The following is a 144,179-nucleotide window of genomic DNA, read 5'->3' as shown; positions in this document are numbered from 1 at the left end:
CATCACATATTTATCATCACCTATCTATCATCACATTTCTATCATCACTTATCTCTCATCACCTAATTATTATCACCTTTCTATCATCACCTATCTCTCATCACCTAATTATCATCACCTATCTCTCATCACCTAATTATCATCACCTTTCTATCATCACCTATCTTTCATCACCCATCGCAACCCAATATATATTTATAAGTATAAAAATACGTATACAGTTTAAATCACGTAAACATGTATAAATCGTTCATCTAGCATAGATATCAGGAACACAGATAATATGCACACATAACACATACTTTATATTAAATACTTCACATCTATGTGTAAGATGAAAGTAACTATGCACTCACATTAGTAGCGTGAGTTGATAGAATGTAACTAGAAACGGTCGGCGGTTCGTGATCGTCGGGCTCGGAACGTGGGAACGGCCTTCGGAAATCGAGAGAGAATGAAAGTAGAAGGTGTAAGAAATGAATGAGCCTTGATCGCTATTTATAGGCTGATTTTGGATCTCTCATTTTGTGAGAATCAATGCTCAAGTCGTGAGCCATGGCTGTATCATCTCGTAGACTTGCCATATGCGTTTATATCTCTGAAATGTGTACGAACGACTTCTCACGTCGAGAGAATGATATGCTCGTGTCGTGAGCTTCCTAGAGTCATCATGTATCCTTCCTAGGTGTTTTCTAGGTTCGATTAGTGTTAATTTGACTCCTCACGTCGTGAGAATTCATGCTCACGTCGTGAGTCTAGTCAGATTAGGATTTCTGACACGTGTCATGCTCTCAGACAACTGTATATTTGGAAGACCATAAATTTTGCATACGAGCTCCGTTTTGACGTTCTTTATATCTACAAGTAGGTGGGGACATACTCTACAACTTTCATTTAGACACCTAAGGCTAAAAAGTACTTTATCATAAACTCACGTTTTATGATTCCCGGTGTCGTGTCGGTTTTGTCGCGAAACTTCGATAGGTCATAACTTCTACGTTATAACTTGGATTTTGGCGTTCTTTATATGTACAAAAACCTTGTGAAATATACTACAACTTAGTTAAGATTATTTATTCTAAATAATCCTCTATCAAAAATTCATTTTTTGATGCTTATCGTCTCTAAATTGACTAGCCCGAATCTGCAGCCGTTATAATTAAAGCTTGAAAAAATGAGTAGGTCGAATCCAGAATATCAAGTGTATATGATGATGAATTCATAAATGGGATATTAGGAAAAAGAATGATGAATAGTATTTAGATTTATCAAGATGGGCTCTATGAATACTGAATCTCGAAAAAAAAATTAGAGAACATGATTTTGATTTTTGGGATTTTGATAAAAAAAATAATTGGATCAATCAATGGGATAAAAAAGGATTTGATCCAATGAGACAAAGTGATTAAAAATGAAAAACACAAAAAATGAATTTAAATCATGGACGTTCTGGAATCCATTTGACAATTTGAGATACCTTTTTGATGATCCGAGTTCCATTTGTAACGAATGAATCAAATTTTGAAGATCTTGGTTCTTTTGTTGGAACAAGAAAATCTCTAACTTGAACATTTTACCACCCACGATGCGTGTTGTACAACTTGTTCTTCGTGTTCTTTAACGATCTAAGAACATCTTCATAAGAACCATCAACACTTTTGGGTTTTGACTTCAAATTCAATGCAACACTTGGAGATTGTTGTTTTGGAACCCAAATTTGCTTCATGGATTTCGGCTTCACAACCACATTTGACGATTTTTGTGAATAAACCCACTTGTTCTTACGTTCGATCTTCTTCTTCTTTTTCTTTCTCATATTTTTGCATCTTGAAGATTTGAATTCAAGAACAACATCATTGTTGACAACTTCAACTTTACAAGTTTGAATCAAATCTTTTGTAGTTTGATACTGTTCGTGCATGTAAATGCTCCACAAATAATGAGTGATTATTAGGTTATATTTTCCCTTTATTGTATTTATGGTGTAAATACTCTCCCTCCTATATAAAGGGAGAGTTGGTCATTTATTTCAAAAAAAAAAAGAGTTAGCTAGCTTATCTTTTTCTTAGAAGAGTTACACTTCTCAAAATGTAATTCTAGAGAGAGAAAGTGGTGGGTTCTCCCCACCTAGGGAGAGTTTCTCTCCCACCATGTTCTTCATGAAATATATTATTATTCTCTCTTGTTCTTAGTCTTTTTTATGAACTCATATTATGTTCTTCGTGTTCCTACTTCCAAAAACACGACTAATCTCGAGATATCTTTCTTCTGCATTCACCGTTCGTTAGAAAAATGGGTCTCTACAATTGGTATCAGAGCCGTACCTTGAAGATCTCACGATTAGTTCAAGGGAACGACTCTTGTTCGATGATTATCTTGTGATTTTTCCGTGTTTCTGCAAGAATTTTTTTTTCGGGTTGCAAACCGGAATTTTTTTATGAAGTTATTTCTTAGTTCTATCTTATGGGAGATTCTATCTCAATAAAATAAATTATTGCTGCTGCTGCTCGTTCTATTATTGCTGGAAAAATGATGTTCTTCATGTTCTTATTATTTTCTGTTGAAGAAATGAAACAAATGGGAAGAGAAATTATTTTTGTGGTCTCCAATTTGTTGAAGAATTTGCTACAGGAAGTTTATTTTTCTTGGATGAGAAGACACAACAATTATGGGCTTATTATTCTTGAAGATAGTGAAGTAAATCACTTTTTCTAGAAGATTTTTTTTCTCTACAACATGTTTATTATGATCATCAAAAAGGTATGATATTCATATATTCTACTTTTTGCTTGTTGTTGTGAATCTTCAAATTAGTGCTCATGGACATGTTTAAGTGTTTGCATAAAGCATCTTGTCCTTTTTACTCTTTTGAGTAAAGAGTATTCCACTTATATTTTCCTTCCCAAGCAAAAACCATATGGCTATGACAAATCCCATCACCTTTTGTCCCATATTACCCCCCTGCACACTCTTCTTTTTGCCTTCCCAAGACCCACTTGTTGACTTAAATGCTTTATAAAAAGATTCTCTTATTAAAATATGAATAAATGGCAATTGCGGTACCATTTTTCTTGAAAAAATAGCATTTTTCGTCACCTGTTCACCCCTTCTCGGAACCCCGAACCACAGCCAAAAACTGCCTACCGGAGCGTCCTAAGAGGCCTCCCCGTAACCCTTCTTAACCCTTGATCCGAAGCCTCAAGACCGTAGCCTTCCCTTCCCTGTTGACCGAAGTCTTCTAACCCGCAATAGAGCCTTCTCAGCTTCGCATCCCTCCTAGCTCGGACCGCAGCCTCGGACCGAGGTCCTCACACCGCAGTGCTCCTTCTCTGGTTCGGACAACATGCGTCTTTCTCCATCTCGGACCACAACTCACTTCCTCTTGCCTCCTCGCCTACCGCAGTCAGTTTAGCCTCATCCACACCCGCTATCTCGTCCACATCCAACCATCTGATCCGCAATCGTTCCTCTTTCATCCGCAATCCCCTTACCCACTCGCAATCCTTAGACCCATAGCCAACCTTATCACTCTATTTCCACCTTCCTACCAACCGCAACCCTTCTGACTTTGGATCTCCCTCCTCTCTCCAGCGCCCCTTTCTCCCTCCTCCTCCTCCTTCTTCTTCTCCTTCAGCCCTTACCCCTTCCTCCCCTTCCTTCTTCTTCCTCCCCCACCTTTTTCCTCCCCTCCCCTCCTTTTTTTTAAACCCTCTTTTTTCTAGATTTTTTTAATTCAGATTTTTTTTCTACATCATTTATTTTAATTAATTCATTTTTTTCCAGCCAATTTTTTTATTTAGCCAATTATTTTTTTTAACACCATTTTTTTTTATTTTAGCCATTTTTTTATTATAACCAATTTTTTTTTATTAAAACCAATTTTTTTTAACACCAATTTTTGCCACCACCTACCCATGGATTGTCACATTGGTTATTCATTTCATGCCGATTATTATTATTGGAAGAATACTCCTACCGCAGTTGAACTTCATATTATCTTTTTGTGATGCTTGCACTGCAACGACGATTGATCAACAAAGTTGTTTCGTATTCTTCACTTTATGGGATATTATGACTTGGCGCTCTTGATTTTTGGTTGACGAATCATGTATCTTGAGCATGTGGAGTTTATTCTCTATTGAAGACCACTTCAAGTGTTCCGACACCGCAGTTTGGATATTTGGATATTATTTTTTTTGGCACAACATATTTTCTCAACACAACTTCAGCAACTATGTCACCCGCTTCCTCATGACCGCAAGATTATTTATTTTACTCTTTCTCGTTTCTTATCGAGACCCTTCATACATCTAGGGAGAGTGTCTCTTAGCTCTTGGTATCCGACACTCTCCATCCGATGATTTGTTGATTTTTGATATCCGGTCATTGGTTATCAAAAATAGGGAGAGAATATCATCAGGATTTGGTTATTATGATTGTTTGAGTTTTGATTTTGAAGACTTCTGAAGACGATTATTTATTTAGTGATGCGATGTGACACTTATTTTTGGTCTTTTTGGATCAAATTTTTGGCATTACTCGATGTTTTCCGATTCAGATTATTTATTATTCGGACTCTACCACAGGATGATTTTGTGTTCGCATCGGGTTAAGTTCTTATGGTTTCACGAGTTTGGATTTGTGATATGTTGAAGACGAAGATTATTTTGGCAATGTGATGTGGCACTTATTTTTGATCCTTGGATCAACTTTTTGGCATCGCTGGACCATGTTTTTAGACTCACATTATTTTTATCCGGACTACATTTTATGGATGCTTCACATGTTTAGAAGGTTATTCTTTGAAGAATTTCGGTGTATTATGATTCGAGAACTCGAGATGTTTTTCAGACTTTTGAAGACGAAGTGTTTCTTTTATTGGATCTTCTACTTGCTCATGGTGACCTCCTTCTTCGGGTGATTATGACTAGTTTGAAGATTTGGATCTTAATTCTTCTGCTTCATTGGTTGTGCTTTGAAGCCGAAGACCTTCATTTCATAGATTCATAGCCAGTTTCAAACTTCACAGACACTTCAGAGTTTCAGAGATATTTCAGCACTTGATTTCATTTTATTACCAAACTTGCTAGTCGGATTACTGTATTATAGCCTTGTATCACTTATTGTATCTCTCATCATTTGTAAGCATTTAGGGAGAGAATGTTGGTGCATGTAAATGCTCCACAAATAATGAGTGATTATTAGGTTATATTTTCCCTTTATTGTATTTTTTGAATCATTAAAGTGACCCTCTTGAACTTTTCTACAACCACAGTCAGTGTCACACCCCAAAACCAAGAATGGCGGAAACGTTTTGGGGCGGAGGACGTCATGTACAGTATCAAAACAATGTAAAGTAGTAAACAAGCAACAACATCATCCATTTCATTAATAATAGAATTATTATACAAGTGTGTTCTGTCAACTTTTGATAAACACTAAAGCATAAATCAAAATGAAAGATGAGTCTTGAACAAGCTCCATCTTCCTTTCTCCTTGCATCGGTACCTGTCTATGATGACCTGAGGATACAAGTAATTTTGAAAGCGAGTATCAGCTTTGAAGCTGGTGAGATCATAAGTATTTTAGTGTCTTAATTTGTATGTAAGAATTTGTAAGTTTATGAATTGTAAGTATGGAAAATGTAAATGAACTGTAAGTATAAAAATGTTTGTAAATGAACTGTAAGTATGAAAATGTTTGTAAATGAACTGTAAACGTTTGAAAAACCCTAGAAATCCCTATGATTCCTACTATTAAACAAGTGTGTCTTCTACCAAGACCTAACTGTTCAAAATGTAGTCTTCTACCAAGACTTAACTGTTCTAACTGATCGTTTCTTGTAAAAGGGTGTAATTTTCCCAAGTGTAACTATCATTATCAAAATATAGTTTTTACATTAAATGTTTAAGTGAAATGATCACTAAATATAAGAAAAGGGAAAATAAATGTAGTACTGTAGTGTTGTATTATAGGAACTACTGCTGCACTAACTACCTTAAACCGGATTTATATTAAGGCATAATGTGATTAATTGCACCATACTATCGACTGGTAACAACGACATACGAATGGTCGTAAAAACGGAATGACGTTTGGCACCCGCAGACCTGCAGGTCCGGCTATAGCTAGCAGCAAGGTGTAGGATAGTTAATCCAGTATAGATCTATATGCAAACTCACGCTCTCCCTTCAAGAGACTCTGGCTACAACTCGGGCCATGACATTTAAGGCATGCTCCGATACAGTGGATCACAATTTTATTAACGTATTAATGTAAGTGTAATGTACGGAAATGTTCTATGTGTGCTAGCTGTAATGTGTGTCCTCTCTCTATCTAGCAAGTATAGTAATGTACTGTAATGTTCTAGAAAGTATTGACTCATGAATGAACTGACTCATTGTATGATATTGCGTTCTAGTATCTTCCTAAACTACCCATATGGTAGTTTACTAGTAATCTAACTGGTACGTATGGACATGGATGTATACCCTTGCTACCCAAGGGCATGGGATGAACTGGAAGGACCTTTTATGACTATATATGTACACATGATATATAACTAATATTAAAACGACCATCGGACGAGTACCCGATATCCCACCAGACCACATCTCAAGCGCGAAAAGGAAATACGGTGGATAGCCTTCCTAAGTCTTTTAAACATTTCTTATATAACTATACATATAGAGGCATGCAAATTATAATATAAAAGCATAAAATAAGATTTGTAAAACCTTTGAACATAAATATTTTCTAAGAAAATATCGACTTGATGTCGATCTATAAAATGGTTTCGAAGGCATGGGTTTGATAAAACAGTTTAGCATAAAGAACATTTGTTTGAAACACAATTGTAAATAAGTTTGAAATGTAATATACAGAATAAAATGTATAGCGTAATAAGGAGTTTTTAAACACATAAAGTGTTTATGAAAAACATTTGAAGGAAACTGTTTGGTAAAACGGCTAATGAGTAGCCAATCATTTGAATGCTGCTTATTAATCACATGTGATTGATATAATAATTAGCATAATTCTACTTGTATCCCCCCCATAAAACATTTAAAAACAGTTTAAAACATTGATTAAGGGGTATGAACTCACCTGCAGTAAGTGACTGGAATTGAACGGACTGTTATCATAAGGAAGGATCGGACAAGTGCTCGGTGTCAAGTGAAGACTTTAGACACACACAATGATCCTAATTACATTTGAAGACATATTTATATAAATAATTAATGATTAAAACACTAATTATACAAGTATAAACATTTTAACGCGAGGAAAACACTTTTGGTCAAGTGCTAGGAGGCTAATGGGTTGCAACAAAGGAGTGCAAGGCCTCTAATGGGAGTTTAAGGTCTAATGACCATATGTTTTGGAGTTTATGACCTAGGGGAGTAAACTCCTGGCCGTAAACTCTCCTTAGGGTCACTAAATGAAGCTTAGAATTACTACAACTCTAGTGGTGAATTGTTTCAAGGATAAATCAAGTGTTCGGGCTTCCTATTAACTCCTTTAAGGAGTTTACGGCCCTGGGACCATATTCCCTTGGAGTTTACGGCCGTAAACTCCCTTGGGAGGGTGTTTATGGTGTTTTCAAGTCTCTAACATTTCAAGGTTATGATCTATGTTGGGTTTTAGGCATAAGGAAGGAGTTAGGGTGTCATTTGACCCCTTTATAGGGGTTTACGGCCCAAGAACTTGTCTTGGCCGTAAACTCCTTAATACTTGTGATTCCTTATGTTTTCTAGGCTTTAAACACTTTAGGGTACATGTCTAAAATCAATTCTAAGCCTTAGGTGCCTTAAAAGCACCATTTTGAGCATCCTTTTTGGAGTTTACGGCCTAAGATACTCTTGGGCCGTGAACTCCCAAACTTGGGTTATTCTTGCTTGATTTCATGTCCCTAATACACTCCTATACAAGTCCAAGACAGTAGTATATCACGGGGGACAATCTAGGGTTAGTTTCGGGAGTTTACCGCCTATGAACACCTTGGGGAGTAAACTCCTAAATCGAATGATTTAGCTATGCAATCTATGTTATGAACACATTTAAAGCTTTCTAACAATACTAGAAAGAGTTACTCACAATTTGGGATAAAAACCCGAAGATCTGTGAGAGAGAATTTTGACTTTTCTCTAAATGGAATTCAACTAATGAACCAATTTGGTTCAGAATTCTATTTATAGTCCTGAGATATTTTTGGAAGAAAATATTTTTATTCCTGAAACGAATTCTAATGTCCTAGAGTATTGGAATAACATTGTTGCACAAAACCCTAGTGCATCCACTCTCCTAATATCTCCTTAAGTGTAAAATCCTAAAAACTGCCAAACTTATACTCGAAATCTGAGTTTTCACTGTAACTGTTCTACTTCTATTGGCTTCAAATGGTTTGTTCAGAATGGAAATTTCGGGTTGTCACATCATCCCCCTGTTGAAGGGAATTTCGTCCCAAAATTAGAACTTAGACAAGGAAGTAGGTACGAATGATCGAGTCGTGAGGAGGAAACTTCTTAATCGATTGTTTCTAGCGCACCTAAGTGAAATCGGGTTCTCGGTTGGCATCCCAACGAACCTTCACTAACGGGCGATGGCGTTGCCTCGTCCGCTTGACCTCTCGGTCAAGGGTCACTACGGTTCTAATACGAAGGAGAGGATCTCGACGAGTGGACTTACAAGAGTCCTAACGGAAAGGTATGGTTTCACGATCGTGACGCAAAGAGTAGAATGTACGTTACTGAGTTCGCGGAGTAGGTCTAGATTGCGAGATACAGGACTGATTCTGGTAAGAATCTCAGAGGTCCTGTCTATCTTGGATTTAGCTTTCCACGTGATCTGAAGCGTATTAAGTCATTCCCAGAGTGAGTTCTCCTAAGGAACTTGGTCATTCACTTGGAATTCCATTGGTTTCTTTTTCTTGTTTAACTTCCCAGACAAAGGCCACCCCTTGCTGGGTCAAAGTCGTACGGTTTCCTGTGATTTGCGAGGGTTTCTGGATGAATTATGACAATAGGTCTATAAGACCTAGAATTTGGCGAATGACTTTCGGCGTCTCCGGTGTCGACAAATGCTCAACGGTTTTGACAAATTGAAAAAGTACTCAAAATTTCCCATGTTACTAACAGTGTGTCATAGAAATTCGACTCTTAAATTTCAAAACTCGTGCCTAGAGAACTTCGCAAAAAGTTTCTCTGGAGGTAATGTTTCCATGGGTTTTCTTCTTACTACAAGGGTAGATAAGTAAGTCATTACATGGAGAAATGACGAACTGATCCAAGTAAGAAAGACGTACCCTACTCGTTTAGCTCATGAAAGCTATGGGCGTATTGGTCCTATCTGAAGGGTATCACTACGGACTCGAAGTGTCCGCATCGAGTTCGGAAGATAGTCTTCCGGACATCCTTCCCTAACACTCGAACTGGTGATATTCGGATCTCAGATCCATTTCTGAAAGTAATTCTTTCCTTGCGTTTGCTCAACCATTTCGTCTATGCGAGGCATAGATAACGATTTCTAATGAAAATCTTGACGGGGTCCTCGATATCCGAGGCACATACGATGCAATCTGTCGATCTCTGGGAGAATAAGGCTGGGGTTCTCCAGTGTGAGAAGCCTAGTCTTGTAATTCTATTTATGTGTAGTTCGCTAAGTTGTCTGTACTGTTCGGGTATCTCCGTAGGTGTTTAGACTATAGGGCGATCTGTTTACAAGAGTCGTATTGGGTTCTAAGTTTGTTCACATGACGATGCGATTACTCGTAGGCTTAAGCAGTTCTCCGTCCTGAAGTTCATATTAGAATTCATACATGGTTCACAATCACAATTTCGTGTATACGAGCCGTATATAATTAAGATTGAAAAGGTAGTCGAATAACTGATTCTTCTTTAAGCTCACATCCCATCCGGGAAAAGAAGTTAAAGTGGAATCATCAATTCTAAAACTGTAGAAGCTTGATTATATATCACTCTTATGCATACATTCCTCAGTGATCGATCAATCGTATGAATCCTTGGATTGAACTTGATGTACTACACGAGTGGTACTTCGGGGGTTTCTTCGGAAAAGAAAAGAACTATGATGTACTCCATGCATGAGTACTTCGGTGTTCTGATATGACGGCCTCGTTGGAAAAGTGATCTAGAAGAAAGAGATGTACGTATGAAGCTATTTTCATGAAGAACAAATTGAATCGAGTCGTATGATAATGTCGGAATCATACTGAAACTTAAAGACATTAGATTCGAACATAAGACGTTTACAGACAAAACACAACCGTGCAACCATGAACAGAGTTACAGTACTTCAGATTTACCACAAGACTATTGCTGCGAATAAGATATACTACAAAAGACAAGTATACGCAGCACGAGAATCCCTATACAGACAAGATCTCGCAAAAGGTAAGACTCTAGTTGCACTAGTTCTGGATGGTTTATAAGTCTGTTACAACGAAACGCCTAAATTACATTAACGATGGTTCCGGAGTAGGCTCTCCTGCGGCTGTGATCTTGAGGATCCTCCCATCTGCGCCAGAGTTCTTTGCTATAGGGCAATCCTTCTTGAAGTGCCCTATTTCACCGCATTGGTGGCATGACTGGCTAGTACTTGCATTGGTGACGGGATTGCGGTGCTTAGCCAGTGTTATGTGGACACAAGTGCCTTCCTCGTTACTCCACTTTGAAAATTGCTTCCTAAAACGTTCGACATTATAACTACTCCCGTGTGTAGGGTTAGTCCCGATGAAAGGGACTTGAGTGATGGGTCGTGCCGGTGCTCCACAGCTACTAGCATGGTGCCCTATTTTTAGGCAATTGCAACATTGCATCTCATGACAAGCCCCATGATGATGGAAACTACACTTATCACACTTCGGGAGTTTTCCCTCGTATGGCCTGCTCGGTACTGGGATGGCAGGGGTTCCACTTGTTGCTGTTGCATAGCCAGCCTTTGGGATTTCTTGCGTTCTTTCTGGGCTTGACGCTTTCGTTTCTTGTTCTCTGTTTTTCGGCTTTGCGAGCCTGTAACTGTTACTGTTTGGCGACTTCCTGGATTGATACTACGATTGGAATCTTCAATCCCAACATCAGCATTGCTCGTGCTGATAGCGCGACGGTGCGCAAGGACAACTGTCACGACAGCCATCACGGCAGTTGTAACTGCGGTTTGGAAGGTAGCGGCGTCCATAGGAAAGGTAGAGGTTTCGTTGTCCGACTGATTGTTTCCGAATGACGACATGATTCTGTAATACGAAAGATAAGGAATTTGTGAGCTATTCTGGTTGACCCTAGGTGTACGGTGATTGTTCATTAAAGAGTAAGAGTATGTTCTCGAAAGGTTGACCTACATTCCTATGATGCAGTCCTAGTGCAGAATGGAAGTATGTTCGCAAAGGTTTGACCTACATCCCTATGATGCAGTTCTAGTAATGAGTAGAAGTAAGTTCGTAGAATGGTCTCAAGACGTTTGTCGTTCAAGCCGAGGTATCGTGGGTTGGTGAATAACAAGATCCAACCACTGAAAGAGACTTGGAAATGTCTCCGGAGCTAAATTACTATAGTCCAATGACTTGACTAAAGCAGGTTTCAAATAGACTCCAATAAAAGTATGATAAGAGTACTTGAATAAAGAATGACACAGAAGTTAGCCGACTGTTGATATCTTTGATATTCATGACGTAAAGATTTAGGAAAATGACCTTGTAAAGGTCTTACATCATATCCAGAGAAGATAGTTCTTGACAGCATAGGGACCTAACCCAAAGTACTTACAGTATAAGGTAATTTCATAGAAAATGCCACATCGGCCAAAGACAGAAAAACAATTCCTTTTAACAAGAAAAATAATGTAAAGCGTCTACTACTGACAACGGTCATCCCTTCGGTGAACTCTCAGTTCGGCCAGTTGACGTTCCACCTCAAGTAGGTGTCTTTCGTACACCCTCTGGTGTACTCGGAGCTCTAAGACTTCGGCTCGTGATTCAGCTAGTGCTTCCAGCAGGGTTTCATGGTTTCTCTCTGATCTCTCGCGAGCATTTTCTAGACTAATGGTGCGGAGGGTATGTATTCTCATATCAGTGACATCTTCGGAAATCTGATGTAGGGCTGTCCTGCCTTGAATCTCATTTCGGCCACTCTGCGGACCAAGATTGGCAAGACTCTATCTGCTGAGCCCCCATTGCTCAAGTCGTAAAAGCTTCGGTCTCCATTAAATGGCATGGGCTGATCTTGTCCTTGGCTCCATGTTTCCAAACATTCCACTCCCCCAGGGGTCGGGCCATGAAAAACCGGATGAGGGTTAGGAATTGGAAAGAGAGCTGCTTAGGGTAGGTTCTCAACCTCTGGTTCGGAGTTAGCATCATCAGAAAGGTCTTCATCATGGTGATCATTCAAAAGGATAGGATGATCATTATCTGGTTCTTCTCCAAACCAACCAGCAATGACCTCGTTCGGAAGGTACTGGTTGCCGTGGGTGATGGAGTCCAGCTATGTTTTCTATGCGAGAATTTAGGGTAAGAGAATAATTATTAGACGAACTATCTAGATAATTGTTTAGAAAACCTTCATTAGTTACATCGCTATTTGTGAAGTGCATACCAGTTATGTGTAATTTAAACAGGATAGACCTTCGAATAAGTGACCTTAACTCCATATTCACACAGAATAGGGGTGAAGTAAAATTTTCACAGATTCTAAGTCTATAACATCCTAATTACATATAGCCTTAGTGTATCCACCTAGCAACTATTAACTTAGTAATGAAGATCCCGTTTTAGTTCTCAAGTATAAAGTACTTATAGTAACACCAAATACTCCTATAGTATTTTAAATTTTTATGTTATGTTATATTGTTCTCATTGTGGTAGGGTTGGTAAGATTTTAGCATTGTTGCAACCACACAATTAAACTTAGGCACATGCTAGTCAACCCTCGGATAATATAGGTGATCAGGCTATATCTTCCTAGTTTTGACCATATGTCTCTAAGCCCACCTGTGTTGCCCAACAATCGTAACTCTTTTGTACTGTCCTAGTGACACTGATTTTAGTATGAATGCAGGCACGTATACTTACTTAAATATTTTATTATTTAAAGTATAAACTCTTGGTCAGAGTATTTCTTAATCCCTTATGTATTTATAGTTAGTATATCTTTTATGGGTTGATATACTTAATTCACTATAAACAATGCTCTGATACCAATCTGTCACACCCCAAAACCAAGAACGGCGGAAACGTTCTGGGGCGGAGGACGTCATGTACAGTATCACAACAATGTAAAGTAGTAAACAAGCAACAACATCATCCATTTCATTAATAATAGAATTATTATACAAGTGTGTTCTGTCAAATTTTGATAAACACTAAAGCATAAATCAAAATGAAAGATGAGTCTTGAACAAGCTCCATCTTCCTTTCTCCTTGCATCGGTACCTGTCTATGATGACCTGAGGATACAAGTAATTTTGAATGCGAGTATCAGCTTTGAAGCTGGTGAGATCATAAGTATTTTAGTGTCTTAATTTGTATGTAAGAATTTGTAAGTTTATGAACTGTAAGTATGGAAAATGTAACTGAACTGTAAGTATAAAAATGTTTGTAAATGAACTGTAAGTATGAAAATGTTTGTAAATGAACTGTAAACGTTTGAAAAACCCTAGAAATCCCTATGATTCCTACTATTAAACAAGTGTGTCTTCTACCAAGACCTAACTGTTCTAAATGTAGTCTTCTACCAAGACTTAACTGTTCTAACTGATCGTTTCTTGTAAAAGGGTGTAATTTTCCCAAGTGTAACTATCATTAGCAAAATATAGTTTTTACATTAAATGTTTAAGTGAAATGATTACTAAATATAAGAAAAGGGAAAATAAATGTAGTACTGTAGTGTTGTATTATAGGAACTACTGCTGCACTAACTACCTTAAACCGGTTTTATAATAAGGCATAATGTGATAAATTGCACCATACTATCGACTGGTAACAAAGACATACGAATGGTCGTAAAAACGGAATGGCGTTTGGCACCCGCAGACCTGCAGGTCCGGCTGTAGCTAGCAGCAAGGTGTAGGATAGTTAATCCAGTATAGATCTATACGCAAAATTACGCTCTCCCTTCAAGAGACTCTGGCTACAACTCGGGCCATGACATTTAAGGCATGCTCCAATACAGTGGATCACAATTTTATTAACGTATTAATGTAAGTGTAATGTACGAAAATGTTCTACGTGTGCTAGCTGTAATGTGTGTCCTCTCTCTATCTAGCAAGTATAGTAATGTACTGTAATGTTCTAGAAAGTATTGACTCATGAATGAACTGACTCATTGTATGATATTGCGTTCTAGTAATAGTTCTAGTATCTTCCTAAACTACCCATATGGTAGTTTACTAGTAATCTAACTGGTACGTATGGACATGGATGTATACCCTTGCTACCCAAGGGAATGGGATGAACTGGAAGGACCTTTTATGACTATATATGTACACATGATATATAACTAATATTTAAACGACCTTCGGACGAGTACCCGATATCCCACCAGACCAAATCTCAAGCGCGAAAAGGAAATAGGGTGGATAGCCTTCCTAAGTCTTTTAAACATTTCTTATATAACTATACATATAGAGGCATGCAATTTATAATATAAAAGCATAAAATAAGATTTGTAAAACCTTTGAACATAAATATTTTCTAAGAAAAGATCGACTTGATGTCGATCTATAAAATGGTTTCGAAGGCATGGGTTTGATAAAAACAGTTTAGTATAAAGAACATTTGTTTGAAACACAATTGTAAATAAGTTTGAAATGTAATATACAGAATAAAATGTACAGCGTAATAAGGAGTTTTTAAACACATAAAGTGTTTATGAAAAACATTTGAAGGAAACTGTTTGGTAAAACGGCTAATGAGTAGCCAATCATTTGAATGCTGCTTATTAATCACATGTGATTGATATAATAATTAACATAATTCTACTTGTATGCCCCCCCATAAAACAGTTAAAAAGAGTTTAAAACATTTATTAAGGGGTATGAACTCACCTGCAGTAAGTGACTGGAATTGAACGAACTGTTATCGTAAGGAAGGACCAGACAAGTGCTCGGTGTCAAGTGAAGACTTTAGACACACACAATGATCCTAATTACATATGAAGACATATGTATATAAATAATTAGTGATTAAAACACTAATTATACAAGTATAAACATTTTAACGCGAGGAAAACACTTTTGGTCAAGTGCTAGGAGGCTAATGGGTTGCAACAAAGGAGTGCAAGGCCTCTAATGGGAGTTTAAGGTCTAATGACCATATGTTTTGGAGTTTACGGCCCAGGGGAGTAAACTCCTGGCCATAAACTCTCCTTAGGGTCACTAAATGAAGCTTAGAATTACTACAACTCTAGTGGTGAATTGTTTCAAGGCTAAATCAAGTGTTTGGGCTTCCTATTAACTCCTTTAAGGAGTTTACGGCCCTGGGACCATATTCCCTTGGAGTTTACGGTCTTAAACTCCCTTGGGAGGGTGTTTATGGTGTTTTCAAGTCTCTAACATTTCAAGGTTATGATCTATGTTGGGTTTTAGGCATAAGGAAGGAGTTAGGGTGTCATTTGACCACTTTATAGGGGTTTACTGCCCAAGAACTTGTCTTGGCCGTAAACTCCTTAATACTTGTGATTCCTTATGTTTTCTAGGCTTTAAACACTTTAGGGTACATGTCTAAAATCAAGTCTAAGCCTTAGGTGCCTTAAAAGCACCATTTTGATCATCCTTTTTGGAGTTTACGGCCTAAGATACTCTTGGGCCGTGAACTCCCAAACTTGGGTGATTCTTGCTTGATTTCATTTTCCTAATACACTCCTATACAAGTCCAAGGTAGTAGTATATCACGGGGGACAATCTAGGCTTGGTTTCGGGAGTTTACCGCCCAAGAACACCTTGGGGAGTAAACTCCTAAATCGAATGATTTAGCTATGTAATCTATGTTATGAACACATTTAAAGCTTTCTAACACTACTAGAAAGAGTTACTCACAATTTGGGATAACAACCCGAAGATCTGTGAGAGAGAATTTTGACTTTTCTCTAAATGGAATTCAACTAATGAACCAATTTGGTTCAGAATTCTATTTATAGTCCTGAGATATTTTTGGCAGGAAATATTTTTATTCCTGAAACGAATTCTAATGTCCTAGAGTATTGGAATAACAGTGTTGCACAAAACCCTAGTGCATCCACTCTCCTAATATCTCCTTAAGTGTAAAATCCTGAAAACTGCCAAACTTATACTCGAAATCTGAGTTTTCACTGTAACTGTTCTACTTCTATTGGCTTCAAATGGTTTGTTCAGAATGGAAATTTCGGGTTGTCACAGTCAGCACCGCATCCACAGTCAAGTTTCTCTCCCAAGCATCCGCATTCAACATCTGAAGAAACCGCAGTTACTATTTATCTTTATCCTTAGTTTATTTTGTCCTTTTTGTAAAACACTCTAATGTCCAGTATGCCTTGCATGACTACTATTATAGTTGTAAACTTGTCTCTATAAGTAGAGCGCATTACTTATGTAATATGTACGTGTGTGAATCTCTCATCAAGTTCTAATACACATCTCAAAGTTCTCATTCTATCTTACTTATCAAACCTTCTTACTCTCATAATTAATCACCATCTCTCTTCGGAGCAGGTCACTTGTGACTTAATCACTAAGCTAGATCTCACTTACTAACTTGGTTTGAAATTCCTTGTTATGAATCTGCTTATGTGTTTACTTGATATAACAATTGTTTTCATTTACATTTCTTTACTTTTCCACATCTAACTCGCTAACTTCTAACTCTTAATATTATTGTTGAGCTAATAGATCCTTCGAGATTAACTATTCCGCATTATACTTGTTCTAACTTTTGTTCAAGTGTGTTTCAAAGCTTTTCTCTCAAGAGTATTTATGGTGTAAATACTCTCCCTCCTATATAAAAGGAGAGTTGGTCATTTATTTCCAAAAAACGAGTTAGCTACATTATCTTTTTCTTAGAAGAGTTACACTTCTCAAAATGTAATTATAGAGAGAGAAAGTGGTGGGTTCTCCTCACCTAGGGAGAGTTTCTCTCCCACCATGTTCTTCATGAAATATATTATTATTCTCTCTTGTTCTTAGTCCTTTTTATGAACTCATATTATGTTCTTCGTGTTCATACTTCCAGAAACACGACTAATCTCGAGATATCTTTCTTCCGCATTCACTGTTCGTTAGAAAAATGGGTCTCTACAGATACTTGTGACTTTATTGGATTGATGGCTTTCGATAAGGAATCATTCCTTCAAACGAATCACAAGAACACAAAATATCATCGGTTTGAACTCCAATCGAGCAAAAAACTTTTTCATCTTTATGAGAATGAACTTGAATCTTCTTGTCATGAACGTCAAGAACATCAAGAACATCACATTGAACTCCATAGTCTTGAAATTCAACAAACTTAAGAGCAAGAAGATCACTTGGGTTTTCAATTAGAGAACTGCATTCCATATAAAATAAATCTCTTTCTTTTCCTCTTTTAGATTATATCTCCAAGATATCATGTTCTTTCAAATTTTAGCCAAGAATTCATTCTCCGAAAGTGGTTGAAAAATCAATCCTCCATGATCATCCTTCAAACCTCCATAAGAAACCAAAGTATAATCAATCCGCCTTTCACTATTAATCCATAGAATTGTTGTTCATTGACTTTGTATTTGATATCTTTAATGATTACAATCTAAGAATCATACTACATGTCCGCCATCTTTAATCAATCGACAAGATCTTGGGGTTTTCTAGAGAGAGAAAGTGATTTCGAATGGGTTTTCTAGAGCGAGAAAACAAAAATCAGTTGAATTCTAGTGAAGAAAATCGAATTATTAATAGAAAAAAAATGAACAATTTGATTTCTAGAATCCAAAAACTCTCTAAAACATGAAGATTAAAGCACAATGAAGAATCACCAAATCAAGAATGTCATCATTGTAATGCTCGTATATCCGGGCTAGTCAATTTAGAGATAACAGGGGTCGAAAATGACTTTTTGATAGAAGGATCTTTAGAATGAGTAGTCTTAATAGTATATGTTACAAGGATTCCGTACATATAAAAAAAGCCGAAATCCGAGTTATAACAAAGAACTTATGACCCGTTGAAGTTTCGTGACGAAACCGATACGACACCGGGAAGCATAAATAGTGAATTTACGATCAAAACGACTTTTAGAGTTAACAATCTAAAGAAAAGTCATAGAATATGTTAAACCGAGAGCGTCCATAAAAATAACGCCCAAATCTGACTTCGTATGAGGAAGTTATGATTTTTCGAAGTTTCGGCTTAACAGTGTACAGTCCGAAATTTGAATATTAGATTAAACGGTTTTTAGCTGACACAACCTAAACGAGAATCGAAGATCTTGTTAATATTAGCATAATGATAAAAAGACAGACGAAAACGGACATAGGGGTGAAGAAGTTATGAATTTTTAACGGACGAATCCTGTCCTGGCCTGTTAAAAATATAACTTTTAAAATAAAGTCAAAATTAGCGGACAGAGTCTAAATGAAAGTTGTAGAGTATGTTCCTGCCTACGCGTGGATATAAAGAACGTCGAAAACGGAGCTCGTATGCAAAAGATACGAATTTTTGAAGTTGGGGGTGCAATTTGCGAAACCTGTTGCGATAGTGATGACGTGGCTCGATCTAGGCCGTTCGATGAAGATCAACCTCGCATCCGATGAACAACGCGTCATCGTTCGCTACGCCCCGTGTCCGAGGTTGGGTACCCCCAACATACCTCGGCCTTATCCCTTCCGAGTCTGGGTGCGAGCCAACTGTATGCGAGTTGGACCCTTATCCGAAGCAACGCGCAGCGTAATGTTGCTGAACGTGCAACGTAGGTCTGAAGTCTAGCAACCTATAAATAGCTGCGAGATGTTCCGAGCAATTCACACCAAATCTCTTTCTCTCTCTAATTTCTTTCTCTCTCTAGGGTTTTTAACCCTCCCTAAAGCCTAGGTGAACGCCTAGCATCCGAAGGAAGCCCCGAGGCTCCCAGAGTCTGAAAAAAAAGGGTCTTTCGGTTCGGAAACGCTGCTCCGAGTAAAGCCCGATTTTTAAGAAAACCCGCTGTAAGTGAGCTACACCTATGTAATTTTTAATATAGCTTCTAATTCATTATAGTAACATTATTAGGACCTTAAAATAATTATTTGGCTTATTATTATGAGTTATATAGAGTGTTGTTTAATGCTTATATAATAATAATAATAACTAGACTATTAATTAGTCGCGGTTAATGTTAGACTAAACCCTAGTGGTATTGATACTAGGTTTTGTTGAGGGAAACTTATTTTGAGATAACGAAGCGCTGTTCGAGTGCAGAGTCACCACCTTTCAGGTGAGTGCATAATTACTTTCATCTTACACATAGATATGAAGTATTTTATTTAAATTACGTGCTATGTGTGCATATTGTCGGAATACTTGTTGTCTATGCTGTGTGAAAATTTTTTATACATGTTTTAAATGATTTAAACTGTATATGTATTTTATATCTACAAATATGTTGGGTATAAGATGGGTAGATGAATGATGAGGGACGAAAGCTGATATAGAGGAACATTGGTAGTGTGGACATAGTGCCCTATAGGTGGACATTGTCAGCAATGGACCTAGTACCCTATAGATTAGCATTGACAGATGCACCATAGCCTGTAGATGTTTTTAGATCTACGAGGTATCCTGTGACAACCCGCACTTTCCATTCTGAATGAACCATATGAAGCCAATAGAATTTAGAACAGTTACAGTGAAATTTTAGACTTTGGGTATAAGTTTGAGTATTTCAGGTTTAGCACTTAAGGAGATATCAGGAGAGTGGATGCACTACGGTTTTGTGCAACACTGTTATTCCAATACTCTATAATATTAGAGTTCATTCCGGGAATAAAATATTTTCTGCCAAAAATCTCAGGACTATATATAGAAATCTGAACCATATTCATTCATTAGTTACATTTCCAACTAGAGAAAAGCCAAATTCTCTCTCACGGATCTTCGGGTTTTTATCCCAAATCGTGAGTACTTCTATCTAGTTGTATTATATAGATTAGATTGTGTTTTATAACATCAAAATCGGATCAAAACCCCAAGATTTGGGAGTTTACCGCCCAAGAACACTTGGAGACTAAACTCCTTTTTAAGGGCCAAAAGAGTGCCCAATGTCCCTCTAAGCCTTAGAACTCAACCTAGGAACTACCAGGACATGTTTAGACCACAAAATCATTAAGACTAAAAGGTTGAAAGTGAGTTCACGACCAAGGAAGTTTGGGCCGTGAACTCCATTTTAGGTTGCCAAAATGCCCTAAATGCCTTCATTGAGCCAGAGACTAGCATAGCACATTACCTTGATGTGTCTAGGACCCAAAACAATCAAAATACCAACACCTATGGGTGTTCACGGCCGCAAACACATGACCAATTGGTCCATGGGCCGAAAACTCAAGTTAGGGGTGTTTTGATGCCACAAACACTTCCTAAGGCTTAGGCTTGAATTTATACATGTACCCTAATGAGTTTAGGACTAGCAAACACCATTAGAACACCAAGGGTAAGGTGTTCACGGCCCAAGGAGTTCCAGGGCCGTGAACTCCAAACAATAGTGCCAAATGGTGGTATAAACTCTTCTAAAGCCTTGTACACTAGCCTAGTTTAGTTCCTAGTTAAATTAGATACTTGAAAACACCACAAACACCCTCCCAAGGGAGATTACGGCCGTAATCCCCATGGGATTTGGTCCCAGGGCCGTGAACTCCTCAAAGGAGTTAAAAGGAAGCCCAAACACTTGTTTAAGCCTAGAAGCACTTCACCAATTGAGTTGTAATAACGTTAAGCTTCATTTAGTGACCCTATAGAGAGTTTACGACCAGGAGTTTACTCCCCTGGGCCGTAAACTCCAACACATATGGTCTTTTGACCATAAACTCCCATAAGAGGCCTTGCACTCCTTTGTTGCAACCCATTAGCCTCCTAGCACTTGACCAAAGTGTTTTCCTCGCATTAGGATGTTTATACATGTTTAGTTAGTGTTATAATCACTAATTTTTTATATACATATGTATTCATATCTAATTAGGACCATTGTGTGTGTCTAAAGTCTTCACTTGACACCTAGCAGTCCTACCTCTTCAGTTCATCCGTATCACCCACAACATGTGAGTTCATACCCCTTAATCAATGTTTTAACTGTTTTTAAATGTTTTATGGGGGGGGGGGGATACAAGTAGAATCATGTTAGTTACTATATCAATCACATGTGATTAGTAAGTAGATTTTAAATGATTTACTACTCATTAGCCATTTTACCAAACAGTTTCGTTCAAATGATTTTCATAAACATTTTATATGATTAAAACTCCTTATTAAGTTGTACACTTTACTCTGTACGCTTCATTTCAAACTCATTTATAATTGTGTTTCAAACAAATGTTCCTTTATACTTAAACTGTTTTATCAAACCCACGCTTTCAAAACGTTTTATAGATTGACATCAAGTTGATCGTTTCTTAGATAATAATTATGTTCAAAGGTTTTACCAAACTTATTTTATGCTTTTATATTATCAATTGCATGCCTATATGTGTATAGTTATATAAGAAATGTTTAAAACACTTAGGAAGGCTATCCACCCTATTTCCTTTTCGCGCTTGAGATGTTGTATGGTGGGATATCGGGTACCCGTCCGAAGGTCGTTTAAATATTAGTTATATATCATGTGTACATATATAGTCATAAAGGTTCTTCCTGTTCATTCAATATCCTTGGGTAGCAAGGGTATACATCCATGTCCATACGTACCAGTTAGATTACTAGTAAAGTATCATAGGGGTAGTTTAGGAAGATACTAGAACTACTACTAGAACGCGATATCACACAATGAGTTAGTTCATTCATGAGTCAATACTTGCTAGATAGAGAACACATACATTACAGCTAGAACTTTATAGTACATTACTATACATGCTAGATAGAGAGCACATACATTACAGCTAGAACATTACAGTACATTACTATACTTGCTAGATAGAGAGAACATACATTACAGCTAGCACACGTAGAACATTTCAGTACATTACATAAACATGAATACGTTGACATAATTATGATCCACTGTATCGGAGCATGCCTTAAATGTCATGGCCCGAGTTGTAGCCAGAGTCTCTTGGAGGGAGAGCGTGAGTTTGCGTATAGATCTATACTGGATTGACTGTCCTACACCTTGCTGCTAGCTACAGCCGGACCTGCAGGTCTGCGGGTGTCAAACGTCATACCTTTTTATGACCTACATTTGTCGTTGTTATCCAGTTGATAGTATGGTACAATTAATCACATGATGCCTTAATATAAATCCGGTTTAAGGTAGTTAGTATAACAGTAGTTCTTATAGCACTACATTATAGTACTACATTAATTTTCCTTTTACATATATCTAGTGATTCTTTTCACTTAAACATTAAATGTAAAAACTATATTTTGTTAATGATAGTTACACTTGGGAAAATTACACACTTTTACAAGAAACGAACATTTAGAACAGTTAAGTCTTGGTAGAAGGCTACATTCAGAGCAGTTAGGTCTTGGTAGAAGACACTGAGGAGATTAATTACTTTTAATCAATGAAGATCGATTAGATCTTGAACAAGTATATGAATATAAAACAGTAAGAATGCAATAATAAGAACAAGACAAGATAGAATCAAACGAGTCGAATGATTAAACAAAATCCTCAGAAGAGCTCTATTAAGAACATCAACTGTAGAGGATTGGTAGATTACAAGAACGATTAAAGAAACCTGTTGTAGTCTAGATGAATCACTATTTTGTTAATCTCTAAAATCGTTAACCTAATATGCATGCAAGCATATACTTATATATAATACATAAAAGGCTCACGGTTGGACAGGCCCAAACCGGAGTGTACATAGCTAAACTATCGAGCCCAAAAGACGCAACATCAAAATAAACTTCAGCCCAACAATCTCCCCCTTTGCGTCAATTTGGAGCGAGACCTTCACTTCTTGCTTGGGCCGGCAGCTGATGCAGGTACCTTCTTCTTCACGGTGTTAAACAGACATTTGGTGATGGAGAGGATGGTCTGTCTAAACCGGATGTACCACTGGATCATATCATTGAAGTACTTGATGTCATCAGCCGAATTCTCTTTACACCGCTTGATAATCGATAAAACGTGCTCCAAGCAAGCTGTGGTGTAAAGGTGTTTGTCAGCTAAAGCAAAGAGACATTTCTGTCCTTCTGCTCTAGTGAACATAACCGAGGTACGCCTCGGATCAATCTTGCCCATTTGCATTTGGTTTAGATCACTGGCCGATCCCACAGGTGCAATCTTCGGTTTCTTTTTGAAAACTGTGGCGACCTCCTGATCCATTAGGGCAACCTCCATGATGTAGCATGCTAACATCCTTTTGACATGGTCTAGAATAGGACCATATTCGGCTTCATTAGTCAAAAGGATATTGTACAGGACAATCCAATCATGAGGATTTAGATTCGGTAGATCCGCCAGGGAGATAAGATGAGCAGTTCTTGCTGATCCTCGAATGAGCTTGAACTTAACGTTTGTGAACCTCCCTACGACATAAGGCTTCAACACCCGAACGTTTACAATCTTCTGGGCGCTCCAAGTAAGGTATTGAGGACGAGCAGCCGCCAGGTAGAAGTCAATGAGCTCCCTGTCAAGCTCATCGTTCGGATGTGGGACTTCAAAGATGTTAGAGAAGGCGTGGAAGATGAACGCCTTTCGAGTCAGCGGCATGTCAAATTGCGAGTCGACAGTATTGTTGCAGTCGAATGATATAACCGGCTCGAGCCATAGTATGCTGGGAGTTTCTATGGCCTCTTTGATCATTCTCTCCCGAGTCCATGCAGGGAAGAGAGTCTTTCGGCTCTCAAGGAGATCGTGGGCTTCCTTTTGCTTGCGTTCGGCTTCTTCAACCTCTCGCGCCACACGACTGGCATCATCGTCAGCATTGCGACTGTTCTTTCGTTTTAACATGTCAGCAATGGTCTCCTTGTCTTCATCTTCATCTTCTTCCTCAGCTAAGTTTTTTCCTTTGTTCTTCACACCCGAACCCGAAGCATGACCAGTTGAAGGTGGTTCGGTGGTGTGAGTAGCTTTGGAGGAAGGAGGTGGTTTCGATCCAGTCTTCTCATCTCCCCCTTGTTTCGGAATGGACACGAAACTCGGTAGGCCTTCGATTTTGCTGAGAAGGTCCATGGCCGGAGAGAGCTTTTCAGCGAGGGTTCGCCTCACCGAATGGTTTAGAATGGGATCGTGTGCTTCCAGGATGTTTGATAATGCTGCGTGGACATCCGAAACACACGTTTTGATCACCTCCTGTTCGGATCGAAGAGCTTCCAGTTGTTCTTGTGAGTTGGATAATTGCGTTCTCTTGACCTTTAGGGCGGTGGTTTTACTCGCCAGAACGTCCATCAAAGAATTCTCAGCTGCAAGATCCTCTTGTAGCTTAGCAAGGCGGGCATCGATGGAGGCACGAAGTGCCGAGTTGTCGTCGCTTATATTTTGGCATAGAGTAGCGAACGAAGTCAACTCCGTTGAGACGAACTTGGCCAATTGCTGAACAATTGGTTCCAAAGTTGTCTTGGTGGCGTCGGCGCTTTCCTGTAAGGACTTCAGCAGGACGGAAGCGTCGGAGAATAGTTTATCGACTTTTTCGGTCGCTGCCTCACAGGCTCTGGTGGAGGCATCAATCGCAACAGTTGCAGAGGCCACCGAATCATGTTGAGCCCTGGAGAAGGCGTCAACAATTTTCTGAAGGGCAACTTCAGAAAGAGAGGACTGCTGGTTGGAAGAGGAGGCGAGAAGTAGGTCAACGTTCTCATTAAGCTCTTTGAGATGCTTCTTTGTCACTGGAGCATCATCCTCCTCATCACTCTGAACTTGAAACGGACTATAGTAGACCGAATCGAAGTTCATGTGTTCACCACCAAGGTATGGGTTTTCGCCATCAGAGGCATCTTCTGGAGATGGAGGGGGTGGTGAAGCTGGGGGTGTTGTGGCTTTTGTAGGTTCAGGTTGAGTGGGTGTGGGATTAGTTTCGGGTGGTGGTTGAGTATGGGAAGGTTCGGTTGTATGTGTTTCAGTTTGTGGTGGTTCGGTTACAGGTGGGGTTTCGGTAACTGGTGGTGTTTCGGTTGCGGTTGTGAAAATGGGTGGTGGTATAGGGAAAGATGTTGGTGGAACAGTGGTGTTGGGGATTATGGTCGGAATGGAAGTAGGAGTGGTTGGAGGAGGAGAAGGAACTGGGGTGTTATGAAGTTCCATTTCTGGGGTAGGGGACCGAGGTGGTGTGTTGCCTCGTTGAGGAGATTCGTCTCCTTGAGAACCTTCAGAATCTGAACTCCCTCCCTCAGAATCGTTTGAAGAAGAGGGAATAACAAGCTTGCGCTTCGGTTGTGTCTTCCTCCTCTTCGGCTGTGGGGACTGTGCAGCCTTTGTTTGCTTCCTCTTTTTGGGAGAAGGACCCTTAGGAGCTTTGGCCGCTTGCTTCCCTTTTTCACCCTTTTTGCCCCTGTTCTTCGGTTTGTCAGCATCATGGATAGACCTGAGCATATCCGGTGTCAGTTCCCTAGGACCAGTTGGCCTAAACTCCTTGATCGTCCGAATCAATCTGCTGTCAGAGGGCACGGCAACATACATTGTCTCCGAGATGGAGCCAATGAAAGAAAAATTCGATGCATCTGAGACGATGATCTTCTTGGTATGGAACGTACCAACAGAAGACATCGATGCACCGGCAGCAGTGGGAACGTCAAACTTGTCCATTGCCCATTTTGTAATCAAGATCCAGAACCGGGCCAACGACACCTCAGAGTGTCGGGATGATGAAGAGAGGCTCTGGATGAGCTGTTGCCATAAGACCAACCCATAGTCCAAGTTAATCCCGTTGTAGACCCCGTACATTATTGACAGGAAGAGACGACTTGCACTGTCGGATCCTGAGCTCCTTTCCGACAAGCCCTTGAAAAGGACTGTAAATAGGCCATTCCACTGTGGCGGCAGGCAAGACTTTTTAAACTTGGCGACAGAGGTGAGAACCTCTGTGTATCCCATGTTGTAAAACATGTTATACAGAAACCCAACCGGAATCGTCTCCGGGTTTATTCTCGATGGGTCAACAGCAAACCCAAGCATGGTGCAGAAACGAGTGCGAGAAACGGAAGTCTTGTGTTCTGTAATTTCGAAGAACACCCGGTCGACTGCCTTGTCGTAATAAGCAGTCGCGTAAACCTGCGATAGGGCCACCATTGGCACAGATTCGATCCTTGAGAGAGCTGGAGCAAGTTGGGAGTACTTCAAGCATTCTATGACCGGCGACATGTAGGAGTCATACGCCAGTGGGTTAAGGTCAATCACCAGACATTGCTGTGGGCGTATGGGGAGGATTTGTGAAGTAGCATGGACAGAAGAAGATTCAGCCATTGTTGAAGGTTTGGAGAAGATGATGAACAGGAGAGCTGTTTAGGAGTATTTGTGCTTAGGAAATTTCGGAGGCAGTAAAGAGGTAAAAGGTATGGTAGACGGCCTTTTATAGTGGGTGATAGGAGAGAGGAAAATCGTTTCAAATCTTCTATGGAAATACGAAAAGGTTTCCTCTGTGACAGATGGATGACAGTTGAGGCGTACGATGATCACACAGGAGAGAGAGTGTCAGATTCCTAGGATCACGCCGCCCAACAAGCGCCGTTTCAGAGAGAAAACCGTTCCAATTCCTCACGCGCCTTTAATGCCAGAATGATGACGCTTGGATGTCGCACACGCGTCCACAATGTCAGTAAAAGCAAGGCCGTTTCAAATTCACACGCGCCCCTTTTTACCGTCGTTTGAATGTTAATCCCTTTAACTCCCGCCGAGTCAGCAACCTTTCGTCTTATCCTTTTAAACGGAATCTCTTTGAATTAAATGCCCACGTGGATTGTTTTTGACCACAACTCCATAATGAACCACCATGTAATAATACAGCCTGTAAATAATTAGTAACAGAATTTTGGAAAATCAAGGATTTTCGTGCAAAGAGTGTAAAAGAAAAAGAAATAAAGCAACTCTTTTAGGGATTTTCTGTGATGTCAATAATGACACGAAACTGATGATCCCGGGCACGAATCTCTTCCTTCAAGGTCAAGAGAGACCTTAAAGTGTTAATGTGGATTCCCGTTGAATTACGATCAGACACTTATAAATAAATGTTGAAAGGCTTCTTTTAATTAGGCTAAATAAGGGTGGCTTTTGCTTTGATTCAGCTATTCTAATCTTGAAATAAGAAAGAAAGTGAACAAAGTACTTGTGAGACCGGTGTAGTCTGTTGAACAAGTAGGTAGGAATGTTTATTTTAATGTGGCTTGGATAAATATAAAATCTCAGAAAAAATTAAAAATTGGATCCCAAGGGAAGAAATGTTATGGGGAATAACAATTTCATAGGAATCACACAAAAGAGAATTGAGATTTCATGTGGGTACATTCGTTAATTCTTTGGTGAAAGCTTGAGCAAATTAATTGTTCACCGTCAATTCTTTGGTGTTGAATTTTGGGTTTCACTCAGCTCGTAGTGACACAAAACTAAGATCATAAACACAGATGTTTTGTAACCATAAACCTCAGTGGTAATTGCTGAGAGTCTCAAGGGTTACGATTATGAACCGAATGTAATGGAGAAGTGTAATGGGGATGGTGTAAGAAAACATAGTACCTCTGCTGCGAAAATAAGGACCAAGCAGGAAACTCTTAACTCATGTGAGAAGAGAGTGAGGTAGCTCACGATTAGAACAAATGTGTTAGCCTTATTGGGAAGACAAGGTTTGTGTATACCAGGTCATGAAGGCTATTATTCAAAATCTTATGAGGCTTGGGATGCATACAGCAGCATGCTTCTAGGGACACTTAAGTAATTCATCAATTATATCCCCATAAACAAACAAACACACAAGAAAAAGTAAAAGAGAAAATTATTTTTGGTGTTTTTGAGATTTATAAAAAAAATTAAAAGAAGTTAAAAAATTAAGTAGAAAAAGATAAGACTTAAAAAAAACTTTGGAAAAAATTGAAAAACCGAACCCGAACGATCGGTTGGTTTCGGTTGGGAAAAAGTTGAAAAACCGAACCCGAGCGTTCGGTTGGTCTCAGTTCCAGAAAATTTTGAAAAACCGAACCCGAGCGTTCAGTTGGTTTCGGTTCAGGAAAATTTTGAAAAACCGAACACGAACCTTCGGTTGGTTTCGGTTTTGGAAAATTTTAAGAAACCAAGGAGTTTAGACATGCAGTTTGGAAAAACTTTTTACACAAAGAAAAACAATTTAGTACAAGAAATATACAACAGAGAAAAACTACCTTTGAAGTGATGAGCGAATCAGATGGTTTAACCGAACCCGAACGTTCGGTTGGTTTCGCTTCTTACGTTTGAGGTGGAGAGGTAGTGTGAGGTACTGACTCTGATTCCATCATACCTAGCCCTTGCAATATTTTGTTAAAAGATGCTTCAGGAAGAGCTTTGGTAAAGACGTCAGCCAGTTGATCAGTGGTTCTTACGAAGTGAACTTCGACATTTCCATCTTCCACATGATCTTTGATGAAGTGATAACTCAGTGCTATGTGTTTGGTTTTAGAGTGTTGCACTGGGTTATGATAGATCCTAATTGCACTTTCAGAGTCACAATATAGTGGGATCTTCTTCATATTGAGTCCATAGTCTCGAAGTTGACTTTCGATCCAAATCACTTGTGATGTGCAGGATGCAGCGACAATGTATTCCGCTTCGGCAGTAGACAACGACACACACGATTATTTCTTGGATTGCCAGCTGACCAACTTCCCGTCAAGGAATTGACAGCCACCAGTTGTGCTTTTTCTGTCGAGTCCACATCCTCCAAGGTCAGCATCAGAATAGGCTTGAACGAAGAAGCCTGAGTTGGATGGATACCATAGGCCTAAGGAGGTGGTTCGCTTGAGATAGCGTAAGATGTTCTTCACTGCCAGCATATGAGGTTCGCGAGGGTTTGCCTGAAATCGAGCACAATAACACACAGAAAACATGATATCAGGCCTGCTAGCAGTAAGATACATAAGTGAGCCTATCATTTGACGATAGAGCGTGATATCGACAGCCGGTTTGTCTAGAGATAGGGTAAGCTTGGTGCCGAATGCCATTGGGACTTTGACTTTGGAGTCTCCCATCATGCCAAACTTTTCTAGGAGAGTCTTCGTGTAAGCTTCCTGATTGATAAAGATGCCTTCGGGTCCCTGTCTTATATTTAAACCAAGGAAAAAGTTAATAGGACCCATTGAGCTCATTTCAAACTTAGTCTCCATCAACTTTCTGAATTCAGCTGTTAAGCTAGGATTCGTGGAGCCAAAGATGATGTCATCGACATAAATTTGAACTATCATAAGGTGGTTACCTTCCTTTTTGCGAAAGAAGGTTGGGTCAACCGAACCTTGTTTAAATTTAGACATCTTTAAAAATTTAGTTAGCGTTTCATACCAGGCTCTCGGAGCTTGTTTGAGTCCGTACACAGCTTTATCCAGAATATAGCAATGGTTTGGATACTTTTCGTTCACGAACCCAGGAGGTTGCTCCACATACACAGTTTCTTCGAGTTCTCCATTGAGAAATGCACACTTGACGTCCATTAAGAAAACCTCAAAGTTTTTGTGAGCAGCATAAGCCATAAATATTCTAACAGATTCTAGCCTAGCTACTGGAGCGAACGTCTCTTCAAAATCTATCCCTTCCTCCTGACAGTATCCTTTTACAACCAGACGAGCCTTGTTCCTTATAACATTACCTTCCTTGTCCATTTTGTTCCTAAAAACCCATTTGAGACCAACAACCGAAGCATCTGGTGGAGTTGGAATTAGGCACCAGACTTTGTTCCTTTCAAATTCGTTCAGTTCGTCTTGCATTGCTTGAACCCAATCAGAGTGATCGAGGGCAGTGTTAACTGTCTTCGGTTCAACTTTTGATACGAATGAGTTAAACATACAAAACTCAACCTTTGAAAATAAGGATGTCTGTTTTGCCTTCAGTTGGGATCAGGTCAGAACCTTTTCAGATACATCACCAACTACTTGAGAGATAGGATGATCTCTGGTCCATTTGGTAAGAGGAGGGTAATTCGGATCAAAGGTTGGATTTAGTTCAACATTGATCATTTCTTCTGGCTCAGATTGGCTATCGAAATCAAGCGTCATATCATCATGCTCCCCCTCAATTGATGAACTTTGAGTAACATGAGGTTCAGGGGTTTCTTGTGGTGCTGGACTTTCAGGCGTTGACGCACCTTCGGTTGGAGAGACACCTTCGGTTGGTGAAGGGCCTTCGGTTGAAGATGTAGAACCTGGCTCCCCCTGGACTTGTGAGCTTGATTCCCCCTCGTCATGAGAACTTGGCTCCCCCTCGACTGAAGCATTGTTGGATGGAGAGTCATCAGTGGGCGATTCTCCTTCATGCATTCTTCTTGCAGCATCTTCGACAATTCGCTTCATATGATCAACTTTGTTGTCAGCTACATCTGCTTCTGAGAGAGAAGCTTTTTCCGGTTCGTCAAAGAGTTCCAGAAATTTCTCGTATAAATTGGCGATAGAGACTGTGACTTGGCCAGTTTGAGGAAAGATTTCCCCAGCGGTGTCTTCTTTGGCCTGTAGCTTTTTGACATAGCTATCGTCAAAGGTCACGTAGTATGTCTCTTCAATCCTTCTTGAACGCTTGTTTAGAACCCTGTACGCCTTGGATGTGAGTGAGTAACCCAGAAAAATTCCCTCGTCGGCTTTGACATCAAACTTGTTGCGGTGTTCTTTAGAGTTAAAGATGAAACACCTTGAGCCGAACACATGGAAAAATTTCACATTGGATGATGGCAATGGGCCCCTTTGATGAATTCTAGGTTAAAAGCCCAAGACTTGTCTTTTCCCTATAAATAGTCATGTATTATTCATTATTAGGGTTAAGAGTGAGGCAAAATTTAGCCGCCACGTGAGGTTTCTTATGTAGTGTTAGATTCTTTAGTCTATACTTTAAGTGTAATTTATTCCTCATATTTCAATAAATCGAGTGATCATTCGACAAAATCTTCATTATTGTGTTTGTTCTTATTTTCCGCATCTTGTTCATCAAATCATAATTAGGGTTTTAATCCCAACAAGTGGTATCAGAGCGGGTCTTTGAAGATCTACTGATTTTTGAAGAATCGGTTCTTGATTTGATGATTTTCTACACAAGTTATTGAAGATTGTTGGTGTTTTGCCATCTTGAAATCAAAATTGTTCATGGAGAATTCTGTTACTGTTCATCTGGGTATTATTTCAATCCAAATCTTATTTTGTTCATATTCTCTATTGGATCTGATTGATTTTTTTTATACTAAATCAGTCGATTGCCTCGTAAATCAATTTCTTTTGATTTGGGCCAAAGTTTTTGCTCATTACTGTTCATGATTTTTTTGAGCCCTAATATCATATCACAGAGTTTCCATTTGCGTCATTTGCTTTTGTATCTCTTTTGTTCGCTACATCCATATGTTCGACCACTCATGGTTTGTCTCAATTAACAATCGATGATTATGTCTTGATCGACTGAAGATATTAATATTCTTGATAAGTTACTGTTCGTCAAACATTATCGTTATTGTTCATATGATTCAATTTGAAGCCCAAATCACTTTCTGTGTAATCGATTCAAGCTCCTTCTGAATCGCGATTCTCGTGATGTCGATCTTTCATCATATTTATTCTTCATTTAATTGATTTATGTTTTACAATCGAATCATTTTCATCTTCAAAATCAGTTAGCGATTCGTGGATTTATCCAGAATTGTCATTCGATGTTTTTGAGTTTAAAGAACAGATGAAGTATTATCAAGAACAGATGAAGATGGTGATAAATTCGATTGAAGTGGTGTTTGATCTTTAAATCGATTTGTGAAAATCAATTTGGCGTTTGTCAAGTATTGGGTTCGATGGCCAACGTTTTTGAAGATTAAATAAAGGAATCTGGTTTGATTTACGATTTGGAGACTAAATCGAAATTGTGAAAATTTTGTTTCAATTCGCAACGATGATGAAATTGAATGCTTGGAATTGGAACACAGGCGATCAGAATGAAGGGTGTCTATTTATGATCGGAACGAATGGTTATGAACGCAATCAAAATGAAGGAATCGGAACAGATACTTTTTTCCGTATCTCGATGTGAAAAGTCAAACCAGAAATAGTCAAAATTGACTGTGAATTGGGTGGAACTATGAACGATTGTCCTGCGATCCCTCAAACATCAGGAGAAAATGAACCTATGGTATAATCAACAGACTTGGAATGAACCTGGATCGAACTTGAGTTCGGTTGGTAGCTCTTGGAACGAACCTCGATCTTGGGTTCGCGTGTTTATGCTGGGACTGAAATAGGAGATGAACCGAAAGCGAACCTGTGATTCGGCTTGGCTAAGGTTTCGCTCCTTATTCTAATCGTGATGCTCGGTTTTGCTTTTGTATCAATGAAACTGGGTTCGGTTGTTAATGGTTGGAGCGAACGAAGGATGAACCGAAAGCGAAAGGAGTTTCGCCTGATGAAGCTTGATATGAAAATAAGAAACGAACCGAACGTTCGGTTGTGTTCGCGTGAATAAATGGCGATCTTGAAACGAACTTAGGTTCGGTTGCTTGTACTTGAAACGAAAGTCTACAAGGAGTTGATTGGAATCGTTTGTGAACGCTCGTATGATCCCCCTCCAGTCGTTGTGTTCATTCATCTGAATGTAAATGGGAAGATGACTTAATGTTTCGTACTTGGTCCCTGCAACTTCAGCGAATTGACTCTTCTGGTCCCTATTGTTTTCACTTCTTGGCGATTATGGACGATTTCCAGATTTTGTCAGAAATAATGGGGAGTATTGATGCAGAATTACAATTTCAGTCCCTATTTTTCAGCAAGTGACAATTTCAGCCCATTTTTCGAAAAATTTGCAATTTTAAGGGCTGGTGAACAGTTTTGGATTTTTCAACGCTCATATTTTTTTCGTGAACAGCAAAATAATGATTCCATCAAGTCTTGGCGGTTCGGAAAGTCATTTTTTTTATAACGTCAAATTTTCACGATTTTTTTTCGGATTTTATACTTCATTGTGTATATCTTTTTGTCGTGGGGAAGCATAGTAAATTTTTATCCATTCAAGATCATTCTCATGACCATTTGAAGGCTTTATAATCATGTTTTTGATTATAAATCGGGGGAGAATTTGGTATGGCCATTCGAAATTGGATTTGTGACTTTTCAAAGTTGAAGATTTTTGATAAAGCTTGTGGGAGAATTATGAAGGTAGCTTTTACAACAGAAGTTCTTCATCGAGCTCTACTAAGGTTTTTACAGAGAAGTATCCTTTACAGCGGAAGTTTTTCATCGAGCTCTGCTAAGGACTTGTTATATCTCCAACTTCTTGTATTTTCTCGATCAAGTGGCGTTACGAATCTTAAAGTTTGGGTTGTTACATGATATTTTTTGATGGCTTATATCATTAGCTTATTTGAAGATCATTGTGACTTGGAGGGGGAGCTCTTCAAAGACAAGAAGTGATTCAGTTTCTTTGTTCTGAAATGGGTTTTATGGCGGGTTTGGTTTTCATGAAGATTCTTTGGGATTACATTCGAAAATGAAGTTTAAAGACATTACTTCAGTGCTTGATTTATATATCCTAGAGCCCGTGTTTGAAGACTATTGAAGAATCAAGATTCATGGATTGCTTCATATATTCCTTGTTGCAGATCTTTTTATTTGCTAGATGCTTGTTTTGGAAGTTAAAGCATTGTCATCCATTCCATACTTTGAGGGGGGAGATTGTAGGGTTTCAAAGCACTCCATGGATGATGGCAATGGGCCCCTTTGATGAATTCGAGGTTAAAAGCCCAAGACTTGTCTTTTCCCTATAAATAGTCATGTATTATTCATTATTAGGGTTAAGAGTGAGGCAAAATGTAGCCGCCACGTGAGGTTTCTTATGTAGTGTTAGATTCTTTAGTCTATACTTTAAGTGTAATTTATTCCTCATATTTCAATAAATCGAGTGATCATTCGACAGAATCTTCATTATTGTGTTTGTTCTTATTTTCCGCATCTTGTTCATCAAATCATAATTAGGGTTTTAATCCCAACAGACACCTTTATATACTAGTAGAAATCATAGGGATTTCTAGGGTTTCTCAAACATTTACAGTTGTTTTACAAAACATTTTCAAACTTATAGTTCATATACATTTTCAATACTTACAGTTCATATACATATAAATACTTACATACAAATTAAGACACTAAAATACTTATGATCTCACCAGCTTCAAAGCTGATACTCTCTTTCAAAATAACTTGTATCCTCAGGTCAAACATAAACAGGTACTGATGCAAGGTTTAGAGAAGATGGAGCTCGTTCAAGACTCATCTTTCATTTTGTTTATACTTTAGTGTCTATTATAATTTGACAGAACACACTTGTATTAAAATTATATTATTAATGCAATGGATGATGTTGTTGCTTGTTTACTACTTTTCATTGTTGTGATACTGTACATGACGTCCTCCACCCTAGAATGTTTCCGCCGTTCTTGGTTTTGGGTTGTGACACATCCTAGTAGCTGCGCTCTAAGGATGGTATCGGCAGCTGCACCTAATAGAGGACATTATAACCGTGACAGTAGCGTTTAAAGGACAATACCGGCAAAAGCGCCTCATAAAGAATGTCCCAATTCTGGCAGCTGTGCCTAAGTGATAATATTAGCAGCTGTGCTTGACAACTGTGGCAACGTTGGACTTTGTGCCGTTTCCTTAGGATGATCCTTAGGAATGAATGAACAAGGAATAGCTGATTCTTAGGGTAAATCCTTAAGAAGATAATGGGGATGGGTAATTGGGTTGATTGTTTGATGTTTAAACATAATAATTATATTATTGTGAAAACCCTATGTACTCACCAGGTTTCCCAACATGACTGACTCCCGCTTATTTGTATCACAGGTGTCGATATGAAGTTACATTACATTGAGAGATTAAGGAGATATAAATCACTAGTGATAATGAATGTAAGTTCTGTTTATGCTTATGTTTCTGTATTGACAATGACATCCCAACGTTTTAAAAGAAATAAAATACATTTCTTCGGAAATGCTTTGATAACGTATTTATCATGTTTTTCTGGAAACAAATTCCGCAACACTTTTATTTAAAATGTTACTCTTATTTTCAAACAAAACATAAACAAATCGGTCTTTTATGGCCGTGAAAATGGGGATTTCACAGTTGGTATCAAAGCATTTGTTTAAGCGAACTAGGAATAAGGATTTATTTCTAGAATTAAACTTAGAATGCTAAGCGATGATCATGAGAAGTGTTTCTAATAAAATTTTAGGTAGTACACCTAAATAGACACAAGCACTAGCTAATTTAGGGAAGATGCCTAAAACGCTTTTATGTGCTAAATGATTTGTGCCTGATATGATGTTAGTTGTTCGGATCTATGGTCTGTTGTCGACCGGATCTGGAAAGCTTATGTGTTTAAAATTCTAAACATACAACTACGATATTAGAACTAGCATATAAACGTTTTGGAGAGATAAGGATGATTTAAACGTCTATCCTAAATAAAGATCTAGATTCACCTTATTCAGTGTGTAGATCAAAATGGAAAGAACCCGCAGTGGAGCCGGGAATGCAAATGGGAATAGGAATCAACCCCCACTGATTCAACAAATACCTGTTGTAGTCGAAGTTGCACCCGAGCCAATCACCATGGCTGGAGTAAAAGCCATGATTCGGGCTATGTTAGCTGAATAAAGGGAAGAAATGAGGCAGATGTTAAATAAGGATGGACCTACCATGCCCATTGAGCAACCTGAGCTGGTTCCCGAGCAATCAGAGGAAGGGAACTACAGTGGGACCATTGGTCAATCCAACCCACCAATAGTTCGACGAAACAATCAAGATGACAAAAAAGAAAGGAATGGATGTGGGTACAAAGATTTTCTAATTTGCAAGCCATCAACCTTCACTGGGAAGGAAGATCCAATTGGAGTTATGGATTGGATCGCGGAGATGGAGTTGGCCTTCATAATGTGTGGTTGTAGAGGCAAGTTACATACCACCTTTGCAGTGCGTCGGTTTCGAGGAGGCGCTGTTCGTTGGTGGAACGCCATGGGGAAGACTCTGAGCCCCAATGAGCCCCTGTAACTAATGTGGGTAGAGTTTTTGGTACAATTCAAAAACAAGTACTGCTCAGCCCAAAACCTGCTCGAGCTCGAGAACCAATTCCTAACCTTGAAGAAAGGAAGCATGTCGATTGATGAATACACTAACAACTTCACAAAGAAGATGGATTTTTCCTTACGTCTTGTCCCAGATGAGCTAACGAAAATCGACAAGTACGCCAAGGGACTTCCATGGGAATATGTAGTGCTAGTACGTCAGACACCTACATTGGAGGCAGCTATATGGACTGCCAATTCTGTTGAGGAGATGATCAAGGGAAGTGCCGCCAACAAGATTGAGGTTGGCGAAAAGAGGAAATTTGAAGGATAGGCAAGGACCGATGAGAAGAGCAAGTCCAGTACAAGGAAGTTTAGAGGAGGAGGAAGTGAAGCAAGATGGTGCGAGAAGTGCAAAAAGAAACACTTTGGAAAATGCGGTGAGGAGGTGACTTGCTTCAAGTGTGGGAAGCATGGGCATTATGCCAACGAGTGTACATTCAACAAAAGGGTGTGCTACGGATGTAACGAGGAAGGGCACTTCAAGCAAAACTTCCCAAAGAGAGAAGGGGCTATAAAGCCAAGTGTGCCGCCAAAGCCAAAGGCGAGAGCATTGCAAATGATCCTTGACGAAGCAAGTAACAATGCAAGGATTCAGGAGTGAAGGCTTGATATCCAAAGATTGAGTTATGAAGTAACCAAGGGATAGTATCGTATAATGTAGCCTATTAGAGGCATAGTATTGGGTGACTTGAACACCTATGTAATAGTTTCAAGAAATAATAAAACCTTCGTTTGGTTATCTGATGTGTTAAACTGTTATGTGATTTCTATATGGTGACTTGGAAAACTATGAGAAAATACTTGGGACGGGTATGAGTAGGTGTGAAAGGTAGTAGATGCATATACTACCGGAAGCACAAGACTCACGCTTGGATTAGGGAAAGTCACAAGGTTACCAAGAAGCTAGTAATTGATTTTGTTTTATTCAAGTATGTTGTTACCATTGTTTTGGTAATGACTAAGAAGATGATTGTTATTCCGACCCTAGTGGTCATATCGAATTAAGTCCGAATACGATGTGTATGATACGTGGTTTAGAGAACCAAGTTTGATGTGGCATCTGACTTAAGCCGGAAGATTAAAATAAAAGGATCAGTAGAGGTATCACGATAGTTTCTTGTAGCTAGAAATGCTACCTTTTAAGATGAGATTAGAACATGAAGGAAAGTAAAGTCTGTTCTGGAAAGCCCTAAGAGACCTGAGTCTAAGCGTTGCAATATACGATGATATGTCATTAGAATACGACACATCAATCCATTGTAGTAATAAAAGAACTTATCTTTAGTTTGACAAGAAGAAGGAGTCTCCAGAGAGATTATGACTCGAATGTCATAATTTGGAGTCTAACGAGCAAGTACAAGATCGAGTACTACTTGCAGTCAAGGAGTCCAAGAGTTATATACTCGTTCGAAGAACCATAGAAGTTACGGTTATGAACTAGGATGAAGAGATAACGTATGGAGTCATTATACAATCCTGTTTCGTTGGTGATTCCGGGACGTAATCATCCTAAGGGGGAGATAATTGTAACGCCCATAGATCCGGACTAGTCAATTTAGAGATAATAGGGGTCAAAAACGACTTTTTGATAGAAGGCTATTTAGAACGAATAGTCTTAATAGAAGTTGTAGCATATATTACAAGGATTCCGTACATATAAAGAACACCGAAATCCGAGTTATAACGAAGAACTTATGACCCGTCGAAGTTTCGTGATGAAACCGGCATGACACCGGGAAGCGTAAATAGTGAATTTACGATAAAACAAATTTTAGCCTTAAAAATATAAAAAAAAGTCCTAGAATATGTTAAACATAGAGCGTCCATAAAAAGAACGCCCAAATCTGACTTCGTATGAGGAAGTTATGATTTTTCAAAGTTTTGGCTTAACAGTGTACAACCCGAAGTTCGAATATTAAATTGAGCGGTTTTTAGCCGACACAACCTAAACGAGAATCGAAGATGTCGTTAATAGTAGCATAACGATAAAAAGACATACGAAAACGGACATCGGATGAAAAAGTTATGAATTTTTAACGGACCAATCCTGACCCGGCCTGTTAAAAATATAACTTTTAAAATAAAGTCAAAATTAGCCGACGGAGTCTAAACAAAAGTTGCAGATTACGTTCCTGACTACGTGTGGATATAAATAACGTCGAAAACGGAGCTCGTATGCGAATGATACGATGCGTCACCCTTTGCTACGCCCCGTGTCTTAGGTTGGGTACGCCCAGCGTACCTCGGCCTTATCCCTTCCGAGTCCAGGTCCGAGCCAGCTGTATGCGAGCTGGACCCTTATCCTAAGCTACTCACAGCGTAATGCTGCTGAACGCGCATCGTAGGTCCGAAGTCCAGCAGCCTATAAATAGCTGGGAGATGTTCCGAGCAATTCACACCAAATCTCTTTCTCTCTCTAATTTCTTTCTCTCTCTAGGGTTTTAAACCCCCCCTAAAGCCTAGGTGAACCCCTAGCACCTGAAGGAAGCCCTGAGGCTCCCTATGTCCCAAAAAAAGGGTCTTTTGGTTCAGAAACACTGCTCTGAGCAAAGCCCGGTTTTTAAAAAAACCTGCTGTAAGTGAGCTATGCCTACGCAATTTTTAATATAACTTCTAATTAATTATAGTAACATTATTTGGACCTTAAAATAATTATTTGGCATATTATTATGAGTTATATAGAGTGTTGTTTAACGCTTATATAATAATAATAATCGCTAGACTATTAATTAGTCGCGGTTAACGTTAGACTAAACCCTAGTGGTATTGATACTAGGTTTTGTTGAGGGAAACTTATTTTGAGATAACGAAGCACTGTTTGGGTGCAGACTCACCACCTTTCAGGTGAGTGCATAGTTACTTTCATCTTATACATAGATATGAAGTATTTTATTTAAATTATGTGCTATGTGTGCATATTGTCTGAATACTTGTTGAATATGCTGTGTGAAAGATTTTTATACATGTTTTAAATGATTTAAACTGTATATGTATTTTATATCTACAAATATGTTGGGTATAACATGGGTAGATGAATGATGAGGGATCAAAGCTGATATAGAGGAACGTTGGTAGTGTGGACATAGTGCCCTATAAGTGGACATTAGCAGCAATGGACCTAGTACCCTATAGATGAGCATTGGCAGATGCGCCATAACCTGTAGATGTTTTTGGATCTACGAGGTACTCTAAACATCCTAGCAGCTACGCTCTAAGGATAATATCGGCAACTGCGCCTAATAGAGGACTTTATAACTGTGACAGTAGCCTTTAAAGGACAATACCGACAGAAGCGCCTCATAGAGAATGTCACAATTCTGGCAGCTGCGCCTAAGTGATAATATTAGCAGCTGTGCTTGACAACTGTGGCACCGTTGGACTTCATGTCGTTTCCTTAGGATGATCCTTAGGAATGAATGAACGAGGAATAGATGATTCTTAGGGTAAATCCTTAAGAAGATTACGGGGATGGGTAATTGGGTTGACTGTTTGATGTTTAAACATAATAATTATATTATTGTGGGTTGAAAACCCTATGTACTCACTGGGTTTCCCAACCTGACCCACTCCAGCTTATTTGTATCACAGGTGTCGATATGAAGTTACATTACACTGAGAGATTAAGGAGATATAAATCACTAGTGATAATGAATGTAAGTTCTGTTTATGCTTATGTTTCTGTATTGACAATGACATCCCAACGTTTTAAAAGAAATAAAATACATTTCTTCGAAAATGCTTTGATAACGTATTTATCGTGTTTTTATGGGAACAAATTCCGCAACACTTTTATTTAAAATGTTACTCTGATTTTCCAACAAAGCATAAACAAATCGGTATTTTCTGGCCGTGAAAATGGGGATGTCACAATCATCGATAAATTCTTGATCAATTCAAGAACACCCGCTCTGATACCAATTGTAGTGGTGTTAAACATGATGAAATATGCGGAATTGATTAGATCTAGTGAATCTTTGTAAGAATCATGAACACAAGGAGTAAATAAATCTGGTTTATGCTCTCATTAGATCTTGAAAGAAAATACAAAGTGGGTCATGTACAACTCTCTCTCTAGTCTAACTCTCCAAATGAACATTACATAAATGAGTGTTACTCACTTTCTATTTAAAGGAAAGACAACTCATTACACAATACAAGAGGGTAAGCACAAATTACATCCAAGCATGAATTTGCACCCTAACACTTTTCATACAGGATTGAAAAACGCAAATGCACTTAGATAAAAATAAGTAAAATTGGGGTAGTTTTGAGCGACGATGGTCAGAATTATAGAGAATCAAAGGTTTACTATGTGTGATTACATCATCCCCTCACATATCTCTCTTATTCCATGACATTTTTTATGCATGAAGCCACTCTTTTATTTTTGTTGGTTGCATCATAATCTAAGTAAGTGGGAATGATCTTTTAGAAAAAAATATTATCGTCAGAAACTTTTTAATAAATACCAGAAAGTAGAAAATTTTGTTTTCAATTTGGTACTGGATCATATCAATATTAATTTTTTAAGCTCTTAATGTTGACCTCAAAAGCAAAGTCTTCAAGTCAAACTTGTGTATCTTTTGCATAAATATGTTGCATCAGTTGGAGATGTTATAGTTATCACAAATCAAACAAGAATATGGCCTTGTTATTGTTGTTCGGGTCAAAATTTCAAAAACTAGTCAATGTGCTTTTCTTCAGCCATTCACCATTGAAATGTGGCTTGTAACATGTAGCTTCTTTCTGCTTGAAGGTAAGGTAATTCCATATTATGTTAGACTTTTAATAATGATAATATTGTATGTTATTGAACAATCCCCTCCTATCATAAAAAATGTACATGTTGTTGACATTTTCAAAATGGAAGAATTAACTAATCAAAATCATAAACTAGAGGTATTGCAAAGAATAGGAGGCTATTAGAAAACAAAAAACAAATATACATGTTCAAGAAGAGCTGCAAATATCTACCTAGGAAAAGATACATTATTTTTCATGTCATTTGCCGTAAATTGTTTTGGAAAAAACTACCCTTCCATTTGTAAAACCTGAAAGTATTCATTTGAATTTCTCTCAAGGATCATTTTAGCGACTCAACCATTAATCTTACCCGTTTTCTACCTTTTTTTTGCATAGGATCATTCAAATTCAAGAACACCTTGTAACAATCTTAATCATTTAAAGACAAGTAATGGGTATTGGGATTACTTGGATGAGGTATACTCCTGCCATATGGAGCCATTGCCTCTAGATATTACAAGCATATTAGTCATATCTTAAATTTTAAGAGGAACAATATATAAAGCTTTTTGTACAACTCAATTATGCGTAACATTAAAACTTTAATTTGGGTCCTAAGTACGAGGCCACGAGGGCGAGGGTAAGGACAAGGCCACGAGGGCGAGGGTAAGGACGAGGGCCTAGCACTTGAGCTGTGTAGCGACCGTTAGCTAGGTCATCATTTAGATAACAGTATCATTATGTTTGATGTATTCCTATAGGGATATGTCGACATGTACTATTTATTTCAAGGGAAAGGTTATGAGCCTTTGAAGCCTTTGTACATTTCATGGTCAAGATTCATGGCCTTTTGGGCTGAATTGACATGTTTAAGGAAAGATTATGAACCTTTGAGATCTGTTAACGTTACCATAAATGGTCCCATTAAATATAACAAAAATCATAAACGAGACGCTATCTCGTCAGGACTTTGGCCAAGGCCCAGTCTTGACCAAGGCAATCTAACACCACGACGGTAGTTCGTTTCCTTCCGCGAGGGAAGAATATTCCCCGCAATCTTCTCATTCACTCATGACCAATCAGGACATGACATAAAGCTTAGGTGACGCCCAGAACTGATGTCACCAGGCAGTTAGCCATCGTGGGTGTGATCCTCCCATTCATAGGAGGGCACGTTTCGTGCTGATCGGACGAGGTCCCCACGATCCGTTTGAGGCAGATATTTCCTCCGCCTCAAGGAAGGAATCCATATTTTCTCTCGCAAACTTTACCCTAAAATGACCCCTCTCAGAAAGCTAACTGGATCGTCGGAGCGACGTCCCAGGAGAACACCCGGATGCCTTTTAACGATTATTCTGTGTGTTGTGTTCTCAGGAAAACTCTCAAGGCAGATCAATCTCCCGGCATCTACACCTCTGTTGAGCATGTCACAACATTTGGCGCCATCCGAATGTATCCTTAGAGTGATACAGCCAATAAACGATGTTGGTTCTTTGCAAAAAGGTGATTTACACTGTGACAACCGTCAATTTCTGGTCAAGTCAAAGTCAAATAAAGTCAACAAGTCAAACCATTCAACTCAATTAACCTTGCATATTAAGGTATGCATTATGTTACTACTGTACAACTCGCTATTTTAATAAGAAGTTATCACTTGAAAAATCCATAGGTTGAGAATTCTCAAACCCTAATCAGGATAAGTGATGAAACTACTTGGTAGAACATTATTCCGTAACCTTCGGGGGTGTGTACCCTTAAACATTGTAACGTCCCCATTTATGATATGTTATTTAAATTTTTATTTTTCTAAGTACACAAGAGGGACTCGACGAGTCTGTTGCCTAACTCGTCGAGTAGAGATGGGATTTCGAGCATGTGAAAGTGGGCGACTCGACAAGTCCATATCCTGGACTCGGCGAGTACGCCAGTCTGGAAGAAACCCTAGATCCATGGGTTTTGCACCCTATATAATCCCCCTTATGCGCCCAATCTGGCTTCCCTCACCCTCAAAACGTCTCATAGCAACACCTTAACCTATCTTGAGTGTTTTTGGGCATTTTTGTGTAAAGAGTGAAGATTGGAAGAGAAGAGGAAGGCTAGATCCAAAGGAGAGGAAGGGAATCAAGTTCTTGCATCCATTTCAGAGGCATTTGAGGTATTAATCAGACTCTTTCTGTTCCTTGGTTGTTTCTCTTTAGGAATCTCATTTAGGTTATGTCACACCCCAAAACCGAGAACGGCAGAAATGTTCTGGGGCGGAGGACGTCATGTAATGTATCATAACAATGCAAAGTAGTAAACAAGCAACAACATCATCCATTGCATTAATAGTATAATTTTAGTTACAAGTGTTCTTTCATAATATAAGACAACATAATGAATATTCAAAATAAAATAGGAGTCTTGATTTCTCTGTCTTCACAAAACTTGGTCGTCATACCTGTCTATTTGTGACCTGAGAATACAAGTTATTTTGAAAGGGAGTATCAGCCAAAAAGCTAGTTAATTCATAAGTATTAATGTGTCTTTGATTTGTAAAACTGTAAAGTAATGACTTGTAAACCTTTGGAAAAGATTTCATAAGTATGAACTGTTTGAAAGTAGTTGAAAGCGTTTGAATACCCTAGAAAATCCCTATGATTCCTATCAGTTTAAAAAGTAGCCTTCTACCAAGGGCCGAATGTTTTAAAAGTAGTCTTCTACCAAGACTTGTATGGAAAGTAGTCTTCTACCAAGACTTGTATGTTTTGAAAGTAGTCTTCTACCAAGACGCAAATGTATGGAAAGTAGTCTTCTACCAAGACTCAAATGTATGGAAAGTAGTCTTCTACCAAGACTCAAATGTATGGAAATTAGTCTTCTACCAAGACTCAAATGTATGGAAAGTAGTCTTCTACCAAGACTCAAATGTATGGAAAGTAGTCTTCTACCAAGACTCGTATGTTTTGCTATAACAAAGATGATTTTCCCCTTTATAACTACTATTTAACAAAATAAAGTCTACCTCATCGTTTATGTGAATATATCACAAAATAAAAGTAATAGGAAAAATATAGCCATGTAAGTGTTATCCTTTTGTATTAGGATCAACACGACATCGCGACTACCGAAATGTATAACCTTGAACATCCGTAGATTGTTCATTGTCCTCTGTAGCTAGCAGCAGGTTTACGGAATGGTTAGTCCCATAAATGTTCTCCTAATATAAGTATTAACCGTAGGCATCCGTAGATGTTCATTTACCTCTATAGCGAACAGAAGGTTAAAGGAATGGTTAGTCCCGTAAAGGTACCCCTAATATAAGTAATAATCGTAGGCATATGTAGATGTTCATTACCGCTGTTGCTAACAGGTGGGTTCAGGAATGGTTAGTCCCGTCTAGACATCCCGTTGAACTGGGATAGGCAGAACAAATTTACACGTATAATATGTACTAGTAACTCATCATTTAGAATCTAGGTACAAGTATCCATGTAAGCGTATACAGGTAAATGTATTTATGTAAAGGTATTCATGTAAGCGTATCTATGTAGACATATTCATGTAACATGTAATGTATAGTATAGACTCATGAATGAACTGACTCTGGTGTAATTCCTTGTAATAGGAATAGCAAGTAGTATCTCCTAACTATACCTATAATAGTTCCTAGGAATGTACAAGTATCAACGAAAGTATACCTATACATATATGGGCATGCATTTGATAACATAAAAGCATGAAAGAAGTTTTGTAAAACCTTTGAAAGTATTTTGATAAGACAGTTTAAGTATAAAGAGACATTTGTTTGAAACACAATTGTAAATGAGTTTGAAATGAAACATACAGTGTAAAATGAACAGTTTAATAAGGAGTTTTAAACATATGAAACGTTTATGAAAATCATGTGAAGAAAACTGTTTGGTAAAACAACTAATGAGTAGTAAATCATTTGAATGCCGCTTATTAATCACATGTGATTGATATAATAACTAGCATGATTCTACTTGTATTCCCCCCCCCATAAAACATTTTAAAACATTTAAAACATTGATTAAGGGGTATGAACTCACCTGTTGTGAGTGGTACGGATGAACTGAAGAGGTAGGATGGCTAGGTGTCAAGTGAAGTCTTGAACACACTCTATGATCCTAGTTAACATATAATATCACATATATGTATCAAATTAGTCTATGAACAACTAATAAACAAAGTCATAACACCCTAGGACATGCTAAACACCTTTATCAAGTGTTATTAGCCTCAAGGATTTCATCGAAGTTGTTGTAGGTCAAGGCTAGGGGTTTTAGGGTTCCAAAGGACCCCCTTCTTGAGTTTACTCTTCAAGAACCAACACACAAGGAGTTTACGGTCGTAAACCCTTGAGTTTATGGCCGTAAGCTCCTAAGCCTTATGTTATTTGGTGTTTTGAAGTTCTAAGTGTTCCCTAGAAGCATTCCTACTTGGTGGTTTAGTCCGTGGAAGAGATTAGGGCACCTTTCAACTCCTTTGAGGAGTTCATGGCCCTGGGACCATTTCCCTTAGATATTACGGCCGTAATGTCTCATGGGGATGGGTTTTTGGTGATTCCAAGTCCTTAAATTAACTAGGAACTAATCTAAGCTAGTGTCCAAGGCTTTTGGAGGTTGTAAAGCACCTTTTGGCCCTTGAGTTTGGAGTTCACGGTCCAAGAACTTCTTGGGCCGTGAACACCTTACTCTTGGTGTTTTTGGGTGATTTCTAGTCCTATACATAGTAAGATACAAGCCTAATATACTTTCATTGCATAAGGAAATGACTAGGCACCATTTGTGCCTTAAAGGAGGGTTTACGGTCCAAGATGTTCTTGGGCGGTAAACTCTTAAATCTTAATGTTTTGACATGATTTCTAGGTTATTAAGCACAATCTAAACTATATAATACAACTAGATAGAAGTACTCACGTTCTGGGACAAAAGTCCGAAGATCCTTGAGAGAGAATTCGACTTTTCTCTAGTTGGAAATGTAACTAATGAATAAATATGGCCCAGAATCGTGTATATAGTCGTGGGATTTTTGGCTGAAAATATTTTATTCATGCAATGAACTCTAATATAATAGAGTTTTGGAATAACAAAGTTGCACAAAACCCTAGTGCATCAACTCTCCTGATATCTCCTTAAGTGTAAACCTAAAATACTCAAGCTTATACTAAAAGTATGGAAATTTACTGCAATTGTTCTAATCTTTTACTGACTTGATATGGTTTGTACAGAATGCAAATTTCGGGTTGTCACATCTGATGGGTTTTGAGCATTCTAACACTTCCTAAGTGTACATGCAACCCTAATAACCTTGGATCTATGTTTGTCTAATTATCATGCAAAGTTGAATTTCCAAGGTTGTATTCCTATCTAGCATACATGGGGAACAATTTTAACTTGAATGAAAGATAGAATAACTTACCTTGTTGTTGCTTATGTTCCTTGAAACCTTGTGAGCCTAGCACCCCAAGTGTGATGCCTCAAATGCTTCACACAACACCAAATGCTCTTGGAAAGACCTTTGAGATAACACACACTTCTCAAAATCGGCCAAGCCCTCTAGTTTCTTAGTGTAGCCGATTTTGATGGAGAATATGCTTCTTATATAGTGTTGACACATCTAGGGTTACACCATGTAAACCCTAATGTGTCATGACTCTTCATTTCCATGACCCATGGGTTTGTAACTCCCATGGAGCATCCATGGAGCATCCTATGGGTAGAACCCAACTTGATAATCCATGGAGCCTCTTAGCCCACTATACAAGATATGGATGATTTACATAATCAACCCATATATTTAATTAGTTATCCTTTGATCACTTAATTAATTCCAGATTAATTCTTTGATCAACTAATCAAATAATATTATTAATATATTAGAACTTATAATATATTAATAATCTCCAAGTGTTATTTCTCTCATTTAGTCTATCCAATTGCATGGTGCCATGCAACCCAAATGGACCATGCCGGGTCGGGTCAAGTACACATCTGAAATAGTTATGGACTTAGACACCTTATCCAACAGTCTCCCACTTGGATAAGTCTAATAACTATATCTCTAGTACTTCAGGAACCGACCGGCAATCGTAGCTCTTTCAAGGTCTCTCGGAATTGAGAAGATGATGGTACGCCATTTAAGATAAGTGATCATATAATCCTCCGTTCTAGATATCAGCCGGACAAATACATGGAACATTGTCTTGCTTATTGTCCAACATTTGTTTCCCGATTTCCGATTTGTTTGACATAGAACTTAATTGAACACATCAACTTAGTTCTGACCGGGCCCGGTACATGGGTCAAAACAAAATCATCGAGGGGCCCAGATATCAGCTTCTAATCCAAGAAGGAACAAATAAACTTCGACTCATATGTTTGTTGTACCACTCATTGAATTACACACAAAAGTACGTTTTATAACATCGAGTTACCAATGCGGTTTCGTACAGTCAATGCATAACCAACTTGTAAGTAACAAATCATATCTCTAGGTTTGAAGACTTATATGATATTACCGTCTCACGATCACTCGAGATAGAATTCCATGAAGTGATTCCAGTGAGCGTGGGTTGAGTCCAATGCTCAGAACTTATGAGCACTCATGATTGTTGTAGCCTTGTCCAAGACCTCTACAACCAAACATGACAGTCTTGATTCATATCTACTTCCAACATATGACCGACTGTGGAGGTTTGAATAATATGTTATACCAAACAAAATTATTCTGGAAGTCAAAACATGCAAAAGAAATATAGTAAACGATCGACAAGAGATAGCAACACTTTACTCATAAATAAAACTCCTTTTATTCATCATCTAATGTCAATTACACTTTACAAATTTCTGGGTTATCTAACTACTAAATCTAATATCATCCTTCAGCCCTATGCTCCGAGCATGCTGAAGATGCCTAACCCGAGTCAGTCCCTTTGTGAGGGGATCTGCCGGATTCTCATCTGATGATACCCTCTTTGCCACGAGGTGTCCTTCTTCGATCCGATGTCTAATGAAATGGTATTTTTTGTCGATGTGTCTGGATCTACCATGATCCCTTGGTTCCTTGGCTAAGGCAACAACACTTTCACTATCACAGAAAATTTCCATTGGCTCTTTAATAGTGGGTACAACTCCAAGGTCTCCAATGAAGTTCTTCAGCCATATCGCCTCCTTTGCTGCCTCGCTAGCTGCAATATACTTTGATTCACAAGTTGAATCAGCCACTGTCTCTTGCTTGGAACTCTTCCAAGAGATTGCTCCTCCATTTAGAGTAAAGACCCAGCCCGACTGAGAGCGGAAATTATCCCTATCAGTCTGGAAGCTAGCATCACTATACCCTACAACTCTCAAGTCATCACTCCCACCGAGGATAAGAACCCAGTCCTTAGTCCTCCGTAGGTACTTGAGGATATTCTTTTCCGCAGTCCAGTGTGCCTTGCCAGGGTTCGCCTGATACCTGCTAACCATGCTCAAGGCAAAAGCTACATCGGGTCGAGTACACGTCATAGCATACATGATCGATCCTACAGCCGAAGCGTAAGGTGTTCGACTCATTTCTACTATCTCAGCCTCAGTGCTAGGGCTTTGTGTCTTACTCAATCTGGTGTTACTCTGGATGGGTAACTCTCCTTTCTTGGAATCCTGCATGCTGAATCTCTTCAGCACCTTATCCAAGTAGGTACTCTGACTAAGTCCAATTAGTCTTTTACTCCGATCTCTCAAGATCCTTATCCCTAAAATATAGGCAGCTTCACCAAGGTCCTTCATAGCGAAACACTTCCCAAGCCAGGACTTTACTTCCTGCAGGGTTGGAATGTCGTTTCCTATGAGTAGTATGTCATCCACATACAATACCAAAAAGCTAACTATACTCCCACTAGCCTTGACATACACACAAGATTCATCTTCACTCCTAGAAAAGCCAAATTCCTTGACCTTTTCATCAAAGCAAAGATTCCATCTGCGAGGTGCTTGTTTCAATCCATAAATGGATTTCTCAATCTTACACAATCTATTAGGGTACTCGTTGCTGACAAAACCCTCTGGATGACTCATGTAAACATCTTCAGCCAACTTTCCATTAAGGAAAGCGGTTTTGACATCCATCTGCCATATTTCATAGTCATGAAATGCAGCTATGGCTAACAGAACCCGAATAGACTTAATCTTGGCTACTGGAGAAAAGGTCTCATCATAATCCACTCCAGGAATTTGAGAGAAGCCCTTTGCAACCAGTCTAGACTTATAAGTGTGTACTTTACCATCCATGTCGGTCTTCTTCTTGAAAACCCATTTGCACCCTACTGTCTTACGACCTGGTACATTTTCAACCAAGTTCCAAACTTGATTGTCATACATGGATTGTATCTCGCTATCCATAGCCTCTTTCCATTTAGCAGACTCGGGGCCTGCCATGGCTTCCTCGTAGCTATTAGGGTCATCTTGACTTACTAGTGTCCCATCACTAATAAGTGTCTCACCTTCTGCAGTAATATGGAATCCATAGTAATGCTCAGGTGCACTCCTAACTCTCGTGGAACGTCTCAGAGGTACAGATTTGTCAATTGGCTCAACAGGAGTTTCCTCCTCAAGTTGAGGGCTAGAGTTTGAAGTTCCTTCACCGCTTGATTCTTGAATTTCTTCAAGATCAATTTGCCTCCCACTGTCTCCTTGTCTTATAAACTCTCTTTCTCGAAAGACTCCTCTTCTTGCTACAAAGACCACATTGTCACTAGGTCTGTAGAAGAGGTAACCAAAGGATCGCTGTGGGTAACCGATGAAAATGCACCTCTCGCTTCGAGGTTCGAGCTTATCATGAGTCTCGCGTCTCACGAAAGCCTCACAACCCCAAATCTTGATGTGGTCTAGTTTAGGTACTTTACCAGTCCATATCTCGTGAGGAGTTTTGGCAACTTTCTTTGTAGGGACTAGATTAAGAATATGGGCGGCAGTCTCTAAGGCATACCCCCAGAATGAGATTGGTAGCATAGCTCGACTCATCATGGAATGAACCATATCTAACAAGGTTCGATTACGCCTCTCAGCCACACCATTCAACTGTGGTGTCCTGGGAGGTGTCAATTGTGAGACTATCCCACATTCCCTTAGATAGTCGAGGAACTCTGAACTAAGATACTCACCACCACGATCGGATCAAAGCATCTTAATGTTCCTGCCCAATTGATTCTCGACTTCCTGTTTAAATTCCTTAAACCTCTCGAAAGTCTCTGACTTATGCTTGATCAAGTAGACATATCCATATCTACTATAATCATCAGTAAAAGTCAAATAATAACGATTAACATCCCTTGTGGCATGTTTGAATGGTCCACACACATCCGTGTGTATAAGGTCCAACAAACCTTCACCCCTCTCACACGAACCTGTGAAGGGTGACTTTGTCATTTTTCCAGGTAAGCATGATTCGCAACTATCATCTGACTTTAGGTCAAACGACTCCAAGACTCCATCCTTTTGGAGTTGGCCTATGCGTTTCTTGCTTATATGTCCAAGACGACAATGCGATAAAGATGCTTTATCCAAGTTATTATTAGTAGAATCAATACACAAAACATTATTTCCTAAGTTATCCACAACAGATACAGCTTCATACACACCATCACAAGGTAATGCTTTAAAATAAAGAACATTATTAAAGAAAGCATCACTAGAACCAACTTCATTATTAAATGAAAAGGTAAACCCTTGTTTGTACAAAGCATGAAAGGAAATAATATTTCTTGCCATTCCTGGCGAGTAACAACATTTATTCAAATCTAAACTAAACCCACTACTTAGCGATAAAGTATAAACTCCAATCTTGGTAACAGGTAAAGCTTTCCTATTCCCCATGATCAAGTTTATTCTTCCTTGCTCCACATCCTCACTTCTTCTTAGTCCCTGCAAGTCACAACAAATATGAATACCACAACCGGTATCAAGGACCCAAGAATTAGAATGGGGTGAGTTATTAGAAATGATAGTGTAAATACCTGCATGGTTGGGTTTAACTTTCCCATCCTTCACATCCTGCTGGTACTTTGGGCAGTTTCGCTTCCAATGAGCCTTTTCATGGCAATAGAAGCATTCAACCTCTTTTGGGTCAGAAGAAGGAGTAATGAAACCTTTCTTGGTTCCACTTGAAGAAGAGCCATCAAGGGTCCGAGCCTTGGTACCCTTAGAAGAGCTCTTTCTCTTCCTCCCTCGACTTTTCCCGATTGCCAAAACCGGAGTAGAGTTTTGAGTTGGAGTGATAGCAACCGACTTCCCCTTAAGACCTGATTCTGCGGTCTTGAGAAGTCCCTGAAGTTTGCTGAGGGTGACTTCTTCCTTGTTCATGTGATATGTCATGCGGAATTGATCATAGCACGATGGTAAGGAATGCAAAATAATATCTATTGCAAGATCCTCCAGGAAGTTCACATTAAGCTTCAGCAAACGATCCACATACCTTTGCATTTTCTGCATGTGGCTCGTGACGGATTCCCTGTCCTTCATCATGGTTGTTATCATGGAGCAGATGATTTCATACCTCTCTTGTCTTGCACTTTGATGGTATCTTTTCATCAAATCTTGGTGCATTTCATAAGGGTAGAAATCCTCATAAGACTTTTGGAGATCCGCTGTCATCGTGGCCATCATGATGCAAGCCACTTTCGTAGCATCCCTTTCATGTGCCCGAAATTCAGCGATCTCCTGAGGAGTTGCAGTGGACTCATCAATCTCCTTAAGCTCCTTGTCAAGGATATATTCTTTGTCCTTGTAACGGGTAATCATCCTGATGTTTCTGATCCACTCATTGAAGTTATATCCATCAAAAGTGACTTTCCCACACAAGTTCATAAGGGTAAAGGAGCCATTAGGATTAGAGCCAGAAGCATTGTTGAAAGACATCTGAAGAAAATAGAACAAGATTAGTTTAGATATAAGAGAGTCCTTAATAAAACACCCAAATGTAATATTAAGGCTAGGATCCAATCACAATATAATATAACTTAGAAGAGGTATGCCGTAATCTAAGCTATATCATATTTGAAAGGTAGGTGAATGACGATTCACCAATTTCCACCACGAAAACCGCAATATTTTAGTATTAGGTTTTTGAATGGTTCTTAGAAATTCCTAGATTCTTTGAGATTCAATGAACTTTTCAAAGGCATGTTTCAATCTCAAGTGTGCCCTCCAAGTTTTGTGACTGGGATACCGAGGATCACAAAACGAGGTGTGAAGTAACCATGCAAATCACTTGGTACCCTTAAAGTTTATCACTCAATCGATGTGCCGGTTAACCACACACGCTCCATCGATACTATAATAAACCCTAAGTCACCCTTTACCTACCTTGTTAAGTCCAAGTTAGTGTGCCGGTTAACCACACACGCTCCACCAACGACTTAATCAAAGTGTAAAGTGTAATTTCATGGAATAGCACCTTATTCACATTTTTCCTAAAGTAACTAAGATTGGGAATTTAATAAAACATTTAGTTACTTTATAATATTCATCATACTTTGAATGAGAATTAATAAGTCCTTGTCTTACCCGTTCGGCTAACGACCCTCCACCGATCAAGCAAGAGGTGGGTGAGAGTGGACACCCATTAAGTCACCATTTTATAGGCAACAACCTTATACCCACCTTATAGACCGGCTTCGTGAATGAGGCATACTAGCGGTAAGACGACTTTGTTCTTATACACATATATATAATTATTAAATCATAATAATATAAGTATAAGGGTTGAATTTTAACTTTTAAAATTCTAGGGGTTGGAACTAAAGTTTTAACTTAACTTTACTTGTTCCAAAACTTGAGGGCAAGTTTTGTAAACTTTCAAAACTTTTCATTTCTTGTAACTTATGAGTTTAATAGAGTAATAAAATGAGGACTTTTCATTTTTCCTAACTCTTGTGTTCTTTTAATGGTTTTTAATCCAAGAGACTTTTGGTTTTCCATAACTTGAGGACAAGTTATGGACTCCATTAAAACACATTATGATCATGAATTAATCTACCACATAGGTTACAAATAATTCCTATGATCATCTAAACATCATAAGAACAAGAATATGAATATGAACACTTTCAAGAATCAAAATCACATTTAATCTTTGTAATTTTGATAACTAGTTGTTGTAAATGAGTTAGAAAAGACATTACACCTTCTAAAACAAGTTTTCAAGTACCAAAACATTTTAGGGTAATGATTCTAATCCATTTCCAGCAACTCAAGTCGAAATTCTGTACTCTGTCGACCCTACTCGCCGAGTGCATAAACCTACTCGCCGAGTAGGTTGAAGATACACATGAACTCGACGAGTCCTCCCCATGGACTCGCCGAGTCCATCAGTCAGACATCAGAATTTTCGACTTTCTTCAACTTTTAAGCACAAATAACAAACAAACAAGCCTAGGCTCTGATACCACTGATGGGTTTTGAGCATTCTAACACTTCCTAAGTGTACATGCAACCCTAATAACCTTGGATCTATGTTTGTGTAATTATCATGCAAAGTTGAATTTCCAAGGTTATATTCCTATCTAGCATACATGGGGAACAATTTTAACTTGAATGAAAGATAGAATAACTTACCTTGTTGTTGCTTATGTTCCTTGAAACCTTGTGAGCCTAGCACCCCAAGTGTGATGCCTCAAATGCTTCACACAACACCAAATGCTCTTGGAAAGACCTTTGAGATAACACACACTTCTCAAAATCGGCCAAGCCCTCTAGTTTCTTAGTGTAGCCGATTTTGATGGAGAATATGCTTCTTATATAGTGTTGACACATCTAGGGTTACACCATGTAAACCCTAATGTGTCATGACTCTTCATTTCCATGACCCATGGGTTTGTAACTCCCATGGAGCATCCTATGGGTAGAACCCAACTTGATAATCCATGGAGCCTCTTAGCCCACTATACAAGATATGGATGATTTACATAATCAACCCATATATTTAATTAGTTATCCTTTGATCACTTAATTAATTCCAGATTAATTCTTTGATCAACTAATCAAATAATATTATTAATATATTAGAACTTATAATATATTAATAATCTCCAAGTGTTATTTCTCTCATTTAGTCTATCCAATTGCATGGTGCCATGCAACCCAAATGGACCATGCCGGGTCGGGTCAAGTACACATCTGAAATAGTTATGGACTTAGACACCTTATCCAACAACATCATCCCCCTTTTAGAGGGAATTTCGTCCCGAAATTAGAATCTATGTAAGAAAGTAGGTTGGAATGATCGAGTCCTGATGTGGGGAACTTCCTAATCGATTGGTTCTGGCACTCCTAAGTGAGTTCGGGTCCTCGGTTAGTATCTCAACGGACCTTCACTAACGGGCGACGGCGTTGCTTCGTCCGCTTGACCTCTCGGTCGAGGGTCACTACGGTTCTAATACAAAGGCGAGGATCTCGTTGATCTCGATCTCGTCGAGTGGGCTTACGAGAGTCCGAATGGAAAGGTACGGTTTCAAGATCGAGACGCGAGTAGTAAAATGTACGTTACTGAGTTCGCGGAGTAGGTCTAGTTTGTGCAATACAGTACCGATTCTGGTAAGAATCTCGGAGGTCCTAACTATATTGGATTTAGCTTTCCACGCTTTACGAAGCGTATTAAGCCATTCCCAGAGTGAGATTTCCTAAAGAATTTGGTCTCTCACTAGGAATTCCAAAGGTTCCTTCTCTTGCTTAACTTCCCAGTCAAGGGCCACCCCTTGCTGGGTCAAAGTCGAAAGGGTTTCTGTAATTTGCAAGGAGTTCTGAATGGACTACGATAGTAGGTCTGTAGGACCTAGAATTTGGCGAATTTTTTTCGGTGTCTACGGCGCCAACAAATTCCCAACAGTTTTGGATAAATTGCCAGAGTACTCAAGAATTTCCACATCACTAATAGCATGTCTTAGGAAATTTTGACTCTTTAATTCTGAAACTCGTGTTCAGAGAACTTTGCGAAAAGTATCTTCGAGGATAATGTTTCCATGGGTTCCTTCTTACTACGAGGGTAGATAAGTAAGTCACTACAAGTAGAATGACGAGCTGATCTAAGTAAGAATGGCGTACCCTACTCATTAAGCTCATGAATATTATGGGCGTATTGGTCCTATCCGAGGGGTATCACTATGGACTCGAAGTGTCCACATCGAGTTCGGAGGGTAGTCTTCAGGACATCCTTCCCTAACACTCGAACTAGTGATACTCAGATCTCATCGACGAAAAAGAAGTTAAAGTGGAATCATCAATTCTAAACCTGTAGAACCTTGATCATATATCACCCCTATGTATACATTCTTCAGTGATAGATCAACCGTATGAATCTTTGGATTGAACTTGACGTACTGCACGAGTGATACTTCGATGTTTTGAACTGACAGCTCCGCTAGAAAGACGATTTTGGAGAAAGAGACGTGCACATGAGACTGATATTGCGAGGATCTAACTGACTCGAGTCGTATGATAAGGTCGGAATCATACGGAAACTAAAGACATTAGATTTGATCACAAGGCGTTACAGACAAAACACAACAGTGCAACCTTTAACATAGTTACTGTACTTTAGATTTACTACAAGACTATTGCTGTGAACAAGGTATACTACAAAAGACAAGTATACGCAGCACGAGGGCCCCTTAACTGATGGGATCTCGCAAAAGATAAGACTCTATTCGCACTAGTTTTAAATAGTTTATAAGTTTGTTACAACGAAACACCTTAATTACTTTAACGTGGGTCCAGAGTAGTCTCTCCTGCGGCAATGGTCGGTAGCATACTTCCGTCTGTGCCAGCATTTGCTGCCTCTGGGCAGTTCCTTTTGTAGTGACCCACCTTGCCACAACCATAGCAACCCTGGTTCACACCGGTGTTGGGCACTTGGTTGATCGGCCATGCTAGGCTCTTGCAGTAACGTATGGTGTGCTCCTTTTTGTTGCAGTTTGAGCACAATATCCCCCGACAAGGCCCGCGGTGGTGATAGTTGCATTTGCTGTACTTTGGGAGATTTCCAGCATATTATCTGACTGGATTAGGGACAATTGGGATACCTGAAGGGTTGGTAATAGGAGGTATCGATGTCGTGGCTGTGTAGGTTGTTACCGGTGGTTGTTTCTTGTTCGCCCTTTAGAGCGATTTGTCCTTACATTTTGCCCATGACTTCCGTTTGCTACTCTTGGTCTCGGGACTCGGGGTGTCGTGGTAGTTTATTGCTCGTTGAGGTGCTTGATTGTTACCCAGATTGGAATTGTTGTTAACAATCCCACTAACATTTGCGTTGTCAGCGTTAAGGTGGTTCAGAATAGCTTACACAACAGCCGAGATTGTAGCTTGAAAGGTAGCTGCATCAATCTGAAGAGTTGGTGTTTGGTTGAGGGGTTGATCGTTTTTCTTTAGCGACATGATTCTGTTTCATGAACAGAAAATGAAATTGTGAGCGAGTATGGTTGAACCTAGACGTAGTTCGATCGCTCATGAAAAGAATTGAAGTATGTTCTCTAAGGTTTGACCTACATCCCTATGATGCAGTCCTAGCAAGGAGTGGAAGTAAGTTAGTACAATGGTCTCAAGACGTTTGTCGTTCAAGTCGATGTATTGTTGGTTGGTGAATAACATGACCCAACCACTAAAAGAGACTTGGAAATGTCTCCAGAGCTAAATTGCTATAGTCGAATGACTTGACTAAAGCCTGTTTCAGGTATACTCCAATGAAAGTATGATGAGAGTATTTGATCAAAACGTGACACGGAAGTTAGCCGACTGTCAACATCAACGATATTTAAGATGAAATAAGTTCAGGGAAAATTGACCTTGAAGCAGGTCTTACATCATATCCAGAGAAGATAGTCATTGACAGCATAAAGACCTAACCAAAAGTACTTACAGTACAAGATAGTTTTATAGAAAATGCCACAACAGCATATACAGAAAACGATTCCTTTTGACAAGGAAAATAAAGTAAAACATTTACTAATGGCGCCGGTCATCCCTCTGGTGAACTCTCAGTTCAGCCAGTTGACGTTCAATATCAAGTAGGTGTCTTCCGTACACCCTCTGGCATACACGGAGTTCTATGACTTCGGCTTGTGATTCAACCAGTGCTTGCAGCAGGGTTTCATGGTTTCTCTCACATCTATCGCGATCATCTTCTAGACGAATGGTGCGGAGGGTATGCATTCTCGCATCGGCGACGACTTCTGTGATCTGATGTAGGGCTGTCCCGCCTTGAATCTCATTTCGAGCCACTTTGCGGACCAAGATTGGCAAGATTCCGTCTGTTGAGCCCCCATTGCTCATGTCATAAAAGCTTCATTCACCATTAAATTGCATGGGCTGATCTTGTCATTGGCTCCATGTTTCCAAGCATTCCACCCACCCAGGCGTCGGGCCATGAAAAGTCGAACGAGGGTTTGGAATTGGAAAGGAAACTGCCTGGGGTAGGCTCTCAACCTCGGGTTCGGAGTTAGCACCGTCCGAAAGGTCTTCATCATGGTGATCATTCATAGGGATATGATGATTATTCTCTGGTTCTTCTTCAAACCATCCAGCAATCGTGACAACCCTATATTTTTCCAAAGCAATGTAACACTCAAAAGTCTAATACAACGAAACTATTTGGAATCAACAGAATTAACCTCAAAAATAAAATGTTCAAAATCTAAAAGTTGGGATGCATCAAATGATAGATATCGTGCCAAGGTTTCCAAAAACATAAAGAACATTCAAAACCGAGTTATAATGAACAGGTTTTGATTACTCAAATATTCACGACACACCCGGTAAGACATTATTAAAACGTAAAATGAGAAATTTCAATAAAATGCATTTTGCCTTAAGTATCTAAACAAAAGTCGTAGATTTCGTTAAACGATGAACATGCATAAAAAGATCGCCCAAATTGGACCTCATATGAAGAAGTTACGAATTTTCAAAGTTTCGTAACAGTAGTAGAGAGCTAAAAACTCGAATTGAAGATCGAACGATATTTAGCTAACGCAACCTAAACGAGAGTTGAAGGTCTCCACATCAGGAGTAAGATGATAAAAAGACAAACGAAAACAGATGCCGGATAAAGAAACTATGAATTTTTAACAGACTTTAGCAGTCCCGGCCTATTAAAAAACATTGTATTAAAAATGAAATCAAAACTAGCCAACAGAGCCTAAATGAAAGTTGTAGAGCATAGTCTCCCCTACGCGTGGAAGTAAAGAACGCAAAAAACGGAGCTCGTACGCAAAAGTTACGGAATTTAGAAGATTGAAGCTGGGATTACGCCCAACGTAACTCAGGACTACGCCCAGCGTACTCAGGTGCAAGGTCGAGTCCCATCGGCTGCAAGCTCTATGCCTAGCTAGACCCTAGTCGTAAGCCATGACACGAAGTTACCCCCAGCGTAACCGAAGTACGCCTAGCATACTCCGGTGGTACGCCCAGTGTACTCGCGCCCTCAGCTCTATAAATAGAAGACATAAGCTCCGGATTTTAGCACACCTCTCTCAAAACTTCACTCACTCTCACACACTCTTACATACCAGAGACAGTCCAGACAACCCCGGTTCCACACTCGAGCCCCCGACGAAGGTTCTACGCTACCGAGATCCCCGAGAAGCTCAAGGACGCAACTTTTCGCGGTCGAAGTTCTGCCCGACTCTAGCCCCACTCTCTGCAAACCAAACAAGTGAGTTCATACCCCTACTTTTCAATTCTTTTCATGTTTTAGGGGGGAATACAAGTACGGTACAAAAAAACGTATCGTTATAAATGCAACATCTATCCAGCTTTACGTATAAAGTTTAGTATTTTACCAAGTTATTTTCACGAAATGAAACATACTTTCTGGTAAACTATAATGGGTATAGTTTGCTAGTTATTCATACATTCTTACGCATACATATTGAAAAACAAAATAATTTCACCTAAAGTAAGACAAAGACTTTCTTATCGTGAATCTGTTTATTCTAAGTGATGTGAGATATTCAACTTCAACATACTTTCTAGTATGCATTTCAATTCCTGTATTATAAACCATAATCTCTTGGAGGGAGAGCGTGATACTTGTGTATGGATCTATACGGGATTGACAACCCCGCACCTAAACTGTTAGCTACAGTTAGACCGGCAGGTCTGGGGTGACAAATGTCATAACACTACAACACCTGAAGAATGTTGTTACAGGCAGTCTGTGTCGATAGTATGGTTATAAAACTCACACGAAAGTATAAAAACAAGACTGATTTACGAGACTCCTAAATGCATTTAGTATTTACATTATTTTGAGCACAAAGTTTATCTTTATCATTTAAGTATGAAAGATACTAACGCACTCCAACTTTTGGAACTTTTCAAACTAAATGTGGAAAATATTGGATTTTCTGGAAACTACGTTCATCTACTTTCTTCCAAAATAACACACTTTTCAATACAAAAACACTTATGAACTCACCAACTTTATTGTTGACACTTTTTTCGAAACCACTTGTATTTCTCAGGGAATCAGTAATACAGGTAACTACCAGCTTTTGAAGAAGGAACGCTATGGCATTTATTATCAAACATTTAAAACCATCTTATTGTAATATTCTTTTGGAGACATGTATAACTCAACAATGTACGTTTTTATTATATGTATGATGGTTGTGTTACTTTCTTTACGATATTCAATTGTTATGGTACTACGTGAAGTCACCCACCCCCGAATGATTCCGCCATTCTGGTTTGGAGGTGTGACAGATTGGTATCAGAGCATTGTTTATAGTGAACTAAGTGTATCGAACCACATATATACAAACTATAAATGCAAAAAGGAGACCAAAAACCCTTTGACAACACGTTTTCATAAACGACATATTTTCTTTTAAAATATACATTTTTACATGCATGCATCGGTCTCGTATCATAACAAAGTTTTCTAAAAAGTATTAAGGCGAGTTGCGACGCTATGATTGGGCCTCGAGGTATTTAATCAAATCGAGAATAAATATAGCCTGATCAACTATATTTATCCTGGATTTGACCAACGTACGCGAAGGAATGGTCGTAGTGGACAACAAGTCAAAAACTTACCAAAATAAAATTTTCTAAACTTGCAAATTCAAAATTCTATAGGAGTATTATTATGAAATATAAGGACAATGAAAACTTGCACACCACAATATATAGCTAAACATAGGATGCCGTTAAATAGAAATTTCTTTTCTTATAAAATTGTTATACCTCTATCCTAGTACAGACGAAATGGTCGGATTCCATATACCGGGAGATCCCTACTACCCAAACCAAGGTAATGGTGGATGGATAGAAGAAGACCCAGAGGAAATCGAAAAAGAAGTCAGAGAGGAATTCGAAGTCGAAGTCGGAGAGGAATACGAAGTCGATGAGGAAGTCGAAGACGAGGAAGAGGAGGTTATGGATGGAACAGACTCCGAGCCGGAAGTGATCAACCCTCCCGCTCCTCGTTCTCCCGAAGTTAGAATGGGTTACCAACCTCCTATTCCCATTTGGGGAAGCGATATCTACTATTGGAGCCGTCAAAAAGGTGTACGCCCTCCCATCGGCATGTGTCGGGAGTTTTACAATGTCAGTGGGGGAGGCTCAGCCGATCGAGTGCTTCCTGTCCTTGTAGGACAAATAGCCACCCAGACCTACTAGTCGGACATGCAAGCGGCCAGAATTCGTGAGGTCAATGCTGCTGCACAGGGTAACGCCACAGACATCCGTCGTCTGGACGAACTACACAAAATACCCAACTCCACACAGGGACGATTCAAAGCCAAATGGAGGCAGCACTTGCAGAAATAAGAGAGATGAAGTTACAACAAGTGGTTCTTGAGAGGCGTTTAATGGGGGTTAAACAATTGGATGCAGAATCTAGCTCAAAATGCACAACACTCCGCAAGTAGGACTTGCCCAACTCCAACAATTTTGATATAGAGTAGGACCTCGGATAAAGTTTTTCTTATTTTCTCTGAACTTGTAATCGGAGACCTCTAGATAGGTCAAAGTTTTCCTAAGCATGAAGCATAATGTAACGCACCGTATGTGCGACATGTATATGAAGTATGTCTTTATATACCCATCGAAATTTATTGGATTATTTAAATTGCTATAGTTACTTTGAAACCATTAGCTAATGTCAAAACAAATTACAAAATATGACTAACCCTCTAGTGCACAACTATCAATTCATTAGAAACTTATAATCTTTATTATTATTTTTCTACCAGAACATGCCTCCTCGTAGATCACCACGCAGAAACCCAGCTGCAACACCACCTCCACCACCCCCTCCAACTATGGATACAACGATGTTCCAAACTGCCGTAACAGCCACTATAACCGCATCAATGGCACAAATCAGTAACAACGGGTTAGGAGGAGGAATAAACAGCTCTACAAATGGCCAAAACCAGGGTCGTTCCGGGGAATGTACTTACAAGGACTTTACCAACAGCAAACCTATTCCCTTTAGTGGAACTCAGGGAGTGATGGCTTTATCCCAATGGGTAGAGAAAATGGAAGTCGTGGTCGAGATTTGCGCGTGCCCCGAAGAAAGTAAAGTGAAATTCGCCGCTTATACTTTCTCCGACCGAGCCCTAACGTGGTGGAACGGCCACGTCAAGGCACTAACCCTACCGGTGGCGAACTCCATGGGTTGGGAAAACCTGAAACGAATGCTCCTACGAGAGTACTGCCCCAGAGGCGAGATTCAAAAGCTCGAACAGGAACTGTGGGGCCTTACGATGGTAGGCTTGAACATTGAAGGCTATACCAACAGATTCAGTGATTTGATAATACTTTGCCCATGAATGATGGTCCTGGAAAGCCAAAAGGTGGAAAGGTATATTTGGGGACTATCACCCCAACTTTGCGAGAGTGTGTTAGCCTCCAAACGCACGACGTTCGACAGCGCCAAGGAACTGGCGCAATCTCTCTTCGATCATGGTGTCTGTCAGAGTGTCACGACCGTCGTCGCCGAACCAACCAAACGAAGCAACAATAACAACAACAATGCCAACAACAACAGCAAGAAGAAGTTCTGGAACAAGAGGAAAGGTCAAACTTCACAAGAACCTTCAAAGAAACAAATGGTGGTGGTCCATGCCGCTACTACCCCCACTACAAACCCTGCTACCCATGCGCCAGCGAAGCAATATGCTGGAAACCTGCCCAAGTGCAACAAATGCAATTACCATCACCACGGTAACTGCCACAAAATGCACTGTAAAAACTACGACAGGAAAGGGCACACTGTCCGTTTCTGTAAAGCACCAGCGCGACCAATCACTCAAGTTCCTGGTACTGGAGTAAGCCAGACATGTTATGGGTGTGGAGAAACTGGGCACTTCAAGAGGGATTACCCCAAGGCAAGGAATGCTGGCGGTGTGGGAAGAGTGCTGGCAATAGGACAAAATGAAGCAATAGCGGACCCCATGGTGGTTACGGGTACATTTCTCCTCGACAACATTTATGCATGCATACTCTTTGACTGCGGTGCGGAGAGAAGTTTTGTGAGTAATAAATTCAAACACCTACTTAATCAAAAACCCCAACCACTCAATAAAATATTCATGGTAGAAATGGAAAATGGTAAAACGGAAAGCGCATGCGATGTGTACGTAGGATGCACATTAAATTTAAACGAGCACTTGTTTCAAATCGATCTTATGCCCATTTCAATAAGAAGTTTCGATGTCATCATCGGTATGGACTGGTGAAGCCCTCAGCATGCTGATATACTTTGTCACAAAAGGGTCGTTCGCCTCAAGCTGCCAAACGGAGAAACTCTTATCGTTTATGGTAACAAACCTAGAACAAATTTACAAATCATTTCCTGTATTAAAGCACGAAAATATCTTCACAAAGAATATCATGCCTTTCTAGCCCACGTAGTAGACAAGAAACGAGAATCGAAGAACATTAAAGACATTCCGGAAGTCTGCAACTTCCTAGACATCTTTCCAGAAGATCTTCTAGGGATCCCACCAGAACGCCAAGTCGAGTTCAGAATCGACTTAATTCCTGGAGCTACTCCAGTAGCAAAATCGCCATACCGTCTAGCCCCGACCAAGATGCAGGAACTGTCCAGCCAACTAAACGAGCTGCTGAGCAAAGGCTTCATTAGACCAAGCTTCTCACCATGGGGAGCACCGGTCCTATTCATGAAAAAGAAGGACGGATCCTTTCGCATGTGCATCGATTACCGAGAACTAAACAAACTCATGATCAAGAATCGATATCCCCTACCGCGCGTAGACGATTTGTTCGATCAACTACAAGGAGCAAGCTACTTCTCAAAGATCGACCTGAGATCTGGTTATCACCAACTACGAGTACCGGAAGGAGACATCCCCAAAACGGCATTCCGAACACGCTATGGTCACTACGAGTTTGTAGTGATGCCTTTCGGATTGACAAATGCACTAACGGTGTTCATGGACTTGATGAACTGAGTATGTCGTCCCTTCCTGGATAAATTCATGATCGTGTTCATAGATGATATACTCATCTATTCAAGAAGCCAGGATGAACACAGCTAACATCTCCGCCATGTTTTGGAAACATTGAGGGCAGAGAAGCTATACGTAAAATTTTCAAAGTGCGAGTTTTGGATTCGGGAAGTAGATTTCTTAGGTCGCGTAGTGAGCAAAGAGGGGATACACGTGGATCCTTCCAAGATCAAGGCAATAGAGAGTTGGACGACTCCAAGAACCCCAACATAAATTCGACAATTTTTGGGACTCGCCGGATATTACCGAAGGTTCATACAAAACTTTTCGAAGATTGCCAAGCCACTTACCACTCTAACTCAGAAGAATGTGACCTTCGACTGGGGAGAAAAACAAGAAATCGTGTTTCAGACACTAAAGCGAGCCTTATGTAGTGCGCCCATCCTAACCTTGCCAGAAGGAACAGAGGACTTCGTGGTCTATTGTGATGCGTCAAACCAAGGACTTGGGTGTGTCCTAATGCAACGAGGGAAGGTCATCGCCTACACCTCAAGGAAACTAAAGACACACGAAGTGAACTACACGACGCATGATCTTGAGCTAGGAGCATTCGTTTTCGCTCTAAAGATATGGAGGCACTATCTCTACGGCACGAAATGTACAACCTTCACCGATCATAAAAGCCTCCAACATATCCTCAACCAGAAAGAACTTAACATGAGACAGAGACGATGGGTAGAACTACTAAGTGATTACGAATGCGAAATTCGATATCATCCCGGAAAGGCTAATGTAGTGGCTGATGCACTCAGTTGAAATGAATACTCGGGCCGCCGAGTGAAGTCTCTAACTATGACAGTCCATTCACACCTATCCACGCAAATCAAGGAAGCCCAAAAAGAAGCCTTGAAATCCGAAAATGTGACAAGGGGAATGGATAAGAATCTCGAAGCCAAGAGCGATGGAGTTCTTTACTTCATGGATCGAATCTGGAAACCGAAGTTTGGTGGATTCAGAGAAATCCTCATGAACGAAGCCCATAAGACGCGATACTCCATACATCCCGGCTCCGATAAGATGTATTTGGAACTTAAGAAACTGTACTGGTGGCCGAAATTGCTACCTACGTAAGCAAATGTCTGACGTGCGCCAAAGTCAAGGTGGAATACCAAAAGCCCTCGGGATTATTACAACAACCAGAAATACCCGAATGGAAGTGGGAACGGATACCAATGGATTTCATAACCAAATTACCCAAAACGGCAAGCGGACTCGACACCATCTGGGTGATCGTCGATAGGTTAACTAAATCCGCGCACTTCCTACCGATCAAAGAGACGGATAAATTGGAGAAGCTAACTAGAACATACCTCAGAGAGATTGTACGATTGCATGGTGTGCTAATGTACATTATCTCGGACCGAGACAGTAGATTAACCTCAAGGTTCTGGCAATCGTTGCAAAGATCTCTAGGCATGAGACTTGACATTACTATTGCGTATCACCCACAAACCGACGGCCAGAGCGAGAGAACCATACAAACCCAAGAAGATATGCTGATAGCTTGCGTAATCGATTTCGGCAAGGCATGGGACACCCATTTACCATTAGTCGAGTTTTCGTACAACAATAGCTACCACACTAGCATCAAGGCTGCCCCGTTCGAAGCCCTCTACAGCCATAAGTGCAGGCCACCTCTGTGCTGGGCCGAGGTGGGTGACACGCAACTAGCAAGAGGACAAGCAACATACAACACTCTCACTAGGCCAAAAATCATAAGGGAAACCACGGAGAAGATTGTTCAGATCCGGGAACGACTGAAGGCATCAAGGGACAGACAAAAGAGTTATGCGGATAAAAGACGGAAACCCTTGGAATTCTAGGTTTGAGGCCGTGTCCTACTAAAAGTCTCTCCCTAGAAAGGATTAATACATTTTGGAAAGCATGGGAAACTGAACCCAAGGTACATCGGACCATTCGAGATCCTTGCTAGGATCGGTCCGGTGGCTTACAAACTTCGATTACCTCAGGAACTCCACAACGTACATCCTACCTTCCACATGTCAAACCTAAAGAAGTGCTTGTCCGACGAGACCCTCGTCGTCCCTTTGGACGAAATTGCAATAAATGAGAATCTCCAATTCATAGAAGAACCAGTAGAGATAATGGATCGGGAAATTAAAAGAACCAAACAAAGCCGCATACCTATTGTGAAGGTCCGCTAGAACGCCAAGCGAGGACCTAAATACACCTGGGAACGCGAGGATCAGATGAGACAAAAGTACCCGCATCTTTTTCCTAACCCATTAACTCTATCTTAGATTAAATTTTGGGACGAAATTCCCTCTAACGGGGGGATGACGTGACAACCCTATATTTTTCCAAAGCAATGTAACACTCAAAAGTCTAATACAACGAAACTATTTGGAATCAACAGAATTAACCTCAAAAATAAAATGTTCAAAATCTAAAAGTCGGGATGTATCAAATGATAGATATCGTGCCAAGGTTTCCAAAAACATACAGAACATTCAAAATCGAGTTATAATGAAAAGGTTTCGATTACTCAAATATTCACGACACACCCGGTAAGACATTATTAAAACGTAAAATGAGAAATTTTAATAAAATGCATTTTGCGTTAAGTATCTAAACAAAAGTCATAGATTTCGTTAAACGGTGAACGTGCATAAAAAGATTGCCCAAATTGGACCTCATATGAAGAAGTTATGGATTTTCAAAGTTTCGTAACAGTAGTAGAGAGCTAAAAACTCGAATTGAAGATCGAACGATATTTAGATAACACAACCTAAAAGAGAGTTGAAGGTCTCCACATCAGGAGTAAGATGATAAAAAGACAAACGAAAACAGACGTCGGATAAAGAAACTATGAATTTTTAACGGACTTTAGCAGTCCCGACATATTAAAAAACATAGTATTAAAAATGAATTCAAAACTAGCTGACGGAGCCTAAATAAAAGTTGTAGAGCATAGTCTCACCTACGCGTGGATATAAAGAACGCGAAAAACGGAGCTCGTACGCAAATGTTACGGAATTTAGAAGATTGAAGCCGAGATTACACCCATCGTAACTCAGGAGTACGCACAACGTACTCAGGTGCAAGGTCGAGTCCCATCAGCTGCAAGCTCTACGCCTAGATAGACCCGAGTCGTAAGCCATGACGCGAAGTTATGCCCAACGTAACCGAAGTATGCCCAGCGTACTCCGGTGGTACGCCCAACGTACTCGCGCCCTCAACTCTATAAATAGAAGACATAAGCTCCGGATTTTAGCACACCTCTCTCAAAACTTCACTCACTCTCACACACTCTTACATACCAGAGACCGTCCCGACAACCCCGGTTCCACACTCGAGCCCCCGACGAAGGTTCTACGCTACCGAGATCCCCGAGAAGCTCAAGGACGCAACTTTCCGCGGTCGAAGTTCTGCCCGACTCTAGCCCCACTCTCTCCAAACCAAACAAGTGAGTTCATACCCCTACTTTTCAAGTCTTTTCATGTTTTAGGGGGGGAATACAAGTACAGTACAAGAAAACTTATCGTTATAAATGCAACATCTATCCAACTTTACATATAAAGTTTAGTATTTTACCAAGTTATTTTCACCAAATGAAACATACTTTCTGATAAACTATAATGGGTATAGTTTGCTAGTTATTCATACATTCTTACGTATACATATTGAAAAACGAAATACTTTCACCTAAAGTAAAACTAAGACTTTCTTATCGTGAATCTGTTTATACTAAGTGATGTGAGATATTCAACTTCAACGTACTTTCTATTATGCATTTCAATTCCTATATTATAAACCATAATCTCTTGGAGGGAGAGCGTGATACTTGTGTATGGATCTATACGGGATTGACAACCCCGCACCTAAAATGTTAGCTACAGTTAGACCGGCAGGTCTGGGGTGACAAATGTCATAACACTACAACACCTGAAGAATGTTGTTACAGGCAGTCTGTGTCAATAGTATGGTTATAAAACTCACACGAAAGTATAGAAACAAGATTGATTTATGAGACTCATAAATGCATTCAGTATTTACATTATTTTGAGTACAAAGTTTATCTTTATCATTTAAGTACAAAAGATACTAATGCACTCCAACTTTGGGAACTTTTCAAACTAAATGTGGAAAATATTGGATTTTCTGGAAACTACGTTCATCTACTTTCTTCCAAAATAACACACTTTTCAATACAAAAACACTTATGAACTCACCAACTTTATTGTTGACACTTTTTTCGAAAGCAATTGTATTTCTCAGGGAAGCGGTAATACAGGTAACTACCAGCTTTTGAAGAAGGAACGCTATGGCATTTATTATCAAACATTTAAAACCATCTTATTGTAATATTCTTTTGGAGACATGTATAATGCAACAATGTACGTTTTTATTATATATATCTGGTTGTGTTACTTTCTTTACGATATTCAATTGTTATGGTACTACGTGAAGTCACCCACCCCGAATGTTTCCGCCATTCTGGTTTGGGGGTGTGACAGCAATGACCTCGTTCGGAAGGTACTGGTTGCCGGGAGGATGGAGTCCAGCCATGTTATCTACGCGAGAATTAGGGTAAGAAAATAATTATTAGGCTAACTATCTTGATAACTATTTAGAAAATCTTCATTAGTTACATCACTATTTGTGAAGTGCATACCAGTTATTTGTAATCGAAATAGGATAGGCCTTCGAATAAGTAACTTTAACTCCAAATTCACACAAAATAGGGGTAAAGCAAAATTTTCACAGATTCTAAGTCTATAACATCCTAGTTACATATAACTTTAGTGTATCCACTTAGCAACTATCAACTTAGTAATGAAGATCCCGCTTTAGTTCTCAAGTATAAAGTACTTATAGTAACACCAAATACTCCTATAGCATTTTAAGTTTAATGTTATGTTCTACTATTCTCATTGTGGTATTGTTGGTAAGATTTTAGACTTGTTGCAAACACACAACTACACTTAGGCACATGCTATTCAACCCTCGGATAATATAGTTGATCAGGCTATATCTTCCCAGTTATTACCATATGTCTTTAGGTCCACCTATGTTGCCCAACAATTGTAATTCTTTTGTACTGTCCTAATGACACTAATTTTAGTATGAATGCAGGCATGTATACTAAATTAAATATTTTACTATCTAAAGTATAAACTCTTGGTCAAAGTATATTTTTTATCCCTATGTATTTATAGTTAGTATATCTTTTATGGGTTGATATACTTAATTCACTATAAACAATGCTCTGATACCAATCTGTCACACCCTGAAACCGAGAACGGCGGAAACGTTCTGCGGCGGAGGACGTCATGTAATGTATCATAACAATGCAAAGTAGTAAACAAGCAACAACATCATCCATTGCATTAATAGTATAATTTTAGTTACAAGTTTTCTTTCATAATATAAGACAACATAATGAATATTAAAAATAAAATAGGAGTCTTGATTTCTCCGTCTTCACAAAACCTGGTCGTCGTACCTGTCTATTTGTGACATGAGAACACAAGTTATTTTGAAAGAGAGTATCAGCCAAAAAGCTGGTGAATTCATAAGTATTAATGTGTCTTTGATTTGTAAAACTGTAAAGTAATGACTTGTAAACCTTTGGAAAAGATTTCATAAGTATGAATTGTTTGAAAGTAGTTGAAAGCGTTTGAATACCCTAGCAAATCCCTATGATTCCTATCAGTATAAAAAGTAGCCTTCTACCAAGGGCCGAATGTTTTAAAAGTAGTCTTCTACCAAGACTTGTATGGAAAGTAGTCTAATACCAAGACTTATATGTTTTGAAAGTAGTCTTCTACCAAGACTCAAATGTAGGGAAAGTAGTCTTCTACCAAGACTCAAATGTACGGAAAGTAGTCTTCTACCAAGACTCAAATGTATGGAAAGTAGTCTTCTACCAAGACTCAAATGTATGGAAAGTAGTCTTCTACCAAGACTCGTATGTTTTGCTATAACAAAGATGATTTTCCCCTTTATAACTACTATTTAACAAAATAAAGTCTACCTTGTCGTTTAGGTGAATATATCACAAAATAAAAGTAATAGGAAAAATATAGCCATGTAAGTGTTATCCTTTTGTATTAGGATCAACACGACATTGCGACTACCGAAATGTATAACCTTGAACATCCGTAGATTGTTCATTGTCCTCTGTAGCTAGCAGTAGGTTTAAGGAATGGTTAGTCCCATAAATGTTCTCCTAATATAAGTATTAACCGTAGGCATCCGTAGATGTTCATTTTCCTTTGTAGCGAATAGAAGGTTAAAGGAATGGTTAGTCCCGTAAAGGTACCCCTAATATAAGTAATATCAGTAGGCATTTGTAGATGCTCATTACCGTTGTTGCTAACAGGTGGGTTTCGGAATGGTTAGTCCCGTCTAGACATCCCGTTGAACTGGGATAGGCAGAACAAATTTACACGTATAATATGTACTAGTAACTCATCATTTAGAATCTAGGTACAAGTATCCATGTAAGCGTATACAGGTAAATGTATTTATGTAAAGGTATTCATGTAAGCGTATCTATGTAGATGTATTCATGTAACATGTAATGTATAGTATAGACTCATGAATGAACTGACTCTGGTGTAATTCCTTGTAATAGGAATAGCAAGTAGTATCTCCTAACTATACCTATAATAGTTACTAGGAATGTACAAGTATCAACGAAAGTATACCTATACATATATGGGCATGCATTTGATAACATAAAAGCATGAAAGAAGTTTTGTAAAACCTTTGAAAGTATTTTGATAAGACAGTTTAAGTATAAAGAGACATTTGTTTGAAACACAATTGTAAATGAGTTTGAAATGAAACATACAGTGTAAAATGAACAGTTTAATAAGGAGTTTTAAACATATGAAACGTTTATGAAAATCATGTGAAGAAAACTGTTTGGTAAAACAACTAATGAGTAGTAAATCATTTGAATGCCGCTTATTAATCACATGTGATTGATATAATAACTAGCATGATTCTACTTGTATTCCCCCCCATAAAACATTTTAAAACATTTAAAACATTGATTAAGGGGTATGAACTCACCTGTTGTGAGTGGTACGAACGAACTGAAGAGGTAGGATGGCTAGGTGTCAAGTGAAGTCTTGAACACACTCTATGATCCTAGTTAACATATAATATCACATATATGTATCAAATTAGTCTATGAACAACTAATAAACAAAGTCATAACACCCTAGGACATGCTAAACACCTTTATCAAGTGTTATTAGCCTCAAGGATTTCATCTAAGTTGTTGTAGGTCAAGGCTAGGGGTTTTAGGGTTCCAAAGGACCCCATTATTGATTTTACTCTCCAAGAACCAACACACAAGGAGTTTACGGTCGTAAAACCTTGAGTTTACGGCCGTAAGCTCCTAAGCCTTATGTTATTTGGTGTTTTGAAGTTCTAAGTGTTCCCTAGAAGCATTCCTACTTGGTGGTTTAGTTCGTGGAACAGATTAGGGCACCTTTAAACTCCTTTGAGGAGTTCACGGCCCTGGGACCATTTCCCTTAGAGATTACGACCGTAATCTCTCATGGGGATGGGTTTTTGGTGATTCCAAGTCCCTAAATTAACTAGGAACTAATCTAAGCTAGTGTCCAAGGCTTTTGGAGGTTGTAAAGCACCTTTTGGCCCTTGAGTTTGGAGTCCACGGTCCAAGAACTTCTTGGGCCGTGAACACCTTACTCTTGGTGTTTTTGGGTGATTTCTAGTCCTATACACAGTAAGATACAAGCCTAATATACTTTCATTGCATAAGGAAATGACTAGGCACCATTTGTGCCTTAAAGGAGGGTTTACGGTCCAAGATGTTCTTGGGCGGTAAACTCTTAAATCTTAATGTTTTGACATGATTTCTAGGTTATTAAGCACAATCTAAGCTATACAATACAACTAGATAGAAGTACTCACGTTCTGGGACAAAAGTCCGAAGATCCTTGAGAGAGAATTCGGCTTTTCTCTAGTTGGAAATGTAACTAATGAATAAATATGGCTCAGAATCCTATATATAGTCCTGGAATTTTTGGTAGAAAATATTTTATTCAGGCAATGAACTCTAATATCATAGAGTTTTGGAATAACAGAGTTGCACAAAACCCTAGTGCATCCACTCTCCTGATATCTCCTTAAGTGTAAACCTGAAATACTCAAACTTATACTAAAAGTCTGGAAATTTACTGCAACTGTTCTAATCTTCTACTGACTTGATATGGTTTGTACAGAATGTAAATTTCGCGTTTTCACAAGTTACCTTTTTGCCCATTTATGAGCTTAATCTAGTAAGGGAGCTTGTGTGGTGGTATAGCTTTCAGATCTAATCATATTTCTGTCCCAAAACCCAGATCTAATACCTTTATTGAACCTTGTTGCATATAAGCCCTAGATCTAACCTTATTCATGCATTTTAAGCCTATAAACCTCTTTAGGAGTATTTGTGCACGTAAAAATGGAACCTTTATGTGCAAACCAAGCCTTAGGAGCCCAGATCTATCAGTTGGATGCGTTGATTTTGAGCAGGATCGTCTGAATAGTTATTGCATGCATGCGACTCGACGAGTCATTCTTCGGACTCGCCGAGTCGAGTCGCAAGACCAAGACAATATTCATACCTCTAGATCAGACTCGACGAGTTGATCATACAACTCGGCGAGTCACAACCAGAGTGTTCATACGTTGAAGGAGGACTCGACGAGTTGTTCATACAACTCGGCGAGTCGGATGACCCAACTCGATGAGTCAGGTCAACTGTATTGAAGAGGAACTCGTCGAGTCTATGCCAAACTCGACGAGTAGTAGCAAGCAGAAGCAAGGAAGTGAGGGTGATGACTCGAAGAGTTGGTGGCCCAACTCGACGAGTCAGGTCAACTGTATGTTGACTTTGAACAATAGGATTTACTTTGATCAGGGGTAAAATAGTCATTTTACCCTCAATATAGTTATCAGTATTTGATTCAGTGTGTTATGAAAATTGTAGCCGGGGAGATACCGGAGCAGCAACAGACAGTTTCTAGAGCAGTTCATTTACCAGCCAGTTTACGAGGTGAGTTTCCTTCCAGTAGGAACAGGTCTAAGGCCACAATGTCGGCCCGTTTAGCTAGTAGTAGTTTCTGGATTTCGGTCCAATGCAGTTTTTAGTATGTTTGATGCCATCGTGGCTCAAACAGGATTTATGTGTTATGTGTTTCGGGCTACGACCCGATGCAGTATGAAGTTTATGAGTTCATGATAGTTGATATGTTTATGCCATGTAATGTTATGCTCAGTTTCCAGACTTCGGTCCGATGCAGTTAGTTCCGGACTTCGGTCCGATGCAGGGGACAAGGTCCCAGTCAGTTCCGGACTTCGGTTCGATGCAGTTTCCGGACTTATGTCTGATGCAGAGGGCAAGGCCCTGGTTAGTTTCGGACTTTGGTCCGATGCAGTTTTCGGACTTCGGTCCGATGCAGTGGGCAAGGCCTAGTATGTGTTTATATGTTATTGTATGGTATGTGGTAGTTTGGGGGAGCTCACTAGCTTTGTGCTTACAGTTTCAATTTTGGTTTCAGGTACTTCTGCAAGTAAAGGTAAGAGGTCGGGATGATGGCATCGCACACACCACAACTTCAGCTTTATTCCTGGGAGTTTTGTTCAGATACTTAGATGTGATTTGATACAGTTTTTGATACGACACTTTTATTATGGATTTTGAGATATCCGACGTATGGTTTTAATATATGGCATTCAGTGTTATGACTTTTATTATTATTTAAAAACAAAATTTTTGGGTCATATTTTTTAGGATGTTTCAAGTTGGTATCAGAGCCTTGGTTTGAGGGATTCAGGCACACTTTCAGGAGTGTCTGAACTCAAACTAAGGAAATGGTAAAATGTTTTTCGAAAGAAGAGAGTTTTAGAAAAGTAAAAAGAATTTTAAAAAGAAAAGAACTTTGAAAAGAGAAAAGGGTGTGGTGCATGCGATCAGCCGAGATCAAGTAAGTACTCCCAAATTACCCATACAACACTATGTATCAGTTAATGTTGAGTTTCAGTTTCAGTTTTAGTAGAACAACATGCTAGTATAGGACTAAGGATATAGGAGGATGCCATATATGCCTGCTTTATGTGTTTCAGTTTTATAAGAATTGCATGCTAGCATTGATTAGTCAGCAGTAGGATATCCTGTTTAGGTTATGCCTAATAACATGAGCTTAGCATTGTATGCTAGTACAGTTTCCCATTGTGAGGGTGGAATTGCTTGAGTAGTCTCCTGTGTCTGAATGATGTTTGCTTTGTGCTTTGTGGGACTCTGAGTGACGGGAGTTAGCCATTAGGTGAATGCGTCACTTCACATGTGAATAGGGTTGAATAATCTCAGAGTGCTAGACTTGTCCCTATTGCGCAACTCTTGTCTAAGTCTAACCGTTGTAGGGACGGGTCTTTTACTTGAAGGATTATCTGAGCCTCGCCGCATGTGATGGTATTCAGGTGATTGATAATTGGCATCACAAGGAGTCTTTCAGCAGCTGAGGACTGGATCAGGTATAGTCAGAGAATTCCCTAGGGCAAGCCTAGGATGGGAGTAGCAAATATTATTAACAATAATAGTGACTTGGTGGAGTCAAGGTAGTACTTGAGGAAAGTACGGATAAATGTGGAAGGTAGTATGGGCCCGTACTACTGGAAGCAGAGGATCCGTACTCGAATCAAGGAAAGCCGAGATGAGACCACGAAACTTGTGGTAGTAGTGATTCCTCGAGATATATCAGTGTTCCTGACGTTTATTATGTTGTGTTTTAGAATGGTGGTATTATGCCTTAGACCAGCAGTCGGCAGTTCAGGTGCCGGAGGGGGATCAGGATTAGGCCCGGAGGCTGGGCAGTTGGATGAGCAGACTAGGGAGTTTCTCTCTTCAGCTATTACTCGCACCATACCTGAGCAGACTCCTGTGATCTTCGGTTCGATCAAGGAGGGTATCTTAAAGTTGATGGACGAGAGGTTGAGCACCTTCCGTGCTGAGGTGGCGGGCATGATGGGGTCGCGCACGGTTACTTTTAGGGAGTTCCGAGCATGCGGAGCTCTGGATTATCATGGGGCACAGGTCCCCATAACGAGTACCAGATGGTTGGTGGATGTCGCCAACACTTTCCCCACGAGCAGGTGTCCCGAGGGGGACAAGGTCAGATTGGCGTCCTGTCTTCTGAAGGATAGGGCACGGGATTGGTGGGAGGAGATTGGTCATGCCATCGGGGATGACGCAACTTTGGATGCCATGACCTGGGCAGACTTTACTACCAGGTTCAGAGCCGAGTTCGCACCGGTTATTGAGGTGCAGCAGTTAGCACGCGAGTTTCAGGATCTTACCCATACTACAGAGATAGTGGCGGAGATTACCGCCAAGTTTAGGGAGAGGGCTCTTCTTGTTCCTCAGTACGTGGCTGATGAGGAAATGAAGAAGGTTCGTTATCATGAGATGTTGCAGAGTGATATCCGCCAGTTTATGAGGCGGTCCATCTGTAAAACGCTGGATGACATGTTTGCAAGGGCGAGAGAGAGAGAGAGAGAGAGAGATTGACCTTGAGATGGAGAGAAAGAGGAAGCCGGAGGCGGCTCCAGGTACAGGGAGTGCGGGCAAAAAGCCTAAGGGTTCAGATCACAGAGCTAGGAGTCAGCAGATCCACACTCGGTGTGGCAAGTGTGGGAGATTGCACGATGGGGCGTGCAAGGCAGGGAGTACCGGCTGCTAAAAGTGCGGTCGGACTGGGCATATGAGTAAAGATTGTACGGCCACTACTACTGCCGTTGTGACATCAGATCTGATTTGCTTCCATTTCAATCAGAGGGGACATAAAAATTCCTCGTGTCTGAGTTTAGTTGCTGCAGGAAAGGTGTCAGCACCTAGTCCTGCTACTTTGAGGATTACAAATGGCCGTTAGGGCCGAGCTGAGACGCCGGTTGCAAAGAGTAGGGCTTTTCAGCTGAAAACAGAGGAGGCGCGAGTGACTCCTGATGTGGTGACGGGGTCGTTCTCAGTGAACGACATTTCAGCTACAGTATTGTTTGATTCGAGGGCTACCCGATCATTCGTCTCTCTTGTGCTTAGCATGAGGTTTAGCAGAGCTCCTGGGGAGCTAGATTGTCCACTTGAGGTTAAGATAGCAGCTGATAGGACCGTTAGGGTTGCTAGGGTACACAGAGGATGTTCTCTACAATTATTCGATGAGCAGTTTCCGGTGGACTTGGTCGCTATTCCCATACGAGGGAATAAGGTTATAGTAGGCATGGATTGGCTGAGCCCCACTGGGGAGGTGATAGATTGTGAGCTGCATTTAGTGAGGGTTCGCATTCCCAGTGGGGGAGAGTTAGTGATTCAGGGCGAGAGGCCACATCGCGGACCAGTTCTGTGTTCAACGGCGAGAGCGAGGCGTTATTTTCAGAAGGGTTGCGTCGGTTATGTTGCCTATGTTTTAGATGCCCGGGAGAAGGGCAAGACGACAGTTGATGATCTTTCAGTGGTACGAGACTACCCGGATGTACTTCCTGAGGATTTGCCAAGAATACCTCCTGAGAGGCAGGTCGAGTTCGGGATTGACCTAATCCCTGGTGCGGCTCCGATAGCCAAGGCACCGTATCGGTTGGCTCCCCCAGAGATGCAAGAGTTATCTACACCGCTGCAAGAGCTGCTAGAAAAGGGTTTTATCAGGCCGAGCAGTTTGCCCTGGGGTGCACCGATTTTGTTTGTAAAAAAAAGGACGGGTCGCACCGTATGTGTATAGATTACCGGGAGCTGAATAAGCTAACGATGAAGAAACGTTACCCACTTCCGAGGATAGATGATTTGTTTGATCATTTGCTGAGAGCGTCTTCGTTTTCCAACATCGATTTACACTCCGGGTATCATTAGATGCGAGTCAAAGACGAGGATGTGCAGAAGACTGCTTTCAGGACCCGGTATGGTCATTATGAGATCATGGTGATCCCGTTTGGGCTCACCAACGCTCCAGCCGCGTTCACGGATCTCATGAACCGCGTGTTCAGGCTGATGCTGGATCGGTCTGTAATAGTATTCATAGATGATATCTTGGTGTATTCCAGGACTCATGAGCAGCACGAGGAGCACCTGAGAGAGGTGCTAGAGATTTTGAGGAGGAAGAGACTTTTCGCAAAGTTCTCCAAGTGCGAGTTCTGGTTGCCCGAGGTGCAGTTCCTTGGTTATCTCGTTAACCAGAAGGGTATTTTGGTAGATCCAGCCAAGATAGAGGCCATGATGCAGTGGGAAGTCCCGAGATCTCCATCCGAGATTCGGAGCATCCTAGGTTTGGCAGGATATTACAGGAGATTCATCCAGGATTTCTCCAAGATAGTAGTACCGCTCACCCGACTGACCAAGAAGTCGGTGGTGTTTCGTTGGGGGCCTGAGCAGCAGGTAGCGTTTGAGACCCTCAGGCAGAGATTGTGCGAGGCACCGATTCTTACCTTGCCAGAAGGAGTAGAGGATTTCATAGTATACTGTGATGCCTCGATCACAGGTATGGGAGCAGTGTTGATGCATCAAGGCTGTGTGATAGCTTACACCTCGAGACAGTTGAAGCCTCATGAGGCTAACTATTCTACGCATGATTTGGAGTTGGGGGCAGTGGTATTTGCCCTCAAGATTTGGAGACATTACCTCTATGGGGTCCGGTGTACCATTTACACAGATCACAAGAGCTTGAGGTACCTCATGGACCAGCCAAATCTGAACATGAGGCAACGACGATGGTTAGATGTGTTGAGGGATTATGATTGTGAGATCCTTTATCACCCAGGGAAGGCCAACGTGGTGGCCGACGCCCTGAGCCGCAAGGCAGTAGCAGCCCCGATCAGAGACATTTGTTTAAGGATGACGGTGATTACTCCATTATTGGAGCGAATCAAGGAGGCGCAGGCCGAGGGCCTCAAGGAGGAGTGGCAGTAGTGTGAGAGGATTATGGGCCGAGTATCTTCTTTTGACTACGATAGCCGAGGATTGTTGACCCTTAATGGGAGATTATGGGTGCCGTACTGGGGCGGAGTGCGGCAGGTGTTGATGGACGAGGCCCATAAGTGTCGGTTTTCCATCCATCCAGGGGCAATGAAGATGTATAGAGATCTTCGACCCGACTATTGGTGGCCCTGCATGAAGCGGGATGTTGCCTGGTATGTGGAAAGATGCCTGACCTGCAGGAAGGTTAAGGCGGAGCTCCAGAGGCTTCACGGCAAGATGAAGCTGTTGGACGTACCAGTGTGGAAATGGGAGGATATCACTATGGATTTCATCACTAAGCTTCCCAGGACCACACGTGGAGTGGATTCGATTTGGGTTATAGTGGATCGGTTGACGAAGAGTGCACATTTTATACCAATCTAGGAGAGCATATTGGCTGAGAAGCTTGCCGATATATATGTGCGAGAGGTGGTGGCACGTCATGGAGTGCCTGTTTCAGTGGTGTCAGACTGAGATGTCCGTTTTACTTCCAGATTCTGGAAGCGGTTTCACGACGAGATGGGTACTTGTCTCCATTTTAGCACCGCTTTCCATCCTCAGACGGACGGGCAGAGTGAGAGAACGATTCAGACTATCGAGGACATGCTGCAGGCATGTGTTCTAGACTTCGGTGGAAGTTGGGATACGTATCTTCCGTTAGCAGAATTTTCGTATAAAAACATGTCACACCCTGAAACCGATGGCGGAAACGTTCCGGGGCGGAGGACGTCATGTAAGTATCACAACCAATGTACATAGTAAGCATAGTAAACACAAAACATTACATTACATATGAATAATTACATTTGTTTAAGAGTAAAGTAAAACATTTTTATCTATACAAAACTTTGAACAAAAGTAAGACGTGTCTTCTAATACGCTCCGTCTTCTCCATAAGATTTCGGGTACCTGTCTAATGTGGACCTGAGAATACAAGCAGTTTGAAAATTAGCATAAAGCTGGTGAGTTCATAAGCTGTTTGTTTATGTAAAACGATCATGTTTCCTTTGGTTTTCTGAAAAGTTGTTATCCAAGAAAATCCCATATTTTCTTATAAAAACAGTTTGGTTAAAGTTATGAATTTCCGTTCAATACAACAGTATATAGTTTAGTACATAAAACTATATATTGAAAGACTCCTGGGAAATACCATCCAGGACAACAGTAGGTAGTTTTAATATATAAAACTATAGATTTAGAACCACTGGGAATACCATCCTGCAAAACCATAGATTAAGAGAAGATATAGATTTCCATGAATAAACTTATACTTTTATATTAATACATATTGTGAGTCGGGTAACCATGCTAATACGACAACGAGACCTCCTTGACGTTCTTCAGGCGTCAGATGATATCCAGAATTTTCCACCCCAGGCGTGCCCGCCTAACTCTAGCTAGCAATTTAGGTGTGGGATTGTCAGTCCCGAATAGATCTATTCACAAATTCCACGCTCTCCCTCTAGGAGACTCTGGTTACACTTCCGGGGAGGTTTTACTAATAACCCGAAGGGTTTAATGAAGATACATCTCACAAGCTAGTATTAAATTATTCACGGTATACTCGGTGGTTGTCAAACATCATACAGTAAAATAGTTTAATACAATGAAATTATATGGCATGATATTCTAAATTAAACAGAGATAAACTGAATCAGACATAGTTTATCTATTAACTTTGCATGTAATCTGTGTCCGTAAAACAAGAACTGAAGATCCCAAATTATTCCCATAATAATTTGATTAGTTTAATTGTTTCCTTTACCGTAGTTGAAATCCATGTCATTTGATTCGATAAAACATCCCTTATGCTCTACATAATACAAAAGGGTAAAAATATCTAAAGTTTGCCAGATATTTATAGAATTTCATCAGTTTTAAGTTTCGAAAACATTTATAGTTTGCTTGTATTCCTCCCCTGAAAACATTGAAAACACGGAAAAAAGGCGTAGGGGTATGAACTCACCAGTCGAGAAACTAGTCGGTTTGGATGCTAAGTGTCAGTTCAGGGCTTGATAACACGTGAGGTTCCTATGTAATATGAAATGATACATAATTGTATCTAATTAGACTTCGAACCACTAATTAGATAAGAGTAAACACTTCAAGACGCAAAAACACTTCAATTTAAGTGTTTGGAGTGACCCGGGTAGCATCTATGGACAAGTATGGCTTGGATATGGAGTTTACTCTTCAAGAGTAAACTCCTTTAGGACTTTACGGTCCAAATGACCAACTCCCCATGAGTTTATGGCCATAAACTCATGGTGGGGGTGTTCTTGGTTGCTAAATGGCCTTATAACTCATGAGGGGTGATGCTAGGCTTCGTTTCAAGGCATTTGAATGAGATTTGCACATCCTAAGGACCAATTGAGGAGTTTACGGCAGTAAAATATGATTTTACGGCTGTAAACTCTTATGTACCAATTCTTAATGTGTTTTGGTGGTCCTAGGTCAATTACAATGCACAAAGGAATGTTTTAGGGTTGATTCCATGGCTTAGGAAGTGATTAGGACTTGAATTGACCTTGTAAAAGCAGTTTACGGTCTTTGAAGATGTTCTTAGTGAGTTTACTACCTTAAACAGATGATTTTACAGTAGTAAACTCATGTTTGTCCATGATTCATGTGATTTGGTGGTTGAAGGTTAAGCATGCTAAGTTCTAGACCCATTTCTAAGCCATACAAGGTGTTAAGGGCACTTTAACACCCATTGAAGGAGTTTAAGGTCTAATAAGAGGTGTTTACGGTCCAAGAATGTTCTTGGGCCGTAAACTCAATTTTGACCCATTTGTGTATGTTTTGGTCCATTTCTTGAAGGATTATAAGGTTCTATACTCACATGGAAGCTTTTTGGAGGTGTTTAGGGGCAAACTAACACCTTAAATGGTGTTTATGGTCCATGAATGAGGGTTTACGGTGCAAGCATGCTGTTGGGCCGTAAAATGAAGTTTTCCCCCTAAATGGTAAGATTTTGGTGCTCTAAGTCCATTCCTGCAAGTCCAAAGGACTTAATTTAGCACTAGAAGTGATTTGGAGGGGTTTTGGGGCTTCAAAACCCTCTTTAGAGGTGTTTACGGTTCTGGGAGGTGTTCCCAACCGTAAACACATGTTCATGGGTTTTTTGAGTGATTCAAACCTGAATTTGCATACCAATCAAGTTAAACAACAAGTTAGGATAGATTGCTTACCAAATTGAGGCTTGAAAGGAGGTTTTTGGACCAAAATCGGATTTTTAGAGAGAGAGTAGTGAGAGAAAGTGTTTTAAGAGAGAGAAAAAGCTTCAAATTGATGTCACTCAATCCCTTATATAGGGGTTGAGTTTTTGGCCCGGTGGAAATCTACCCGATACTGACGTTAAACGGGGCTTTTGGTGATACCCGATTAAGTTACCGTAATCACGACTTAGATGAAATAAATATTTTCCAAACGAATATGGACAATGTTTTAATGTTTAAAATGTATCCCGAAACTTATGAAACCTAAATAGAAGTCAAAATAAATTAATTTAAAACAAAGCTAACGGAAAAATTGGAACGTAACGACTTTATTAATGGAAACGGGTTACAGTGATGGAATAAATTACGGGTTGTCACATTATCCCCCCGTTAGAGAAAATTTCGTCCCAAAATTTAAAATTAAGATACGAATCATGGAATTGAAAAGAGATGCGGATACTTCTGTTTCATCAAGTCTTCGCGCTCCCAAGTGAATTCAGGTCCCCGCTTGGCATTCCTGCAAACCTTCACTATCGGGATGCGACTTTGTTTCGTACGTTTGATCTCTCGATCCATGATTTCGATGGCTTCTTCTACAAAGTTTAAGTTTTCATTGGTCTCGATCCCGTCAAGGGGGATCACGAGGGTTTCATCGGATAGACACTTTTTAAGATTTGAGACGTGGAAGACAAGATGGATGTTTCTAAGTTCTTGAGGGAGTCGGAGTTTGTAGGCTATAGGACCGATCCTGGCTAGGATCTCGAAAGGTCCGATGTACCTCGGGTTAAGTTTCCCACGCTTTCCAAAGTGTATCATGCCTTTCCAGGGCGAGACCTTTAACAAGACGCGATCTCCAACCTGGAATTCTAATGGTTTCCGTCGTTTGTCAGCGTAACTCTTCTGTCGATCTCATGAAGCTTTCAGTCGTTCTCGGATTTGGATGATTTTCTCGGTGGTTTCACGGATAATTTCAGGACCAGTGAGAGCACTATCGGGGACTCGACTCTTGGCTAGCTGCGTGTCCCTACCTCGGCCCAACACAGAGGGGATATGCACTTACGACCATAGAGGGCTTCAAACGGGGCAGCCTTGATACTGGTGTGGTAGCTTTTTTTATACGAGAACTCTTTCAAAGTTAAATGTGTATCCCACGACTTTCCGAAATTGATGACACATGCTCTCAGCATGTCTTCTTGGGTCTGAATAGTTCTCTCACTCTGTCGATCTGTCTGAGGATGATAGTCCGTACTCATGTCTAGCTTGGTTCCAAGAGCTTTCTGGAGAGACTACCAAAATCAGGAGGTAAACCTGCTATCTCTATAGGAGATAATGGACACAGGTACACCATGTAGTCGAACTATCTCTTGGATGTATATTCGCGTGAGTCTTTCCATCTTGAACGACTCTTTAATCGGAATGAACTGGGCGGATTTTGTCAGACGATCGACAATTACCCAAATGGTATCGTACCCACTCGGGCATTTGGGTAACTTGGTGATGAAATCCATGGTAATCATCTCCCATTTCAACTCAGGTATCTCGGGCTGTTAGAGCAGACCCAAGGGCTTCTGATACTCGACTTTTACCTTGGCGCAAGTCAGAAACTTGCCCACGAAGGTTGCGATTTCGGCTTTCATATTCGGCCACCAGTATTGTTTCTTGAGATCCAGGTACATCTTGTCCGAACCTGGGTGAATAGAGTATTTGGTCTTGTGAGCTTCGGTCATGACGACGTCTCTGAAACCTCCGAACTTTGGGGTCCAGATTCTATCCATGAAAGAGTAGACTCCGTCACCTTTGATTTCAAGTTTCTTCTCCATTCCTCTTAAGGCTTCGTTCAACACGTTTTTTGGCTTTAGGGCTTCCAACTGAGCTTCTCGGATCTGCATGGATAAGTGAGAACGGATGGTCATCGTCAATGTCTTCGCCTTGCGACTTGAACTCTGCTTTCGGCTCAGGGCATCTGCTACCACATTGGCCTTACTGGGATGGTAGCGGATTTTGCACTCATAATCACTGAGTAGTTCTACCCATCGCCGCTACCTCATGTTTAAGTCTTTCTGATTGAAGATGTGCTGCATGCTTTTATTGTCAGTGAAGATTGTGCACTTAGTTTCGTAGAGATAATGTCTCCAAATCTTCAGTGCAAAGACCACTACTCCTAACTCCAAGTCATGAGTCGTATAATTGACTTCGTGTGCCTTTAGCTGTCTCGAGGCATAAGCAATAACTTTTCCTCTCTGCATAAGCACACAACCTAATCCTTGATTAGACGCATCGCAATAGACAATGAAATCCTCTGTTCCTTCGGGCAGGGACAAGATAGGCACGCTACACAAGGCTCGTTTCAATGTTTGGAATGTGGTTTCTTGTTTCTCACTCCAACAAAAGGGTACGCCTTTCTGTGTCAGACTGGTTAGGGGTTTGGCGATTCTGGAAAAATTCTGGATGAACCTACGATAGTAGCCAGTGAGACTCAAGAATTGACGGATTTCTGTGGGTGTCTTCGGTGCCGACCAATTCTCTATTGACCAAGGAAAGCTACCTTCCGAATCTATTGACCAATTCTCTATTGACGGGTCCACGTGTATACCCTCCTTGCTTACCACTTGACCAAGGAAAGCTACCTTCTGAATCTAGAACTCGCACTTAGAGAACTTCGCGTACAGTTTATCTATTCTGAGTGTTTCCAACACTAACCTCAAATGTTGTTTGTGATCTTCTTTGCTTCGGGAATAGACAAGTGTGTCGTCAATGAACACGATGATGAACTTGTCCAGAAAAGGACGACACACACGGTTCATCAGGTCCATGAACACAGCCGGTGCGTTGTTTAGACCGAAGGGCATCACTACGAACTCGTAGTATCCATATCGAGTCCTGAAAGCTGTTTTGGAAACATCATTCTCTTGAAGTCAAAGTTTATGGTATCCCGATCTGAGGTCTATCTTTGAGAAGTAACTGGCTCCCTGAAGTTGATCGAAGAGGTCGTCTATTCGAGGAAGAGGATATCGGTTTTTGACGGTGAATTTATTTAGCTCACGGTAGTCGATACACATCCAAAAGGATCCATCTTTCTTCATCAGGTCCATGAACACAGCCGGTGCGTTGTTTAGACCGAAGGGCATCACTACGAACTCGTAGTATCCATATCGAGTCCTGAAAGCTGTTTTGGAAACATCATTCTCTTGAAGTCAAAGTTTATGGTATCCCGATCTGAGGTCTATCTTTGAGAAGTAACTGGCTCCCTGAAGTTGATCGAAGAGGTCGTCTATTCGAGGAAGAGGATATCGGTTTTTGACGGTGAATTTATTTAGCTCACGGTAGTCGATACACATCCAAAAGGATCCATCTTTCTTCTTTACAAATAATACCGGGGCTCCCTAGGGTGAGGAACTTGGTCTGATGAACCCTTTGTCGAGCAGCTCATTAAGCTGACTGGATAACTCCTACATTTCTGGTGGAGCTAAGCGATACGGAGATTTGGCTACAAGGGTAGCTCCAGGAATTAGTTCGATGCGAAACTCAACCTGTCGTTTGGGAGGAATTCCCGGGAGCTCTTTGGGAAAGACATCGGGAAAGTTGCAGACTTCGGGGATGCTCTCGAGGTCTTTAACTTCCTGGTTCTCGTTAATGACATGGGCTAGGAATGCTTGGCACTCCTTCCGCAGAAGCTTTTGAACTTTGATGCAGGAAATGATATGAAGATTGGAGCTAAGTTTATCGCCATAGATCATGAGAGTCTGGCCAGATGGGGGATTGAGACGGATGGCTTTTTCATAACAAAGGATATCAGCATGATTGGGACTCAACCAATCCATGCCAATAATAACATCAAAGCTCTTAATGGAAACTGACATTAGGCTGATGGGGAAGGAATGATCGTTCAGGTTAAGGGTACAGCCTATGAATATGTCGCTACTGCTTTCTTTCTCACCGTTAGCCATCTCGATGGTAAATGTTTCGGTTAATGGTTAGGGATACTTTTAAGAAGATGTTTGAATGAATGGCTAGCAAAAATACGTTCAGCACCAGAATCAAAAAGGATACTAGCATAAGAGTTGTCGAGGAGGAACGTACCCGAGACAACGGTGGGATCGGCGACTGCCTCTTCTCGTCCCATAGCTAGGACTCTCCTAGTGTTACCCACTGTAGCTGCCTTGGGGAAGTTTCTCTTGAAATGCCCTGCTTCCCCACATTCGTAGCAGGCCTGACCGACACCCGCTCCGGAAGATTGGTCTGTTGATTGGGTTGGTTTCCTGTAGTTTCGAGCAAGGTGGCCCTTCTTGCCACAGTTGTTGCAGAGTCTTTCGTGACAGGGCCCGGGAGTACGATGATGATAGCTGCACTTGCTGCACCATGGAAGAGTACCAGTATATCCGCTGGTAGGAGTCTAAGCGGTAGATCCAACGACAGAAACAGCAGCAGGGGTAGTAGCAGCGTGGACTGCCACATTTTGCTATTTCTTAGAGGATCCTTGTGAACCTTGAGCCTTCCGTTTGTTCTAGAATTTCTTTTTACTACCACCACTACTTTAACCGGCTCGGGATTGGTGACCTTCTCATCAGGATTGTCTTCGTGATCAATTAGTGTTTGCACAAGACATTTAGCGCTGTCAAATGTATCTGGCTTTGCAGCCAAAACATTCCCTTTAGTTTGCTGGGTCAGTCCCCAGATAAATCTTTCAATCTTTTTACTTTACAGGGTAACCATTCCCAGACAGAGAAGCGCTAGGTCTTTGAATCTGGAGGTGTAAGCGGTGATGTCGGAACCCTTCATCTTTAGATTCCAAAGTTCATGCTCTAATTTCTGCAACTCGCCCCGTGGGCAGTACTCAGCACGCAGAAGATCATTCATGGCTTCCCAACCCATAGTATTGGCTACAAGTAGGGTTAGGGATTCGACTCGGCCGTTCCACCAAGTCAAGGCCTTATCGGTGAAGGTGCAAGCGGCAAACTTTACCTTATTCGATTCAGAGCAGGCACAGATCTCAAAGATTTTCTCGAACCATCGGGTTAAGGAAATGACACCTACAATGCCATCGAAGGATGTGGGCTTCGCGTTCATAAAGTCTTTATAGGAACACTCCTTCCGGTGTCCCTGGATGCCTTCTTGATTTTGAGGTTGGGTACCACCTCCTGAACCACCGGAGCCACCGGAGTTCATTTGAGACATGGCGGCTGCCACTGCGGCAGTAACAGCTGCCTGGAACATCACAAGATCAAATTAAAGAGGAGGTGGTGGTGGCGGAGGGTTGTTGTTCTTCGAGCTGGGTCTCTTCTTGGGAGGCATCTTGATCTAGAATAGCCAGGAAAGAGAGGATCATAAGTCCTCTGAATTGAATCAAGAGATATGGAACGAGAAATATCTCTTTATGACAGATATAAAGTTGTAATAAGCGATAAAACAAGAAAGAGTTATCAAAGCAGATAAATTATCGCTAAGGAAGGGAGGGTAGCATCACTCTGAATGAATTTCTACAAAGTACTCAGTTCTGACTAAGATACTCTCATAGTATCTTATGTTTCGCTGCAACGATGAATCATTGTTTGGATCTTAGGTAAGTTTTAGGCATGCTACACACAACAGTCACTCCCAAGCACATGTTGGCCGTGTCTCGAATGAATATAGTGGATCAGGCTATATAGACCCTAGCACGACTACATAACTACCTAGGTTGAACCGCAACACACAACACCCATTTACTTATGTTTTGTTCTACTCGTAGTTACGGATTCCGGCGGTTAGGTATACTTGTATACTTTTGAAATACTTATATTTTAAAGTATACTTTTAGTTCAGAGAACTTAGGCCCTTTAGTGTTTATAGTCTTATAGCATGTAAGGTTTGGTATACTAGTTCACTATAAACAAGGGCTCTGATACCAATCTGTCACACCCCGAAACCGATGGCGGAAACGTTCCGGGGCGGAGGACGTCATGTAAGTATCACAACCAATATACATAGTAAGCATAGTAAACACAAAACATTACATTACATATGATTAATTACATTTGTTTAAGAGTAAAGTAATACATGTTTATCTATACAAAAAGTTGAACAAAAGTAAGACGTGTCTTCTAATACGCTCCGTCTTCTCCAAAAGATTTCGGGTACCTGTCTAATGTAGACCTGAGAATAGAAGCAGTTTGAAAATCAACATAAAGCTGGTGAGTTCATAAGCTATTTGTTTATGTAAAACGATAATGTTTCCTTTGGTTTTATGAAAAGTTGCTATCCAAGAAAATCCCATATTTTCTTATAAAAACAGTTTGGTTAAAGTTCTGAATTTCCGTTCAATACAACAGTAGATAGTTTAGTACATAAAACTATATATTGAAAGATCCCTGGGAAATACCATCCAGGACAACAGTACGTAGTTTTAATATATAAAACTATAGATTTAGAACCACTAGGAATAGTGTAACAACCCGAAATTCATATTCCTAAATGTAACCCTACTCGCGACTCGTTCCGATCATCTAATCGCCGTTTCCGATTTCGTTTCCGATTCTGATATTTTATTAAGTCATTAATGTATATTTTATTTTATGACTTAATAAGTGTCTTAATACCCTTAGAACCCATTCTAACGTCTCATATTAATGATCGAAACATTTCTAGAATCAACCATATCGGGTTATGTCAAATTGGCCGGGTGCGACCAAAAGCCCTGTCTAACGCCGGTATCGGGTAGAATTCTACCGTGTCCCCAACTTGGACAGTATTTAAAGTGATCCAAGTCTTCATTTTGAAGCTTTTGCTCCATTCTACAACTTTCACTCCAACCTCTCTCCTCAAACTAGAATTAAAGGTCCAAATCTCAAGTTTAAGGCTTCTAATCACCAAGGTACCTTCCCTAGCTTGTTATGTAACCTCTTTAGCCTTCAAATTCGAGATTAATCTATGGATTAGGACCATTACCATGAGTTTACGGCCCTAGAATAGTCATAGGCCGTAAACTCATATAAATGGGGTTTTTGGAGCAACAAATCCCTTCCAAACCACAATTAGACCTTAGATATGGCTAGATGACTGTATGGAATGAGCTTAGAATGCCTTGAAACATGATTTAGAACCTTATTTAAGATTTTATGGCCCTGGAAGGTTCCTAGGCCGTAAACACTAATTTAGAGGGTTTTTAAGCCCTTAAACCCTTCCATGGCTCAATCAAGACTTAGATACGACTTTTAGAATATTGGTTATGGACCTAGAACATTTCAAACATGAATTTTGAGGGGTTTGTATGAGTTTACGGCCAAGGCATGTGCTTGGGCCGTAAAATCCTCAAACATGGGTGTAAACTCACTTCTAAGGTGTTAGAAAGCCATCCAACACCAGCAAAAGCCTTGGAATAAATCATAGAACCAACCAAAAATAGTTTAAGGAACTTAAACATATCAAAACTCTTCATTTGAGAGTTTACGGCCATAGAAGGTGCTCCATGGCCGTAAACTCCTAAAAACATGTCATACTGTGCCCAAAAATCATTTTATGGCTTGTAGGAATTTTTAGAATCACATGTGATTAAGTTAGGACCAAAACATCAAGGATCTTGTGTGAGGGGGGAGTTTACGGCCGTAAACTCCATGTTTACAGCTGTAAAATCCAATAAATGGTCCCTATGTGTGTTATAATTCATTCCAAAGCTTAAAATCCAAGTCTAGCATTATTCCCCAAGTGTTTTGAAGCCATTTAGCAATCAAAAGTACCCCACCATGAGTTTACGGTAGTAAACTCATGGGGAATATGTCATTAGGGCCGAAAACTCTAGTATGAGTTTACTCTTGAAGAGTAAACTCAATATCCTAGCTATATGTGTCCCCAAATGTCAGTCGGGTCCTTCCAAACACTTGTAATGGGGTGTTTCCACAACTAGAAGTGTATATACCTAACAAATAAATTAATCAATTTCTAATTAAATACAAATGTATATCATTTGATAATCCATAGGAATCTTGTGCATTCGCGAACCCCGAACTGACGTTTAGGATCCAAACTGACGCGTTTCTCAACCGGTGAGTTCATACCCCTACCCTTTTTCCGTGTTTTCAATGGTTTTTCAATGTTTTCAGGGGGAATACAAGAAAAAGTACAAGTCTATTTTGTACTTAAACTGATTTTCAACTCAATGGTTTTACTTACTAAATGTTTTGATTTCCAAAGATTTGTGATAACTGACGTTTCGAATTGCAGGTTAAACATAGATTTCTTTTAAGAGTGTTATAACTATATTCTCTTTGAATAAGAAATCATACTAATCATATTTAAGATCAATACGAATGTAATCTAGTACGACTACGAATATGAATACGAATACGAATACGAATTACGAATTACGAATACGAATACGAATACAAATACGAATTACGAATACGAATACGAATACGAATACGATTACGAATACGAATACGAATACGAATTACGAATACGAATACGAATACGAATACGAATACGAATACGAATACGAATACGACTACGACTACGAATACGAATACGAATACGACTACGAATGCGAATACGACTACGAATGCGAAATGACGCCTTTGGTTGACACTAAGACTTCGAAAATATAGTTAGTGTACTCCTTGAGTGTCACCAGAGTTTTGAATCTGATACGAAAATACGCCTCTAGACCTCTACCGAGTTTCAAATATATCCGCCTCAGAATGTCGACAGAGCTTCGAATACACAACTAATATACTCTTTTGGAACTCAGCAGAACTTCGAAAATACTTTAATGTACGCTTCTGTGTGATTCCAAATATTCGAAAATACAACTAAGTTAGTAGATTATAGTCATCTGAATGTAGAATAACTAAGGGTTTAGAACACATAACTAATACTACTCACATGGTAATTACTAGTACTTCGAAATTAGACCTAAGAACCAACCTCAACACATAGGAAAATATGGGATTTTCCTGGGATAACATAACAACCAGTAACGAACCAAGATACAAATAGACAACTCAACACATAGGAAAATATGGGATTTTCCTGGGTAGCACAACAGCACATAAACGGATAAAGTAACAAACAAATAACTAAGACTATAGGGAAAATATGGGATTTTCCTGGAACGACATAACCAACTGTTTTCAAAATTGTAACAAAAGATAACTAAATTGTTTTCATAAGAAAATATGGGATTTTCTTGATCAACAACTTTTCCAGAAAGTAAAGGAACTCGTTCTTTTCAAAACTAAACCGCTTATGAACTCACCAGCTTTATGCTGATTTTCAAACCGCTTGTATTCTCAGGTCAGCGTTAGACAGGTACACCGCAACCATTTGGAGAAGACGGAGCGTCTCGAATACTCGTCTTTACTTTTGTTTATATTACATATGTAAAACACTTGTACAACTTTACTTTCAATCAGATGTAAACAATATTATGTAATGTAATGTTTTGTTATTACTGCTTTACTACGTGCATTGGATTTGATACTCAACGTGGACTCAACCCTGGAAATGTTTCCGCCTTTGGGTTTCGGGGTGTGACAGATTGGTATCAGAGCCCTTGTTTATAGTGAACTGGTATACCAAAGCTTACATGGTATAAGACTATAAACATTAAAGGGGCCTAAGTGCTCTGAGCTAAAAGTATGCTCTACGAGTATAAGTATTTTCTAAAGTATACAAGTATATCGACCGTCGAAATCCGTAACTACAAGTAGAACAAAATATAAGTAAATGGGTGTTGTACGCTGTGGTTAAACCTGGGCAGTTATGTAGTCATGTCTAGGATCAATATAGCATGGCCAACTATATTCATTCGAGACACGGCCAACATGTGCTTGGGAGTGACTGTGGTACGCAGCATACCTAAAACATACCCTAATACCACAAACATTTAACCAGCGTCGTAACGAATCATGAAATACTATGGGAGTATTTCTCGAGCCGATCCTTTGTAGAAATCCTCGTATACGCGTCGTTCCTTGATCATTCCCTTAGCGATAAATCATTTGCTTTGATAACTCTTTCCTGCTTTATCGCTTAATATGGTGCTATATCTGTATTGATGAGATTCCCTGATCCATATCTCTTGATTCAATTCAGAGGACTTATGATCCTCTCTTTCCTGATCTTTATAGATCAAGATGCCTCCGAGGAAAAGACGCAGCTCAAAGAACACCAACAACCCTCCGCCACCACCACCTCCTCTTCAAATCGATCTAGAAACACTTCAGGCAACCATTTCTGCCACCATATCAGCTCTCCTACCTCAACTAAACCCCAGTGGTTCAGGAGGTGGTTCCCAAAACCAAAACCAAGAAGGTAATCAGGGACACCGGAAGGAGTGTTCCTATAAAGACTTTATGAATGCAAAACCCACATTCTTCGATGGCACAGGGGGTGTCATTGCTTTAACTCGGTGGTTAGAGAAAATCGAATCTATCTTCGAGATTTGTGCCTGTTCGGAATCTGATAAGGTGAAATTTTCCGCCTGTACGCTCACCGATAAGGCTTTGACTCGGTGGAACGGCCGAGTCAAATCCCTGACTCTACCTGTAGCTAATGCTATGGGATGGGAAGTTATGAAGGAGCTACTACGTGCAGAGTATTGCCCTCGGGGTGAAATCCAGAAGCTGGAACATGAGCTATGGAACCTGAAGATGAAAGGTTCCGATATCGCTGCTTACACTTCAAGGTTTGACGACTTGGCACTTCTCTGTCCGGGAATGGTTACCCCGGAGAGCAAAAAGGTAGAAAGGTTCATCTGGGGATTAACTCACCCGACTAAAGGGAATGTTATAGCAGCGAAGCCAGATACCTATGACAGCGCCAAGTGTCTGGCTCAAACTTTGATCGATCACATTGATGATCAAGAGGAAGCAGGCACCACTCCCGAGCCAACAAAAAAGAGTGGCGAGAAAAGAAAGTTTTGGAGAAAAAAGAAGAAGAGTCAGTCTTCCCTAGAATCCTCAAAGAAAAAAATAGTGGCAGTCCACGCTGCTACTACCCCTGCTGCTGTTTCTGTTGTCAATTCCACATCCCAAGTACCTGTCACCGGATATGTCGGTATCCTCCCGTGGTGTGACCGATGTAACTACCACCATCGCATCCCTGGCCCTTGTCGTGCAAAGTTCTGTAGAAGTTGTGGTCAGGAAGGTCACCTCGCACGAACCTGCAAAACCCCAACCCCGTCAGCTAGTCAAGCTTCCGGAGCTGGTATTGGTCAAACCTGCTACAACTGTGGAGAGGTCGGGCACTATAAGCAAAACTGTCCAAAGACAGTAACGTCTGGCAACACCGAGAGAGTCCTAACTATGGGGCAAGAAAGGACAGCCGCTGATCCCACCGTTGCCACAGGTATATTTTCCCTTGTTAAATTTATATGCATGTGATTCTTTTCGATTCTAGCACCGAAAGAAATTCGTTAACCATCCATTTGAACATCTTCTAACCCCGTCGTTTGCGAGTAACCGAATATGTATATCTTCGAGATCGTTATCACGTGAGAGCGAGAACGCTTGTGTCGTATCCATAGATTGTATTCTCAATCCGAGCGATATTCTTTTCCCATTCGACCTAGTGGCAAACTTTTATGAGATGTTTTGATGTCACCATTAGCATGTAATGATTGAGCCTCATTCTTGCTGTCTTTCCTAGTTTTGAGAAAGCCATTTGTTCCAATCTTCCTCCGACTCGACTTTCATGATCTTCGTACATCAAAGCTTAAAAAGTCTTTCCATGTAATTCTCGTCTGAGTGATCATCGAGAAACGAGAAGTCTACGATTCCTTCCCCGATACTGTTTCCAAAGAATTCTTGGTAATTCTTTCCAAGTGTGCAGTCCAGTCTCGCATCGACCTAATCCCAGGAATTTCCTCGTAGCCAAACCTCAGTGAGCATGATGTGTGCAAGTCAGCAATCCGGGCTTGATACGATCACTACGAAGTAGTAGTGGCGCCCTTCGTTCGAACCATTTTCTTGGTCCGTAGATAAGCAAAGCAATCATACTCGTAAACCCTTCCAAAAGCAAAGGCAATAAAGAATTAGTCGACACCGGGAACACCCTTAGTTACTCTACCATGTGAAAGTGTACCCACTTGTTGGAGGTTTTACCCTGGAAAGATATAGTAGCCTTGGGAAGTGTGGGAAAAACCTAATCTGTGGAACCTTAGACTCTTCGAGATCCTCGTTAGGAATCGATTCCATAGCCCTCTCCGAGCTATCTTCAGGACTCAGTAGCAACCATCTGATATTCCGCATATGTATTCGTATGGCTTGCCGACCAAGCTAAACCCTAGTAATTCCTTTGAGGAGATCAAAACCAATGAAAATCCGAACCTTCATGTACAAATCAATTGAGATCGTAGATTGAGAGGTTAACCATGCGTAACAAAGCCACACCCTGACAGTGAGGGTTCGCTGGAATGTCAAGCGGAGACCCGATTCCACTTAGGAGCTTGAAGACCCGAAGCAGTAGATTCACTCTCATATCTCTTTTCACTTCGTGATCTGTGTTCGAATCGTTGAATTTCGGGAAGAAATTCCCTCTAACGGGGGGATAATGTAACAACCCGAAATTCATATCCCTAAATGTAACCCTACTCGCGACTCGTTCCGATCATCTAATCGTCGTTTCCGATTTCGTTTCCGATTCCGACATTTTATTAAGTCATTAATGTATATTTTATTTTATGACTTAATAAGTGTCTTAATACCCTTAGAACCCATTCTAACGTCTCATATTAATGATCGGAACATTTCTAGAATCAACCATATCGGGTTACGGCAAATTGGCCGGGTGCGACCAAAAGCCCCGTCTAACACCGGTATCGGGTAGAATTCTACCGTGTCCCGAACTTGGACACTATTTAAAGTGATCCAAGTCTTCATTTTGAAGCTTTTTCTCCATTCTACAACTTTCACTCCAACCTCTCTCCTCAAACTAGAATTAAAGGTCCAAATCTCAAGTTTAAGGCTTCTAATCACCAAGGTACCTTCCCTAGCTTGTTATATAACCTCTTTAGCCTTCAAATTCGAGATTAATCTATGGATTAGGACCATTACCATGAGTTTACGGCCCTAGAACAGTCCTAGGCCGTAAACTCATATAAATGGGGTTTTTGGAGCAACAAAACCCTTCCAAACCACGATTAGACCTTAGATATGGCTAGATGACTTTATGGAATGAGCTTAGAATGCCTTGAATCATGATTTAGAACCTTGTTTAAGAGTTTACGGCCCTGGAAGGTGCCTAGACCGTAAACACTAATTTAGAGGGTTTTTAAGCTCTTAAACCCTTCCATGGCTCAATCAAGACTTAGATACGACTTTTAGAATATTGCTTATGAACCTAGAACGCTTCAAACATGAATTTTGAGGCTTGCCGACCAAACTAAACCCTAGTAATTCCTTTGAGGAGATCAAAACCAATGAAAATCCGAACCTTCATGTACGAATCAATTGAGATCGTAGATTGAGAGGTTAACCATGTGTAACAAAGCCACACCCTGAGAGTGAGGGTTCGCTGGAATGTCAAGCGGAGACCCGATTCCACTTAGGAGCTTGAAGACCCGAAGCAGTAGATTCACTCTCATATCTCTTTTCACTTCGTGATTTGTGTTCGAATCTTTGAATTTCGGGATGAAATTCCCTCTAACGGGGGGATAATGTAACAACCCGAAATTCATATCCCTAAATGTAACCCTACTCGCGACTCGTTCCAATCATCTAATCGCCGTTTCCGATTTCGTTTCCGATTCTGAAATTTTTATTAATTCATTAATGTATATTTTATTTTATGACTTAATAAGTGTCTTAATACCCTTAGAACCCATTCTAACGTCTCATATTAATGATCGGAACATTTCTAGAATCAACCATATCGGGTTACGGCAAATTGGCCGGGTGCGACCAAAAGCCCTGTCTAACGCCGGTATCGAGTAGAATTCTACCGTGTACCAAACTTGGACACTATTTAAAGTGATCCAAGTCTTCATTTTGAAGCTTTTGCTCCATTCTACAACTTTCACTCCAACCTCTCTCCTCAAACTAGAATTAAAGGTCCAAATCTCAAGTTTAAGGCTTCTAATCACCAAGGTACCTTCCCTAGCTTGTTATGTAACCTCTTTAGCCTTCAAATTCGAGATTAATCTATGGATTAGGACCATTACCATGAGTTTACGGCCCTAGAACAGTCCTAGGCCATAAACTCATATAAATGGGGTTTATGGAGCAATAAAACCCTTCTAAACCACAATTAGACCTTAGATATGGCTAGATGACTTTATTGAATGAGCTTAGAATGCCTTGAAACATGATTTAGAACCTTGTTTAAGAGTTTACGGCCCTGGAAGGTGCCTAGGCCGTAAAAACTAATTTAGAGGGTTTTTAAGCCCTTAAACCCTTCCATGGCTCAATCAAGACTTAGATACGACTTTTAGAATATTGGTTATGGACCTAGAACACTTCAAACATGAATTTTGAGGGGTTTGTATGAGTTTATGGCCAAGGCATGTGCTTGGGCCGTAAACTCCTCAAACATAGGTGTAAAATCACTTCTAAGGTGTTAGAAAGCCATCCAACACCACCAAAAGCCTTGGAATAAATCATAGAACCAACCAAAAATAGTTTAAGGACCTTAAACACATCAAAACTCTTCATTTGAGAGTTTACGGCCATAGAAGGTGCTCCATGACCGTAAACTCCTAAAAACATGTCATATTGTGCCCAAAAATCATTTTAAGGCTTGTAGGAATTTTTAGAATCACATGTGATTGAGTTAGGACCAAAACATCAAGGATCTTGTGTGAGGGGGGAGTTTACGGCCGTAAACTCCATGTTTACAGCTGTAAAACCCAATAAATGGTCCCTATGTGTGTTATAATTCATTCCAAAGCTTAAAATCCAAGTCTAGCATTATTCCCCTAGTGTTTTCAAGCCATTTAGCAACCAAAAGTACCCCACCATGAGTTTACGGCCGTAAACTCATGGGGAATATGTCATTAGGGCCGAAAACTCTAGTATGAGTTTACTGTTGAAGAGTAAACTCAATATCCTAGCTATATGTGTCCCCAAATGTCACCCGAGTCCTTCCAAACACTTGTAATGGGGTGTTTCCACAACTAGAAGTGTATATACCTAACAAATAAATTAATCAATTTCTAATTAAATACAAATGTATATCATTTGATAATCCATAGGAATCTTGTGCATTCGCGAACCCCGAACTGACGTTTAGGATCCAAACCGACGCGTTTCTTAACTGCTGAGTTCATACCCCTACCCTTTTTCCGTGTTTTCAATGGTTTTTCAATGTTTTCAGGGGGGAATACAAGAAAAAGTACAAGTGTATTTTGTACTTAAACTGATTTTCAACTCAATGGTTTTACTTATTAAATGTTTTGATTTCCAAAGATTTGTGATAACTGACGTTTCGAATTGCAGGTTAAACATAGATTTCTTTTAAGAGTGTTATAACTATATTCTCTTTGAATAAGAAATCATACTAATCATATTTAAGATCAATACGAATGTAAACTAGTACGACTATGAATACAAATACGAATATGAATACGAATATGAATACGAATATGAATACGAGTTACGAATTACGAATACATATACGAATACAAATACGAATTACGAATATGAATACGAATACGAATACGAATACGAATACGAATACGAATTACGAATACGAATACGAATACGAATACGAATACGAGTACGACTACGAATGCAAATACGACTACAAAAGCGAAATGACGCCTTTGGTTGACACTAAGACTTCGAAAATACAGTTAGTGTACTCCTTGAGTGTCACCAGAGTTTCGAATCTGATACGAAAATACGCCTCTAGACCTCTACTGAGTTTCAAATATATCCGCCTCAGAATGTCGACAGAGCTTCGAATACACAACTAATATACTCTTTTGGAACTCAGCAGAACTTCGAAAATACTGTAATGTACGCTTCTGTGTGATTCCAAATATTCGAAAATACAACTAAGTTAGTAGATTATAGTCATCCGAATGTAGAATAACTAAGGGTTTAGAACACATAACTAATACTACTCACATGGTAATTACTAGTACTTCGAAATCAGACCTAAGAACCAACCTCAACACATAGGAAAATATGGGATTTTCCTGGGATAACATAACAACCAGTAACGAACCAAGATACAAATAGACAACTCAACACATAGGAAAATATGGGACTTTCCTGGGTAGCACAACAACACATAAACGGATAACTAAAACTATAAGGAAAATATGGGATTTTCCTGGAACGACATAACCAACTGTTTTCAAAATTGTAACAAAAGATAACTAAATTGTTTTCATAAGAAAATATGGGATTTTCTTGATCAACAACTTTTCCAGAAAGTAAAGGAACTCGTTCTTTTCAAAACTAAACCGCTTATGAACTCACCAGCTTTATGCTGATTTTCAAACTGCTTGTATTCTCAGGTCAGCGTTAGACAGGTACACCGCAACCATTTGGAGAAGACGGAGCCTCTCGAAGACTCGTCTTTACTTTTGTTTATATTACATATGTAAAACACTTGTACAACTTTACTTTCAATCAGATGTAAACAATATTATGTAATGTAATGTTTTGTTATTACTGCTTTACTATGTGCATTGGATTTGATACTCAACATGGAGTCAACCCCGTAAATGTTTCCGCCTTTGGTTTTCGGGGTGTGACAAATACCATCCAGCAAAACCATAGATTAAGAGAAGATATAGATTTCCGTGAATAAACTTATACTTTTATATTAATACGTATTGTGAGTCGGGTAACCATGCTAATACGAAAACGAGACCTCCTTGACGTTCTTCAGGCATCAGACGATATCTAGGATTTTTCACACCAGGCGTGATTGTCAGTCCCGAATAGATCTATTCACAAATTCCATGCTCTCCCTTTAGGAGACTCTGGTTACACTTCCGGGGAGGTTTTACTGATAACCCGAAGGGTTTAATGAAGATACATCTCACAAGCTATTATTAAATTATTCATGGTATACTCGGTGGTTGTCAAACATCATACAGTAAAATAGTTTAATACAATGAAATTATCTGGCATGATATTCTAAATTAAACAGAGATAAACTGAATCAGACATAGTTTATCTATTAACTTTGCATGTAATCTGTGTCCGTAAAACAAGAACTGAAGATCCCAAATTATTCCCATAATAATTTGATTAGTTTAATTGTTTCCTTTACCGTAGTTGAAATCCGTGTCATTTGATTCGATAAAACATCCCTTATGCTCCGCATAATACATAAGGGGTAAAAATATCTAACATTTGCCAAATATTTATAGAATTTCATCATTTTTAAGTTTCAAAAACATTTATAGTTTGCCTGTATTCCCCCTGAAAACATTGAAAACACGGAAAAAGGCGTAGGGGAATGAACTCACCAATCGAGAAACGAGTCGGTTTGGATGCTAAGTGTCTGTTCGGGGATTGATAACATGCGAGGTTCCTATGTAATATGAAATGATACATAATTGTATCTAATTAGACTTCGAAGCACTAATTAGATAAGAGTAAACACTTCTAGACGCGAAAACACTTCAATTCAAGTGTTTGGAGTGACCCGGGTGGCATCTATGGACGAGTATGGCTTAGATATGGAGTTTACTCTTCAAGAGTAAACTCCTTTAGGAGTTTATGGTCCAAATGACCAACTCCCCATGAGTTTACAGCCATAAACTCATGATGGGGGTGTTCTTGGTTGCTAAATGGCCTTATAACTCATGAGGGTGATGCTAGGCTTTGTCTCAAGGCATTTGAATGAGATTTGCACATCCTAAGGACCATTTGAGGAGTTTACGGCAGTAAACTATGAGTTTACGGATGTAAACTCTTATGTACCAATTCTTAATGTGTTTTGGTGGTCCTAGGTCAATTACAATGCACAAAGGAAGGTTCTAAGGTTCATTCCATGGCTTAGGAAGTGATTGGGACTTGAATCGACCTTGTAAAAGGAGTTTACGGTCTGTGAAGATGTTCTTGGTGAGTTTAATACCTTAAACACATGATTTTATGGCAGTAAACTCATGTTTTTCCACGATTCATGTGATTTGGTGGTTGAAGGTTAAGCATGCTAAGTTCTAGACCCATTTCTAAGCCATACAAGGTGTTAAGGGCACTTTAACACCCATTGAAGGAGTTTAAGGTCTAATGTTTACGGTCCAAGAATGTTCTTGGGCCGTAAACTCAAGTTTGACCCATTTGTGTATGTTTTGGTGCATTTCTAGAAGGATTATAAGGTTCTATACTCACATGGAAGCTTTTTGGAGGTGTTTAGGGGCAAACTAACATCTTAAATGGTGTTTATGGTCCATGAATGAGGGTTTACGGTCCAAGCATGCTCTTGGGCCGTAAACTCAAGTTTTTCCCCTAAATGGTAAGATTTTGGTGCTCTAAGTCCATTCCTGCAAGTCCAAAGGTCTTAATTAAGCACTAGAAGTGATTTGGAGGGGTTTTGGGGCTTCAAAACCCTCTTTAGAGTTGTTTACAGTTTTGGGAGGTGTTCCCAACTGTAAACACATCTTCATGGGTGTTTTGAGTGATTCAAACATGAATTTGCATATCAATCAAGTTAAACAACAAGTTAGGATAGATTGCTTACCAAATTGAGGCTTGAATGGAGGTTTTTGGACCAAAATCGGATTTTTAGAGAGAGAGTAGTCAGAGAAAGTGTTTTAAGAGAGAGAAAGTTGAGTTTATGTCCCGGTGGAAATCTACCCGATACTAACATTAAACGGGGCTTTTGGTCGTACCCGATTAAGTTACCGTAATCACGACTTAGATGAAACTAAATATTTTCCAAACGAATACGGAAAATATGGTACGTAATGGCTTTATTAACGGAAACGGGTTACAGTGACGTAATAAATTACGGGTTGCCACACAATAGTTACAATACGAGTATTGATTGACCACCTTTCGAGATGCTCTATGGGAGGAAGTGCAAGACCCCGATTTTTTGGGGCGAGGTCAGTCAGCGAGTCATTGGGAACACCGAAGTGGTGCTCAAGACGACAGAGTTGATCCAGCAGGTTCGTAGCAGACTGCAGACTGCGCAGAGTCAGCAGAAGAGTTATGCCGATAGGAGGCATTCAGACTTGGAATTCCAGGTGGGCGATATGGTCCTCCTGAAGGTATCACCCTGGAAGGGTGTTATCAGGTTTCGGAAGAGGGGCGAGCTGGGCCCCAGGTTCATCGGTCCTTTTAGGGTTTTTACCCGGGTAGGACAGGTTGCTTATCGGTTGGATCTTCCGGCAGAGCTCAGTCAGATCCACAACACTTTTCATGTTTCTCGGTTGAGGAAGTGCTTTGTGGATGAGACAATAGGAGTACCCTTGGTGGACATTCAGGTTGATAGCAGCCTCAATTATGTTGAGAAACCCATAGCAATCATGGATCGGAAGACGAAAACCTTGAGGAACAAGGTGGTTCAGTTGGTAAAGGTGCAGTGGCAGCACCAGAAGGTATCTGAGTGGATGTGGGAGGCAGAGGAGGAAATGAGGGAGCACTACCCAGAGTTGTTCGTAGATGCAGCAGCAGCAGACTTCGAGGACGAAGTTTGAGACAAGTGGGGGAGAGTTATAACATCCCCATTTCTGGTATGTTATTTAAATGTTTATTTTTCTAAGTATTCAAGAGGGACTCGACGAGTCTATTGCCCGACTCGTGAAGTAGAGACGGGATTTCAAGCACGTGAAAGTGGGCGACTCGACGAGTCCATATCCTGGACTCGGCGAGTCCGCCAGTCTGGAAGAAACCCTAGATCCATGGGTTTTTCACCCTATATAATCCCCCTTATGCGCCCAATCTGGCCTCCCTCACCCTCATAACGTCTCATAGCAACACCTTAAACTATATTGAGTGTTTTTGGTCATTTTTGTGTAAAGAGTGAAGATTGGAAGAGAAGAGGAAGGCTAGATCCAAAGGAGAGGAAGGGAATAAAGTTATTGCATCCATTTCAGAGGCATTTGAGGTATTAATCGGACTCTTTCTGTTCCTTGGTTGTTTCTCTTTAGGAATCTCATTTAGGCTACCTTTTTGCCCATTATGAGCTTAATCTAGTAAGGGAGCTTGTGTGGTGGTATAGCTTTCAGATCTAATCATATTTTTGTCCCAAAACCCATATGGAATCTCCTTGCTCATTTTCTCCATTTCTCTCACATTTCCACCTCGTTTCGTGTGCCGACAATATCCTGATTTCTCGGTTTCATACCTCAGCCCCGACGAAGGTCCGAAGCCCCGAGATTCCCGAAAATCTCACCACCTTCTGGTCGAGGTGCCGCCCGAGAAAATCTCATTTTCTTCAAATCACTCACTTTCTCCGGTGAGTTCATACCCCTACTTTTCACGTCTTTTCATGTTTTAGGGGGGGGGGGGGGGGAATACAAGTACAATACAAGAAAACGTATCGTTTTATATAGATTTAAATACAACTTCTATATTATTATTATTCGATATCAAGATTTTACTTTACGTAAAAAGTTATTATTTCACCGAGTTATTATCACCAAATGGAACACACTTTCGGAAAAACTATATTGGGTATAGTTTGCGAGTTATTCATACATTCTTACGTAAACATCTTGAAAAACGAAATACTTTCATCTGAAGTGAAATAAAGTCTTTCTATTCGTAAATCTATTTATACTAAGTGTTGTGAGATACACAACTTCAACGTACTCTCAAGTATGCATTTCAAGTCCTGTATTATAAACCATAATCTCTTGGAGGGAGCGAGTGATACTTGTGTATAGATATATACGGGATGGACAATCCCGCACCTAAACTGTTAGCTACAGTTAGACCGGCAGGTCTGGGGTGACAAATATTATAACACTACAACACCTGAAGAATGTTGTTACAGGCAATCTGTGCCAATAACATGGTTATAAGACTCACACGGAAATATAAAAACAAGCTAGATTTACGAGACTCATGAATGCATTCAGTATTTACATTATTTTGAGTATTAATTCACCTTTATCATTTAGGTACGAAAGATAATAACGCCCTCAAACTTTTGGGAATTTTTCAACCTATATATGGAAAATATTGGATTTTCTGGAAACTGCGTTCATCTATTTTGTTCTAAAAAGACATACTTTTTTAGTACGAAAACACTTATGAACTCACAAACTTTATTTTTGACACTTTTTCGAAACTACTTGTATTTCTCAGGGAATCAGTAATATAGGTAACTGCCAGCTTTTGAAGAAGGAACGCAAAGACGTCTATTATCAAACATTTTAAATCATCATATTTGTAATATTCTTTTGGAAACATGTATTATGCAACAATGTACGTTTTTGTTATATATATGATGGTTGTGTTACTTTCTTTACGATATTCAATTGTTATGGTACTACGTGAAGTCACCCACCCCCGAATGTTTCCGCCATTCTGGTTTGGGGGTATCACAGATTGGTATTAGAGCATTGTTTATAGTGAACTAAGTATATCGAACCACATAAGATATACAAACTATAAATGCAAAAGGGACCAAAAACCCTCTGACAAAACGTTTTCATAAACAATATATTTTTACAAGCATGCATCGGTCTCGTATCAAAGCAAAGTTTTCTAAAAAGTATTAAGACAAGTTGCGACACTACGATTGGGCCTCGGGGTATGTAATTCTCATACCTCTATTCTAGTACAGACAAAATGGTCGGATTCCATATACCAGGAGATCCCTACTACCCGAACCAAGGTAACAGTGGATGGATAGAAGAAGATCCGGAAGAAGACCCAGAGGAAGTCGAAGAGGAATTCGAAGTCGAAGAGGAAGAAGAGCCTATAGAGGAGGAAGAGGAAACTACGGATGGAACAGACTCCGACCCGAAAATCATCAACCCACCATCTCCCCATCCTCCTGCAATTAGAATGGGCTACAGAGGTCCCACTCCCATGTGGGGAAGCCATCTCCACCATTGGAGCCAGCAACTGGGTGTACCCTCCCTTTGGCATGTGTTGGGAGTTCTACGACGTCAGTGGTGGAGGTTCAGCCGATCGAGCGCTTCCCGTTCTTGTGGGAAAAATAGCCAACCAGACCTACCAGTCGGGAATTCAAGCGGCCAAAATTTGTGAGATCAATGTTGCTGCACAGGGCAACGCCGCAGACATCCGTCGTCTGGACGGACTACACGAAGATACCCAACATCAGGCGTCATGCGGACCTCCTCCAGAGTCAACTGGAAAGCTCTCGCACGAACTTCTGGAGCCTCGGCCATCACCGGTCGAACCTCGGTAACCCTAGCAGCAAGTGCAGATCCCTGCACTGATCCCTGGTGTAGCTGAGGGCACTCGGCCTTCCGATGGCCAGTCTGGTTGCAATGGAAGCAAACCATAAATCCCTTGGGGAAATCCTTGCCGCACTTCCTGCAAGTACGGCTCTTCTGGCCCCCTCATGACCCTTGCCGCACTTCCTGCAAGTACGGCTCTTCTGGCCCCCAATCCTCGGTTCAGCGGACTTGGTCCGCTTAGCTGCCGATTGAGACTTATCCGGCCGCCGATCCATCCTCTGAGACTCGGCCTCCTCCCTGTCCTGAGTCTCCAACTCAATCTCCCTCTTCCGGGCATTTTCCTGGAGCTCAGCAAATGTCCGGTACGTCGAGTTCGACATGAACTCACGAATGTCCCTCCTCAGAATACCCAAATAGCGGCTCATCCGTGCCTGCTCAGTAGACACATGCTCAGGGCAGAACAACGCCCTCTCATGAAACGTCCAGGTGACCACAGTAACCGAATCATTACCCTGCTTGAGGGTCAAGAACTCCTGAACCAGCCGTTCCCTCTCCACCGGGGGAACATACTCGTCTCTGAACATGGTGGTGAACCTCTCCCAGGTCACCGTTGAAATCTCTGCAAGAGTGAAGTTCGCTGTCATGAACTTCCACCAATCCTTCGCTCCCAAGCGAAGCTGGTTCAAAGCGAACCGTACCCTCAGATGCTCCGAACATGAACACGTATAGAAGCATCCCTCAATGTCAGCAATCCATCTCATCGCAGTGATCGGATCCTGCGTCCCATCAAACTCGGGTGGCTTCGTGTTGCTAAACTCCCGGAACAACAACGAGTCACCTCCCAGAGGCCTGGTAGCAGCCACAGCTGCTATAGCTACAGCGACTGCGGCCTCAGTCACTACGGCGTACCGCTCATCAAAAGTCTCCAACAATGTGGTCTTGATAGATCCAAACATCTTCGGAATCTCGACCCTGATCGCCGCAGCCACCTCATCGTGGATCATCTGACGAAGCTCCTCGTCACTCACCCCGCTCGCCTCAGGTCTGTGGCGTGTCCGAACCATGATGTCTCTGAAAAAATAATAACAATATCAAAGACTCATTCGAGCATGCTCACACTCGAAATCTCGACCCTACTTGTTCCTTAGTGCCAAAAGGATTCTTACCTAGAGTGCGCACTGCTCCGGTGTCTTCGGTTGTACGGGCCCTTATACTACCGCCTAGACCGCATCAATGTTCACTCTAAGTCCTCATCCTTGGGTCCCAAGTCACAAGTACTCTATATCTCATTGGCATGGGCTACTCCTCGGTAGACCTCTCATAAGCCCCTCACTGCTACCTACTCGCTCACAAGTATCACATAGCAGCACAATCCTTCCTAGGCTAAGGCATCACAAAATCAGGCCACTCTAGTCCTAATATGAATACCTAGCCAACTCTAGCATACAGGATATAACATGTCATATCACAAGACGTAAGGGCATTTTGGGGATTCACCGTTCAGGCGCTGGCTGACCATACACACTGCTCTGCTTTGGTTGTCTCAAAACTTCTTGTAAAAATTTAATCCTTTTATAATTCGAATTTTTTGTTAAATCCTCAGTTTGAGTTCAGTTACACCCGAAGGTGCATCCGAATCCCTAAAACCAAGGCTCTGATACCAACTTGTAACAACGTAATTTTCAAAACAAAAATTTTATTTTGTCACAATCATTCTCACATAAAATATTTTCAAAATATCCAACAATAGTTATCAAAACACATCGTATCCCAACATCACAAAAGTCAAATCCTCTCTCTAGTGTGTACAGGTCATGTCGACGCCTTCCCACGGTCCTCGCTAGTACCGGAAACACATAACACAACAACTGTATGCATAAATTCTTAGTGAGTTCCCCAAAATACCCTTACACACATACGCCTTTCCAGGCCATACTCTACATGACATTCCGGCCCATGTGTCTCAGGGGACTTCCGTCCCGGTCCTAGTAGACCTTCCGGTCCTACTCGTATCGACCTTCCGGTCCATGACTCCCTGACCTTCCGGTCCACATCATAATGCCTTCCGGTCCATATCATACATAGCATACATATCACATACATAACGCATATAGAACATAAAACTCATATCATACAAAACATGCATCTCAGAGCATACAAGACCTTATGGTCACACATAGGTTCCTTTCCAGGTACAATATAGTGAGAAGACTCACCTCGTATGATGTCTAGAATCTCACGTGCTCGATATCTCTGAATCTCGAAACAACGACCTAGCCTCGCCTAATCACAACAAATAATCATTCTAATTATTATCGGCTTCCAAGACTAAGCTATACCCTTTTCCACTATCCCACAGAAGGGTAAAAGACCATTTCACCCCTCGTTGACTCAAAAGTCCACATGTTGACCAACACCCTAAAAGTCAACAAAAGTTAACAGCAAGCAGTATGCGGGGCGTACCAGCTCCTGTACGCGGGGCGTACCCTTGCATTCCAGAAATGGGAAATGCGACCCACTACGCGGCGCGTATTGGGATTACACCCAGCGTACATCCCAGTTTCTCACTTCCTCATTCTAATGTCTTAAACGATTAAGACATAACCCCGTATTCCAGATCTGGCAAATTTACTACCTCTTAATCCATAAAGTCGAAACCTTTAATCCTTTGCATGGCTATAAAGGTTCCCCACACCTTCTAACACCTTTCCTTTCTCCTCCAACAGTCTAGATCTCATGCATGGCTTAACATCCATGTCCAAGATTGCATTTTTATGAACATACAACTCATATAGTTCCGGAATATGATAGATCTAGGCCAATGGAGACTACTTGCTCATAAAGTCTCCATCTTGGGACCAAAAACCCTAGAAATTGGTCCAAGAAGCATACCATATAAACTACAAGGCAAGATCAGAACTTTTTACCTTAGGAAGAAGCTCCAACCTTTGTAGTCCTCAGATCTACACTTGTCCACCAACTTCTAGCCTCCACAATGGTCTCCTCTTCTCTTTCACCACCTTGAAATGTCACTTTGAAGGTTAGAACACTCACACCCAAGCTAAAAATGAAGGAAATGCTCTCTTAGGGTTTCTTTCTGGAAGATGGTGGCTGAGGGACAAGACCATCTCATTCCTTTTATAGCCCTCAAGTCATATTAGGGTTTTGAGTCTGGGCCGGTTACGCCCGGCGTAACCTTAGGTACGCCCAGCGTACCCGGATGGAACCTCGTACAAAGTAAGTGTGTGAGTACGCACAACGTTCCTCTTGTACGCCCAGTGTACTCATAGGCTTAGCACTTAACACAAAGGACCCAATATGACAACTTGGGAAAATGAAGGGTTAAATGGTGGAACCTGAATTTCGGGCTATTACAATTCTCCCCCACTAGAACCAGACTTCGTCCCCGAAGTCTTATACCGAAAACAACTCCGGATGCTGCTCCCTCAATTCCGACTCAGACTCCCACGTCAGCTCGGACCCCTTCCGATGCTGCCACTGAACCTGCACCAATGGCACCTCCTTGTTCCTCAGAAAATTGATCTTCCGATCCCGAATTGCAATTGGTCTCTCGACATAATTCAGGCTCGCATCCACCTGAATATCCTCCAGAGGCACTACCGCCTACTCGTCGGCTATACACTTCCTCAACTGAGACACGTGGAAGGTATCATGAATCTGGCTCAACTTCGCAGGTAGCTCCAGACGATATGCTACTCTGCCTACTCTCGCAATCACTCTAAAAGGCCCAATAAACCGGGGCCCTAACTTGCCCCTCTTCCTGAATCAGATCACTTCTTTCCAAGGAGATACCTTCAGGAGCACGAAATCACCAACCTGTAACTCGAGCTCAGATCATCGCCTATCCGCATAACTCTTCTGGCGACTCTGAGCGTTCAACAACCTCTGTCGGACCTGCTGTATCTGCTCTTTCGTCTGAAGCACAATCTCCGTACTACCCATCACACGTTGCCCTACTTCTCAGCAGCATATGGGGGTCCGACACCTCCTCCCATACAACACCTCAAAAGGTGGCATACCAATGCTTGAGTGATGGCTGTTGTTGTAGGAAAACTCAGCGAAGAGAAAATATGTGTCCCAACTCCCTCCAAAATCCAATACACATGCCCGAAGCATATCCTCGGGCGTCTGAATTATCTGCTCACTCTGCCCGTCCGTCTGTGGGTGGTATGCGGTATTGAAATGCAACCTCGTACCCAACTCCTCGTGAAACTTTTTCCAAAATCTGGAAGTAAATCGCACGTCTCGATCTGAAACAATCGATATCGGAACTCCATGCTGCGATACCACCTCCCTCACATACAACTCTGCCAGCCTCTCAGCAGAAGAGCTCTCACTGATAGCAAGAAAGTGAGCGCTCTTCGTCAACCAATCCATAATCACCCAAATTTCATCGACACCTCTAGCAGTCCTTGGCAATTTGGTGATAAAATCCATGGTAATCTGTTCAAATTTCCACTCGGAAATCTCTAATGGCTACAGCTTACCATGCGAACGCTGGTGGTCGGCCTTAACCTTGCGACAGTTCAAGCACCTCTCTACGAACCATGCAACATCCCTCTTCATACAGGGCCACCAATACTCCTTCTTTAAATCCAAGAACATCTTAGTGGCCCCAGGATGGATCGAGAACTTTGACCTATGGGCCTCCTCCATTAAGATGGTACGCATCCCGCCCACAAACGGTACCCAAATCCGGCCCTGAAAAGTCATAAGTCCTCGGCCATCGGTAACAAACTCCGATACCTGCCCAATCACCCGCTCCTTTTTGCGGTTCTCCAGTCTCACTGCTTCTGCTTGGGCCCCTCGTATAATGTCCAACACCGGAGTCATCTCTGCCAACCTCATACAAACGTATCGAATCGGGGCGCTCTCCGCCCTACGGCTCAAAGCATCGGCTACGACATTAGCCTTGCCCGGGTGGTACAGGATCTCACAATCATAATCCTTTACCACATCCAACCATCTCCTCTGGCGCATATTCAGGTTGGGCTGATCCGTCAAGTTCTTCAGACTCTTGTGGTCCATGTATATGGTACACCAAACCCCATACAGATAGTGACACCAGATCTTGAGGGCGAACACCACAACCCCCAACTCCAGATCGTGGGTGGGATATCTCGACTCATGAGGCTTCAGCTACCTCGATGCATATTCTATCACGTGCCCCCTCTGTATAAGCACTGCCCCCAACCTAGATATCAATGCATCACAGTACACCACAAAGTCCCCCATCCCTTCCAGGAGTGCGAGCACCAGGGCTTCGCACAAATTCTGGCAAAGTGTCTCAAATGAGGTCTGCTGCTCCGGACCCCAAGAAAATGCAACACCCTTCCGGGTCATCTTGGTAAGTGGCACGACGATCTTAGAGAAATCCTTAATAAATCTCTGATAATAGACGGCCAATCCCAGAAAGCTCCTGATCTCGGTGGGTGATCTCGGCACCTCCCACCTCATGACCACCTCAATCTTGGCCGGATCGACCAATATCCCATTCCGGTTGACGAGATGTCCCAAGAACTGAACCTCTCGTAACCAAAACTCACACTTGGAGAATTTGGCATACAACCTCTCCGATCTCAGAACTCCAAGGATCTCCCTCAAATGCTCCTCGTGTTGTTCTCTAGACCTCGAATATACCAAAATATCATCAATGAATACGATCACCGACCGATCCAGCATCGGCCTGCACACCCTGTTCATGAGACCCATGAACGCAGCTGGTGCATTGGTGAGTCCAAAAGGCATCACCACAAACTCGTAATGCCCATAACGAGTTCTGAATGCAGTCTGCTGGATATCTTCATCCCGAACCCTCATCTGATGATAAGCCGACCTCAAGTCTATCTTGGAGAACCAAGATGCCCCCTGCAACTGATCGAATAGATCATCGATCCTCGGCAACGGATACCGGTTCTAGACCATCAACTTGTTCAACTCCTGGTAATCAATACACATCCGGTGTGAACCATCCTTCTTCTGGACAAAAAGGATCGGCGCTCCCCAAGGTGAGCTACTCGGTCGAATAAACCCCTTCCCCAACAGCTCCTGAAGCTACGAGGATAACTCCTGCATCTCTGGCGGCACGAGGCGATAAGGCGCCTTAGCGATAGGTGCTGCTCCCGGAACCAAAATCGATACGGAACTCCACTGGCCTCTCCGGAGGCACTTGTAACAGCCGGATTTCCAGGTATCTTTATTGTTTTGATTTTTTTGGTGTTTCGAGAGGGGAGTCGGCGAGTTGGAGCTCAGACTCGCCGAGTAGGGTCGCGATTCTGGATGCGGGATTCATCTGGACTCGGCGAGTCCAGGATATGGACTCGGCGAGACCGCGTTGTTTAATGAAACCCTAATTTCTCGGGTTTGGAACCTATTTAATGGGCCTTATGGCCGTCATTTGTACCCAACAGTCCATAGAGAGAAACCCTAGAGTGCTTTAGCGATTTGAGAGAGAAAGGAAGCATTTCTTGACCTTTGTGTGTTGTTTAGCAAAGAAGAGGGAGGTTCTAGCCAAGAGGAGGCAAAGGAGGTTGCTATTCTGTGGATTTGAAGCTTAGATCTTCGATCTAAAGGTATGATTTCGGCTTATCTTCTGTTTTGTGAAGTATGTTGGGTTTTAGGGTTTCTTGTGACCTTTTTGGGTTGATTGGATGGCCAAATAGTCCCTTGCTAGTGATGGGGCTTTGGATCTGGATCCATAGAGGTCCAGAGAGCCTCATTCATCAAGCTTTATGAAGAGCAATGGAGGTTATGACCTTGAGTAGTGATATTTGTTGATAATCCTTCATATATGGTCATATAGAGGTTGTATGTGCACCAAGTTTGGGGCTTTATGTGGTGAATCAGTCTAGGAAGGCCAGATCTATGAATTGTTGGAACAGATCTGACCTTAGAAGCGAGTTTGAGTGATTGCATGGCATGGACTCGCCGAGTCCGATGAGCAGACTCGGCGAGTAGCTTGAAGATTGCCTTGGACCGGCCAGTGAGTGGTCCAGTCGAGTCATGGGTTGACTCAGTGAGTCAGGGCGAGTTAGAGAGGGTTGACAGTTGGACTGAGTCGAGCTGGGACTCGCCGAGTTGTTCTTGAGACTCGGCGAGTTGAGTCGGGGTGGCCCCGCGATTCTCCCAGGTGGAACTCGTCGAGTCAGGGGAAGTACAAGACGTGTAAGAAGGGAATCCTAGAGAGTTGGTGAAAACGTCTAGACTCGCCGAGTTGCCCTTGTGCACTCGCCGAGTCCGGTCAAAGTTGACCGTTGACCTTTGACCAGAGTTGACCTGTGTTTGACTTCTTAAGGATAGTCAAGTTTAGAAGATAAAAGTGTTAATAAGAGATGTATGATGTTATAGGGATATTGCAGCTCGGAGGATCGAGCACGAGTGATTCCGTAATTTGATAGCTATCGATATTCGCGAGGTGAGTCTTCTCACTATACTGTACCCGGAAGGGTTTGATTGTGTGACCGGAAGGTCGGATATGATATGAGAGATATGTGCTAAATGTGATATGTAATTGTTATATGTGCTATGTATGATGTGCTTAATATGGGCCGGAAGGCATTATGCTATGGGCCGGAAGGCGATTATATTATGGGCCGGAAGGCGTTGAAATGTGGACCGAAGGGTTGGCTGGGTAGGACCAGAAGGTTTACCCAGCAGGGACGGAAGTCCCCTGAGACACATGGACCGGAAGGTCAGGGCCTGGAAAGGCGTATGTGCGTAAGTTGTATTTTGGGGAACTCACTAAGCAATTATGCTTACAGTTGTTGCGTATGTGTTTCAGGTACTAGCGAGGACCGTGGGAAGGCGCCGGCGTGATCTGTACACACTGATAGATGATTTATGATCTTGGGATTCATATGATTTGTATTATGATATGACACGTGGAATGTTTATGCCTTGTTTTGGATAAAAACACTTTATTTTGAAATGAAAAATTTGTTTAAAAATTTCCGTTGTTACAACTTGGTATCAGAGCCTTGGTTTGAGGGATTCGGGTGCACCTTCGGGCGTAACTGAACTCAAACCGAGGATTTGAGGAAAACTTTTAAAATAAAGGCATAAAATTTTATAAATGATTTTGTGGTAAACAAGAATGAAGCAGTGTGTACGATCAGCCAGCGCCCGAACGGTAAAGATCCCCAAAATACCTTACAATGTTATGTTAAGAGATGTGATATGATATGAATTGTTATGCATGCTAGAAGACTAGGTATTCATGATAGGACTAGAGTGGCCTGATTTGTGATGCCTTAGTCTAGGGAAGTCTGTTGTTATGAGATGCTTTGGTAGCAAACGGGTAGTTAGTGCATAACAAGAGTAGAGTACTCACGATCCGGGGTTTGGGGAGGAAGACTTGGGATGAATGCTGATGCGGTGTGGTCGGTAGTATTGGGCCCGTACTACCGTAGACACCGGGTCAGTGGGCAACCCAAGTAAGAATCCCTAGATATCGGAGACTAAGTAGGGTGGCGTTATCGAGTACGATCATACTCGATAGAGTCTCTGATAGTTATATGTTGTATTTTAGAGGCATCATGGTTGGACCACGCCACAGACCGAGTACGAGAAGTGTGGGTGACGAGGAGATTCGTCAGATGATTCATGAGGAGGTGGCTGCGGCGATCCGGGCCGAGATTCCGGAGATGTTTGGGTCTATTAAGACCACTTTGATGGAGACTTTTGATGAGCGGTACGCCGCATTGACTGAGGCTGCAGCCGCTGCAGCTACCGCAGCTGTGGCCGCTGCCAGGCCACAGGGAGGTGACTCGTTGCTGTTTCGGGAGTTCAGCAACACGAAGCCACCTTAGTTGACGGGACGCAGGATCCGATCACTGCGATGAGGTGGATCGCTGATGTCGAGGGGTGCTTCTACACTTGTTCATGTCCGGAGCATCTGAGGGTACGGTTCGCCTTGAACCAGCTCCGTTTGGGAGCGAAGGATTGGGGGAAGTTCGTGACGGCAAACTTCACTTTGGTAGGGATTTCAGCTGTGTCGTGGGAGAGGTTTACCTCTATGTTCAGAGATGAGTACATTCCCCCGGTGGAGAGGGAACGGTTGGTTTAGGAGATCTTGATCCTAAAGCAGGGTACTGATTCGGTTACGGTGATCACACGGAAGTTTCATGAGAGGGCGATGTTCTGCCCCGAGCAGGTGTCCTTAGAGCAGGCTCGGATGAGCCGGTATTTGGGTGTGTTGAGGAGGGATATCCGGGAGTTCGTGTCGAACTCCACATATCATACCTTTGCTGAGCTTCAGGCGAATGCCAGGAAGCGTGAGATCGAGTTGGAGACCCAGGCCAGGGAGGAGGCCGAGTCTCAACGGGTGGATCGGCGGCCAGCTCAGTCTCAGCCGGTAGCCAAGCGGACTAAGTCCGCTGATTCGAGGACAGGAGGTCCAAAAGGCCGCACTTGTGGAAAGTGCGGCAAGGGTCACGAGGGGACATGTCGATCTGGTGCTTGCTACAAGTGTGGCAAGGAGGGGCACATCGCTAGGGATTGCCCCAAGGGATTTATGGTTTGCTTTCATTGCAACAAGACCGGCCATCGTAAGGCCGAGTGACCTTAGCTTCTTCAGGGATCTGCACCTGCTGCCAGGGCTACTGAGACTCGACCAGTGAAGGCCGAGGCCCCGAGGGCTCGTGGGAGAGCCTTTCAGCTAACTGCGGAGGAGGTCCGCGCTGCGCCCGATGTTGTGGCAGGTATGCTTATTTCATGTATTTATTTTTGATGTTGAGATGTTATGCTTATGTTACGATATGCGTAGGTACTTTCCTTGTGAACTCTGTACCTGCTTTAGTGTTATTTGACTCGAGTGGGAGTCGGTCTTTTGTATCTTTGGCCTTTAGTCAGCAGATCAGTGTTAGTCATGAGCCGTTGAGTCGGCCTCTGAGAGTTTCTATAGCTGATGAGAGAGTGATTTGTGCCACGGAGGTTCTCCGGGGATGTGTGTTAGAGATTTTCGGGGTCGAGTTTCCGATTGATTTGATTCCTATTGCGATGGGTGATGTCTGTGTCATTGTGGGCATGGACTGGTTGAGCCGTTTCGGCGCAGTTATCGACTGTGAGCGTCAGCTGGTGACCATACGAGACCCTAGTGGGGGAGTTCTTTCAGTGTACGGCGAGGGTACCTGTTCAATATCAGCTTTTTGTTCGGCCGCTAGGGCGAGACAGTCTCTACAACAGGGATGTAAGGGTTTTGTGGCGTATGTGATGGATACGCGGGTGGCTTCCGAGAGACCGAGTTCAGTTGAGGAGGTTTCGGTGGTGCGTGAGTTTCCAGATGTTTTTCCCGAAGAGATGCCGGGTGTACCTCCTGTGAGGCAAGTGGAGTTTGGTATTGATTTGGTTCCGGGGGCCGCACCTATCGCTAAGGTGCCTTATCGTCTTGCACCTCCATAGATGCAAGAGTTATTCTCGTAGCTTCAGGAGTTGCTAGGGAATGGATTCATTCGGCCGAGCAGCTCGCCGTGGGGAGCACCTATTCTGTTCGTCAAGAAGAAGGATGGTTTACACAGGATGTGCATTGATTACCGGGAGTTGAACAAGCTGACGGTCAAGAACCGTTACCCGTTACCGAGGATCGATGATTTATTCGATCAGTTGCAGGGAGCATCTTGGTTTTCCAAGATCGATTTGAGGTCGGGATATCATCAGGTGAGAGTGCGGGATGAGGACGTCCAGAAGACAGCGTTCAGGACGCGATATGGGCATTATGAGTTTGTGGTGATGCCTTTTGGGCTCACCAATGCCCCGGCTGTGTTCATGGATCTCATGAACAGGGTATGCAGGCCGATGTTGGATCGGTCGGTGATTGTATTTATCGATGATATTCTGGTGTATTCGAGATCTAGAGAGCAGCATGAGGAGCATTTGAGGGAGGTCCTTGGGGTTTTGAGATCGGAGAAGCTTTATGCAAAGTTCTCCAAGTGTGATTTCTGGTTACGGGAGGTCCAGTTCCTAGGACATCTCGTTAACCAGGAAGGGATTCTGGTCGATCCGGCCAAGGTTGAGGCAGTGATGAGTTGGCAGGTGCCGAAGTCACCATCTGAGATCAGGAGTTTCCTTGGGTTGGCAGGGTATTATCGGAGATTTATCAAGGATTTCTCCAAGATCGCAGTGCCGCTCACCAGATTGATCCGGAAGGGTGTCGCATTCTCATGGGGTCCCGAGCAGCAGACCTCCTTTGAGACACTTCGCCAAAGGTTGTGTGAAGCCCCGGTATTAGCCCTCCCGGAAGGGATGGAGGATTTTGTGGTATATTCTGATACATCGATTTTGGGGCTGGGTGCGGTGTTGATGCAGAGGGGTCATGTGATAGCATATGCATCGAGGCAGCTGAAGCCTCATGAGACGAGATATCCCACGCATGATCTAGAGTTGGGGGCAGTAGTGTTCGCTCTCAAGATTTGGCGTCACTACTTTTATGGGGTTTGATGTACGATATACACGGACCATAAGAGTTTGAAGTACTTGATGGATCAACCCAACCTAAACATGCGTCAGAGGAGGTGGTTGGATGTGGTCAAGGATTATGATTGTGAGATCCTGTACAACCCAGGCAAGGCTAATGTGGTAGCCGATGCGTTGAGCCGCAAGGCGGAGAGCACTCCACTGCAAGATGTATGTTTGAGATTGACCGTGATAGCTCTGGTATTTGATGCCATTCGTGGGGCACAGGTGTCACACCCCCGAACCAGACGGCGGAAACGTCCGGGGGCTGTTGTGACTCAATTGAATACCATCACAATGAATATACATGAAACACAACATCATTCATCACCAACATTTGAATATTACAACTGATAGTGTTTACATTCATTACATTGTCTCAAAACATTACATTCTCGAAAGTAATTGTTCGATACTAGTTAAACAACAGCAAAACGTCATAGAGTACAATTCATCCTTCACTTTATCTGTTACCTGAGAATACAAGTATTTTGAAAAACGTCAACATATGAAATGTTGGTGAGTTCATAAGTAGTGTTTGAAATCCAATGTTTTGTATTGTTTAAAAACCACCAGAAAATCCGATATTTTCTAAAAATAGTATAGTCAAAAAGATGTGAAGATCCATAGGTATGCTTGTTTGTTTCTATACTTATAAAAATTGTTCATTAAAATTGTATGCATTTCGAATCCGATATGTATTGAAAAACCTAGGAAAACCCGATGTTTTCCTAATCCTTTGAATTCCATGAAGTTACGTTGAAACCATTGCAAAAAGAGTAGTCTCATTCCCAGGCGACGTTGGATTATTTTTGAGCATGATTAATTACTACAAACACGCATTACACAAACGCCCAGTTTATAGCTATACCAACGATCCCGAAGGCGTCGTCCGTACTAATCACGTTATCCAACCGCCCTGACTACGTGTCGTCCCACATCCGAAGAGTAAGAGGACACGAAGACCTCGATGACTCTATTAACCGGTTGGGGATAAAAATGTGTACGAGGGGTCCCCAACCCGCCTTGCAAAAAAATGTAGACTTTACTAGCAATACCAAAGGACCCTTGGGGACCAGTAGTATACAAGCCATTGAAAGTCCCTCTACGTTGTGCCAAGTCGGTGAAACCTAACACTTCGTAGAAAAAAAAAAGGTCTTCGGGCCTTAAGATCAGGTCATTGGGCTAGCTAGGCCCAACAAACAAGATTTTACACTTTTGGGGCCCGAAGATGGTGCGTAGACGTCTGTGCACACTCGCATGTAAATTGAGTTCCCAAACGTTATTTGTATGTATTGTAGTGTCGCCATGTTAGTAGTTTCGGATTTTCATTGGTTCGAGACCGAACCAATTCGTTTTACAACGATTTTGGTATTGTAGTGTATTGTATTTCGTCGATAGTCGCGGTACCATTGTTTGATCAAATTGCATGTATTGAATTAGCCTTGAAAGTTTTCTGTTTCAGCCCCTCATTGTTTGCAAAATTTACTTTTTCACCCCTTTAATTGAATACTTTCCGGTTTGGTCCTTAAATCAATTTTCTTGACATTTTAACACCAAAAATTATTGAAATTAATATTTTTCAGCATATTTTTCATAGAAAACAGTTTAAGTCCCTGAAAATGCAATTTTTCTCGGTTATAACCCTTCTTTTTCGCAACTTTGACAATTTTGGCCCAAATTGTAAGATTTTTGCAATTTTGGTCCTTTTTAAATTTAAAAGCATTTTAAACCTTTGAAAAGGACTTGGAACAATTATAGTCCACTGTTTTACAGAAAAATACAGTTTTGACCCTCCAAAACAGGAAATCTCGCATAATGGGCCTCATTGGGCCGAAAATGTCATTTTTAGCCCATTAAGATTGAAATTTATGTTTTTAATCCTCTAAATGAGTAAATTTCCAGAAATTGTTTTATTGAAACTGTTTTGGCACACCTCATCCATCAGAATTCGTGGTATGTCAAATTGGGCCCTTAATTTTGTATTTTTCACATTTTAGGCCCAAAATTTGTGTTTTTAGCCCAAAGAAAATTGTTACTAACTACTTAGCTATTTTTCTTGAAACACTTTGTATGTAGAAATATATTTGATGCTAAAATCATTTAACATAAGATATATCTCGGTTTTTGAGGGGTTTTATGGCTAGATCCAACATTATAACACACAAAAGCATACATGTAAGCATGGAAATCATACAAGGCATACAAAACACATATAGATCTACACTTTCACTTGTATTCCCCCCCACAAAACTCATAAAAACAGAAAATAGGGGGTATGAAGCTCACCTTGTTGGAAGGTTTCGGTTTTTGATGAAGAAAGTGAGAGATTTCGGCCTATCTTGCTTCTTGAGAGGATCCTCAAAACTATGATGTTTCTAGTAGGATAATCAAGAGATTTGTGATGTTTCTAGGGGGATTTGATCATAAATGAATTTATACAACTTGAGGGTGAAGTAACTTACCTAGTATGTGAGTTTGATGAACTTTCTTGTGCACACACACCCACTCACGGGTTTAAGGAGAAAATGGAAGAGTTCTTGGGGTTTTTGAGAGTGAAAGGAAACATGAATGATTTTTGGTGAGGGAAAATGGCCTTAGGCCGAGATTTAGAAGAGAGAGAGAGAGAAGAGAAGTGAGGTGACATTTCATGGATATCCACCATGCAATAAGTAGGTGGCATCCTCACAAATTTTCCCATAATTTCCAATTTTTGTTTTTATTTCCTTCACCATTCTTATCTCTTTTCTTCTTTCTTTCTTTTTTATTAACATGGCCTATTTGGGCTAAGGAGAGAGGAAAGGAATCATCTTGGGCCCATACTCGAATTTATGAAGCCCAAAAAATAAATTTTCGGCCCATTGGGGAAAATGAAATCTTTTATGGCCCAACAAGGCTCATTAGAGATAAGATGGATTATTTTAGGTCCACATGGCCCAAATACTAAAGTTTTATGAATGTGGTCTATTTAGAGCCCACTTAGGGCTTCTAGGCCCAATAGGAGAATTTTAGTTCATAAGGAACTTGGACCGGGATTTCTAAGGTTTCCAACCCTTAGTTGAACATATGAGGTGTATTTTGAACGAGGATAGAGTATTGTATTCACTTAGAGTACATGCTTTTACAATGGATGATGTTTATATGAGGATAGAATTTCCTAGCTAAAAATGCTAGTTGTGACATCATCCCCCCGTTAGAGGGAATTTCGTCCCGAAATTCTTTCTAAGGATAGGTTTGCGAATGAGAGAATAGGCACTTCATCTGATCTGCACGTCTCCCATGTGAATTTCGGTCCACGCTTAGCGTTCCATGGAACCTTCACAATCATAATGGGGCTTTGTTTTGTATGTTCTACTTCCCTACCCAATACCTTGACTGGTTCTTTGAAGAACATGAGATTCTCGCTTACTCCGATTTCTCGTAAAGGAATGATATGAGTGTCATCTGATATACATCCTTTTCAGATTCAAGACACAGAACACAGGGTTCACATTGCTGAGCTCTACAGGCAGCTACAGCCTGTATGTCTTTGGACCAATCCGAGCAAGAATCTCGAACAGTCCGATGTATCGTGGGTTTAGTTTTCTTGGTTCATAAAGCGAGTCATTCAATTCCCAGGTGATTCCTTTAATAATGCGCGATCCCCGACTTGCCATCCTAATGGATTACGCCGCTTGTCAGCAGAGCTCCTTTATCGGTCTCGCGATGCTTGAGGTCCAACTTTGATTTGGATTATCTTCTCTGTTGTTTTGTTAGTGGTTTCTGGTCTCATGAGAGTACCACCAAGTGATATGCATTTATGACTATAAAGGGTTTTTGAAAGGAGCATTCTTGATGCTCGTGCGATAGTTGTTATTGTACGAGAATTTAGTCAAGGGAAACCGGGTATCCCCTGACTTATTGAACTCAAACACCTAGACTTGTAGTATGAATTTGAGTGGTCAAATGGTTCGTTCACTTTGGCGATTGGTTTGAAGGTGGTAAGCAACGCTTATGTCTAGTGATGTTCCCATAGCCCTCTGAAGTGATTGCCATAGTCTTAAAGAAATTCTGTTATCTCGATCCGAGATAGTAGATACCGATATTTCATGGAGTCTCACGATCTCCTGGATATAGATCCAAGCTAATCCTTCCATCTTGTTCGATTTTTGTATTGGCAGGAAATGGGCAGATTGGGTTAACCTATCGACGATCACCCAAATAATGCCCAACTCAACTCTTATAACAACAAGCTTCGTCCTTCGACTTCGAGAGTTTTATCCATCCATGCAGTAATTTCATCGCGACATTCCCAGTTTTGATGCTTTCAAGGCTGGTCGTGGATGATGATAGTGTTTCGTTCTCGCCTTGTGAGCAGATGAGTATGTTATCAATGAAAATAGTGAAAAGGCTAACTAGGAATGGTTGGGAAACTCGGTTCGTAAGGTTCATGAATACCGTGGGAGCATTCGTTAGACCGGAGGGTATCACAATGAATTTGAAATGGTCGTGACGAGTTCGGAAGGCAGTTTTGGAATGTCCTCTTATCGGGCTCGAAGTTGATGATAACCGGTTCTTAGATCTATTTTTTTAGAGAAGTAACTAGCTCCTTGGAGCTTGCCAAATAGATCGTCAGTCCGAGGAAGTGGGTATCGATTTTCTATAGGGAGCTTATTCAATTTCCTAAAATCGATGTGCCTTTTGAAGGATCCGTCTTCTTGAAGAACGAGACCAGAGCTCTCCAGGGTGAGAAGCTTGGTCCGATGAATCCTTTGCGCAACAATCCTACTCAGTTGACTGGATAACTTGTGAATTTTCGGCGGGAGTCAACCTATAGGGTGAATTGGTAATTGATGTGATTCCCGGTATGAGGTCGATTCGAAATTCGACCGGTCTCTCTGGGATATTCCCGAAAGTTCCTTGGGAAACACATTTGAAAAAAAAAATCATATGCTACTGGAATACCTTGTTTGCTTACTTCTTCCTTGGTCTTGCCCACAACCTAAGCAAGGAAAACGTAGTTCGTATGGTGCAGGCACTTCTGTGCCTTGATGCACGAGACAGGAAGAGGATTTGCACCAGGTTTATCACGATGGATTATTAGAGTTTTCGTGATTAGGAAGGTGAAAGGAAACGGCCTTCTCGCGATACATGGTATCAGCACGGTGGGGGCTTAACCCAACCATGACAATTATCACATTAAAACTCCTAATATTTACTGGCATGAAACCTACTTGTAATGAAATGTTGTTTAGTGTTAAGGTGTACTCCACATGAGTACCCTAGATTAAATCATTTTTCCCCATTGGCCATGTCCATTGAAAAGGCTTAGCTTGGCTTTGGGGATGTTGTTTTAGTAAGTGTTTGAATTTGTTACTAACTGAAACTTCACTCGGATTTACCATTGAATAAGAGGTAAGCGAAAGAGTTGTCAAGTGGGAACGTACCAGTAACAACCGTTGGGTTTTGGATTGCTTCGCCTTGACCCAAGGTCAGGACCATTTCTGATCCTTCTGCTCCTCGATTGTTATCCTTAGGGCAATTGCGCCTGATGTGACCAGTTCCTCCACACCTATAGCAGGTGCGACTGGTCTCATCATTGGTGTCGTTGTTAGGGTTGTTGTGATTGTTGTCGTTTTCATTTGGCTGACGATTCCGACATGGATAAGTTCTACAGAATTTGGCGATGTGATTCTTTCGGTTGCATTTGTTGCAATGCATCTCCCTGCAGGCTCCATTATGATGGAATTTGCACTGGTTGCATTTTGGAAGGTTTCCAGCATATGGTCTCCTGGCTGCTGGTGTAATAGGGGTCGTGGTCGCATGAACGGCAACAACACGTTGCTCCCTTGAGAACCCTCGAGTGTGTTGTCCCTTTCTCTTACCTCCAGACCTCGGCTTCCTGCTCTTAAGCTTGGGGTTTGGAGTTCCTCGACAAGTTGTCACTTGTTGGTTTCCATGTTTGTTCCTTTGATTGGAGTTGTCAATGCTATTCCTGCCTCCATTAGGGTTGTTTGCATTGATCTGTGCCAAAGCAGCGGTTACTGCTGCCATTACAGCAGCTTGAAATGTAGCAGAGTCCATCTGCAGGAGTGGTGTCTCGCGGGTGCGCTTGTTATTCTTGCGGGATGGCATTTTCCTGATGCACGTTGATAACCCAGATCGTAAGTAATGATTGTCATTCCTGGTTGTACTCTATAAATTTTGCATCTTGTTGTATAATTCTTACTGCCTCCATCTACATCCCTATGATGTATTTGCGGTAGTAGGTGATCACAGATTTGGCACGATTGTGCATATAATTGAGTCTTTGTAGCAATATGAAATAAATATAACACATAAATGTTTCAGGGGTAAGTACCATCTTAGTACACGAAAGAGAGTCATGTCGGATAGTAGGGGAAACTAGAAAAGGCTGATCCTAGTCGTGGCGGGAAGTGTCTGGTGGTGATGCTGATGAAGTGGATGCACCTCGGAGACGAGCTACTTGTTGCTCGGTATCTCGTAGGCGTACCTCCCAAACTAACTGTCTCGCTCGAGAGTCTCCATTCACTTCCCGTGTTTGCCTCTCATCCCTCTTAATAGCAACCCACATTTGTTTCGTTCGATTTGGGGTATCCTGAGCTTGGTTATCGATACCTTGAGTGTGTCAGACCAAGACTGGGAGGGCCTGGTCAGCTGGTCCTCTGTGGATAAAATTAGAGAGACCTCAACTCTTACTGTAGTGTGGCCGTATTCCCTACTGGTGACTTTATCCCCAAATATCGGGTGCCCGAGGGGGCATGGGGTCACCGGGGCCCACACTATAAGTCGGTCCCCTGGATTTACATGGAGGATTGATGTCATTGGATTCTACATCCGTGTCGTCATCGTCATTGCCCTCCGGCTCTTCCTCTTCGAGGTCCACTATTGACTCAGCAGGTTCACCTGCGAGTTCTACTTCGTGTCCCTCCTAGGGTTCTTCCTCTGGGTCGAGCCACCCGACTATTCCTTGACTAGGGAGATAGGGTTTCCTGGCTAATGATACTCGTCTATAGCGTATTGCACAATGGGCTATGAATACTAGAAACAAATAGCATACCAATTACTCCTATAGCTCTACGACTATTGCATAGATTTAGTTGAGGTTCCCTTCTTGGAGATTAAGGGGTATGATTTTAGGTTCCTAGCTATCACGATTTCTTCATGACATGTGATGGTTGTACCTTGGAGGGAATGTAGTTGATCAGGCTACATCCGCTCCTTGATACAACTAAGAACAGTCCTGAATTAACCGAGATACTAGCATTATCTTGTTTGGTTCGGTGTTAGGTTCTCGTTCCTAATGCAAGCAAGGGTGTTTTATTTATTTGTTTTGTTCAGAGTTATGTTAGTCCCTCTTTTGGTTTATAGTTGCATATCAATGTGTGGCTAGACATGCTAGTTCACTATAAACAAAGTTCTGATACCAACCTGTCACACCCCCGAACCAGATGGCGGAAACGTCCGGGGGCTGTTGTGACTCAATTGAATACCATCACAATGAATATACATGAAACACAACATCATTCATCACCAACATTTGAATATTACAACTGATAGTGTTTACATTCATTACATTGTCTCAAAACATTACATTCTCGAAAGTAATTGTTCGATACTAGTTACACAACAGCAAAACGTCATAGAGTACAATTCATCCTTCACTTTATCTGTTACCTGAGAATACAAGTATTTTGAAAAACGTCAACATATGAAATGTTGGTGAGTTCATAAGTAGTGTTTGAAATCCAATGTTTTGTATTGTTTAAAAACCACCAGAAAATCCGATATTTTCTAAAAATAGTATAGTCAAAAAGATGTGAAGATCCATAGGTATGCTTGTTTGTTTCTATACTTATAAAAATTGTTCATTAAAATTGTATGCATTTCGAATCCGATATGTATTGAAAAACCTAGGAAAACCCGATGTTTTCCTAATCCTTTGAATTCCATGAAGTTACGTTGAAACCATTGCAAAAAGAGTAGTCTCATTCCCAGGCGACGTTGGATTATTTTTTAGCATGATTAATTACTACAAACACGCATTACACAAACGCCCAGTTTATAGCTATACCAACGATCCCGAAGGCGTCGTCCGTACTAATCACGTTATCCAACCGCCCTGACTACGTGTCGTCCCACATCCGAAGAGTAAGAGGACACGAAGACCTCGATGACTCTATTAACCGGTTGGGGATAAAAATGTGTACGAGGGGTCCCCAACCCGCCTTGCAAAAAAATGTAGACTTTACTAGCAATACCAAAGGACCCTTGGGGACCAGTAGTATACAAGCCATTGAAAGTCCCTCTACGTTGTGCCAAGTCGGTGAAACCTAACACTTCGTAGAAAAAAAAAAGGTCTTCGGGCCTTAAGATCAGGTCATTGGGCTAGCTAGGCCCAACAAACAAGATTTTACACTTTTGGGGCCCGAAGATGGTGCGTAGACGTCTGTGCACACTCGCATGTAAATTGAGTTCCCAAACGTTATTTGTATGTATTGTAGTGTCGCCATGTTAGTAGTTTCGGATTTTCATTGGTTCGAGACCGAACCAATTCGTTTTACAACGATTTTGGTATTGTAGTGTATTGTATTTCGTCGATAGTCGCGGTACCATTGTTTGATCAAATTGCATGTATTGAATTAGCCTTGAAAGTTTTCTGTTTCAGCCCCTCATTGTTTGCAAAATTTACTTTTTCACCCCTTTAATTGAATACTTTCCGGTTTGGTCCTTAAATCAATTTTCTTGACATTTTAACACCAAAAATTATTGAAATTAATATTTTTCAGCATATTTTTCATAGAAAACAGTTTAAGTCCCTGAAAATGCAATTTTTCTCGGTTATAACCCTTCTTTTTCGCAACTTTGACAATTTTGGCCCAAATTGTAAGATTTTTGCAATTTTGGTCCTTTTTAAATTTAAAAGCATTTTAAACCTTTGAAAAGGAATTGGAACAATTATAGTCCACTGTTTTACAGAAAAATACAGTTTTGACCCTCCAAAACAGGAAATCTCGCATAATGGGCCTCATTGGGCCGAAAATGTCATTTTTAGCCCATTAAGCTTGAAATTTATGTTTTTAATCCTCTAAATGAGTAAATTTCCAGAAATTGTTTTATTGAAACTGTTTTGGCACACCTCATCCATCAGAATTTGTGGTATGTCAAATTGGGCCCTTAATTTTGTATTTTTCACATTTTAGGCCCAAAATTTGTGTTTTTAGCCCAAAGAAAATTGTTACTAACTACTTAGCTATTTTTCTTGAAACACTTTGTATGTAGAAATATATTTGATGCTAAAATCATTTAACATAAGATATATCTCGGTTTTTGAGGGGTTTTATGGCTAGATCCAACATTATAACACACAAAAGCATACATGTAAGCATGGAAATCATACAAGGCATACAAAACACATATAGATCTACACTTTCACTTGTATTCCCCCCCACAAAACTCATAAAAACAGAAAATATGGGGTATGAAGCTCACCTTGTTGGAAGGTTTCAGTTTTTGATGAAGAAAGTGAGAGATTTCGGCCTAGCTTGCTTCTTGAGAGGATCCTCAAAACTATGATGTTTCTAGTAGGATAATCAAGAGATTTGTGATGTTTCTAGGGGGATTTGATCATAAATGAATTTATACAACTTGAGGGTGAAGTAACTTACCTAGTATGTGAGTTTGATGAACTTTCTTGTGCACACACACCCACTCACGGGTTTAAGGAGAAAATGGAAGAGTTCTTGGGGTTTTTGAGAGTGAAAGGAAACATGAATGATTTTTGGTGAGGGAAAATGGCCTTAGGCCGAGATTTAGAAGAGAGAGAGAGAGAAGAGAAGTGAGGTGACATTGCATGGATATCCACCATGCAATAAGTAGGTGGCATCCTCACAAATTTTCCCATAATTTCCAATTTTTGTTTTTATTTCCTTCACCATTCTTATCTCTTTTCTTCTTTCTTTTTTTTTTATTAACATGGGCCTATTTGGGCTAAGGAGAGAGGAAAGGAATCATCTTGGGCCCATACTCGAATTTATGAAGCCCAAAAAATAAATTTTCGGCCCATTGGGGAAAATGAAATCTTTTATGGCCCAACAAGGCTCATTAGAGATAAGATGGATTATTTTAGGTCCACATGGCCCAAATACTAAAGTTTTATGAATGTGGTCTATTTAGAGCCCACTTAGGGCTTCTAGGCCCAATAGGAGAATTTTAGTTCATAAGGAACTTGGACCGGGATTTCTAAGGTTTCCAACCCTTAGTTGAACATATGAGGTGTATTTTGAACGAGGATAGAGTATTGTATTCACTTAGAGTACATGCTTTTACAATGGATGATGTTTATATGAGGATAGAATTTCCTAGCTAAAAATGCTAGTTGTGACAACAGGCCAAGGCTGTGCGACCGGAGATGCAGAAAAGGGAACAGGTCGTTTGTTTGGTTTCAGAGTTCGTTACGGATGGTCGAGGGCTTATGACTTTTCAGGATCGGATTTAGGTACCGTTTGTGGGCGGTACGCGTACTACTTTGATGGAGGAGGCTCATCGGTCGAAATTTTCGATCCATCCGGGGGCCACAAAGATGTATTTGGATTTGAGGAGAGAGTATTGGTGGCCCTATATGAAGAGGGACGTAGCCTAGTTTGTTGAGAGGTGTTTGACCTGGCGCAGGGTTAAGGCCGAGCACCAGAGACCGCATGGCAAGTTGCAGCCATTGGAGGTTCCCGAATGGAAGTGGGAACATATCACTATGGATTTCATCACCAAATTGCCGAGGACTGCCAGAGCAGTTGATGCAATTTGGGTGATTGCGGACAGGTTGACGAAGAGCGCTCACTTCCTTGCCATCAGTGAGAGTTCTTCAGCGGAGAAGTTGGAGGAGATATATGTGAGGGAAGTGGTATCTCGGCATAGGGTGTCGATCTCGATTGTTTCGGACCATGATGTGCGTTTCACTTCCAGATTCTGGAAGAAATTTTATGAGGAGTTGGGTACTAGATTGCATTTTAGTACCGCATATCATCCCCAGATAGACGGCCAGAGCGAGCGGACGATTCAGACGCTTGAGGACATGCTTCGACCATGTGTGTTAGATTTCCGGGGTGGCTGGGATGCGTATTTACCCTTGGCAGAGTTTTCCTACAACAACAGCCATCATTCGAGCATTGGTATGCCACCCTTTGAGCTGTTGTATGGTAGGAGGTGTCGGACCCCCATTTGTTGGGGAGAGGTTGGGCAGAGAGTGATGGGCAGTACAGAGATCGTGCTTCAGACGATAGAACAGATTCAGCAGGTCAGACAGAGGTTATTGACCGCCCAGAGCCGACAGAAGAGTTATGCAGACAGAAGCCGGTCTGAGCTTGAGTTTCAGGTCGGCGACTTCGTTCTCCTATAGGTCTCTCCTTGGAAAGGAGTGATTCGATTCAGGAAGAGGGGCAAGTTGGGACCCCAGTATATTGGGCCATTTCGTGTGATTGCAAGGGTAGGCCGGGTAGCCTATCGTTTGGAGTTGCCAGCAGAGTTGGGCCAGATCCACGACACTTTTCATGTGTCGCAATTGAGGAAGTGTATAGCCGATGAGTCGACAGTGGTTCCATTAGAGGATATTCAGGTGGATGCGAGCCTGAATTATGCCGAGAGGCCAGTGGCCATCAGGGATCGGAAGATCAAGGTTCTGAGGAACAAGGAGGTACCTCTGGTGTTGGTTCAGTGGCAACACCGGAAGGGATTGGAGATGACCTGGGAGCCAGAGAGCGAGATGCGGGAGCAGCATCCAGAGCTATTTTCAGAGCGAGACTTCGAGGGCGAAGTCTAGTTCTAGTGGGGGAGAATTGTAACAGCCGGATTTCTAGGTATCTTTATTGTTTTGATTTTTTTGGTGTTTTGAGAGGGGACTCGGCGAGTTGGAGCTCAGACTCGCCGAGTAGGGTCGCGATTCTGGACGCGGGATTCATCTGGACTCGGCGAGTCCAGGATATGGACTCTGCGAGTCCGCGCTGTTTAATGAAACCCTAATTTCTCGGGTTTGGAACCTATTTAAAGGGCCTTATGGCCGTCATTTGTACCCAACAGTCCATAGAGAGAAACCCTAGAGTGCTTTAGCGATTTGAGAGAGAAAGGAAGCATTTCTTGACCTTTGTGTGTTGTTTAGCAAAGCAGAGGGAGGTTCTAGCCAAGAGGAGGCAAAGGAGGTTGCTATTCTGTGGATTTGAAGCTTAGATCTTCGATCTAAAGGTATGATTTCGGCTTATATTCTGTTTTGTGAAGTATGTTGGGTTTTAGGGTTTCTTGTGACCTTTTTGGGTTGATTGGATGGCCAAATAGTCCCTTGCTAGTGATGGGGCTTTGGATCTGGATCCATAGAGGTCCAGAGAGCCTCATTCATCAAGCTTTATGAAGAGCAATGGAGGTTATGACCTTGAGTAGTGATATTTGTTGATAATCCTTCATATATGGTCATATAGAGGTTGTATGTGCACCAAGTTTGGGGCTTTATGTGGTGAATCAGTCTAGGAAGGCCAGATCTATGAATTGTTGGAACAGATCTGACCTTAGAAGCGAGTTTGAGTGATTGCATGGCATGGACTCGCCGAGTCCGATGAGCAGACTCGGCGAGTAGCTTGAAGATTGTCTTGGACCGGCCAGTGAGTGGTCCAGTCGAGTCATGGGTTGACTCAGTGAGTCAGGGCGAGTTAGAGAGGGTTGACAAGTGGACTGAGTCGAGCTGGGACTCGCCGAGTTGTTCTTGAGACTCGGCGAGTTGAGTCAGGGTGGCCCCGCGATTTTCCCAGGTGGAACTCGTCGAGTCAGGGGAAGTACTCGACGTGTAAGAAGGGAATCCTAGAGAGTTGGTGAAAACGTCTAGACTCGCCGAGTTGCCCTTGTGCACTCGCCGAGTCCGGTCAAAGTTGACCGTTGACCGTTGACCAGAGTTGACTTGTGTTTGACTTCTTAGGGATAGTCAAGCTTAGAAGATAAAATTGTTATTAAGAGATGTATGATGTTATATGGAGATTGTAGCTCGGAGGATCGAGCACGAGTGATTCCGGGATTTGATAGCTATCGATATTCGCGAGGTGAGTCCTCTCACTATACTGTACCCGGAAGGGTTTGATTGTGTGACCGGAAGGTCGGATATGATATGAGAGATATGTGCTAAATGTGATATGTAATTGTTATATGTGCTATGTATGATATGCTTAATGTGGGCTGGAAGGCGATTATATTATGGGCCGGAAGGCGTTGAAATGTGGACCGAAGGGTTGGCTGGGTAGGACCGGAAGGTTTACCCAGCAGGGACGGAAGTCCCCTGAGACACATGGACCGGAAGGTCAGGGCCTGGAAAGGAGTATGTGCGTAAGTTGTATGTTGGGGAACTCACTAAGCAATTATGCTTACATTTGTTGCGTATGTGTTTCAGGTACTAGCGAGGACCGTGGGAAGGCGCCGGCGTGATCTGTACACACTGATAGATGATTTATGATCTTGGGATTCATATGATTTGTATTATGATATGACACGTGGAATGTTTATGCCTTGTTTTGGATAAAAACACTTTATTTTGAACTGAAAAATTTGTTTAAAAATTTCCGTTGTTACAGCACGCCCGATAGTTCCTCGGGAAAAACATCTGGAAACTCGCACACTATCGGAACCTCGTCAATCGAACTTGGCCTCCCCGCAGCCACTCGTGTGTCCATCACATAGGCTACAAATCCACTGCAGCCTTCCGGCCCATGTGTCTCAGGGGACTTCCATCCCGGTCCCAGTAGACCTTCCGGTCCTACTCGTATCGATCTTTCGGTCCATGACTCCCTGACCTTCCGGTCCACGTAATAATGCCTTCAGGCCGATATCATACATAGCATACATATCACATACATAACGCATACAGAATATACAACGCATATCATATAACACATGCATCTCAGATCATATAAGACCTTACGGTCACACATAGGTACCTTTCCAGGTACAATATAGTGAGAAGACTCACCTCGTATGATGTCTAGAATCTCACGTGCTCGATATCTCTGAATATCGAAACCACGACCTAGCCTCGCCTAATCACAACAAATAATCATTCTAATTATTATCGGCTTCCAAGACAAATCTACACCCATTTCCACTATCCCACAGAAGGGTAAAAGACCAGTATGCGTGGTGTACCAGCTCCTGTATGCGGGGCCTACCCTTGTAATACAGAAACGGGGAATGTGGCCCACTATGTGGTGCGTACTAGGATTACGCCCAGCATACATCCCAGTTTCTCATTTCCTCATTCTAATGTCTTAAACGATTAAGACATAACCCCATATTCCAGATCTGGGCAACTTACTACCTCTTAATCCAGAAAGTCGAAACCTTTAAGCCTTTGCATGGCTATAAAGGTTCCCCACACCTTCTAACACCTTTCCTTTCTCTGCCAATAGTCTAGATCTAATGCATGGCTTAACATCCACGTCCAAGATTGCATATTCATGAACATACAACTCATATAGTTCTGGAATATGATAGATCTAGGCCAATGGAGACTACTTGCTCATAAAGTCTCCATCTTGGGACCAAAAACCCTAGAAATTGGTCCAAGAAGCATACCATATAAACTATAAGGCAAGATTTGAACTTTTTACCTAAGGAAGAAGCTCCAACCTTTGTAGTCCTCAGATCTACACTTGTCCACCAACTTCTAGCCTCCACAATGGTCTCCTCTTCTCTTTCACCACCTTGAAATGACACTTTGAAGCTTAGAACACTCACACCCAATCTAAAAACGAAGGAAATACTCTCATAGGGTTTCTTTCTGGAAGATGGTGGCTGAGGGACAAGACCATCTCATTCCTTTTATAGCCCTCAAGTCATATTAGGGTTTTGAGTCTGGGCCGGTTACGCCCGACGTAACCTTAGGTATGCCCAGCGTACCCGGATGGAACCTTGTACAAAATAAGTGTGCGAGTACGCGCAACTTACTCCTTGTACGCCCAGCGTACTCACAAGCTTAACACTCAACACAAAGGACCCAATATGACAACTTGGAAAAATGAAGGGTTAAATGGTCGAACCTGAATTTCGGGCTGTTACAGTGTGTGATGCGTGCAATCGGCCGAGCTCAAGTAAGTCTTCCCCAAGATATCCATACATGTTATGAGATGTTATGATATGATATGATTATGAGAATTGCATGCTAGAATAGTACTAAGGATCTAGGAGGATGCCTTATATGCCTATTATATGTGCTTGTAGACTTGCATGCTAGTACTGATCAGTGAGTGATAGGATAGCCTGTTTAGGTTATGCCTGATTGTATGAGCCTTTTAATTGCATGTACAGATTCCTAATTAGAGGATAAAATGATTTGATTAGAATATGATGGTTAGATTTTCCATTGTCTGAATGCTGCTTGCTTTGTGCTTTGTGGGACTCTTAGTAATTAGAGTTAGCTATTAAGTGAATATGCTAAGTCACATGTGGCACAGGCTTGATAAGGATGAGTCAATTACTTGAAGGATTATCTGATCTCTGTTGCATGTGGCTATATTCATGAGGTAGCTAGTTGACATTATTGGGAATCTTTCAGCAGCTGAGGACTGGGTGAGTTCGGGAACCTAGGGAAGCCTAGGATACATTTCATTGAGTTAGTAGTGAGGCTAAGTTAGACTTGGGTGTACCAGTTGAGGAAGTGACTTGGAGGATCCAAGAGGATTGCTGAGGAAAGTATGGATAGGTGTGGAAGCTAGTATTGGGCCCGTACTACTGAAAGCACAGGATCCATACTCGAATCAGTGAGAGTCTTGGAGAATCTAAGAAGCTTAAGGGAAGAGTTTGTGACCCAGTTTGGGGACAAAGGATGTTCCAGTTGTTGCAGCTTAGCTATTGGCAAGCGAGATAGTGAGCGTTACAGGGTGTTAGACCTTGAAGGATATGATTTCCAAGAGTTGCAGATGCGGGATCGATTTGGGAGCACCCTGGAAAGAGAGGTGTGTTCCAGGAGCGTATATAAAGGGGTCTCGAGAAGAGACCCATCATTTCTAATCATCAAATGAAGGGCCAGCAGGGCCAGAGTTAGTGCAGCACGTACAACACAGTGTACAAGGGAGTTTGTCACTCCAAGGGTTTAGTCTACTATAGGGTAGTAGGGTTGGTCATGTCAGCAGAAGGTGATTAGTATTCCTCCAGATGTTGCGGGTATGTCATCTTCTAGTGCTACTAGATGAATGAGTTTGGATAAGTTAGATCTCGAGTCGGTTTCCTACTAGTGTTTGGGTTATCAAGGATCATATATGTCATCCTGCATGTCGAAAGGTCCTTAATGAACCCACAGAGGGACGCATCTTGTGGAGTGGATTCCGTGCGTACCGTTATCATTCCGGATCCTTGTCGGGATCTATGCAGGAGTGAATTTAGGGTTAGAGTAATAGTTCTATAATGAAGTCAGCATTCAGGGGTTCTATCATTTTTCAGGTATGGTCGGTAATTGTCTATGGATGAACTTTGGAGTTCAAGGCACTACCGTTGCTAGGACAGAGTTGGTGACATGAAAAGGGTAGTGTCAGTCGCGGTTGTTAGATGCATAAGTGGTTGGTCATCGCATGTTTAGGATAATTGTATTTTCGCATGGGCTGTGTTCGGTTAGAGTTCAATGGTACTGCAAGATTGGAAATGAAAATGAGGATTCGTCAGCCAGAGTGAAGATTGAGACCTTCAATTGACAACATGATAGATGGATCGAGGTGTCAGACTGGATCAGATGTCTAGAGTACTCATCGAGATTTACGAGGATGTGAGATCTCAAGGTTTAAACGGCGATTAAACGCAAGCATTGGCAGACACAGGTTGTCATTAGTGGGATATTACAAAGCGAGATGGATTGGAAATCCTTCAATTCTTGTGTGCAGTGAAGACGTAGTCGAATCTAAGTGGGGGAGAGACTTTTTATAAAGTTCTCCAAATGTGAGTTCTGGTTGCGCAGGGTGCATTCTCTTGGGCACCTTGTCAACCATAAGGGTATTCTAGTTGATCCGGCCAAGATAGAGGCTGTGATGCAGTGGGATATTCCAAGGTCTCCATCTGAGATTCGGAGTTTCCTGGGTCTAGCAGGTTACTACCGGAGATTTACATTGGGACTTCTCCGAGATTGTGGTTCCTTTGACCCGACTGAACAAGAAGTCGGTGGCCTTTCATTGAGGGCCTGAATAGCAGGCAACCTTCAATACTCTCAGACAGCAGTTGTGCGAGGCACTGATTCTCACCCTACAAGAGGGTGTAGATGATTTCATGGTTTACTGTGACGCTTTGATCACGGGCATGGGTACGGTACTGATATAGTGGGGTCACATGATAGCAGGTTTCGGGAACCATGTCAGAGTTCCGGTTAGGACTCTAGTTTAGTGATGTGTTAGGTCGAGTGTGTGTCCGACCCGACATGGAAAGTATTGTAAGACTGCAGGCGTAGCCGTAGCATTCACTAGTAGTCAGATGGTATGGAAAGTGTTGTAAGACTACTGGGGTAATCGTAGCATTCACTAGTAGTCAGATGGTATGGAAAGTGTTGTAAGACTACGGGGGTAGCCTTAGCATTCACTAGTAGTCAGATGGTATGGAAAGTGTTGTAAGACTACGGGGGTAGCTGTAGCATTCACTAGTAGTCAGATGGTATGGAAAGTGTTGTAAGACTACGGGGGTGGTCGTAGCATTCACTAGTAGTCAGATGGTATGGAAAGTGTTGTAAGACTGCGGGGGTAGCCGTAGCATTCACTAGCGGTCAGATAATGATAGAGTGTTGTGAGACTGCGGGTGTAGCCGCAGCATTCAATAGGTTAGTAGATAGTGTGAGCGCGTTGTTAGGATGCAGAAGGAACAGTAGTACCCACCAGTTCGGGTGTAGCAGTAAGGATAAGGAAATCCATAAATTGGATTTCAGAATTAACCAGATGGATTAGATCTGGTTGAGCCAATGATAGGACTGTAGGAGCACCACTACAGTTATGAGATCAGAGAAGCAACGTAATGCTTCAGGACATGTGAGATAAGGCTACCATTGGTCAGGTAGCAATCACTTTCAGCCTTTGATTTGAAGATGACAGGATTCGACGTATGGACCCGATCGGTTAGATCAGAAAGTTGTTTGAGCCATTGTGGCATGATAACTAGTGGCAACTAGTTCCAAGGAAGTATTTCGTTCAAAAGTGGTGTAAGGCAACTAAGTGGGGAGTCCTTTGGCTCTTCAGCCGAGCCTGAACCCAACATTTCAGATCATTGGTGAATGAATCGAGACCAAGCATGTCTCGATAAATTTTGCGACGCAACTATGTAGCAGCATACTGCTTCAGGCAGTTCAGTGTTCTGGCAGTTTCTGCGTTTGGGAAGTGTTAGTATTTGCGTTTCAGGTTGCAAATACATATGAAATAGCTGGTTGATTGGGAAGTGGCAAGTCACTCACATCGGGGTTATTTGAGCCTTAGCCGAGTATAAGTGACCTGCAAAGGTAATTGGGCTTGTGGTCCTGATTTTTAGTGGGAACCTCGAGTTATCAGGGACTGAGTAATCAGATGAAAGATAAGTGGGCTAGATTCGACAATGATTTAGTATGAGTGGTCTGTCAGGGATTCAGACCATCTCGAGACTGCAGATTTCGAACAGAGTACATGTGGTCTTGTTGCAAGGAATTCGGCACCTGCAGATTTTAGGGCTTTACGAGGATGGGCCGTGGCTACCCTGGGAAGGCTAGGGCGTGTCCAGGTTGGTTACCATGCTGCTAGAGTGGTTGGGCGAATAAGGAATGGTAAGGAATGATTTCGAGGATGAAATGTAATTTAAGTGGGGGAGACTTGTAACACCCCGTTTATTTATTAAATAAATAAATAAAATAATGAATGAATAGTAGCCCTAAAATAACTAATTATATACCAAAAGATGGTCTCGAGGGGCCAATTGTCGTAAATTTAGAAGTTTAGGGCTGAAGGGTAAATTATGGACCTTAATTGAAAAGAATTTGTCAAGAAAGGGGCGGTTTTGTGAATTTTGGATTAGTTTCGCAAAGATTTTAGAAGACAGGGGTTGTTTAGTAAATATGGACTTGTTATGAAAGAAATTTATGTATTCAGGGTTTGAATGGTAAATATTAGCTCTGCTTTGAAAGAAAATATGAAGGGGGGAGGGGGGGACTGTTATTGTCAATATGGGAAACATTTAGATGGAGTGGGTTATATATGTCACAGCAAACCCTAACCGTAGAACAAGGTTGCAGCCGTCATCTCTCCACCTTCAATTTCCAGCCGCCACTGTGATGGAGCCATCCTCGTCCGCAGTTGCTTGCCAAAGACCACCACCACCATAGTTTCGTTGCCAGTGATGCTGTGAGCAACTGGGATGACCATCGAGATGCCGTCATGGCTTGGCCACCGACGAAGACGCGTCTCGCAACTGTTTCATTATCGCCTACTCGCCAACACCAAAGAACCACCGGAGCAGCCACCTTTTTCCGCTGCCGGCAAGGCAAAGAGAGTCGGGGGATTAGGAAGCCGCTCGTGGGTACGTTGTTGTTCGTGTTTGGTTGGCTGCCTCAGCCTAAGTCTGTCGCTATAGCACGGAGGAGCCGTGGTATTGCCGCCTAACGCCACCACCTCCGCCTTTCGTAGTGACGTTTTCTGTTGCGTCGCCATCAATAAAGGCCAAGCTAGGGTTCTCTTCTGTCGTTGTTGTTTCTGCCATTAGCATTGCCCCAAGTCCTTCTCTCTATCTCTCAAGTGTTAGGCAACCGTCAAGACCGCCATTGCCACCTCTCCATGGTGCTGTCATCTCCAACCGCCACCAGGAGGGTAGCTGGACTCGTTGCAAGAAAGAGATCAGATGGGTGTTTGTTAATTCATGTAGGTAGTGTTGGTTAGGTCGGAATTCTCGAGAACAGCCACCACCACCACCTCATAGTGGTGGCTGCCGCCTCCTGCCGCCACTAGCCGTCGTCTCGGGTGGCGGTGCGCTTTGCCTCTTGTGATAGATTCGTTTGGGGTGCTAGAAACCCTAATGGGCTCAAAGGAGCTCTAATGGGCCCAATGAAGCATAATGGAATCTAATGGACCCAATAAAACCCATATGGGCTTAATAAGATTTTAGTGGGCTTATTAGGCCCAATAAAGCCCTAATTATCATCAAAGGCCAACAAACTGATAAATGGGCTAATATTTGGATTGGAACACCCTAATGCCAATGAAAACCTAACTTTAAGAATTAATCGGGTCACACACATGATAATTATTTAATAACTTGAGATATTAGATAATAATCATTGCCAAGGATTAATCTAAGCAATATTGGACTTAATGGATTAAGTCCTTAATGGATTAATTCCTTAATGGGTTAAGTAGGAAACTTAACCCTAATCATCATTTTATGTGAAACCCAAATTTCACTTGGGTTTATTGTTGGGCCTTTCTTTTGGGCCTTGATGATTGGATTATTAATGGGTCATCAAAGAATAATCATATGGACTAAAATAATTTAATGGGCCTAGGGTAAGGCCCATGTAAGGGGTTGGGCCCAATTTGGAAAATTGGGCCATAGTTGGGCCTTAATGATTATATGATGTTGGGCCTTAGAATAAGACCATGTATAGGCCTGGGCCCAATTTGGAAAATTGGGTCATATGCTGGGCTTTGATTTCCTAGTGGACTTTGGGCCTAAGGATTAGGCCTTGGGCTTGCATAAAGCCAACCTTGGGATAATGTAGTAATCATCCAAGTGAGTATTTATGATTATGTGTTGGGACCTAACTATTAATTGGGTGTTATTTTGGTGTTGATAGTTTGGGAATCTGTCATCTAGCAGTTGGGGTGAAGTCTGCGGGACTTCAGTAATATGGGGTTATGTCTACGGGACTTCAGTAGTGCGAGGTGAGTTACCTTCCAGTAGCAGTGGGTCTACGGCCACAATGTCGGCCCACCAGTAGGAGTTGTTGTTAGATGATTGTCTTTGTGATAATTGTCTATGTTTGCTACTACCCGTTATGTTTATGTGCTAGCATGATATGATGTTATGTGATAGTGGTAGTAGGGGGTGAAATAGTCCCCGGTTACCGATCGATAGGTCCGAAGGGGTAGATTAGTACCCAACTATGCTAGACAGATTATGATATATGTGATATGATATTATGTGGTATTAGTAGGGGGTGAAATAGTCCCCACTTACCGATCGACAGGACCGAAGGGGTAGGCCAGCACCTAGATATGCTAGGCAGTATATGACTTATGTGTTTATGCTATGCTTTTATGTGGTAGTGTTAGGGGTGAAATAGTACCCGGTTACCGGTTGAAAGATACCGAAGGGGAGGCCAGCACCCATATATGCTAAGAAGTATCCAGTCGAGAGCACCGAAAGGGAGCCCAGCACCCAGGTATGCTAGGCAGTATCCGGTCGAGAGGACCGAAGGGGAGGCTAGCACCCAGATATGCTAGGCAGTATCCGGTCGAGAGGACCAAAGGGGTAAGTCGGGCACCCAGATATGCCTGACAGTACATGTATGTTATATGATCGTATGGTATGTGGTATGATGGGGGAAATCACTAAGCTTTGTGCTTACGATTTACAATTTTGGTTTCAGGTACTAGTTTTCAAAGGAAAGGAGTCGGCTTGATCGCATCACATCACACTATGTTTTCCACACATGAGATCTTTGGGAATACACTCTGATATGGTTTTATGATAATACGTTTTGATTATTGACACTTTGGTTTTGACATGAGATATTAGTATGAATGTTTTTATACTGATGGTTTTATATAATAACTTAATTAAAATGAAATTTTTGGCCTTGAATTTTAGGACATTACAGACCAGGTATGGTGGGGGACAATATCTGGTTATGGAGTGGGTATGGGAGGGGTTGCTTATGTTACACACTAAGTTAAAGTCAACACTCCACCACAAGATCTTATTTAATAGATTTTATTATTTAATAAAGATTTCCTTAAAAATATGTTGAATTTATGAATATATGGGTCCTTATATTCCAAAATATGAATGTGGGTGAAAATCCCGCTTTAAAATGATGAAAAACGGGCTTAAAACAGAGTCGTGGTCGAAAACCGTGCGAAAAAGAGGAAATTTCGGAATTCTGGGCGAGGTCTCGGCCTCAACAGCCAAGAATCGAACAACAGGTGTGGATCTGGGGGAGGAGTCTGCGGTCCGAGGGGTTCTGATGCGGGCATGGCTGCGACTCGCTGGTTGCGGCTCGCTTGCTGCGGTCGGGGCTGCAGCTCGCCTGCTGCGGCTCGCACGCTGCGGTTCCAGCCCAAGAGGGTCCGGCCTTTAAGAGGCTTCAGCCCTAGGGGAAGGTTTCGGATCCTTTGGGGTATTTTACCCGTTCTAACCTCGTTTTAAGCGATTTTTGACCCGGTTAAGGGTCAGAATGACCCGAATGACTTCAAAAAGTTACGGGAACTATTGAGACAGATTTGGGAGAGATTTCAAATAGAAAGAGATAGAGTGAAAACGATTGAGAGAGTTATCGTTTGTGACCTTTTTGAGTGTCCGGCTTCGCAATGTAAGGTCCGTAAACCCCGTTAAGCCATGTTTTAAGGTCCTACACACTCCCGATGAGGGTGCAATAGTGTTTCATCGCTTTGGTGTGATGTTTAGCATTTTCACGGCTATGGAAATTCAAACATACGAATTTTCCAATTTATGTTATCTCATTAAAATAGCGAGTTGTTTTAGTAATTATGTAACGTAAACCCTAGTACACAAGGGTTAATTGAGTCGACCGGTTTGACTTGTTGACTTTGTTTGACTTTTACTTGACCGAAAATTGACAGTTGTCACATTAGACACCAACCCTTCTAGCTCATTCTCCCTCATGAACTTGGTTGGGAGAACTATCTTCGATGGGTCAAACTTTAACGATTGGATAAGAAACATTCATATGGCCCTTCGTTATGAGGACAAAGAATATGTCCTCGATAAGGAGCTGAAGGAGATTGATGAATCAACTACCACTCCCAAACAAATCGAGGAATACAGGGTTCATCAGAGGGACGTGACAAAGGTGTCGTGCATTTGATTGCTAGCATGACTGTTGAGTTACAAAAGTCCTATGATGACTTCTGGCCCTTTGAAATGCACCACGATTTGATGGAAAGGTACCATCAAAGTGCTCGACAGGAGAGGTATGAGATCATTGCCTCCATGATCACAACAAAAATGAAGGATGGAGAGTCCATCATGGCCCACTTGCAAAAGATGCAGAGATATGTGGACCGCTTGCTGAAATTGAATGTGAATTTCGATGAAGAGTTGGCCATAGATATATTTCTACACTCGTTGCCTTCTTGTTATGATCAGTTTCGTATGACCTATCATATGAACAAGGAGGAGGTCACTCTTAGCAAGCTTCAAGGCCTTCTAAGAACTATAGAAAGCAACTTGAAAGGTAAGTTTGTTGCAACTACTCCTACTCCTACTGCAGCTCCAGTCCTGGAAATTGGACATGGAAAAGGGAAGAAGAGAAAGGCACCTTCAAAGAGTCGCAAGGGAAAGTCTCACGATGGATCCTCTTCTAGTGGGACCAAAGTTGGTTCTACTAATCCCTCTACCAATCCAAAAGAAGCAAAGTGCTTCTACTATCATGACAAAGGGAACTAGAAATGAAGCTGCCCCAAATACTTACAAGGCCTTAAGGATGGGAAGATAAAGCCCACCTTCGCACGTATTTACCCTATTCTTTCTAATAACTCATCACATGCGAATTCTTGGGTCCTTGATACAAGTTGTGGATTTCACATTTGTTCTGATTTGCAAGGACTAAAAAGAAGTAGAGATTTGGAGCACGGGAAGATAAACTTAATCATGGCAAATAGGAAAATGTCGCATGTCACCAAGATTGGAGTTTATTCGTTATCGCTTCGTAGTGGGTTAAATTTAGAATTGAATAATTATTGTTACTCGTCGGATATGGCGAGAAATCTTATTTCCTTTCATAGTTTGTATAAACTAGGTTTTACCTTTTCTTTTAATAATGAAATTGGTAGTATCAATGCTTATTATAATGGTACATTTTATTTTGAAGCATTACCTTGTAATGGTATATATGAAACTATGATGGTTATAAATAACCTAGGAAATAATGTGTTGAATATTGACTCGTCCAAAGTTTTGGACAAGGCATGCTTGTGGCATTGTCATCTTGGACATGTCAACAAGAAGCGTACAGGCTAACTCCAGAAGGCTGGAGTCTTGGAATCATTCGGCTTGAAGTCGGATAACACTTGCGAATCTTCTTTGCTTGGAAAGATGACCAAGTCACCCTTCACTGGTACATGTAAAAAGGGTGAGGGTTTGTTGGATCTCATACACACCGATGTGTGTGGACCCTTCAAATATGCCACAAGGGATGCTAACCGCTTCTATGTGACTTTTACTGATGATTACAACAGATATTGCTATATCTACTTAATCAAGCATAAGTCAGAAACCTTTGAAAAGTTCAAAGAGTTTAAGTAAGAAGTGGAGAATAAATTGGGCATAAAGATAAAGATACTTTGATCCAATCGAGGTGGTGAGTATCTTAGTATCGAGTTCCTAGACTATCATAAGAAATGTGGAATTGTTTCACAGTTGTGACCACCTAGGACACCACAGCTTAATGGTGCGGCAGAGAGGCGTAATCGAACCTCGTTGGACATGGTTCGTTCCATGATGATTCGAGCTTCGTTACCTGTGACAACCCTATATTTTTCCAAATCAATGTAACACTCAAAAGTCAAATACAACAAACTATTTGGAATCAACGGAATTAACCTCAAAAATAAAGTGTTCAAAGATCTAAAATTGGGATGCATCAAATGTTAGATATCGTACCAAGGTTTCCAAAAACATAAAGAACGTTCAAAACCGAGTTCTAATGAAACAATTATGACCACTCGAATATTCACGACACACCCGGTAAAACATTGTTAAACGTAAAAGGTGAAATTCCAATAAAATGCATTTTAGCCTTAGGTATCTAAACAAAAGTCGTAGATTACGTTAAATCGTGAACATGCATAAAAAGATTGCCCAAACTAGACCTCGTATGAAGAATTTACGAATTTTCTAAGTTTCATAACTGCGGTAAAGAGCTAAAAACTCGAATTAAAGATCGAACGATTTTTAGCTAACGCAACCTAAACGAGAGTTGAAGGTCTCTACAATAGTAGTACAATGGTAAAAAGACAGATGAAAATGGACATCAGATATAGAAGTTATGGATTTTTAACGGAATTATCATGTCCCGACCTATTAAATAAAATACAATAGTAGTACAATGGTAAAAAGACAGACGAAGGAGTACGCCCAGCGTACTCGGATACTAGGTTCTGGATCGTACACGTCGACCAAACGCTTCGTCCGAGGATGCGGTAAGCAGTGATGCAAGCGAAGGCCCAGCGTAACCTCAGAGTACGCCCAACGTACGAGGTACACCCTGCGTAAGTCTGAAGTACGCCCAGCGTACGAAGCCTCTCACACCCCTATAAATAAGACGTGAGGGTGCCGGCCATCCTTGCTCATTTTCTCCATTTCTCTCACATTTCCACCTCGTTTCGCGTGCCGACAATATCCCGATTTCCCGGTTTCATACCTCAGCCCTGACGAAGGTCCGAAGCCCCGAGATTCCCGAAAATCTCATCACTTTCCGGTCGAGGTGCCGCCCGAGAAAATCTCGTTTTCTTCAAATCACTCACTTTCTCCGGTGAGTTCATACCCCTACTTTTCACGTCTTTTCATGTTTTAGGGGGAGGGGGAATACAAGTACAATACAAGAAAATGTATCGTTTTATATAGATTTAAATACAACTTCTATATTATTATTATTCAATATCAAGATTTTACTTTACGTAAAAAGTTATTATTTCACTGAGTTATTATAACCAAATGGAACACACTTTCGGAAAAACTATATTGGGTATAGTTTGCGAGTTATTCATACATTCTTACGTAAACATCTTGAAAAACGAAATACTTTCATCTGAAGTGAAATAAAGACTTTCTTTTCGTAAATCTATTTATACTAAGTGTTGTGAGATACTCAACTTCAACGTACTCTCAAGTATGCATTTCAAGTCCTGTATTATAAACCATAATCTTTTAGAGGGAGAGGATGATACTTGTGTATAGATCTATACGGGATTGACAATCCCGCACCAAAACTGTTAGCTACAGTTAGACCGGCAGGTCTGGGGTGACAAATGGCATAACACTAGAACACCTGAAGAATGTTGTTATAGGCAGTCTGTTTCAATAGCATGCTTATAAGACTCACACGGAAATATAAAAATAAGCTTGATTTACGAGACTCATGAATGCATTCAGTATTTACATTATTTTGAGTATTAATTCACCTTTATCATTTAGGTACGAAAGATACAAACGCCCTCAAACTTTTGGGACTTTTTCAAACTATATATGGAAAATATTGGATTTTCTGGAAACTACATTCATCTATTTTCTTCTAAAAAGACATACTTTTTTAGTACGGAAACACTTATGAACTCACCAACTTTATTGTTGACACATTTTCGAAACTACTTGTATTTCTCAGAGAATCAGTAATATAGGTAACTACCAGCTTTTGAAGAAGGAACGCTAAGGCGTCTATTATCAAACATTTTAAATCATCATATTTGTAATATTCTTTTGGAAACATGTATTATGCAACAATGTACATTTTTGTTATATATATGATGGTTGTGTTACTTTCTTTACGATATTCAATTGTTATGGTACTACGTGAAGTCACCCACCCCCGAATGTTTCCGCCATTCTGGTTTGGGGGTGTGACAGATTGGTATTAGAGCATTGTTTATAGTAAACTAAGTATATCGAACCACATAAGATATACAAACTATAAATGCAAAAGGGACCAAAAACCCTCTGACAAAACGTTTTCATAAACAATATATTTTTACACGCATGCATCAGTCTCGTATCATAGCAAAGTTTTCTAAAAAGTATTAAGACAAGTTGCGACACTACGACTGGGCCTCGGGGTATGTAATCAAATCAAGAATAAATATTGTCTGATCAACTATCTTTATCCTGGATTTGACCAACGTACGTCGAGGAATGGTCGTAACAGACAACAAGTCAAAAACTTACCAAATAAAAATACTAAACTTGCAAATTCGAAATACTATAGGAGTATTTTATAAAAATATAAGGACAAAAAAAATCATGCACACCTCAAGATTTGGTTGAACTTAGTATGCCGTTGAATAGAAATTTCTTTTCTCATAAAATTCTCATACCTCTATTCTAGTATAGACAAAATGGTCGGATTCCATATACCGAGAGATCCCTACTACCCGAACCAAGGTAGGGTGGATGGATAGAAAAAGATCCGGAAGAAGACCCAGAGGAAGTTCAAGAGTAATTCGAAGTCGAAGAGGAAGAAGAGCCTATAGAGGAGGAAGAGGAAAGTACGGATGGAACAGACTCTGACCCAGAAATCATCAACCCACCAGCTCCCCGTCCTCCTGCAATTAGAATGGGTTACCAAGGTCCCACTCCCATGTGGGGAAGCCATCTCCACCATTGGACCCAGCAACTGGGTGTACGCCCTCCCTTTGGCATGTATTGGGAGTTCTACGAAGTCAGTGGTGGAGGTTCAACCGATCGAGCGCTTCCCGTTCTTGTGGGAAAATTAGCCAAGTAGACCTACCAGTCGGGAATTCAAGCGGCCAGAATTCGTGAGATCAATGCTGTTGCACAGGGTAACGTCGTAGACATTTGTCGTCTGGACGGACTACACGAAGATACCCAACTCCACATAGGGACGCTTCAAAGCCAAATAGTAACAACCCGAAGTTGTTCATCGCCGAAAACCCGTTCTACCCGTAAAACTCGCTGAATATCAATTTGTTCCAATTTTGTTTTTGGGTTAAATTAATTAAACTTATATGTTTATTTGATGCTAATGAGTGTCCAAACCCCTTAGGAACTCATGAAATTAGCCCAAAATGTTTATTTCAGAAATTTTAGAAATGTCCTCGCCGGATTACGGAAACTTAATCGGGTGCGACCAAAAGCCCCTTTTAATGTTGGTATCGGGTAGAATTCCACCGTGTCCAAGTTTTGGGACCTATTTAAACATGTTTAAACATTCATTTGAAGCTTTTGCTTCCTCTCTCTACTCTCTCTCTAACCTCTCTCCTCAAACCAAGTTTAAGGGTCCAAAATCATCAAATTTAAGCTCCAAATCATCAAGGTAATTACCCTAACTCCTAGTATAACATCTTAGGCCTTCAAATTCGAGTCCAAATCATGGAATAGGACCATATTCATGAGTTTACGACCCTAGAACAGTCCTAGGCCGTGAACTCACATAAATTGGGTTTTAGAGCCCAAAAACCCTTCTAATCGATCTTTGGAGCTTAGATATGGATTAATGGCTTAATGGAATGGACTTGGAATGCCTTAAACATGGATTTTAAATATTAAACATGAGTTTACTGCCCAAGAGCATGCTTGGGCCGCAAACTCATATAAATGGGGTTTTTATGCCCTTAAACCCTTCCAAAACTCCATTGAAGCTTAGATATGAATTTTAGAATATTGGATTTGGCCTTGGAACACCTTGAACATCAATTTAGAGGAGTAAACTTGAGTTTACTTCCCAAGAACATGCTTGGGCCGTAAACTCATTGTTCATGGAGAGTAAACTCCTCTAAATGTGTTAAAATGCCACTTTAACACACCTAAAGCCTTAGGATAAATTCTAGAAGTGTTTACAAACAAGTATTGGACCTTAAAACATATTATAACACCCTTCGAAGGATTTCACGGCCATGAGGGGGTTCATGGACCGTAAACTCCTAAAACCATGTCGAAAGTCCCTTAAAAATCATTCAAGGCTTGGAAAAATCTTTAGAATCACATGTGATTGATTAAAGGACCAAAACATTAAGGATCTTGTGTGTGGGGGAGTTTATGGCCGTAAACTCCATGTTTACAGCCGTAAACTCCAATAAATGGTCCCTAAGTGAGTTTAAATTCATTCCTATGCCTTAGGTGCAATCCTAGCTAAATTATCCATGAATTATGAAGCAATTTTGCACCATAAACCACCCCACCATGAGTTTACGGCCGTAAACTCATGGGGAATGGGTGTTATGGGCCGAAAACTCTTGTATGAGTTTACTCTTGAAGAGAAAACTCCATTCCCTAGTCATACAAGTCCTTAAACGCCACCCGGGTCCCTCCAAACACTTGTTTTGAAGTGTTTTCGCTTAATGGAGTGTATTATCATATCTAATTAGTGATTATAATTCTAATTAGATACAAATGTATATCATTTGTTAATTCATAGGAACCTCGTGCGTTTGCAAGCCCCGAACCAACGTTTAGCATCCGAAATCGTCACATTTCTCGTCCGGTGAGTTCATACCCCTACTCTTTTTCAATGGTTTTCAATGTTTTCAAGGGGGGAATACAAGCAAACTACAACTATTTTCAAAACATAACATTCATGTGTTTCAAATAATATCTAGCAAACTTATAAATATCTTTACCCTTTATGTATTATGCTGAGCATAAGGGATGATTTATCAACCATAACTATATGAAATTC

The sequence above is a fragment of the Lactuca serriola genome, chromosome 5 (genome assembly GCF_051521515.1).
Source record: "Lactuca serriola cultivar US96UC23 chromosome 5, Lser_US96UC23_V15, whole genome shotgun sequence".
Taxonomy (NCBI): Eukaryota; Viridiplantae; Streptophyta; class Magnoliopsida; order Asterales; family Asteraceae; genus Lactuca; species Lactuca serriola.
The sequence above is the reverse complement of the archived record's forward strand: the minus strand, read 5'-3'. Positions refer to the sequence as shown.